We start from the raw sequence: 120,645 nt of genomic DNA, 5'->3' as shown, positions 1-120,645 counted from the left end.
TATATATATATATATATATATATATATATATATATATATATATATATATATATATATATATATATATATATATATATTATACAGCTAGAGATATTATTACAATGATTAAAGAGCATACTAATTTTTTAAAATAGAACATAAACGTGACCATATTATCCTAATACTACATAGCTACATCATTCTCATCCTACTCTGAATCCATTACTACTTCTTCATTTATTCACATTATTAAGGTGACCATTGCAAACAAAAGAACACGTAGACAAAAAAACATACTGAAAAGGGTAAATTAATGTTCAAAAAGAACAATCATACAATAGCCATAGAGATATTAACACATATAAATCATTCATATAAACAATCCTAACACATACAATTATTCATATTAGACTCGACCATTCGGATAAATGTATTGGTATCATATTTTGTCGAGTTATGCACTTGTGGTGGTCTCTACTACTTTGCAAAGTCATTGCAAACGAGTTTCACCCTATCATACACAAGGTTAGTCAGTTATAACATCTTTGGGCAAAATAAAGTCCCAAGACTAAAACCTCCTACTCCTCTCACCACATACCTCACCCTTCTCTACTTGAGATTGAATGGTTATTAAAGTGACATGATAACTCTTAATACGAAATCCCTATATCAATACATACACTATTAAAAATAACCACAAGAAACTTCTTGAAATTTATTCCATAACATTTACACAATGTTATCAATCCATAAAACACCATAATACATCTTAAATTACATAAAAACCATAATAAATATATCTCAAACACGTCATAACATAAGAAAATCACATCATACACATTAGCGCTCAGAGGTGACTCAATGACAAAACTTTTGAGAAAGATTATGCTTAACATCAAACCTTTTTCAAAAAGGTGGCGCTGATGAGTGCATATTTGCCCACATTTTAGATTTAATTTCAAGTTTTTAGTGGAATAATTAGGCTTAAATGGTTGATTTGAATAAAATTGTGACAATTGGATTTATTGGATTTGGTAAGTAAAGAGACTTAAAATGTGATTTTTAGTTGCATAAATTACTTTGCAATCATCCATCACTCCTCTCATTTTATTTTACCTTGTATTCCACTCCATTTATGGAGGGCTAAGCTTCTAGGACTATTCCACAGTAATTTCATTATGGATTATGAGGTTAAGTTGAATTAATGTATTGGTTTCTTTTGATTATTGATTTGAGTTATCCTTTTTCTATATCTTTCACATCACATTAAAAGTAATGATTTTGCATCATAAGGTATTTAAATCTACATGCATATTGATCATATGAGTTCAAGTGTTTCTAGGTTTGATTGAGAATGTACTTTGATTGAATTTAGAAACTTTCATATGATTAAACGTGTTTTTGCTACTAATTGAGAATGTACTTTTATTAGTGGTAAGAATTTCAATTATAATTAATTGATGATTTACTTTGATTAATTAACTTTTAATTCGGTTACGAGATTTAAGAATAGACATGATTAAACGCAATAGGATTTAATTGAAAATGTACTTTGGTTAAATTTATTGTGAATAATCTAGAAATGTCTTGCTTTTGATTCAGAATCTACTTTGATTGATTGTAAGATCGTCCTCAAGTTAATTAAGAATGTACTTTAATTAATTTGAAACCCGAACAATAATTAATTGAACAATAATTTATGGATAACCGATGATGAATCTATCTTGGAAATTTATAAGAATCAACCTATTTCATTATAATTCTTTCTAAGTTTCCTATTTGTTGTTTAATTGAACTCACAACATTATGCAAAAATTAATTTCATTAGCATTGCATAACATTTACTTACCTTTCATAGCCTCCATAAGAGTCAAGTATTGAAAAGCAATTCCGCATTTGTTGGGAAATGACTCGAGGTTACTTTAACCTTATCTAATTTGTTAACTACTAACTTGACAATATTGAAGTTTTCTTGTAAAGTAGTACGAATTTGATAGCTTCAATGACAGCGTATCAAAGCGCACATTAGAGAGTTGTGAGCTTTGGAGTTTAACAGGTACCATTGCTTCTGCTCGTCAATCCACTTGCTTCTTGAGAATGGCTCTCCTTTTTCATCTTCGTGAATGTAGTTGTCGTTCTTCACAGCGTCCCACATGTCAATATGACATGATTCAAAGAATTCAATAATTCTTTGCTTCCAGTAGTCGAACTTTTCAACCTTGAATAAGGGAGGACGGTTGACGATGTATCCTTTGTTTTTAGTTCTTCAGGATCATTTCCTTGAGTCCTGTTAAGAACTAACCCCGCGAGGTTAGCTTTGATACCAATTCACTATAAGGGAGGGTTGAGTAGTGTTAATGAAAAAAATATTTTCGTAACCCTTCTGATATAACATGTTTGTCGAGTTTTGGATTTATCAAATGAATACTTAAATGTTTGACCTTGTAAATGATTCTAAATGATAATTACTTGCCAAAATGTTATAAATGATTTTATGCTTGAGATATTTTTATGTATATTTATGGCGTAATTCTATAGAACTCTTTCGGGGATTTTACGGTGACAGTTTCAATAATGTAATTATTGATGTAGGGATCCAGTGGGAGGTTATTCTGACACTCTAATAACCACTTATACTCAAGTAGAGACGAGTGGATTATGCCGTGAGAGTAGCAAGAGTTCCTAATCTTGAGGTTTGGTGACCTAAGGCATTTAAAGATTAGCCTTGTGATAATAATATAAAACAAATTTCGTAACGGCTCTATAGAGCAGATAAGATCACCATAAGTACACAACCTACTAGGCTCCAATATTAAATACTATATCCAGATGTTGAGTCTAGATGTCTAATATGTTTAGGTGTTGTACTTAGTTGAAATGAAAATGTTATATGATGCTTTGGAAATTCCATGTTTTATCCTTTTGGATATTAGCTTACCCTTGCTTATGTATTTGTTTGTTTGTTTTGTTTCTTCTCTTTTGTAAGGATCACCTCAATGGTGTGAGCTTAGGAGTTTGTCTTTGGCGAGCAAGTGCTGAGAAGAGTGGAGTTGAGGCATAAAGTAGGATGTAGTGTTTTAGTTTCATCTGTTTTTGGAAGACCTATTACACTTTTGGTTCAGTGTAATATGTTATAGTTGTGTAGGATCTAGTATACCTTTTGCTATTTTAAGTTATTTATGGATATTTGTAATAGCAACTTGTGGGTTTTCTTTGAGTTGACTATTTTGTAATATTGAAGATGTGATAAATCTCATGGTAGTTGAATACTATAAAAATAAGGATGTTGCACATAACATATCAATTATATGAATCTAAGAATTTTTAATTTTAATTGAGAATCTACTTTAATTAAAGTTAATTGAATGAGCTTTTGTGAGAATTTATTTTGATTCACAATGAAAACTTAAGAAGAATTGATTAAGAATGTCTTTTATTAATTAACTTTTTACTTGATACAAATAGACATAATTAGACATATTGATATTTAATTTAAAATTCACTATAATTAATCTATAAAGCTTTTTCTTTTTAATTAAGAATGTATATTGATTAACATGCTGTTAAATTAATTGTAAATTTACATTGATTAATTTGAAAATCTAAAACAGTAATTAGTTAAACAATAATTTTAGATAATTAAAAAAAATTATTTTGAAAAATAATCCACATAGTTTTTTATTATTCTTTTATATCTTTTTTATCTTTTTCTTTATTTAAATTTATTAGCTAATTTATTTACTTTTATTAGTATCTTTATTATTTTATTTTACTAAATTTTTTATATAATTCTTACAAAAACTAATTTATTAGAAATGAATTGTATTTATTAATACACAACTCAAAATTAATTTAACCTATATAACTTTTTAACTATTATTAACAATACTGAAATGGTCTTAGTTAAATAGTAATAATTTGATATTATCTAAAAATAGCCTTATCAATCTTATAAGTTTTTTTTTCTATATTTTTTTAATTTCAACCTGTACTTCCAGGTAAAATCTAAAATACACTATTTTAAAAATATAAAATAAAAAGTTTTCTAAATATAAAAGATTATATTCTAAATTATATAATTTAAAATATAAAATAAAAATTACAATTATGTATTTTAAAATATAAAATTTATATTTTAAATTATACAATTTAAAATGCAAAGAAAATACATAAAGAAATTTATGGTAATACAAGAGATTAAAGAACGTGACATAATAGTGATTTTGAACTATACACTCCACCCAGCTATTGATTATTTTGTCGACAATGCTACATTTGAGGGATATGACAAGTGTATTAAAATGAAATCACAAGTGAAATTCCAACATAATCAAAACTATGGAGTTTCTTCCTGAATCATATATATATAAAAAAAAAAAAAATCTTATTTTTGATTTTTCCTAATAATATAATTCAAAAGTCAAAAATCTAATTTTCAGATTGTAGAATCTGAAATTATATAGAACCACTGTTCACCAACACCCGAGTAAAAAACCTCAAGATAATTGGGCTGATAACACTTAAAAGGATGCGGATGCTACTTCCTGTAACCTAACAATTTTCTTTCTCACTCCACCAGGATGAGTATCTTCGAAAAAAATGAGTCTTTCTGGAAGTAAAATCCAGAATGGAGTGCAGGAAGTAACGGCCATAGGATCCTAGTAGAACATCACAAATGAAAAATAAACAAACAGCCACCATTTATTTTGTAAAATTTGTTTAAGATAATTGGAATCGATATTGACAACTCTAAATTTAGCTGATTTTTTTAACTGTCCGCATCCTTGATGTAAGAGGACTTGCTGAAAATGAGATTTTTGCTTTCGCATTTTATATATAAATCAGATAAACAGGAAACAACATAGTTTTGCAATTATAGACAAAAACGTTTCCACCGTTATAAACGCAGTAAGATGAACAAAACATTTATGTTGTGAAGATGAAATTGCCTTTATAATTTTAACCAAAACTATTGTAATAAAGGAATAGCCATACGCAAATACAAGCAGGAAATACTAAAAAGATGGAGCTACAACAATTTATGTTCACATATTCGAAGACCTACCTTCTGTACAACATAACCTACTATACCAAAAGGCGCCATGCTCTACCCTCTATTTTCATTGCAAACATTGCTTAGTTTCGGCTCAAACTGTTCCTCTACTGCCATCACAGCCCAAAACTGAATTCATATTTGCCCCTTCTAGAATCACAATGCTTCCATAAGAAAATATGCTGTCCCACTTATGACATAAATGTTTACGAGAACTTAAATAATTTGGGAACTATTTTCGGATCAAGATTAAGTATACTGTGATCCTCAACTCATTAGGATATGTGCACAACTTTTAATCAATTTCTCCCTCTTCTACATCATGTACAGGATTTGGAACACTTGGTGGCTCACCTTCGTCATCTTCATCGTCAGCTTTGATGTATAATCCTAGTTGTTCCAAGGGATTACTACTCCCAAACTTGAAACTACCTAGACCATCCTGAGAGTGATCAGGACTCGTTTCATCTACAGAACTCGGCAATTGCTCAGCGGGTACAGCTCTAAGCATTTCCAAATCTTCAAGAAGCCGAGAATTCTCATTGATTTCAACAGTCTTTTCCATCTGCGCATATGCCCGTACATGCTCCCATAAAATCAAGACAAAACAAGCAGAAAAGACATGACTTTGGTGAGACTATGCTATTTACCTGGAGCAGTGCTTGTCGAGCAGCTTCTCTCTCAAGCTCCCTTTTTCGTCTGGCTTCTGCAGCAGCTTCTGCTTCTGCTTGCTTTCTAGCATCTTCGGCTGCCTTTGCTTCTGCTTGCAGCCTAGCCTTTTCTGCTCGATAATGAGTTGGATAGAGAGGGTTAGTTATTAAACAGCCAGTTTAGGCACGTAAATCTTGTTATAACACAAGCATGACACCCAAATCACCTTTTCTTTGCTCCATCTCAAGTTTCTCCCTTTCCTGGCGCAATTTCTCAGGGTCTCCCTTTTCACCCTGACCCAATTAAAGCAAATCACATACAAATTCAACAATGATCGAAAGGAAAACTAAGATGCTATGACCTCAACAATGTGATTTATCCTACTTGTGTCAGTGTCTTTTCTCGAGCTTTCAAGATGGTATCAAGAAATCGGTTCTTCATTACAGCAGCTCGGTAAAGTTTATCAGGCGAGACCTGTCTCTCAGTTGGAGCACTGTCCCCTATAACAACGACAAGATTATCAGTGTAACTGTCCTGCATAACAATAAAACAATATCTTCAAAAATCTACTCACACTTACCATCTTGATGGCAATCAGAATCAAAAGAACTTGGCTTAAACTGAGAATTATCCTCAAGCTGATCTAGCCCACTGACAGATTCTGTGTAAGAAGTAAAAGGTCAGAGTCTATATGGACAAAAATTAATCAATAATAATATTAAAGGTAATCTAACACAATTCAAGGAAACCAAGTCCCCGGTCCAAGTCTGACATGTATCAATAGGAAAATAGATGGTTTCAAATCAAATCATTGGTGCATGAAAATAAGACCATAAATCATAACAATTACTATATATGATAAAGTAAGAGGAACATTTTACTCATCAGTACAGTATGTATGACACCGACTACAAAAGTATCCAACTAAGAATATATAGAAAACAATATTGTGGAATAAGCAAACCATACAACACAAGCATGAGACAAACAATGAGATAAGAACCAAGTTCCTCTTCTTCATATTGTGGTTCATGCTATATATCAATATTGCAAAAAATGATAAACACAATTACTCACGATTTCTTTCAAGAGTAGCAGCAGCCGTGGTCTTTTCAGACAACTGAGATTCTGAACCCATATTTTCTGGTGCCTGAAGAACAGCTTAAAATGAATAACTATTCCATGTATAAATAAAAACCATACACAAGATCTTTGCTAACAGTAGCAATAAAACAATAAAAACAGAGATAACTAAATAAAATAAATTCTTTCATTTAATAATCAAACTAGACCTTTGCTGCATTTGCTGGACTTGACTTTTCATCATCACATTCACCGTCAGAAGAACTGTCAGAGTCTGTATCTGCAATGCACGCAGTATATTAACATAAAAAAATTTCAATTAAACATCAAAAGTGAAAATAAGCACATGAGATATCTCCATCAAAAGAAGCATATCCTTGGGTGAGAAGCATATCCTTGTGTAAAACAAAAATTCTCAGCAAATGAGATATCTCCATCAAGAGCAACTTAGTTAACATAGAATATAACAACCTCTCTTCTAAATTTCCATGGTAAGCATTTTATGGGGATGTGATCAGTTAAGAAACTTTGGGGATGAGTAACCTAATTGTTATGTTTGTTTTAAAATATGGGTTAAGACGGTATGAACTCACAAAATTAACTTATAAGATGAAATTTACACTTAACTTCCAAACTAAGTTGGTCCATATTTGTAGGCGATGTGAGATCTTTAACACATTTTCTCATTTCAAGAACTTCATTTTGAGTGTGACTAGATATTTGTAGATCATGGTCCTACAATGGGTGAAACGAGAAACCCAATAAAAATCACTAGAATTAGCTTTGATATCATCTTAAAATATACATTTAGGCCTAAATCAGCACCACAAAACGAGTTTATATGGTATGAACTATCCCCACCCCACTAAGACTTTTTCAGGCTCCATCTCTAGCCAATGTGAAACTTGGATTTTTCCCAATATGCCCCTCATGTCCAACACTATTAGGCTATGTACATATAGATAAGATGGTGGGTGGCCCCCATTAATAGATCTAGGAGACACTCTCATTCGATTTAGGAACGTTATTTCAGACCTAACTCAACTTTAAAAAGAAAAATAAAAGAAAAAATAAAAGAAAAAATAAAAACAGTTTGTAATAGAGTTTTCACCCCAGTTTCATACTATTTAGCTATTTGGCCATGTTCCTGGACAATATGGGATGTCCAACATATTGATTAAATGATTTCTTGGGGATGTGATGTAGTTTCAGTTTTTGACAACAAATCTAGGGACTTTTACGGTGACCCAAGTGTCTATTTCTAATATTATTGAAGGTTTATTTTCTATTGGAACTTGTTTATAAATAAAGAGGTTTGAAAGCCCAAATGGTGATCACCACAGAAGTTTATGATTGTTGTGTAAGTTGTTACCTCCTTCAAGGTTGTGGAAGGCAGACGTGATTTTAAACATGTCTACGCCAAAATATGAAAATGAGTTTATGGACCTTATTGAATCAAAGACTCAGCAGTTCCACGAACCAAAGAGTCAACTCAAGTGATTCTGAGAATAATTGGGTTGTCTCTACAATTAAATGTTTGAATATGGATGTTGGATTATATGATTGCTTATTTTCTTTTATTGTAATGAAGTGTATAGTTCATACTTGATTATATTTTGCAGATACCCTTGTGTTCTACAACTACTGCACAACAGAGAACAAACGCTGTTTCTAAACACCTTTTTTGAAACTTGTTTTATGCCTATTGTTAAGAGTATCGTTTCAGGGAATGGGATGATTTCATTGAGAGAGAAGACTTGAAGACTCGGTATTTACTTGGTTTAATTTTACATTGGTAAGTGTTTCATTTGAATAAATGGTGACTTATGGCTGAATAAGTAACCTTTAATTCGTAATTATGCAAAACCACTAGTAGACGCCCCAATTTTGGGCGTATTGATTTATTTTGTATAGACTCGTTTTACCTTTTAAACGTGAATGAAATATCTATTGAACTTTGGCTTCTTAGTCAAAGGTTTCTTAATCATGGTTATCAAACTCTCGAGTTAACTCGTACGTTTCCAGACATGGTTTCCGAATTAACTCGGAAGTAAACTCGTTTTCTGCATAAACTCGATAGAATCGACTATGAGATCAGTAGGATCGTATAGAATCGCGAGTTTGGAACCATTCTACGAGCTTGAAAGTTATATATTTAATGAAATGTATCAAAATTAATGACAATAATCCAAATACTTATGCTTTACAATATTTATTTTTATGAATATAAGCATAACTTTTATTTATTTAAAGTTATATAACTTTGTAGACTTATTTGAATTAAGATATTATTTATATAATTTTTTTTCATCTTAAGTAAACTCTTGCAAGTTTACTTGACTCTCACGAGTTTCCGAGTCGAGTATACTCGACTCTCACGAGTTTACGTAAACTCTCAAATTTGATAACCTTGTTCACAATCACTTGGAAAAATGCATTATGAGATCTCATAAGAAAATACTGCACAATGGCAAAACTTGGACTTTCAACTTGATATTCTATTTTGAACATACGTGCAACCAATTTACTCGGAGCCCTCAGAACTTTCAAAACATGCACAACCTTTTTGAAAAAGGTACAGTATTTCTTGCAAAAGACATTCAGCAGGTCTATTATTCTGCCCAAAAGCTAGCACATATCAAACAGACAAATCATGATATAATGTCCTTTATTGTTGAAAGTCAATTTCATTTTGAAGAATTGAAGATGTTCTTAGAAGCTGATACACTAGAAGAAATTCAGTTGGACAAGTTATATATTGTCATGACCCTTCCTTAAACTTAAAATATGCTCTCCTTGTTCAACCATGTCCTTATACATGGTTGAAAATGTTCATACCTTATTGTTTGATGTCAATATACTTGCCATCATTGGGGCGATGCTATCCTCACTATTTGCCTTCTTATCAATACTTCTCTTGACAATAAAGTTCCTAGTTCCATTTTATTTCCAAATGGACCCTCTTTCATATTTCTCCACATGCTTTTGATTCTATATGTTTTGTTTATAATATGTCTCTAGGTTTGGATAAGCTCTCAGCCAAAGCCATCAAGTGTCTTCTTGGGATATTCTCCCCATTCAAAAAGGTTATCAATGTTACTCTCCTAAAACCAAGAGATACTTCTATATGTTTTGTCCCAGACTCCTTTCGTCATTCCCATATTGTGTGCTTACCGAATCCAACAGGTCCTACCTAAGGACCTCCTACTCCTGCCCACCTAAATCCCATCCAAAATCCAGCCAAACCATTATCACGACTTCTTAGTACCCACCCATGCAAGTCTAGTGCTCTAAGGTAAGTCCCCTTTCATCAAGTCCTTCTCAACCATCACTCAATACCAAAATCCATAATAATGATGATTCGAGCTGGCTCATTACTATCCAAAAAGGCACTTGTTCTACTTGTAACCTACATCTTATTTAAAAATTTCCCAGCTATCACAGGTTGTGTCCTCCCTATTTTTCTTTTATCTCTCATGTCTTCTATTCAAAAAGTCGTGACTTTTGAAGTACTCTTGAGCATAATAACACATAAGTTAGTTGATCTTCAATTTAGGAAATAGACAATTGGATGTTGATAGGTTTATGCCATTATAATTGGACCCAATAATGAAACAAGTAAATCTTTCTCTAACCCAGATAGTAATAGAAAGCTTGATGGAAATCTTATTTATCTTGCTACTATTTACCTGATCTATCTTGTGCAGTTGGCGTTGTTGTTCAATTCGTGCAAACTCCTTGTATTGATTATCGGAATGTTGTCATTTGTATTCTAAGATACCTAAAAACACTCCTAGAAAAGGTTTGTTATATGAAGATAAAGGAAATATCCAGATCTCTAGGCATTGTGATGTTGATTGGGTAGTATCTCCTATGAACAGATGCTCTACTACATGATATTGTGTTTTTCATTGGAGGAAATATTATTTCCAAGCAAAACAAGAAAAAAAAATGTAGTTGCATGCGAACTACTAAAGTTGAATATAGGGAAATGGTGTCTCTCAATTGCTAACTTGTGATGGTAGAACAATTCCACCAAGAACTAAAATTTTGTGACAGAGAACAAAAGAAAACATATTGTGATAATCAAGAAGCTCTCCACATTACTTCCAATCTTGTGTTCCACAAGAGAACCAAAAACACAGAGAGATTTACCATCATTTTATTCAAGAAAAGTTGTTGTCCTAGAAAATTTGTACTTAGTTATACAAATCAAATTATCAACTTGCAGATGAATTAACAAAATCCTTAAGATGGCTTTAGACTTAATTTATTTGTTCCAAGCTTGGTACTACAATTTGTAAGGGCCAACTTGAAGCAGAGTGTTAGAATAGGTTTAGAATAGGGGCTTAAAATAGGCTTATTAAAAGTTGTTTGAGTTGTACCTACTTGTACCTAGGGTCCAAGAGGTGTCTTTACTTGTTTGCTACTCTTTTCTCTCTTCCCTATTATCTCATATTATTCTACAGTTTCTATATAAATATGAGAACCTAAGAGAGAATGGGAAAAGCTCTCTAAAATATACTTTCTCTATTTATCTCAAGTGGTTTAAAACCCTTACAGGAAATTGAAAGCAAGATTTAGGGTGAAAACTTAATTAAATAATAAAACGGTTCCCATATCATGTACCAGATCTATCTTAATTAACAATATTCACAGAAAAAGGATCGAAGTCACAAATTACTCAAATTATTCAAGATCATCATAGCTAAATTTAGTCTTACTTACCATTGAAGCTGCCTGGGCTTAGGGATTTGTTCATTCGGTAAGTTGTATCCTTCAAAATCTCCACATGAGGATAACTAGACACAGGAGGCTCATTTCCACCAATATCCACTTCTTCATCAGCTGGTTCATTACCTATACAAGTAGAACGAAATTAAGTTTAAATGCAAAAGCAAATACAGCATATGTTCAGACTCTTGTGCACGCAACACAGACTCCACCTTTAAATGGTTGTAGTGAGGAATTGCTTGGTCCAGAATCATTCAGCACCTGCAACAGAAAACAGATGTCCAGAAGTCAAATCAGGTGTAAGACTGGCATCTCATCATGGAAATGTGCATAATTCACACACAACATGATACTAGCTAAAATTTATTAAAGGGTTGGGTAGAAAGCATGTACCTCTATTTCACAAGCTTCAACTTTTGTTTTGTTCTTTTCATTCTCTTGTAAAAAGTCATCCAAAAGCTTCCTTAATGTGAACAGGGTATCATCACTGAGATCATCAATGTCAATCTCAATCTCATCCTCTCCACATTCTCTACCATTTGAACTATGCTCTTTTAAGAAATCAATTATATGCATAGGCATTTCTCCCAGTAGAGACTCCAATTCTCGACCTAGATCATGCTTCTCTTGATCTGACATGACCTTCTTTGCAGGTGGCATTATTTCAGGTTGAGGGGGCAAAGAGGCAATTTTCCTCTTCTTTGAAGGAGGCGCTGGCTTTTTAGTTTTCACACCTTCACTATTGTTTGGCTTTGCAGGTAATGGCAGAGCATCATTTCTTGGCAGTTTCTTCTCAATTGTTTTCCATCTCAACTCAAAAAATTTACTGAGAGTATCAGCCATGAGATGGACATCATTCCCGGGTGGATTGTACGTCATTGCATTTGAAAATGTAAGCCTCACATCATCAGCAAATTCCAGTGGTCCAGCATATGCTCCTGCCCCTATCTTACTTTTTACTGTTCCCAAATCCATTGGACGCTTAATAATACTGTAATAATCCGGAAGATTCAACTTCACAACGTCCACAGGGGTGTTGAAAACCCAACCATACTGGTGAGTCATCAACCTTTTCAACAGCACCTCACAATCTTTCATCAGCATAGCATGTGCAGTGTTTGGTGAAGCAGTTCGCACCGCAGACTCAAACTTCCCAGAAGAACCACGGTTCCATCCACGGGCCTTCTGGTTCTTATTAGCTGACGGTTTCATCTTATTCCCCGGTGCAGAACTAGACATTGATGGCTTTTTATCCCTTTCCACTCCATGCCCATTATTTCCATTACTACAACTAAGAATATCACTGGAGGAGGACATGGCAACACCATTCGCCCTCTGCACTTCGATTTTCTTCTGAAGTATCCGAATCTGCTCAAGCTCAGACCTCAATCTTTGCACTAGATCTTTCCTCTGAGAATGTGACATATTGGACAAGGGAACAATTTGCATGGCGCCACCAAAAGCATCACGGCGACTCGAATTCAAACTAATGCATTTCCTCGCAGGGATACTCGAATTCTCAGAAACTGTAATTTCAGTGTCTATCCGACCAGAACTACCAGACCCCTCAGATTCACCAGCATTATCTAGTCCATTCCCAAAATAACCCCCAGCTAACCTACTCTTCGCCATCATCATGTTCAATTATTCAACTAACCAAAATCCTCAGTTCCTCAACCAAAACTAACAGCCCAGTGCAGTTCACGAATACTGTTGAAAATCACACAGTAGTAATTAACGAAACAAACTAAAATCCAACACGGTAATCTTCACTACTTGAAACCCTAATAGTACAAAAGGATAATGGAACCCAAAACTAACGAAACAAACTCAATCAGTAAGAGAAATCCAAAGCACCTTCTTATTAAGTCTAAGCATTAAAACCATAAAAGCAACAATAGTAACATGTAACAAGAAGGTAGCTACAAAGCTTCCACCACAGAGGCTAATTTCAAATGGGCTCAAACCCCAAATCAAATTACCAGCTACTAACTGAAAGCAGCAGCTTGCTGAATGAAACTCGAAGGAGTTCCTAATATTCAGAAGAACCCTAGCTTCAAAATTGTGGCAATTCAAACTGGAAGAGGCACACTAAACGAGCAAGGGTGAGAGATCGACGTAGGAGTGAACCCTAGCTGAGAAAAACGAGAAAAGTTGTACGCGTTTCACCAGAAGCAATAAGCACGTGGGATGAGCAAAGAAGAAGAGAACGACGTCGTTGCAAGAGGAAGCAAAAAGAGATGATGAGAAAAAGGTTATTGGCTAGGAGGAGACGAGAGTGAGGCGAATAGCAGTTTCTTTATTGTTCAGAGTAAAGCTCTCGTCTCCTTTAAATAGTAAAATAACAATGCCGCCCCTCTCTTTCGTCAATCCCTTGCACTGCAATTTGCATATCTTGATGAAGCATCTTAGCCATAGGATTCAAGTACAGTTGACGGATACGATACGTCCCAGGTTGAGACTTGTGATTGAGATTTGATTTGATACTGTATTTTATAATGATAATGATTAATGCCTACCATTAATAAATAATTTTTTTAGTATACACTATATCTTGTAATTTTGTCTTTTATATTTATATATATACATAAACTTAATTAACTTTCTTTTATTATTTTAGTTTATGAAAATGCGATAAAATTATAAAAATAATAAAATTTATTTATTTTTATAATTATTTTTTAGAACTGCATTTTATAATTTTAATAATAATTTTTATTTTAATATTTTTTATTATAGTAAGAAAAAAAAAAGTATACACTTGGCTGCGTGTATTTTTACTAATTCATTATAATTGTAATAATACATTTTGAGAGTTGTTTGTAAGATTTTGCCTATGTATATGAACTACACAGATTATATATTGATTCAGTGGTCTTGTCAAAACTTCTAGAAGTTAATTAGGTCGTTATTAAAATAGTATTAAAAATGAAATATTTCATTAAATAAAATTTAAAACATCACTAAATACACTTTTTTAGAAGTTTAATTAAAAGTTAAATAACTTAGTTAATTTAATATTTATTTTATAAAAAACCTAACCGTTTCATAAAAGTAAATATTTGTTTACGTATTGATAATCTATATTTATATCTATTTATATATTATTATTATTATTGAGTTCATGCGCATTTGTATTTATTTTTATGATAATAAAAATAATAAAATTATTATTATTATAATTAAAAAATTAAATATAAATAATTTTTATTTGTTTTGTACGTAATTTTTTGATTAAAAATGGTTGAATTTAAAACAAAGGATCAAATTAAAAAATATTAAATTTAAATAAACAATCACTTAAAAATTAATATTGATAAAATATTTATTTTAATTTTCTAAAAATATTTAAAAGATAAAATTAAAAAATAAACTAAACCTAAAATAAGACAAATCTTATATATGTAATACTGAAATTTGTTGGGATGTCACGACTAAAAATTTAAATTTTTAAAATATTTTATCATTATGAAAATCTAAATTCAACAAATCTTTACAATTAACCAAAATTAAACCATAATTCGAGTTGATTACAAAATAAAATTTTCAATAAAATATTTTTATTTAAAATAAACTCATAAATTTTTCAATTCTCTTAATTCGTTCATCGTGACCACATCCAAATTATTTACATGATCATTTGCTCCTATACAATGATCATCGCAAATGGAAATCACAACAACAAATATAGGGGTGAGCTAATTGAGGATCAATCATAGTAAACATAATAATATAATTAACAAATGTTACACCTTCATCGCAATAATAACACATCCACAACAAAACAACAACTTAAATACAGTCATTCATCATCATCACAACTTAATAGTCTATTTCCCCTACACTACCACACCACCTAATCATCATAACCAATTCAGTACGAATCACACGACACCCCCTTCCCGTATCACACAGCCAAAGAGAACCTCTTTCCTGCATCACACGGCCAAAAGAGTCATTGATTAAGGTCGTACCTGAATCAAATTAATATGCAATTTAAATGCAGTATAGACTAGGAGAATGACCCCTAGATCGTCTCTCAAGGACCAAATGTAGGAATAAAGTCGAACATGTGGTAGGGAGGGGTTTCGAAAGTGGTTTTGTGAAATGGAATGAATTGATTAATGTTACCAATAAGGAGTATTGGTAAATCTTGAAGAATTGTTTTGATGATGCTGCAAGAAGTTTTATTTGAAGAAAACATTAGAATTAGTTAAAAGCAACTTTTAGAAATTGAATATAGTAGGAAAATCTTAAATAATTTGTAAACCTTGTATTCTCCACTNGAATAATNGATTATGNACAGGCAATAATCGATTATCANTTGAATTTTCTACTAGAATAATNGATTATGGACAAGCAATAATCGATTATCACAAGTCCTTAAGGAATAATCGATTATCATCTCATATAATCGATTATCACATTTTGAAAAACCTGTAACGGACTTAAATAATCGATTATCACTTACAATAATCGATTATTCGTGGCAGTTGGGACTTGACCTTTGATATTCAGAGCAAATGGCTATATGTAGGGTTTCAAAGAAATTCAAATGCAATGTTCTTGAACTGAAAGCTCAGAAGAATATTGTTTGTCAGAGGAAGTTCTCAGTAGCTTGTTCAAAGTTCCCTTGCTTGGTCTCGTGAATAGGAGACGCTCGCGTATCGTGTGTCGATAGTCGGAGCAGGCTCTCTTCGAGTTAGCAAGGTGCTCTGCCTGGTCTCGTGAATAGGAGAAGTTTGCGAATCGTTGGTCGATTGCCAGAGCGGTTCTCTTCCAGTTGGCTGAGTGTCATTCTTCCGGTTCGTTCGACGAAGGAAGGTTTATCAATTCTTATTCACTTTCTATTGTAATCTGTGAAATATTTTTTAGTGGAACTGTTAATCATTCTTTGCAGTGATTAACGACTGGACGTAGATTCTGTTGAATCGAGCCAGTATAAAAATACTTGTGTGTTTTTCTGTTTCCCTACACTTTTTATTGTTTACGCATATCAACTGTTTGATAAATTTTCTGAAAGAAAATTGATTTTCGAAAAAGGACCAACTTGTTTTAAAAAGGTGACCGAACACGCTTTCCGCTTACTCTAAGTTTAATTCCGCTGCGCTATACTCTTCAAACCATACCTCACTGGTACCAATAATTAACACACAGAATGAACACAGAATTAAAGTCAGATTAAAGACAGGTTGGTGTTAGCTCAATTGCACTTATTTCCAATCACAGATTCATCAATTTTGTACACACACAGTAATCAACTAAGTGAAGATTATTATGCTTGAATTAGACCACTAAGCGAGGACCAACTGCACATAACATATTACATTTATGTAGGGCACTCAAAACAGAATCACAATTATGCTCCAATAATCTCAAGGAAACCTCTGCAACCTAACTAATCACCAACCCACAAAATTAAGCTTCCATAAACATCATGAATTCAATTCAAAACTGGAAAACGAAATGCATAAGCTGGAAAATGAAATGCATAAGCTGGAAAACGAAATGCACAAGTTGGAAAACGAAATTCACAAACTAGAACGAAATCAAACGAAGTAAAACAAAATCAAAACGCAATAAAACGAATGAAAATGAACCCAAACTAAATATGCAATGCGAAAATGACAATGAAATTGAATGAGCAAAATCTACATTGCAAGCATAAGAGAAGATAACATAGTGGAAAATCGAAATTAAATTCTGGAATTGAAAGTGCATGGAAATTTAAATGAAAACTTAAAACCCCAAAATGGGGGAGCTCTCCCTTGTTGTCCAAAGTGAAGAAAAATGTAAAATGAGAGAGTGAGAGGTGTGCTTGGGGTCTGCCCCCCCCCCCCCCCTTTAACACATAACCTTAGGTAAGCCCACTAGTTGTTGTTGTGGTGGTCTATTGAATTGCCCAGCTTGCCCTTGACCCATACTTGGATGAGGTTTCCACGCTTGGTTGTAATTACTTGGGCGACCCTAATTACCCATAAAATTGAATTCTTCTTAGGTATTGGCTAGTATAGCACATTGACAATTAATATGATCTCACCCACATAGCTCACAAAGTTGTTGAACTTGTGAAACATTCTGCAACTCTTTTTGAAATTGAGAGATTTTCTTCATCAAAGTCTCCAGTTGTTGAGTCATAAATTTATTATGATCCAATAGAGCATCTTGAGATTGTAATTGAAGAACTCATTTCTGTTGAAGTTGAGTCCTTTCACTGTGCATCTCATTATCATTTGTAACCATATTTTCAATCAACTCATAGGCTTCCTCTAAAGTCTTGCACTTGATATTACCTATAGTTGAGACATCCAACATCAATTTAATCTACGAGCTTAGTCCTCCAAGGAATAAAATGACTATTGTAGGTTCATCAAATCCATGTGTGGGCATCTTCCGCAATAAACCTTTAAATTTATCCCACGCTTGACCTAACATTTCATCCATCCCTTGTCTAAAAGAAGAATTTTCTTGCTTACCTTTATTTATCTTCGACTGTGGGAAGTATTTATTCAGAAGTTTTGCAACCATAGCTTCCCATTCAATAAAGTTATTCTCTGGAAAAGAGTTCAACCACATCTTAGCATTGCCTCCTAAAGAGAAAGGGAACAGGTTAAGCCTAATAGCTTCATCTGGCACACCATTGATCTACATTGTATTGCATATCTCATTGAACGTTGTCAGATGCTCATATGGATTTTCATGAGATAATCCATTGAATTAGTTGCTCTTCACCAGTTGAATGAGAGCAGGACTCATCTCCATGTTTGCAACATTAATCCTCGGCCTTGCAATATTGTTAAAATGATGAGGGCCAATAATTGTTGCATAATCTACTAGAGTACGTCTACCATTATGCTCTTCAGCCATATCTTCTGCTTCTTGGTCAAATATTTGAGGTGAAGACTGTTGAAGAGTCTTAGGAGAAGGGAAAAGTTCTCTAGACGTCATGTTCCTTCTTTATCTTCTACTTTCTTCTAAACCTGTAAGAAAAGGTTTAGAAAATTTCGTGCTTTTAGTCCAAATTGTACCCTCCATACACTAGAGAACAAAACACTAAAGTACCCAATTAGTCCAAAAACAACAAAAATTAAAAGCAATAAAATAAAGTCTAATCGGTTAAGAATCACACAAAAGTATAGTTTAAACCACGAGTCCCCGATAATGGCACCAAAAAACTTGTTAAGACCTTGACAAGTGTACCAAATCGTATCAAGTAATATAAAATGGTAAGAACAAGTATCGTATCCCAGAAGACTCGTGGCACTAAACAGTCATGTAATACCTTAACTAATTAAGACTTAAGAACAATTTCATTGGTTTAAAATGCAAGTGCAATAAAAGTAAATATGAATGCAAATTCGATCAATTGGGGCAAAACACAAGAGTGAATGAATGATGTTGATAATATGAGATGAATACGTTGTTGGGGTTTAGATTTCACCATCCTTACTTTCATGTATAAAAGAATTCATCTTCTTCATTTAATTGTTAACCTCACTCTATAAATTACTTAGAACCCGATCCCTCGACATAAAAAGCCTATCCTTAATTATTAAACCACAATCTCTTGCATCTCTAATAACTAATTCTGCATTACAAACAAAAGCTTAAGACAACCAAAGTTCCTATCCTCATCCCTGGGAAATATTTCTTTTGGGAGAAATTCTCTAGATCTAGGTTTCTAGGTATTTCCCAATAACAAAGAAGACAAAAAATCATGCTATGAGTGATCAAAACTTAACAAGCATAGAGCAAAGGAGAAAATCCCTAACGATTAATGAAGGAAGCATATAATAATTCAAAACAAATTCAAATACATGAGAATTTAGATGTTACATCTTCCCCAACAACAAATGAGTTTAGTTCTCCATTGTCATGGAGAAACTAGATGTACAATGGAATGAAAGTGATATAGAAACCCTAGAAACTGAAGAGGGATCTCACATCCAATTCTACCTCTTGAGAGTTGAAAAATATGTTTCTACGCTTCTGCCTCTAAAAGATACAAGCCTTAACGTGTACAAGTCCTTAAATATATTAGAAAATAAGGTCCAAGCCTAACACGTTGGCGCTCAACGCCCCTACTTAGGACAAGTAGGCGGTGGTGCGAGAGGAGTGGCGCTCAGGGGCCTAAAAGGGGCAACGAGGCGTCCTACAACACAAGGAGGCTGGCGCTCAGCGCCCTAAGGAGGGCAACCAGGCACCCATGCGAGACACTTGGCGTTGAGGGCCCCAGAAAAGGACAATCAGGCATCCTGTGACCTTTTATAGCCTTCTCTTCTGGTGCTTTCTTTGTCCTTTCTGGGTTCCAACTCCTTGGTACTTTAACTCCTCTTTCAAATCATTCAAATAACCTACAAAATTAAGGGAATTTAATGATAAAATTATCAAGTATAACCTCAACTCTCTTATTCACAAAATTAAACTCAAAACGAGAGATTAAGCAAGTTTCTAAGTCAAAAAGGGTTAATTTAGTATCAAAATTGAATCACAAGTAATGGTGAAATCAACCGTTATCACCTTCCATATGGCATCCCTTCATTGGTCGCCTCCCCCCTTAGTCAAAGTTGGTCAAACATGTCTCCTCTAGTCAAAGTTGGTCAAATAGGGACTTGTGTGCAATTTTTAAGAAATAAAGAAGGTTGAAGTGTAATTAGAGGAAATTTTTGGACTTTTCTGCAATTTAGGAAAATTAAGAAATTTAAGAGATAATTCAGTTGCTATTTTTAAGATAATTGATTTAATCTGAAAATATATCAACATGAAATTTCTTATCAATAGAATACTCAGAGTTCAAGCCCAATCAAGCTTATATAAAAGGACCCAAAGGAGGTAGAAATTTGAACTCATTCATTCATTAAGACCCCTCCACTGGAAGCAATCATCCACCACTCCTCTCACTTTTATTTTACCATGTGTTTCACCCCATTCATGGAGGGCTAAGCTTCTAGGGTTATTCCACTATATCATTATGGATTCTAAGGTTAAGTTGAATTAATGAATTTGTTTCTTTTGATTATTGATTTGAGTTATTCTTCTTCTATGTCTTTCCTCTCTTAATCATACTAAAAGCAATGGTTTTTGCATCATAAGGTGTTTGAACCTACATGCATATTAATCATATGAGTTCAAGAGTTTTTAGGTTTGATTGAGAATTTACTTTGATTGAATTTAGGAACTTTCATATGATTAAATGAGTTTTTGCTACTAATTGAGCATGTACTTTGATTGATTGTAAGAATTTCAACTACAATTAATTAAGAATTTACTTTGGTTATTTAACTTTTAATTTGGTTAGGAGATTCAAGAATAAACATGATTAAACACAATTGGATTTAATTGAGAATGTACTTTGGTTGAATTCATTATGAATAATCTAGAAAGGTATTTGATTGAGAATCTACTTTGGTTGATAGTATGATCGCCCTCAAGTTAATTGAGAATCTACTTTAATTAATTTGAAACTCGAACAATAATCAATTGAACAATGATATGTGGATAACCAATGATGAATCTATCTCGGAAAAGCAATGAAATTAACCTATTTCATTATAATTGTTTCTAAGTTTTCTACTTGTTCTTCACTTAAACTCGAACATTCTTCAAAGATTAATTCCATTAGCATAGTTTCTCACTTTTATTCTTGAGCATTGCATATCATTCATAAGAGTCAAATATTGAAAAGCAATTCCATGTTCGTTGGGAAACGACTCAAGGTTACTTTAACCCTATATACTCTTTTGACTACTAACTTGACAATACTGAAATTGTCTTGTAAAGTAGTATTCATTTAATAGCTTCAACGACAACCTATAACTTCCACACAACCATTCCTTCATACATTCCTATCCAAGCATGCACATAACAAATAGCTTGAAAATCAACTAATTACTAATAATAAGCTAAATTTAAAAATATGTGTTGGATCCAACGCTACTCGTACCGTACTACCTCTGAGAACATGATATAATATTGATTTGAGTGTCAAAGTGTTTTCTACGAGTAACTTTTGTGCCAAAAACTAAAGTGTTTTCTACAAGTAACTTTTGTGTCGAAAATCAAATGGAAGAAGAATTGAATTAAGATAACTCGTCAAAAGAGAAACACATAGGACACAATAAGAGAAAATAAAGTAATGGTCTTGTAGGATTATTTTAATATTGTAAGAATAGAAAAACTAAAAATTTTCTTTATTATGATTACAATTTATTATTTTAATATTGTAAGAATAGAAAAATAAAAATTTTCTTTATTATTATTACAAAAATTGTGTTTATGGTAATTACGAATGTTTCTTTATATGTTAATATTCTACATCTATATAAAATATTTTATAATATTTTTTAGCATCCATAACGAATGGTATGCTAAGTTTAAATTTAGGAAAGGTGTTGTAGCCAATCCTACACGTTCCGTACTAAGTATATGGGCTTCATAGATCTAAAGCAAAATATGACAATATTTGTTGCTGTTTTGGTGGTATTTTGCATGTGTAAATCAACTTTGTAGAAAACCGAATGAGTGAGAGACAAATTTCTTAATAGAAATTATACGTTGATAATTATAAATTTTTTACATTCATTTTATATTATTGTTTTTTATTTTTTTACTTTTTTTAAAACAATAAAAATTTACTATTTTATGATATTTTATTCTTATATTCTTATAGTATGTAACTATGTCATTCATTCCATAATCTTTTAGATTTGTACTATGTACAAAGTAGACAAATTTTACATATGTATTTCCCAAATAGGGCATTGAATTAATTGAAAAGGAAAAGATAAATAATTTGAATAAGAGTGTTGCAACAATGTGAACCTAAAATAGGAAAGAAAGAAAAAAACAAAACAAAAAGAAGAGTAGAAACAAAGCTTTTCACAAAATGCTGCTTTCTTATCACAAACTAAGACAAATGCAATTTCGTTCTCCACATTTCTCCAACGACCTGTTTTGGCTGAGGGTTATCTGGTCCTCTGTCCCTCTGTCCTGATGTGAAGTACAGCCACCCATTCCAAAAACCAGCTAATGTTGTTTTAATTCTGTAAGGAAGCTTTCCAATCACTGACCATGTCTGCAAACAGTATTAAGAAACAATAATGAGTCATGTTACAAAGTGATACTTCATCACTTCAATGAACTCTTTAATCTAGGGGACACATTTTTATTCAATGGTTTCATGAAGTTTATCGTTGCTTCTGAAAATCTTACATTTATTTGATCAGTATTCATAAAATTACAATGACCAATAAGCAATGTGAGAGAGTTGGAGGTATTAATGGATAAAGAGAGATGCACAATCCATTTCTCATGAATAAAAGACTGAAAAGTGTACCATGGTCTTTAAATCAAACCGGAAAACCTCCCCAACCAGCATCATCCTTTTTGTTACTGGGTGCTTTTCTGTGGTACCTCCAGTGATGACAATGGAATTGTTCACAATAACCCATGCACATTCTATGTGTGAATTTGCTTTTGGCATAGCTGGCAAAATTTTCCATTTCATGTCTGCTTCCAGCATGTAAACATCTCCGTAGACCACCTGAAATGTAACAAATTTAAGTCAAACCAGTTCACTTGAAATGATCATATATCCAATAAATGTGGTCCTCTCAGCATACGTATGTGATTGTCAAAAAGACAATTTAAGCATACTGGTAAAGTCTAATTCCTATGTCATTCATCTTCAGAAAAACAACTACGAAATCATACTATTTTCTCTTTAAATCAATATTGATGTTGACAAACAGAGAAAATCATACCTCGACCCTGCGTGAACATTTGAATATGGGTGAACCAGGTTTGGCCATAAAATCGCCCTCTTGTCCACCAATAACAAAAAGTCGATCACCGACTGCAACGCAAGCCCTGCACCAAATAAGTATAGTTTGACAACAATGAATATGACACTATAGAAACACAGTATTCCTACACTCCAAAAGGTTAAGTAAGAACATCATATATAGTTAACTATTGAACAGGTATTGCAGCCCAGTATTAGAATATGAGTTATTTTGTAACCTATGCGGTCCACCGCGTGGAATGGGAACTTCGTCTCGCCATTGTTGTTCCAATGCTTCTCCATCCTTCACAGCCAAACTCCAATGTTCAAGTCCAGGTGTATGGCGATTCTCTTTGCTACCACCCATGACATGGAGTCTTCCTTTCCACAATTGAGTAGCAGGAGCATACCTGGACAGGAAAGTCTCGTGTTAAAATCGTCCATTTCACAATGTTAAATCGCAGTTGCTACCACAACAGCATCATGGCCACAATTGCATTTATCTATAATTTCCAGAATTCAAAAAATAACAAGCAATTCAGAGTTTCAAACAGAAAAATGAGTAGAGGGAGTGCAGTTGATGCATATGTTCCAAGTTGTACCTAGGTTCGGGTAACGGTGGCAAAGGTTTCCATTTCTTTGTGACAGTGTCTAGCGTAAAGGAAGCTGTCGTAGGCCCTCGGCATTGGGTGCCATATTGTCCTGAGACAATGTATATATACCTCCCATCTGTGGCCACACCCAAATGGGAATTAGCCATTTCCTTTGGCATTTTAATCTCATCTACCCACTTGTTGGCGTTGAAATCGAAGACATCAACATGGGAGTGCACCTAAAGAAACAAAAATAACTCACGAAGCTCATTAATAGAAAACTAGTTTATTTGTGAAATGATTAAACAAGAAGAAACACTCACATGGTCAAGATGTTCATATCCTCCAAACACATAAAACATATTATTAATCTGTACAGAGTACCCATCTAGCCGAGGCACCGGAGCCGAAGGCATCTGCTCCCAATGCCATTCGGGAGCAGGCAAGTCTGCAAATGTAGATGAAAGGAATCTATCAGGACCCCTCCTTTTTCCACTCTTCCCAGCTTTTCCCTGCAACGAGAAAAATAACAAAAATAAGAGATGTTGAAAGAAGGTTGACTTGACGAGTGTTGAAAGAAGATTCAACCTTGAGGAGGAAAATAACAAAAATGGAGTGCGTGAATAGAAGAGAATGAAAGAAAGGGTTAGAAAAGGCTCACATGGTCTTTGTCTTTGGTGTGGGGTGTGGCGGTGGAATTGGGGATGAGGAGGATGGGGGCGTTGCTGTCGACCCAGTTGGTGGCGATGGAGAGATAGTTGGAGGAAAGGGAGGCGCGGAAGATGTTGGCGACGAGGGCGAGGGCGAGAAAGGAAGAGAGACAGAAGATGATGATGATTTTGGAGGCGGAGTGGGGGTTTGGGTGGTTGTTGGGGTGGTGGAACCTGGTTGGCGTAGCCATTGTGTGATTTGCGACAGAATCATCAAAACAGAGGCATTTATTTATTTGCGTGTTGGGAGAGACAGAGAAAAGAAAAGAAGAGAAATTTGGATGGCAGAGGAAACAAACAGCGGTTGGTTGGCGCCAATGGTTTTGGCTCTTCGTTTCACTCATTATAAAAAGCAACGTTTATTTTTTGGTTCTCTGTTCACCGCTACACCACCAAAAAACTGTATTTATAAACTAGTTTATCATTCATAATTGTTATTTCTAATTTGACGAGAAAGGAAAAAAAAATATTTATCTCACAAATTTATTTTGTGTTTATTTAACTTTTATTTTATTTTTTCTTTTTTGCTTTAGTTATTCTATGTTATTAATAGAAACATAATATAATTACCTATTCCTCCTTGTCCCTTGATAATAATGGAATTTCCCTTTTAGGGGAGAGACAATTCCCAGAAAATTGAGTTATTTTGTTCCATTTTTTTGAAGGAAAATTGTATATAGCAGTGACCTACATTTTAACCAAATATAAAATTTTTGAGTACATTTATTTCAATTTTGACAGAAAACAAGGTTTACTGGGTACAAAAATTTCTATATTTTTAGTTTCTAATGAAAAGTGGTCATAAAGAAATATTTTGTAATTTGTTATACCCAAATAAAACATTTTATTTAAAACCTGAATTGAAAACGTGGAGATATGAAAATAAAAGAATAAACAGAGAACATATTTGTTGAGTTCGCGAATAACGTCATTGGCACGATAGCGAAGTATTGCGAAAGTCAAAGAAAAAGAAGCCAAATGAAGGTATTCGATGCGGGGATTGTGCATCAACAAATTTTGCACTTTCTACACTCTTTATCCAAATCACCACACTAACATGCTCATTTCAACGCCCCCACGAGCCAACATAATTTGAAATTACACAAGTACATGATAGAAATTTGGAATCAATTAGTTCCTTTGTGATTTGAAAGAATGTAAACACAAAACAAGAGTTGAATCTAATATGTGATTTTGATTTATAAAAAAAATAATTTTATATTATCTTTTATATTTTCAAAATTAAACAATTTTGATTCACTATTAATATTTCTTTTAAGGATAATGATACTTATACAACATTTTTCGACAACATTTGAAAATCATTTACGTGTTATTCTGTGATTGGTCCAAAATTATTTCATAATTAATAATAATAATCACAAACACCATCATGACCAATCACAGAATGACACGTGGATAATGTTCAAATATTATAAAAAAAATTATCTAAATATATTATCCTTCTTTTAATTACAAATAGAAATATTAAAACGATTATCATATCTGACATCTTATTATTCACAAATCTTGTTTTGATCGTAATCATGATCGTAAACAAAATAATATTGTTGGTTATATAATTTTGTAAACAAGGGATATGTTTTATCTACTACATGACATTATTTTTGAATTATGGTATAGGTTATTGTGGTTCCCAATTTGCTTAATATATGACCTTTTATACATTTTTTTTCATGAAATCCCAAAGCTTAGATAACATTAAATATTTATCTATGTCAAGTTTTAGACATCAATATATTTATTGTAGACAGGCTTATAAAGGTAGTGAGTAATCATTTACAACATCTTCAACAACTAGTTCTAATTAATAATAAGATGATCATGTTAAGGTATTCTAAATTCATTATATTTCATTAAGAAAATTATAATTTATTTATCAATTATTACATATTAATACAATTTTGTTTGTAAATTAATCATTACATACAAATATTACTTATAGAACGTAATATGTAAGTAAGTTGAATATTACATACGAATATTTATCTATTGATTTCGATTCGTACAATATTACATACAAATATTTATCTCCTAATCTTAATTTATAGGTAACTTAATCTTACATACATATTTTACTTACGAATCTAATAATGCCTTATTTTCCCGTCCTATCTCTCTTGCATTTTTTCATTTCTTTCATTTTAATAATTATATTTTTCATTCTTAAATATATGCATCACTATAAATTTTGATATATCATTTATGTTGACATCCTAAAGTTTATTTATCATTTTTTATGACATGAAAAAATATTATTAAACATAAGAATAAGATAGAAGAAAACAAAAATTTATGGAAAACTACACCAAACCGATTATAAGAAATTACACTGCACCAAATATAGGCAAATTATATCTATTATAAAAAAAATCTCCTCAAGTAGTCAAATCAAGATAATTCCTAATTGAACCATCAATATTTAGGATAAATATACTTAGACAACATTTTCTTGACAATATTTGAACATCATCATACGTGTCATTGTGTGATTGGTTCATGGTGGTGTCATTGTGTCATTTGGACCAATCACACAGTGACATATATGATGATGTTCAAATATTGTCAAAAAATTGTTGTCTATGTATCATTACCCCAATATTTAAGTATGAATTTCTAATGTTAAATTAATGTGCTCTGAATGAGGAGGACGTGCTAATTCTATGCAGGGTTATTTGTTGATTTGATTTCTGTATGGTTCTTATATGAAATAGATGATTTCAACGAGTATGAGTTATAGAGGTAAGTGAAAGACGGTCTCTGACATATGTAGAAAGGTGTTTATACTTTTGTTGTGTCTATTATATGAGATAAATTTGGGTTTGATAAAACAATTGAGAAACTCATGAGTACTTGAAACTAAAATTTTAATGTAAAAATGGAACAACTAATTATCTTAAAGATTTTCACCTAAATTCAAATGATATGTTAAAATCTACTTCTCAACACTTCCGTATCCTTTATAAATTTTCAAGAAAAAAAAATAGACAGTCGATTTGTATAACAAGTATTATCATATTTTTCTTTTAGTAAAATAAGAAAAAAAATAGTCTTAGTATAAAAAAATTTAATTTCATTAATTTTGTTGAATTTCATTATTACTTTGAGGTAATTAAAGACGTGTTTAGTCTTTAATAATTATCATACGTGTTCATTAAAAGAAAACCCTTGTTAATATGAAATTAACCTTAAATGAAACCCTTTATTCTTCTTTGTAAATGTAATATTCTTAATGATTCCTTCTAAGTTAGTTACATGTTAACGTTACTTTTTTCTTTAATAAACATAATTAACCGTTATTAAAAATCAAACATACGCTCAATTGTGTTAATTATTAATAGAGTTCAAACAAAATTAATAAAATTAAAGTTATATTAATGTTTTAATTTTTTTTGTACTGAAAATGACATGTCAATACTTGTAGGGTGTTGCTCCCTACATCTCCCCAAGTGGGACCTGTACCTCCCCATTAATTTAATTTATTTCAAAAATATTCTACACCTTCCTATTATTTTTTTTATTCCAAAAATACCCTACACCTTCCCACTACCCTTAACAATATTTCTCTTTCTCTCTTTACATATGAAGCATTCAGGTGGTTCATATTTGAATTTGTAACATACTACAAAATATAAAATTAAGAAGAAACTTCAATATTAGTAAATCTATCATTTCCATTTTATAAAATTAAAAGTTATATGCAAATACAAAATAATAAACATAATAATATTAATAGTAAATAATGATATATTATTTTTATTATTATTATATACTAACTTTATAATGACGAAAGAACTAAATAAATTTTAAATCTTTAACAAATAANTTTTTTTTATATTTTAAGTATTTAATAATATTTTTATATTATTTATCTAATAAATTAAATATTTTATTCAAGTNATTTGAGTCAAACATGTCGGTGAGTTAAAACATAATATAATGTTAAAAATATGTNAAAAAAAGATACATGTATATAAACATTTTTCTAGAAATTTAGAACAAAATTTTACCATTTATTAAGTAATTTGAAAAGAAAAAAATATATTCAACAACGAAAATAAGATTGAATCAAACTTATTTAAGAAAATATATACCTAACTTTAAATTTAGGTTTAATCATTTAAAACATCCCTATTTATGTAGGATTTTCTCAAATAGGTCCTCGTATTTTATTTGATCTCAATTAGGTCTCTTTTTTTGTAAAATTGAGTTAATAAGAACCTTGTCGTTAATTGGAGTAGACGGTGTTAAAATTTTTGTGATTTAGCTTGCTGACTGTGCAATTTTTAGTGACGTGGCAGTGCAACTTCATACTCCTCTCGACACACTCAAAACCCTAAAATGTTCAATCCTCATACCTCGCCACCGTCACCGTCACTGTCGGTCATGACTTCGCCGGCAACCCTTCTCAACCATGACATCGCAGAACCACCCTTTTTTTCGCGTTCTCCAAAAGCCTTCGGATTTGGTGTCGCTCGTTTCGTTTTCACCACTCCTATTCGGGTCCAGTTTGATTGATCTGTTTCCATCCACTCTCACACGCCACTTCTTTTTCGATCTTCTGGTTTTGGATGTAGACAACCCCAGATTGTGTGCAGATTTTGCCTTGAAAAAAGTCGCAAACTTTCGCCTTTTGAACCAACATTGAATGTGATCACAAATGCTTGGTTCATCCACACACTGTTTTTCTTACCTGTGAAGCGCAAACCCGGAGCTCCTAATAAAGATATATTATTTCGGCAAAAAAAATTCCCCAACAACCTTTGTTTTCTTGAGATATCTGGGATTCTGCTCCTCAAAGTTGTCATTTTGAAGGTAAGATATGGAGTTAAAAATTACAGAGAGAAAAAAAACATAATTTTTGAATCAGGAAGTGTATATTGCCAGATTCATGTGTTTAAAACGAGACAGTGATGAGATGCTGTATTCACTTATCACTTGAATCAAAAACATTTTATAAACTTTATGTGTTTTTGCTACAGACAGTTTCTGAAAGGAGCTAAATCTCCTTTCAGAAACTTTATGCTGTATTCACGCAAGGAAGCGCATTCATGGCGGCGATAGGTTTGGAAGCGTGAGGAAGATGATTTCCGTTTAGGGTTTGCTGGGGGGCCTGACTTGTTGCCACATAATTTTAATGTCACCAACACGTCATTAAAAATTGCATAGTCAACAAGCCAAATCATAAAATTTTTAACGCCGTCTACTCTAATTAACGGCAAGGTTCTTATTGACTTAATTTTACCAAAACAGGGACCTAATTGAGATCAAATAAAATACGAGGACCTATTTGAGAAAACCTTACAAAAATAGGGATGTTTTAAATGATTAAACCTTAAATTTAAGTCATGTAAATGTTCCATTAATGAGCCATGTAAATGCTCCATTAATGTAGAGAGAGAAAGAGAAAGATGGTTAAGGATAGTGAGGAGGTGTAGGGTATTTTTGGAATAAAAGAAAATAGTGGAGAGATGTAGAATATTTTTGAAATAAATTAAATTAATGGGGAGGTACAAGTCCCACTTGGGGAGGTGTAGGGAGCAACACCCATACTTGTATTGAACCCACTATTTATCCAAGAAAAAAACTCATAGTTAGTGTGTTTACAAAACCTCCATTTTCATTTAATAAAATAAGGGTAAAGTGAACATTTTCTTAAATATATGGGGTGAAGAAAGAACTTCGGATGTGCAGAAAACAATTTCCCTAAAAATAGATGGATGTGGGCCGTAAAATAAAAGCCCAAAATGTAGAGCAACTGTGTTCAGGAGAACGGAACGTGTGGTGGAAACACGATTGTTGCCGCTGCTTCTTGGTTTTTTTGTCAATTTTGTTGTGTTGGCTTCAACTGAATCTGCGGCAGAACAGAACAGAGCACCCTCACCTCACTTACCTTTGACCATTCAACCTTTTCCTTTGCTTCGATTTCGTAAGTCCCGTCTTTTACATTTTCCCGCATCTATTGTTCCAGACTCTTCGATTCCAGGTTTCTTTTTCCTTTTCCGTTTAATCCCTCGCAATTGCGTTTTATCTTATAGGCTTTCCGTCTTATCTTTGTTTGTGAATATGTAAGATAAACCAAGTTTGGAGTGTGTTATTATAAAATTCGATTTAAAGCAAACGATAATTTTTCATTTGGGTTATCAGGAAATTGTGAGAGGCACTTATTGGTGATAACATGATCTTGATTTGGGAAATATGCTGTTTGAATTATATACTAGAGGTTATCCAGTGTTGTGTCATCGATTGGATTATTGTCTGTACTTTAGCTGTGGTGTGTGTAGTTGATGTGCTTGTGGAGCTACATGATTCCCATTGTGTTGCGTGATGGATATTGTTGTTGTATTATCATTATTTTTGTTGTTGATATTGTTCGGATACAGGATTAGTTTTAGATCTATGATTGCTTGCATTCGTAGTGATTATGAAGGTACCATTAAAGTCATGGCTCTTCGGCATTTAACATCTCATCCCATTTTCCTTTGTCAGGGGTTCTCTTTGTTGATATATATTTTATAATGAACATATAGTTGTGATTGAATTTGAATTTTTTTCAGCTACCAATTTACATTTTTTTTAAAGCTTTACACTTTCTTATGAAGTGTTTAAAGCTTTTTGGAATGGTAGGTCATTATATCTTAATCTTGCAAACATTTATAATTATGTTAGCGTTTCCTCTGGTACTGCACATCATTATTCTTCATGATTGTTCTGTTGCATATCAAATTTGGTGAACTCTGTAAACTTCATTTGTATGCTTATTTCTGTAACTTTATGTCCACTACTTAGTTTGATGATGTTACTTATTTATTATCTATTTTCTTATTTTGGGGAATCATAAACAGCGTGACCGAGATGACGGGGGGTGTTTTTCAGCTACTGAGGAGGAAACTCCACCCTCAATTTACTGTAAGCCACTGACCCTCCCATCATGTTGATTGGATGCTAGTGCAATTAATTTTTGGGTCCCTATATATAGTGGGGATCTTTAGAATACAATTAGCACGAGGAAGGGGAGGAGTTGAAATATTTATATGGATTAGTCCATGTGCTAGGTGTTTTCTTTACCTTGTCAAGTATGTCTTTGGATTAGCTTATTTTGAAAAAGTTTCTAGAGAAAGTGACTATTTTTCCCAAACAATCAGTAGCAAAAAAATGCTAGAGGGTTCATTTGTTGGATTTTATGAGTGGTTTTATTTTGCTTTGCATTGAACAAGTTCTGCTGCTATTACTAATAATTGCTGTATACTTACTGCAGAACTCTTCCTTGTTGTCACCCATTATAGCAAAGAAAGATGGTGCTGGCTCTACTGGCAGTAGGTCCTTGAAAGTACTTGCATTAATTGGAGCTGGTGTGTCAGGCTTTTTTAGTTTTTCTACAGTGGCAGTAGCTGATGAAGCTGAGCATGGCCTGGCATGTCCTAGCTATCCATGGCCTCACAAGGGAATTCTTAGTTCATATGACCATGCTTCGTACGTTTGGCTTCAATTTTCCCTATATTTTGTTATCTTTTGTGCAGCAATAATGTTTACCGAAGATACTCAATCTTATCCCTCATGAGTAACATTTAATGATGTTTAATATTTTCCCCTCTCTAACTGATATTTGTATTTCATTTTTATCCAATCCTTAGATCAGCAGTTCATCTGTCTTTTCTCTTGTTATTTCATTTTGTTTGATGTGATATAGCCGGGTTTGAATCTTGTATGTGGCTCTGCTTTTCATTGGTCCTACGTTTTATCTTTATCCCATCCTTATATCAGCAGTTCATCTTTCTTTTCCCTTGCTATTTCATTTCTTTCTTATGTGATATAACATGGTTTGAATCTTGCAATGGGCTCTGCAGTACATTGGTCCTTCATTCATATTCAACATCAATTAAGTCTTTCAATGAACATAAATGATATCACATTCATTCAAATGCCCATGATCTTTGAGGAATATATTACTGTCTGCTATATGATGTGTGTGACCGTCATATTTTTTTGCATTACGTAGTAAGGATCAATGTGATGACACTTGTATATGTGAAGTACCAACATGGTGGTTTGTTCTATTTCTTATACATTGATTTAATTTTGCCAAAGATTTAATTTCCTGATTTAAGTATATTAGTTGTGACAGGGTTCATTCTGGTGTATACATTTTCAGCTGCTGTCACATATCTAACCCAGCTTAAGACTATATTAACATCCATAATTTAATATAGTTAATGGCTTAAATTCTTAATGTTTTCAATTAATTTTACATGGGCAGGATCCGTCGTGGTCATCAAGTTTATACAGAAGTTTGTGCTTCCTGCCATTCTATGTCTTTGATATCATACCGTGATTTGGTTGGTGTTGCTTATACAGAAGAAGAGGTAAAGGCTATGGCAGCTGAGATTGAGGTGGTTGATGGCCCAAATGATGAGGGTGAGATGTTTACTCGCCCTGGTAAACTTAGTGACCGTTTTCCTCAGCCATACGCGAATGAAGCAGCTGCTAGGTTTGCTAATGGAGGAGCTTATCCTCCTGATCTAAGTCTTATTACCAAAGTAATGTTATTTATTTAACAGTAATGCCTTTGGAATTTTCGTATGTAAGTCTACCAGAAATATATATTCTTTTTGATTTTTCAGGCCCGCCACAATGGTCAGAACTATGTTTTTTCCCTTCTAACTGGTTATCGTGACCCTCCAGCTGGTGTCTCGGTAAGTTCTTTTTTCTTAGCTTTCTTAAATGTTCATATTTAGTAAAGTATTTATATACATTTTGCAAGTTGAATGATTGAAATGCTTTGCCCGTAATAGTTAGTTCTGAACCAAAATAAAATGTGTTGCGAATCTGATATAGTGGTTTTGAAACAAATGCATGCTCAACAACTGTCAAATATGTATTCTTTTTCTTTCCCTTTTTTCTTGCACACTAATGAGAACATATTTGTATGAATGGTGTAGTGGCGGGCAGTGAAGAGTTGAAGAGTCTTGGGATCTATCTTAAGATTTATTTTGTGTAGTGTTTCATGGAAAGTTTGTACCACACCATTTGATGTCCCTTACATATCATATATGCCATTTTCAGGTTCAATCCATTGCATAAATGGTAAAGCACAAACAGACACTGCATAAATGGTAAAGCACAAACAGACACGCACAAATATGTACATATGTAAAAATAGAAGTTCTTATAGTAAGAGGAGAGAATGTTATCCTTTAGATTTATGGTAGATTGTCAAAGTTTGGACATAAATGCAAACGACTTGCTCACGCGATGGTGTGGCCACTAAATAAAATATGATTTTTACCATCCAAATAAATCTAACAGTCAAGATGGATTTTCCTCTCCTCACCATAAATACTCCTCTCACTGAGTGTGCTCACGAGACACCATTTGTAACCAATGGTATCAAAAAATGACCACGGCTGTGTCATGGTGGAAAGAAGAATTCTTGTCGCCTGTCCAGCATGGTGGTGGTGACTTGGGTTTAATCTGGAGGCACATCACCACTGGCTTGAGCCGTCGTGTAAATCATTCTGCCCTTGTATTGTTGCAAGGAAGAAGCCTCAGGTCAGTGTGATCCAACCTCAGATCGAACCCTAATCTGTCTTTTTGAGCTGTTTTAGGTCTTATATCCGACCCAAGTTAAGTAGACTTTCTCAAAAAAAAAATGGTTGGGTCAGTCAACTAAGTAGTAGCTAAATAGTCCTCACTTACTTGGTGGATGTCCATTTAAAAATTACCCATTGATTATTTATACGTGGGTACTCACATATTTTTAAATTTTATTCTTTCGGTAAAATTTAAATAAAATTATTTAATAGCTATTCATTTAAATATAAATGAAAATAAAGAGTATAATTAATAAGGATCTTAATAGGATTTAGCTTGAAAAGGTAATGATTATTAAGTTTTGTTTAATTTTTTATGGATGAATAACAAGAATAAGAACCTTGGAAACTTAGCACTAAACACAAATTTAAAGAGGATCCATATAAATGTGACAGTTTGTTTCCAAGAGATGAAAATGATTAAGCAAACAAAACAAGATACAAAAGACACGAAGAATGTCTTATAATTGGCAGGGTTTAGAACATAGGAACAAGAACAATTAGGAAAGACAATAAAAAATGAAAACAAAGAAGCAAAGTTACTTATAAAAGTGGAAGAGCGTCACGAACTATAGCAGCTGCTGTCGGCCACTGGTGTGACCCTGCTTTCGACTTGTTTCACCATTGCCTGTGGCCTATTCTGTTTTCAGCTATATGTTCTGTCGTCATCGCCAATTGCAGTGCCACCCCCTGCCCCATTCTCCTGATGCAGTCCCACCTGACCCAAACTTGCAAGGTCTTCACGTTTTTCATTTTTCTATTTCCTCTTTCCCCTTTTGTTCTTCAGCGCCACCCTCTCTTTTTATTCTTTTTTCCTTCTTTTCTATTTAATACTAATTCTTTATAAGTCTGAAACACCTGAATGTCTACTTTCTAGCACCCCAATCGCAACCAAACTAAGAAATTTAGGACACTTTTATTGTCTTTTGTTATCATTTTAAGTTTTGAACTTGACCTTGGTGGCAATTTGCTTTGATTTTATTATTTAAATTTTTAGACTATTGAATGTACGGTTGTCTTTCATTATTTCTGTATTTTAATTATATTTCTGCATTTTATTTATTTATGTACATGTATATATTGTATTTATTTGTCTGCAGTGTTTCTTCCATAACCTCTTGACTTCCAATTATTTCTGTAATTGATTTTTGAATCCGCAAACTTATTCCATATCCTGTTATGGCTTCCATTTATTTCTGCAGTGGTTTTTTGAATTGTGGATATTTTCCATTATCTAACGCCCATTAAACTGCTCATGGGTCGTACATACATACTCATCTAGTGATGAGCTTTTATATACTTCCTGTAATTTACAATTCTCGTGAAATCAACATTTATAATTTTGTCCCTGTAGTAATGTTCTAATATTGTATTTTTAAATTTTATTCATGGCTATATATAAAATAACAATGTAGATAAGGGAAGGACTTCATTATAATCCTTACTTTCCGGGTGGAGCAATTGCCATGCCTAAAATGCTTAATGACGGTGCTGTGGAATATGAAGATGGTACCCCTGCTACAGAAGCCCAGGTAGCAAATTTGTTTGTGTAGAATGGTCTAATAAATCTTACAAACTGGTTTTGGACATTAGAAAGAAAGAACTCAGCTTTTTCTAATGTTTTGTTGCAGATGGGGAAAGATGTTGTGTCATTCCTAAGTTGGGCTGCCGAACCTGAGATGGAAGAGAGGAAACTGGTTTGTTCCTTCAATATCATGTTTCCACCAGATCAATAGAGACCATAATAACTATATCATATGTTTCTGACTATACTTTTGTATATGCAGATGGGATTTAAATGGATATTTGTACTGTCTCTGGCACTACTTCAGGCTGCCTATTACCGTCGCTTGAGGTGGTCAGTTCTAAAGTCTCGCAAGCTGGTTCTTGATGTTGTCAACTAGCTGCCCCATGTTTGATTTTCTCTTAAGCAAAGTATACTGTTGGCAATAATTTGTCAGACAGATGATTAAGGTTTTTCATCATTTCAAATTCGTTCAGCTAAGTTAATGGTTTAGTGTAACGACAACCGGAAGTGTTGTAATTTTGTTTGAGATAAAAGTGTTCCATGCACGAGATGCGTTTACCTTTTCTCATCCATCTCGGACCCGTGTATTGTTTCATTTACGAGAGATCTTTCTATTTAACTATTGAATTTTATGGAACGAACTTCCCTGACATTGGGATTCATGTCGGTCGTTATTTAAGAACCATGGACGTTGGGATTCATGTTTGATATTCTGTTTGGTGTATGCCAGTGGTGTTTGATTAGTGCTATTTAGTAGCAGTTGCTTAAAATAAGCTTATGTTTCATAGTTGCAAGAGTTAGAAATTCTTTATTCTTAAGAGGGATGGTTGCATCAAGGAAGGTCACTTGTTCATATAATTGTAATATATGACTGTTGATAGGGAAGAGGGTTAATATATCACTCATTGATATTTCTTTTTCGGTATTATGGCTTTTAATATTTAATTTAGTGATTGAAATTTTTGGACTTTTCGTACTTTCATTTAGATTTTATTTTCTCTTTTAAAAAGTATATCTTACATGGTTTTTATTTTTTAAAATAGTGGTACCTTCACAATTATCTTACCTTGATCTAGTTAGCTACCTATTTCTTCCTTCTATCTTGTGTATGTTTAAAAACACGAATTATCGATTTTAAGAAATAGACACTTGTTAAGAGTATAATTTACATACGAAGTTTAATCATAATATAAGTCATAATTAAAAAAATTATTTTAAAAAATAGAATTCAAGTTTAATTCAATCTTATACAATTGATTTGTAAAATATTTTTTTTATTCACCTATAAATTATAATTTAATTTCATGTCTAACTTATGTTTACTCATTTATTACGAATTTAAACTACATAAGCTAATATTTATTTCACATAAAGTCCATTTATATTACTAAGCATATCATTTAATTACTTTATATATATATATATATATATATATATATATATATATATATATATATATAATTAAGTTTCCATTTTAATCCATTATTACCAAACTTTGGTATTGTATTTCAAAATATGAAAATAAGTAGAGTCTATATGACTTTTTGTACCGTATGGACCAGCGGCACATGACAAGTTGCCAGGAACGTTCAATCAACACTGTTGGCTTGTGCGTAACACCCTTATGTAGGAGACATACTAACCTTATCTGTATCATTCCAATCTTATCGGTAGCAAATAAGACGAGCTCGTCCGTCTCATTCAGGACGTCCAACCATGATTCTTGGATCATAGCAAGATTAAGGTAAGACGTGATTAAGATTGTTGGACCAGTATTGGGCCGTGATTAAGATTCTGTTAATCAAACACTGGTTTTTATACTGGTTAGGCCAACAATGTCTACACCTAGTGTCCTTCCAACCCAAGAAGCAAATGCACTATAATGGTTGCGGTTTTTACAACAAGGAATTTATAGAAGCACCATGCAAAAATATAAATCTCCTCTCTAACCCAACACCAAAATATAGCTGCACAACAAAACTAGAATTGCAGCAAGAATCCCCTCTTCTGTAATCTGAACCCACGTCGAACAATCCTCAATGTGTAACCAACACTCTTCATAGGATGCCAAGCCTATCACAGTAGACTTCACAGGTTGCCAAGCCTTCGATCAACACAACAATCTTCACAGTTGTTAAGTCCCTGGCAAGTATACCAGATCGTTATCAAGTAATATAAAATGGGTAAGTCCAAGTATCGTTTCCCAAAGGACTCTTAGGCAAGTATACCATTTTGAAATTCTTTTCAACTCAAAATCTCACACAACACAGGTTCACAAAATCTGTACAAAGATTTTAACATAGTCGAATCCATTATTGGTGTATTTGACTAGACTAGAACTTTGTCACAACAAATATAAGTTCATAAAGCTGCTTGTGATCTTTTACTTCCAGAAATGTGAAATAAAATGTTTTCAATCAATCAGTTCATATTTCACATATACATACAAGCATGTTCGACAAATATATCACACAATCAATCATAGGAACATACATTACCGTGCATCAAAACATGTTCAACAGATATGACAGTTTATTCAGAATACGAACATGTAATGTAGCAACATGTGTACTGTTATTAAACATTGTGTTGTCATCATAAAAAACTAGTTTGATATAGAGTCTGTGTTGTCAACAATCTCAATAGAAGTTTGGTGATGATGTGAGGAAAAGCGATCTCCTTTGAGAAGGAGACGAGGTTCGAGAATGATGAGCGCGAGAAAATATATGTGGCTCGATGGATGAGAGGTAGTGAAGATGTAGTCTCGAGAGCGAGAATCCTCGAGAAGCAAATGTGACTAAAGAGTGGCTCGCGAATGATGCTTTGAGAGAAAGAAGAGGCTTAAAGACTTGGTTGATGACGCGATCTCAAATGAAGATGTGGTGAGGGAGAGCTGACACATGCGCACGAAAGTGGATGTGAATTGATGAGTCAATGTCTTTGGTGGAGGAGAGAAAATGTCATGGAGCATAACGGAGAAAAAGAAAAAAAATGAGGGTGAGGAAGTATGCTTGGAAGGTGGCTAGAGGAGGATTTTTAGGATTCTCTAGTCTTGACTTTCAAGAAGGAATTGGTTTTGGGTTTCAAAAATTCAATTATCATTAATCTCAAAAGTGTAATGATGGAGCTAGGTATTTATAGTAACTCATGCTCCATGCAAGCTAAAATATCATACAAAGAAGAGAAAAAATACAAGTAGAGGACATTGGGAATTGTTTACTAGGTAGTATTATATTATTCACTCTCTCTTGAAAAAGGATTTGTTCTCAAATCTGAAAGTCATCTTTATCATTATAGGGTTGTTCACACTTTTGGGAGCTGGCCATCTGGAAATGACCTTATTCCTTTATTCCTTTAGATCCACATTATTTTTTTTCTAGATCAAATAATAATTTGTAATAAGCATAAAACATATCTCTAATTAGTTTTATTTTTACCAAAAAGAGATATAAAAAGACTTTTGTAGAAGAAGGCTTCCTAATTTTGAAATTCTTATTTTTAGTAGAACTAAAATGCCTTTCTTCATAAAATTTTGTATTTTTCTTTTGAGCTAATTGTAACCATAAAGATAACAATAACTCAAATTGTGAGTTGTCAGTTTTTGAAATTTTTTGCATTAGGAATGAAATGACAATTTTTTCAAAAGAGAAGTTTATATTTAAAAATTCAACTATAAGCATAGAAAAGTTTAAAGATGGAAAACATCCCTTATAATGTATTGGGTCCATGGTCTTTGGAGGGGTACAAATTGTCATCAGTAACATTTTCTCATTTTTTCTCTTTTCTTTTTCTTCCCTTTCTATTCTATATTGCCCTTATCTCTTCTCTTCTTCTTCTCTTCTTTTTCCTCTTTTCTTCTTCTCTTCTCTTTTCTTTTAGTTTTCTCTTCTCTCTTCTTCTTCTCTTTTCTCTTTTTCTTCTCTTCTCTCTTTTTCTTTTCTCTCTTCTTCTTCTCTTCTCTCATTCTCTTCTTTTCTCTCTCGCTCTCTTCTTTTCTCTCTTGATCTCTTCTTTTCTCTCTTGCACTCTTCTTTTAATCTCTCTTTCTCTTCTCTTATTCACGAGTTCCTTAAGTTTGGCTCCAAATTAGATTTCCCATCGAAGGAAACCATAATCATCTAAACTCTTAATGAATGTTTTTACTTCTTGAATGCTATCTCTTATTAGTTCTAGGTTTCTCTTAATTGAAGGAGGCACAAACTTTCTTCTCATGCAAGCTCTTAATTCATACCAATCATTAATGGAGGACTTTCTACTTTTCTTAACATTATATTGCCTTTTGATTCCACTAGTCACTTCAATGTTCTTCTAATGTAAAGATGTATATGGTAAGAACATAAGATTCACTCTCTCTTTTAAATAAAGTATGTATCTTCTCAATTTTCTTTTCCCAAGCTAGGTATGTTAATGCATTAATATCTTTACCGAAGAATGGAAGATATCTCCTAACTTGATTAAACATCTCATCAAAATTATCTATCCTAGATGACCTATAAAATGACATCCTTTGTTTTTAAAAGTTTTCTTTATCTAAAGGGTTATAAGCTTCACACTTAGCCAAATCCCAGGTAAGAGATGCGAGCCAAAGAGGTTGTTTAAGTACCAAGTCTTGCTTTACTAGAAATGTCTTAGGCTACTAATTACTTACCCCTTAAAATAAAATTAACTTTAGAAACAAAGTACACGACTCTCACAAACACAAACAATTTTAAGAAAATAAAAGACTAGGCTCCTAATTTCAGACTTTATTGTGACAAGGCTTAGAGTTTAATCTCTTGTAGCCTACATCACCCTAATCATGTGAAATTAAAAAAAGTGCAATCAATATTAAATCCTAACCCTATGCTGAGGATTGTAGCTTTGGCTAATAACACACACTCACCGTCTAAGCTATATGAGTCTCTAATTAAGCAAGAAAGTTTTCTAAGAGTTGAAAGAGCACCAAGGACTCTTCCAAAATGCTTGGACCTTAATGGCCTTTTACAAAGAAGAATAAAGATAAACACAAGCATATTACTAATCAAAGTGACACAAAACAATTACAAAAGACTTAAAAACGCTACTACCATGGTCTTGTTCAAAATCCTTGGGTAGAATTTCACATGCACTCTTGTTGCTTCTGGGCAGCCTTGGGTCTCCTAGCTCTTGTCCAATCCTACAACACAAATGATCACAGTTTGGATCAGCCTACCTTATCTACATAAATCGCAAGAGGAAGAATACACAACATAAAAGAGTCCCCTTTTTCTCTCAGCTTGGTGCAATTGATGTAGTGAAAAGATCCTATTGGCTCTCAAATGATTTCCCTAAATTGATACTGCACAACTAAATCAAACCATAATCAGTAGGACATCCAACAATACTTTCAATTACAAGTTAAGACAAAACAAAAGTGAGTAAGCTAAGCAAATTCCCTATTTAAATGTTATTTCTAGCTACTGGGTTCTTAGATCGAATCATGATCCTCCCTGCATTTTGCACTACCTTGCATCTTCACTAAACTACTGCTCAAACTAAAGATTCAAACATGTCAGCCTTGTACATAAAAGTTACACCAAAGCTAGCAAAATATACAGTGATATCAATTACAATTTGTGATTAAAAAGAACAACACAAGCATGCTTAGAAATCATCAAACAATATTGCAATATCTAATTTGGCTCATTGTAGTTATCATATCAAACAAGAAATAACTTTTTCATGTAATGATAAACTGAATGCACTTAGCTGGTCAAACAATGATCTACTCTATTCAAAATCACTCAACTAAGCTGATAAGATCAATAAAAAAAAGTGATGTGATGCAATGTAGAACAAATCACCTAAGCTTAATAAACCAAACTAAACATAATTGAAATTTGCACGAGTAGAACCTAGCTGTTTAAGCTCTAAAATAATTTGAGTGAAGCTTCTAGCTTGCACTCCTAAAGTCCATTCTGTTCAATTATATTGCCCAATTTCTAAACTGATGCAGCTGTTTATATTTCACCTTCTAAACAAAACTACATCACAGTAAATTGGATATATTATGATTGGTAATAGAAAGTATGTTATAGTAGATTAGGTATATTATGACAGGTGACATAAATTACGCCATAGTAGGTTGCTCCAATTATGACATATTTTCTTGCTATGTCATAGAAAATGTAGACTTTCTATGACTGTTGCAACTATAACGCCAGAACACGTGTCATAGAAGGTCCGTTTTTTCTGTCATAATATGTCTTTTCTAAACTAGTGGCTCTTTATTCTAAGAGAAAGAACTCTACAAGTTCTCAGATTTCATTGTATTGTATTTATCCTCTCTTTGAGAGTTATCAGAATCTGTAGTTGTAATCGGAACACTGGTTGTGTTTGTATATTTAGAAGTGAATTAAAACACTTGTATTGTTTAACCCAGATGAGTTAAACTTTCTAGATAGTTGTTTAGGGAAACCAAAGTGGTTGATAGTACTTGTATACTAGGAGTAGTTAAACTTGGACTAGTGAGGTTGACTAGGAGAACCAAGAGTGGTTGATAATATTCAGTGTATACCAGGAATGGTTTATACTCATTTGTAATCTTTGAAAAAGATTAGTAGAACCCCTTAAGAGGTCTTAAGGAAGACTGGATGTAGCTTAGATTAAGTGAACTAGTATAAAAATACATGTGTTATTGCTTTCCTAGTTTAAAACGTTTTTCTAATTCGCTTTATTAAAAACGAACACGTGTATCAACTATTACAGATCGTCTAACCCTTACAATAATTATTAAAAGTTGATTTGCGAAAGAATTTAAATCATTATTGAACCCCACTCCCTTCTTTTCTAATGTTTTCCTGCATTTCATATATTCATCCGTATACTTATGTTGTTACATGCATGGAAACCCAACAAAACTATAAAGAAATTTGTTTATAAAATTCAATTACATACAATCTAAATCAACATAACAAACTCTCTAAACATCTAAGTCTTCAATTATGAACAATTATCAACAATATTCAAAGCAATATTCAAAGCGAGATGTTCATATCTTAATAACTTGAATTCATCAAATCTCACACAATAGTAACACCAACACATTATTCACCAAGTTTACTCATTCCCAAAAAAAATTACTTTTTCTTTCATTGTAAAAATAATAAATGTTGTATTTGCAGTGAAATTTTAATTATGTATAACTGTTTCCTGTTTTTTTATAATTATCCAACATTTTTTTGTAATTTTTATTTGACACTTTTGTTTAAAGATATATCCAAATTTCGTTCTCATTATTTGACATTGTATACGACAAAATGTATCTTTTTTAACATTTAAATCTTGATAATATTATATTTTCTCTATATTGATTTTTATTTTTTATAGAAAAATTAGTTCATAAATATCTGAGATGGTACAAAAGACCGAGTACTATGGGCATAAATATAACTACTATCCGACCAAAATGGGATACAATTTTTCACTACAAAAGAACATCAAATTAGCTTTCAAATTCTCTATCAAATTGTGATGTTATTATATTTCACTAAGTTGACCGTAATGCGACACATGTTACTAAATTTGTTTTAAAAAATGTTAAAAAATGTAAGATTGTTTTAAAATATTTAGCTATTGAAAGAGTTTGACATATCCAAATCTAAGATTTTTTTAGAGTTAAATTCACAATTTCTTTCATTTTTTCTATTAAACTCTTCAAACCAATCTTATATTTCTCAAATGTTATTAGGGAAATTGAATCCATAACTTTTCTTACCCTCTCTTCCAACTTTTACCACTAACTCAACTTTATATTTCAAGCCAAATCTAACTTAACACTAAATACTTTTAACTTTTTTAATGTATAAATATTTGTAAATGCTAGCTCAACTTGTACTAATAAAATTCATTAAAAGTAAATACAATTAATGACTATTAACTACAAAAATAACAAATTTGATAATAGTTTTTTTTAATTATAAACAGTTTTAACTACTGATAAATACATTTTTTACAGTTAACAAAATCGTCAGGAAAATATTTAACTTATGCTAATCTTATTTATTTTTAGCAATTATATATGTTGAATTAGTATCGATTGATATTATTATAATTTTATATATCTTATTATTGATTTAAATTAGTATGGCTTAATTTGAAACTAATATAATATATTTTTAATAATTTTTTAATAATTAAATGGACGCTAATTTAGATATTATTAATTTGTGGATTTTGACAATGATTAAACAATATATTATTTTTAATTTAAAAGTCTATATTTAAATATGTAAAAAATGAAATTCACTCACAAACACTCACTCTTATTGTTCATCCAATACAATTGTTTCAATTATTTTATTTGATTGAAAATGAAGACATTTTATAAGAAATTTACTTTTCTAAATTAGCATTGACTAAACCAAAACGAATTAAAATAATATTAAAAATATATTTTATTTAGTTAAATCATATTTTGAAATAAAAAACAATTAACATCAATTTAACTCATGCTAAACAATTCAATAAAAAAAAAAGTCAATTTAAATATTTTTAATGAATTAGCGTAGATTTAGCCTACGTTCTTTAGAGTATGCTATGTGATCAACACTAATAAATTAATGTCTATACTTTTAAAATTTGTTTCACATGAAATATAAATATTACACTATTAGATAATTAGCCTCAATTTCTATTTATCGGTATCAACTTTTATTCAACACTAAATATATTATTTTTCTAGTATTTATAGGTAGAAACAAAGATAACAAAATTTTACTATAGATGATTAGAAGAAAGATTTTAAGGAACAAAGATAACAAAGATAAAATTTTACTCAAGAAACCCCAGTTCGACTAACATTCCTATAGATGATTAGAAGAAAGATTTAATTAAATAAAAAATCAAGAAATCAAGAAATCAATATTTTCTGAGTGTAGTAAAAATCAACATACACCAACAAAATGATTAAGGAAGCAAACAGAAAGTCACAATTTGAAAGCAACCTACTATATATCAAATATCTATGTCGTAAATGAAACTTATATCGTATCTAAGAAGATGCATGTAAATCATGATTCACGAAGGACAGAATAGACAAGTATTATATGTGTAGTCTCACTCACACTGGTGAAGCACTGACGTGATTCAATAGTTATTCTCATAAACCTTCACCTTGTTTTTGCACATGCAAAATAAGCACATTTTATGTGAAATACAAATTCTCACTGTACACACCAAACCTTGTTGATTTGATCCCATGAAGCATATTTTAACAAGTAATTCATCACATAGTACTGTCTATAAAACCTGCAAACAATTATTGCATTAGAAGCCCTGGTATCTTTAAGAAGGACGTTTTCATCTTCTGTAATTGACGATAACCAGTTCAGAAATAAGCCTATTTCATCCAATTAGGCCACTCACAAAAACGTCATGGTCCTTGTAACAATGGCTTTCTTGCTCCCTGACAACTGAGGCTTTTGAAAAACAGAAATAATGGCCCCTTAGCTTTTTGCTGACAGAAGCTCTCTTCCCTGAAATTGTTGATTTATCATTTTGGTGACTTGTGCAAGACGGTCCAGCAACATCATTGTCAAGACAAAAACCCTTTTGCTTATCTATGGATCTAGGGGATGACAATGATGATATAGAAAATGAGCTAGAGCTTGATCTTCTTGAAACCTTCACATGTACCAGTCCTGAAGCAAATCTCTTCTTAGCATTTGGACTTGACTGGTAGCTCCTTACAGATAGGTTCCTTTTGTTGTTCTGAAGTGTTGAATGCCTGAAGAACTTTTGTCTTAGTGGAGTTGGAATTTCATCTGTGGTGTCCCATTTCCTGCATGAGTCCACTGAACCCTCATCCATTGATTTCCTTATCCCCTCATCTTTCTTATCCTTCACCAGTGGCCACTGAAGGACTCGTTTCAACCCGGCAGCCACCGATGGCCTTATGCTTGTTGTTGAAGGTCTGTTCTCTGCTGCTGAGTCATATGCAGTATGGTCTGATGAAGATGAACTCATTCCTACACTTCCCTGATCCGTACTAGCATCTGATGCATTCTCAATTCCTGTGTACAAGAACATTTGAGTGTCAGATATTCTGAAAGATGTTCCTGGACTGCCTCCAATACTATGCATTTTCATGTGTGAAGCTGCGGCTTTTCTTGAATTATAGCTTTGATTGTGGAACGTTCCCCCAGCTGCAACCAACTTCCTGATCAGTATATTTGATGCTGCTGTGTTTGGACTTTGCTTAAGGTAATCAAGTGGGGTCATGCCATTACAATCACTCACATTCACATTCACTGATGGAGCAGTCATCAGGAGCTTAACAAGATCGATGTGGATTTTACCCATTGTGCCAATGTGGAGTGCAGTTCTTCCATCAGTGTTCTTTACATTGATGACTTCCTCTATGTGAAATTTTTTGCAACTTACTAACTGCCTCAAAAGTTCAACCTGTCTGTCCAACCTTCTGAATGAGGTAGACTGAAAACCAGACACAGCTTTATGGAGGAAAGTGTCTCCCCCATTGTTTCTCGTAGAAACCAACGCAGGACATGCGGAAACTAGAGCCTCAACTGCAGCTAATTGGCCCCTGTAAGCAGCCACATTCAAAGCAGAGTTTCCCTGATGGTCTGTGGAGTTTATTATGTCAAAGGATGATGTGAGATACTTAACCACCTGCATAAGTTCCATGAAGAGTTTGATACAATATAAAACCACCACAACAAATGATACGATAAAAATCTAATGATACAATTAAGTGGAGTGGACATTATCTTCCTCCAAGTGCACCTCCAAATGCTAATGGTTTAAATATGATCTTTGTTCTACTTTGACTTAATTCAATAAGTAATCTGAGTATTCTAATAGCATCCACCCAAAGCATCTTACAGTCAATCAACAACCAAAGAAACATCTATACTTTTTTACAGCCAGTCCTCACTTTGAACCCTCATATATTAATTAATCAGGTTATTTTAAACCATGTCTTCATTAAAAATTCAATGAGACATCAATAAAAAAGGGGAAGAAAAGTATTAACAAATGACAAAGTCATTGAAGTGACTACTGACAAATGACACAAATTGCAAAGTCATTGAAGTGACTACTGACAAATGATAGGGAATAAAACAATCACTGAATATGTTAAGGTAAAGTTAAATGTGATAGATTTAATTGGGTTATTTATTTTGTTTAATAGGTTTGTCAGTTTTAGAGTGCAAGGGTCATTAGTTTAATGTTATAGTTATTAGATAATAATATAGAATAAATGGTGGCTTAATGGTAGAGTTTATGGTTTTGTAGGTGAAAAGCCAATATACGAGTCTATAAATTGTAAGTATCTAGTTGACACAAAGTGTGGAAAACACCATAAGCATATTCAGAAATATCTAACTCAGAAATATCTAACTGAGTGCCATTTTCTAGAAATATCTAACTGAGTGCCATTTTCTAATAAATTGGCATCAGAGCGGAGAGAGCTGCTTGGGTGTCCAAGTGAAAGAGAGATGACCAGCTTAGCAAACAGTGTGTTCCTGCCACATTGACAAAGAAAGTCAACTTTGACAATTGGAGTGTTAAGATGAGAGCTCTTCTTGGATCCCAAGACATTTGGGATGTTGTAGTGAATGGCTACTTTGGGATGTTGTAGTGAATGGCTACGAAGAGCTCGCAGAAGATGTAGACTAGACCGTGGCCCAACTTGCCGCATTAAGAAAATCACGGGTAAAGGATCAATCAGCCTTGTACATTCTGTATCGAGCTGTTGATGAGTCTAGCTTTGAGAAGATAGTGAATGCTATGTCTTTAAGAGAAGCTTGGCAGATTCTTGAGAAAGCTTACAGAGGCGATAATCGTGTAAAGCAAGTTAGATTTCAAACTCTCAGAGGCGAAGAGTCTGAGAATGGAGAGTAGAGAACGAGTGGAAGAGTATGTATCTCGAGTGGAGACGGTAGCAAATCAACTCGGAAGAAATGGAGAGGAGTTGTCTATCAGCCATATTGTGGAGAAGATCCTAAGGAATTCGAGAATATTGTGTGTGCAATTGAAGAGTCCAAAGACTCGACCATGTTCTCGATTGAAGAGCTTGTTGGGTCTTTAGAGGCACACAAGCAGTGAAGGAGAACGATCTTTGAGTCACTTGATAAGGTATTTCAAGCAAAACTTAACCTGAAGGGAGGTGCTCGGAACACTCGAGGTCCTGGTGGTCCTAGAGAAAGAGGCCATGGACGAGGAGGTCGTGACCAAAATATGATGGAAGTGATTATGAAGATGACAAGGAGCAAACCGATCAGCAAAACTAGTGTGGTCATGGACAAAGTGGAGACAAGGAGTTAAGTCTGATGTTGATGTTGAATGTTTTAAGTGTGGCAAACATGACTATTAATGTTGTAATTATTAGAATATAAAAATGTTGTAGTTATTAGAATATAATAGAGAATAAATGATGGCTTAATGATAGAGTTTATGACTTTGTAGGTGAAAAGCCAATATATGAGTCTATAAATTGTAAGTGTCTAATCGATAAAAAAGTGTGGAAAATATCATAAGCATGTTCAGAAATATTTAAGTGAGTGTCATTTTCTAACCGTTATATTAGGGACTAAAACAAGGGTTTTATCTATCCTTCCCTGTTTGGCAAACAAAACTATAATGTGATTCTTGAAGTGTCTCTTACTAGTACTACTGAAGAGGCCCATGAGAAGGAAGGTAAAGAAAACAATACACAACAAGTAGCACCATTTTGATGCACAGAAATGGAGCATTATTTAAAAATCTCAACTTTAAAGAGAACAAAATCAGCAAAATCTCACCTCAACCTGCCCTCTGCCTGCAGCAGAATGCAATATAGTAGAGCCCTGAGCATCTCTATAACCCAACACATCAGAGCAATTAGCAAGAAACTCCTCCAAAATATCCACACTACCCCCTCTAGCAGCCGCATGGACAGCCCTATTGCTCATCTCCCACTTGTAAACAGGAGGAATATCCCCAACATGCTCCTCCAAAACCCCACCTTTACCTGTGACAAACCTTGGAGAAACTGCAAAGTCGAAAATCTGCCTAAAAACCTCACAATTCTTGCCCCTGGAAGCAGCATAAAAGATATCAGTGACATTATACTCCCCCTCTCCGAACACCAACAAAGGGTTCCTCTCAAGAAGTTGTTGCACAAAAGTCAAGTCCCCAGCAGATGCAGCGGTGTACATTAACCACCCTCCATACCCAGCACGGATGAGAGAGTTCTTGTTCTTCCCTCTCTTTGACTCACACTCAAGAAGCAACTTATGTGCAACCTGTGAACGGCACTTTGCAACATCACTAAACTGTTCTTCATCGTCCCACACAACTTCAAGGCGGCGAATTCTGCGCAATGAAGTGAGCTTGAAGAGGTGGTTGTTGTCGATTTTAAGCAGCTCACGAACCAAGTCATAATGTCCATTTGCGGCAGCACAATCTATTGGGGATGCATACCACCACTGATCCCCAGTGCTCTCCCACCTCAGTGGGAAATATGTAGTTGCCATTGTGGAAATTTGAAGCACTGCTCACAATTAACAACCTGAAAAAAAAAGAAATCTCTCTATCCACTTAACTCTCTACAATGATACTAATTTACATGAGATTTTCTCAAAAGAAGAAGCTGGATCTGTGGGAGGGTGATGGAGCAACATAATAAAGCTTACAGGGAAATATGATAATCGACAACCAAGTATGGAAGAGTGTGAAAGGGGAGCAAAATATCACACGCCACAAATTTAGAGAATGACTGAAGAAGACCGGAGAATTGACTACTAAAGTAACCACTTAACTTTCTGAATATTCCCTTTAGAACATGGATTAATTAAATATGATGAACATCGTGTTCGTGAGAAACTGTACTTAATCTAAGTTCCACGTCACAAAAATTTCATTTTTATATTTATAATGTTCTGTTTTCGGTAATAACAGTATAATAATAATCATAATCATATTGAGTTATTCAAGCATACAATAATTTTTGTTTCCCCAAACTCTCGGATGAGACGTTAGTGACCTACCCACTTGAACATGACGGGCTGACTCACGTGGGTTCATTCCTACCGCTAATGCATCTGAAAGAAGAAGCTTTGCTTAGTTCATAATCAATGCTTGCTAAGCAAAGGAAAGCAAAGGGTAGAGGGAAAGATTTTGGTGAGGGGTTATATATGGTTAGGTGCTTAGCTTGAAAATGAGCACCAACCAACCAGTGATTGGTCTTGAAAGTTGGAATCACACATGTGAGATGCAGCTTTAACTTTCATAATTTGAAGGTACTGTTGCATTAGAAAAGGTACATGCAGTTGTGTCTGCTTTTAATGACAGTGATGCATCTCATGGATGGATTCCCCTGTTTCCTTTTCTGCCTTTTTCATGGCCAAAAAGGATAATCACCTCCACCATTCTAACCAAATATCTCTCTATCAATCTACCACAAAAACTGTGTATAGGTTTTCTACCAGGATGTAGGTGCGATATAGGTTTTCTAAACAGTTTTTTTTATTAATATTTGGTTAAAACCATTTAAGCGTTCCTATTTTCATAAGGTATTTCCACTTAGGTCCACTTCTTTTAAACTTTTCCAATTGAGTCCTTATAAGTGCTAATTTCAAACAAATTAGTCCATGCCGTTAAAAATCATTAACGGTGTTAATTTTCTGCAGAGATGGAAGGGTGTGTGTCAATTTTTTGCCACGTGGAATCCCTTTCTCCCAAATTAGGGTTCAGATTAGGGACAGGACTTTCCCTGCGTCGCTCCTGAGATCCCTAATTGCGAATAGGGTTTTGCTTCTCCTCCTTCACGCGACTTGTGGACGACATGGAGGCACTGCTGGTAAGTTGCGCTGATGGAGGCACAACAATCACGACGCTGCGACGCTTGTGCGAAGACGATGGTGGAGATGAAGGAAGCAACCAACCACATCAACGGAGCAATTCTCGATTTCAATTTAATAATTTTTGGGTATGAATCATTGCCATATTGATCTCCTTTACATCTATTAACAACTGTTAAAATAGTGAGAATGTCTCTGCAGTTTTGAATTGTTTTGTCTGCTGCATAAAAAAACAATGCTTTACTTTTCCCATTATGAAATTTGTTTGTTCAGGTGCTGAAATACTTACATTTTCTTTTCTTTCTTTTTTTTTTTCTTTTTCTTTTTCAAACGAAGGAGTTAGTGTTTCTTTTAAATTCACTTGTTGATTTTATCCAGCATTACGATTAAGGAATGCTAGATAATCAGACATACTTTATTTGGTCAAAGAATAATATTTCTCTCATTTTCAGATATATTTTGCAGAAAGAACTCTGTAATTGGCATTCTGGAAGATGAACCAACAGAAAAGAAGGAAGTGTAGTTCAAGGAGAGAATGTAGCTGTAATTCCTGATTCTGACAATGTGGTGTCATTAAAGGAACTTTTAATGCTGGATATCTTCTTAATTTCTGAGCGCAAGTTTGAGAATGGAGAATTGCGTTGGGTTTGTGATGCGTGAGGAAGACGGTTCGAAACTTATTTTGGCTTTTGATTTTTTGTTTTGGTCTTTCTGCATTTGGGTTTTGAGGAGATGAATGATGGTGCGTTGGCTTGCTGAGGATGATGGTGCAACGTGGGAGACGACGAACTGGATTTTGGATTGGAGGAGGAGCTCGCGACGACGCTTGTCGCTGACGACGGCTAGGGTTTGGGAGTTTAGGGTTTTTGTGAAGAAGATGACGATGACGTGTCCAAGACGGTGATGTGGCAAAATCTGGTTGGGAAATTTTAACACATCATCCAACCACCTCTGCAGAAAATTAACACCGTTAATGATTTTTAACGGCAGGAGCTAATTTGTTTGAAATTAGCCCTTATAAGGACTCAATTGGGAAAGTTTAAAAGAAGGGGACCCAAGTGGGAATACCTTACGAAAATAGGGACGCCTAAATGGTTTTAACCTTAATATTTTTATTTCAATATATAGTAATATTTTTATTATGTTTAGGTTTTCAAATTGAATGCATACGTTAACTAAGACACTTAAATGCAAAACTGTTACACTAGTCATTAGCACTCAGTTGTGGAAGTAAATCATTATAAGATATGTATATTATTAGAGCCGACAAAAACTCGTTATACAAAGAACGAAATAAGTAGGTTTAATACCTATTTTGTTCCCTCTAAAGAGGGGTTTTGTTCAAAATTGTCCTACCTTTTTTAAAAAGTAATAATTGGTCTCACTTTTTGAAAAAACTGTTCAAGTTAATCCTTTTCGCTAATGGCGTAAAAAATTTAACGTTGTAACTGCTTCTCTGGACTAAACTTGATGAGGTATCAATGTTAAGTGATTACGTGGCAGTTTCGTGGCTGGAGGTTAAAATTGTAACAAAAAAATAGATTAGGTGGCATTTTTTTTACAGAGGTTAAAAAAGAGGGGTTAGGGTTTGTGAGGAAAAATGCAATTTTGAAAGCGAGGGAGACACTCGAAGTTGTGGTGTGGTTTTGGGGACTCTTGGGAGACAAGGGAATTCAAGGATTTTGGAGAGGTTGGAGAAGAAGACGAAGGAGAGAGAATTGGATTACACTGTGGTTTTGATGTTGGAGTTAAGTCCTGGGAGGGTTGCTCTATTTGAAGTTTCTGTCGACGCCTAGGTTCAAATTACGTGAAATCGGTGTTTACTTCTTTTGAAGAAAAGGTTGCTTTGGGAGTGATAGCTCGTGGTGGGAGAAGAATGAGGTTTGTGAAGATGGTCGCGTTTGAGAAGAATGAAAGGCAAGACAAAAACTCCATCGATGGCAGCAGCGCAATGGTAGCAGTGATGTAGCAGGGATGATGACAGAAACTTCAGGCAACCCTATTATTAAAAGAAATGGCTGCACTTCAGGCAACACTACTACTCGTAACACAATTTCCCTTCTTAATATAACAGAGAGGATGAATCGTCAATCTACTACTGGCAAACACATCACATGGCTTTTCCCCTGGATTTAATTTTCCTTTCTTATCAAGGTAAATTTTGCTTAAAAATGTAGGCAAAGCATCATCTTGTACATTGTTGATCCATACAAGTCATTCAAAACATCTAAAGGCTTGGATTTGATTACTAGAATTGTGGATCTTCGGTCAGACACAGTTACGAAGCCAACGAAAGCCATGTGGGCCGCCATGGCAAGTGCTGAAGTTGATGACGATGTTCTAGGAAATGACCCTACTGCTTTTCGCTTAGAAGCAGAGAGGGCAAAGACAATGGGCAAGGAAGCTGCTCTTTTTGTTCCATTCGGCACTATGGGGGGAACCTTATATGTGTAGTTGTCCATTGTGATGTCAGGGGAAGTGAAGTTATTCTTGGAGACAATTGCCATATCTATATTTATGAGAACGGCAACATTGCAACTATTGGAGCGGTGCATCCAAGACAAGTGAAGAATAACAATGATGGAACCATGGACATTGATTTGATTGAGGCTGTTATTAGGGACCCAAGGGGGGAGTTATTGTATCCAATCACCAAGCTTATTTGCTTGGAAAATACTCACGCAAACTCTGGTGGCAAATGCCTCCCAGTTGAATATACAGACAAAATTAGGGAATTAACTAAGAGTTGAAAGAACGATGCTTGAAGCAGAAAATTTAATTCCAAATCGCGATTTTGCTTCTAACCTTAATCCCAATTTTTTTAACCTCTCTCTCTCAGGACAGTACTCGATAATTTCTTTTCTGCCCATTTTAATTTTACACATCAATAAAGCTGAAACTGCCATGCAATCAATTAAAACTGACATGTCATCAAGTTTAGTCCAGAGGAGCCGTTGCAATGTTAAGTCTTTAACGCCATTAGCGAAAATGATTAACTTGGACAATTTTTTCAAAAAATGGGACCAATTGTTACTTTTTAAAAATGGTAGGACGATTTTGAACAAAACCCCTTGTTCGAGGGACCAAAATAGGTATTAAGCCAAATAAGTATTTTGTTAACTATTATGTTAATTTATATGTGAGTGACTTCTTAAAAAAAATACTCTTATTTAAATCAAAAGTATTTTATTGAAAAAATATTTGATTTGAGTAAGTAATAACTGGTTGAAACAAATTTAATTAAATAAAAAATGACTTTTGAACAAAAAAAATACTTAATAGAGTTGGTCAAAAGATTTTTAGAGTTGAATGGTAAGTTTTGTAATAGAGTTTGACAATATAACATTCAGAGTTCTTATAGTCATTATCTATGTTCTTATGTTTTTGTTTTGCCTTCTTTTTATATCTAAGTTTTTCCTTTCTTTTCTTCATCCATATAGAATCATAAATTGTATATTGTTCAAGTGTTATGTGTCTTTTTACTTGTTTGTACTCTCTTTGCTTGTTTCTCTTCTTATATTATTAATGTGTTATGATGATATTAGAACTCTTCTTTTAAAGACCTTTATTATATGATTGTTTTTCTTCTTACATTATTGATGTCTTATGATGGTATCAGAACTCTTCTTTTGAAGACCTTTATTACATGCGTTTTGCTGCCTTTGTATGTTTCGTTCTTTATCACCATAACTACCAAAGCTTATGGTCAACCAGGTGAGGATCTTACTCACAACTATCTTTACTTGCACCTGAATGAAAACCTCATTATTGCTCTCGTCTTTATAGTTTTAGATGCTACCAATTACCATTCTTAGAGTCATTTGATGACTACTACACTTTTAGCCAAGAATAAAGTAGAATTTGTTCTTGGGTTAACACCACAGCCTGCCAAGATTCATTCTTCTTTTTAAGCCTGGTATAAGTGCCATAGTATGGTGGTCTCATGGCTTGTCCACTCAGTCTCTCCTTTCATTCGAGAAAGCATGATTTGGATGGATTAAGCCATTGACATTTAGATGGATTTAAATAATCGTTTTACTCAAGGTGATCTTGCTCATATATCGGACCCACTTATGGAATTTGCTACTCTTTCTCAGGGGACCTTTATGTCACTAACTATTTTACTAAATTATGTGTTATTTGCGATGTTGTAATGCCCCAATTTCTTGAGTGTCTCGGGTTATTCAAAAACCGTAAATTTTAAACTTTCTTATAGCGCGAAAACGTATTTTTCAAAACCATAACATCTAAATTTGCATAATTTATTCGAAATAGATGAGTTCCAAAAGACTTATCCAATTACATTATTCAAATAATGGAAATAACGAATGAATTCAAATAACTCCAACTACATTGTCTTAAATTTATCAAAAATAGCTTTCATTAAAATCCCAAGTTTGTTCCTCGTCATTGCTCGAATCTATCATGTCTTAGCACCATCTACAACATCATATGCTCACGTATAACACATTATACGATCATCGTCAATAATTTCATTCACAGCACACAAACATAAACACGTATGGGGTAAGCTACCAATAAAACAATCATAATAATAATAATAATAAGATATAATACACTCAATATATATCACCCATGAACCACTTCATACCCAATGGTAATAACAATAATATTCTTAATCCTTTAGCATGAAAACTTAATCGCAACGAATTACTCAATTCTCGATCCCCGATCCTTGATTCCTTGACCTTTGATGTCACTACTAACATCTCACACATAGACCCTTAGTCTATCCACTCATTAACACCTACGCTAACTCCTTACTATAACTATTATAGTATAACCACTATCAACATAGCATCACTTGAAGCATCTCTAATACCATGATCATCATCATAGATACATCATCATCATTATGACTATCTTAGTCATGAACAACACCATGAATACCATAATGGAAATAGTCAGTCTCCCTCCTATACCCTACCTCACTTGGTTGTAGTTGCTCCTACAAACCAATCTGTAGCTTCCCCTACAGATATGCTCGAGTAGTCCCACAATCCAACTAAGAAATATTTAATCCTACCATACAAGGACAAGGAAAACACCATCACCCACACACAAGGGAGGTTAACTTGAACAACTCTTCCGATACACACAAGGAAAAAGGAAACACCTATGCGTAGATAGAACCAAGATTTAGTAGGTACAACTATGTTGAGATTGTTGATAAGGGAAGCACTGCTCTGTTTTTGATGATGACAACACATTATTAATAACACATGTATTGTTATGTGTTACATGTTCAATTCTTTATCGTGAGTGATACTTAATGAACATGTTTGTGTTGATTCTCATATATGAATGCATATTCACTGATTTTATACATGATACATCTTTTGTGATTGCATTACATATGTTTAAGAAAAGAAAACCACATGCACTTTGATGAACTTATATTGTGTGACAAAACTGCAAATTTTAAGTCGACTTCATTATGAAGTAAGTCGATTAAAACTCGTGACTTTGCACAGATTTTCAAAAGTAGTATTGTGAGTGATTTTGCATTGAAAAGTATTTCAAACTGAGTTGAAGTGTCTAAGTTGACTACACGCACAGTGAATTCGACTTAGTTAGTTATTTTTTTTGAAATTTTGTTAATGCTTTTGTCTTGTAACGACTATATTTCAACTGTATGCTAAAGCATTAAATTCAACTCAACTGAATTAAATGCAAAATCAATTTGGTTGTTATGACTGCTGCTATTTGACTTAAATGTTATAATTGTCTGATGACAATCGAATACATTAGTAGCAAAGTCGACTACAAGAGCGTGTGATTTATAGAAAACTATAAATAGACTTATTCTATTGATCACAGAGGACTTTGGATATTCTAACATTTTCATTTGATATTTCAGATTGTGATCTCTGTGTAAAGGATCCAAGAACTCATCAAGAAGACGGAGGAGATCTTTCTTGGAAGAGTTTCTTAAGGAGGAAGTGAATTGCGCGTACTATTTGATCCAGATCTGCACAGTTGGTGTTCATCATACTGATCAAGTTTTCTATCAATCTTTGGAAAGATTGTTGGTGTTCATCATACTGATAACGGTCTAAAAACCGTTATTTTTATACTTGAAATTGATATTAAAACACACCCTTTATAACTTAGAATGAGCTTAAAATCATGAAAACACTTAAGTTAGGTTACAAGAGAGTCAAAGGTGGTTTTAGGGATATTATGCTTGGTTTTACATTGTTTTGACAGGATTTAACGAGAATTGAAGGATGGAAAGTGAAGTAGGAAGGAGTTGGACTCAAGAAAGAATGAAGAAAGGTGCAAAAGAAGAATCGCACCCACCGCTCAACGCCAATTTCATCGCTGAGCGCCATCTTCGTGGAAAAAGCCACTGCCAAAAGCTTAAGCGCCAGCACTGAGGGAAAAATGAAGAACTATGCCTACCGTTGAGCGCCAGATCCACCGCCTGGGCGTCAACGCTGAGCGTTCCAGTGGAGTATCGCACTTACCGCTGAGCCGTGGACCCAACGGTGAGCATTGTAATTATTGGGCTGGGCCAAAATTTTGTTATTTTTCTGTGTTATAAATAGACCTAGACGACCCAGTGCATGTATCTTTTGGTAGAAAAAGACGACATAACACTTTCTACACTCCTTGGAGGTGGCTTTTGGATGTAACAGCTCCAATCTACCAAATCTAGGGTTTATCTTTTCATTCTTTCCATTCAACTCATCTAGTTCACCATGACAATGGTGAACTAAACCCTTTGTTGTTGGGGAACGATGTAATCCTTTTGAAACTCTCTTATATTAAAGTTATGATTTTATCCATATACTTTTGTTATCAATAGTTTTGGGTTTTCTTCTCTGAGGTGAGGGCTTGCATTGTTTAACTCATTTAGTGTCATGATCATTGATTTTGTCGATATGGGAACGCACGGAAAAATCTAGAACTGAGAAAAATTCTTTTGATTATGAAATATTACCTAGGAATAGGAATAAGACAGTCAATTGCTTTAAGCTTCTGTCATTAATGTGTTAGTAATTACTAGGGAGACTAGGAATAGTAAACTAGTAATTGGTGATAGGCTCTTTTCGTTGAGGAATCGGGTTTAGAGTAAATTAGAAAGTTGCATGGACATTGATAACAAATAAGAATAGTAGATATAGGAGAGTTGATTAGGATGAAACCGTAAACCCGAACAACACCATTTATTCATATCTTTATTTGCCAATTGATCAAGCTTTGCATTTGCATGTTTATTTTAGTTTTCACATTATAAACCTTAAATTCATTCTTTATTTAAGTCTTATGAAATCAATTCACATGAACGTCTAGGCCTAAGAGTCCCTTGGGAAATGATATCTAGACTTACCGTTTATTTATTACTTGATACGATCTAGTACACTTGCTAGGGTGTTAACAACAGTCGACTACATTAGTAGCAAAGTCGACTACAGGAGGGTCTGGCTTATAGAAAACTATAAATAGACGTGAATCTATTGATCACAATGGACTTTGGATATTCTAACATTTTCATTTGATCTCTGTGTAAAGGCTCCAAGAACTCATCAAGAAGACAGAGGAGATCTTTCTTGGAAGAGTTTCTTAAGGAGGAAGTGAATTGCGCGTACTGTTTGATCAAGATCTGCATAGTTGGTGTTCATCATATTGATCAAGTTTTCTATCAATCTTTGGAAATATTGTTGTTATCCTGTTGGGATTACAGGAGGTGAACTCGTGGAGTTCTGACACTTTGAGGATTGTTCAAAGAAGGTTGAAGGTTGCAGAAGAGGGGATATCTTGCTGCATATCTTTGTGTTGAATGACTATACTTTTAGTTAGAGAGTTAGAGAGATTGTCTATACTTTTGACATGGAGGTCTCTATAGAAATCTTGTTGTAAAAACCTTGACTAATATAGTGCATTGGCTTCCTGGTTGTGGAAGGACACTTGATGTAGGCAATGAGGCCGAACAAATATAAAAACTTTGTGTTTGCTTTCTCTTTCCCTACACTTTTACTATAAGTCGACTTTACGATTTACACAGTCAACTTTATATTTTTGCTGCACTAAAACTCTTATTCCTTGCAATTCAAGAAACTTTGTAAAACTTCATACCTTGCGAAAATGATTTTAAAAAGACTCTGATTTTTAAACCTCACAAATTCACCCCTCCCCCCTCTTGGTGTTGAAACTGAGCCATCCTGTTTCCAACAAACTAGTAGACCTATCCACCACTCTCATGCTCATCAAGCACATACTGAGGTACACCCCAACACTCACTCGTGCTCCAACCTCAACCACAAGTCAACCTGACCCTAAACATAACCACTAATCTCATTCTTTTATTATCATCATGTTCTACAACTCCTCAAGCTTGGTCTACGTCCATTCTTCAACAAAGCATACTTTTCAATTAAAAATACACTTTGGGATAATCGATTACCATAAGTAATAATCGGTTATTCTTGAGAGGTGTTATGAAACAGGTAGGCTTCTTTTTACACCAAGAGGGGAGGTGAATTGATGTTAATTCAAAATTAAAATCTTTTCACAATCTTGGTATGAAAAATTCAAAGCTTTTGATCTTTCCTTGAAATGCAAGTTATTAAAAATGTAATGTAGCGGAAAAACGTAGTTGACTCCTAGCAGATATAGTCGACTGGAAAGTAAAGAGTGTAGGGATCAGAAAATTCAAACACTATGTTTATACTGGTTTGGCCAACAATGCCTACATCTAGTGTCTTTCCAACCCAGGAAGCAAATGCACTATAATGGTTGCAGTTTTTACAACAAGGAATTTATAGAAGCACCACGCAAAAATATAAATCTCATCTAACCCAAAACCAAATATAGTTGCACACACAAAACTAGAATTGCAGCAAGAATCCCCTCTCCTATAATCTGTACCCACGTCGAACGATCCTCAACGTGTCACCAGCACTCTTCAAGAGATGCCAAGCCTATCACAGCAGACTTCACAGGTTGCCAAGCCTTCAGTCAAAAACCTGTAGTCTTTCGCAGGATGCCAAGCCTATCAAGATCAAACCAGAAGCACCTCTCTGTGCGAATATTGATCAAACAGTGAGAATAATGACTTCTCTTTCTGAATTCCTTTCAAGCAAGATCACCACCGTCTTCTTGGAGAATTCTTGGAGCTTCTAACAAATTCAATCTGAAACAGGAAAATGAAAATGTCAGATCACAAATGTCACAGAACAATTCATGTTATGTCTATTTATAGTTTTCTGTTTCATCATATTGATTCATAGTCGAATAGCCTACTAATAGAGTCGACTGTATTAAAACAGTTATAACAGAAAGTCAACATAAAAGCTCCTCAGTCAACAAAATTAAGACTCATTTATTACAGTTGACCAGGTCATACAGTTTTAACTAACTTTTGAAAATATAGCCGTTGGAACTTGTAGGCTTAACAAAATTTCAAACAGAACAGTAACACAATCGAATATGCATATCACAATGTCGACTGACACATGAAAAATCACTTTGAAATTCTTTTCAACTCAAAATCTCACACAGCACATGTTCACAAAATATGTACAAAGATTTTAGCATAGTCGAATCCATTAACAGTGTATTCGATTGGACTAGAACTTTGTCATAACATAAGTTCAAAAGGTGCCTGTGATCTTTTCTTTCAGAAATGTGTAATGATTAAAAACATTTTATCTCACATTTCAATACAAGCATGTTCCACAAATATAACACTCAATCAAGCATAGGAACATACAATGTAATTNAATCAAAACATGTTCANCNGATNTGACNAACNTTACANNATAANAACATGTAATACTGGAACATATGTACTGTTATTAAGCACTGAGTTGTCATCATCAAAAACCAGTTTGATATAGAGTTTGTGTTGTCAACAATCTCAACAAGAGGTTCACATTTACACAAAATACACTGTGGTAATCGATTACCACTTAAGATGATTGATTATCTTAGTGAATCTTCTTTTAAAAATTGGTCAAGTAAGTAGCCTTAGGCATTCTGGCTAGGTAAGACTTCGTACTTAAGAAGCTCTTGGATCACTTCTTTTACTTGGAAATTGTGCTTTGGTGAAATCTTAAACTTTTTCAAATTAGGAATACACTTTTGAAATTAAAAGATGTCTATGGAACTCATTATTTTGAAACAAAATTATAAGGAAATAACTAAACTTAAGGACATGTTTTCCCAATTCATGAAGAATCAAAACAAGGGCAAACAAAAGGGAGAATTCTCACATAGAAGGAAGTATGTAGTGTGTTACCAAGCTAAGAGAGAAATTTCATTCTTTGGTAAAAACATCTATGCTTGTCATACTTAGCTTGGGAGAGGAAAATTGATGAGATACCTCCATTTTTTTTTCTAGAGATAGTGAACCCTATGTCCTTACTATATACATTTCTAGATTTGAAGAACATGTAAGTGAGTGGTGGAACCAACGACAATCTAGTGTCAATAAAGGTAAAAAATCCTCCATTCGTGTTTATAATGAATTAAAATCTTGTAAGAAGAAAGTTTTTACCTCCTTCAATTAAGAGAAACCTAGAGCTAATGAGAGATCTCATTCAAGAGGAAAAGACTTTCATTAAAAGTCTAGATGGTTTTTTCCATAGGGAAACTGAATTTGGAGAAAAGCTCGAAAAACTCTTGGATGAGAAAAGAAATAGAGATATTTGAAGGAGAGAAGAGAAATTAAGGAAAAAGAGAGAGAGCGAGGGAGGGAGGGAGAGAGAGAGAGAAGAAAAAGAGAAAGAGAGAAGAGAATAGAAATAAAGAAAAGAAAAGGAAAAAAAGTGAGAAAGAGAAGAATTTGAAAGGAAAGATAAAGAAAGAACAAAATTTTCTATCAGGCAAGAAAAACAGGAAGTGATGCTGAGGGAAACATCCATTTTTCTTATAGAACCCAAAGCGGAAGGTTTTTCATCCTTTAACTCTTCTCTAAATATCAGTCTTCAAATTTTAACTTCTCTTTTAAACAAATTTTCATACCATTCTTTACTACGATATACTTTTCAAAATATTGCAATTCAAATCTTGAGTTAGAGTTACCCTTATGGATAAAAGTAAGTCAAGACATAAACAAAGTTACTTATGAATTTAGATTTCCAAATTTTCTTAAAATTATAAAACAGTTCAAGAGAAGTCCTTATTCTAAAGTTACTTTCATAAAAAAAAATTCTTTGTTGGATCAATACTAATTAGAAATATGTTTGATGAATTTGATATAGAAGGAATCCATGTGGATCCCAAATAAAATAAAGAAATAAGGCCATTCCCAAGTGGCCAAATCCCAAGGCTTTGAGGAGCTTGTTACATGATAAATCAAGATATCCTCTTAATAAAGGCGATCTACCAGATTTGAGGACAAATCCTTCTTAAGATGGAGGGAAAGATGAATAAGACCAAGCTTTAGTTCTAACTAAAGGAGAATCACTTATCAGAGGTTACAAAATTCATTCACTAGAAGCTTGGAAGACAAAGCCTATCAATTAGGAATCAAAAAGGGACCAAAACAAGTGATTTAGGAGAGACATGGTTGACAAATGACTTGTTTGAGGAAGCCCAATGAGAGGCATGCGGAAAGAGAGTTATTTGCTTTAAGCTTCCAAAGATGGCGCCTAGTGGAAGAGGGCTTGCGCTCAGTGACTGGATGCTGCCAAACTTAGTGCCTAGCAGAAAAGGGCTTGCACCCAATGGCTAGATCTACACCAAACTTCTGGATTGTTACCCACGTGGTTGCTCATGTTTTTCATACTGTGCACAACTGTCACTTGCTCCTTGTATCATGGTTAAACATTAGCCAAGTAGAGGCTTTGACTATAACTTTAGTGTTCTTTAAATAGCTTGGTCCTTTCTTGTAATAGAAACTTTGGGATAAATGAAGTTAAACTTTGTTGAAATTTCCAGAGCTTTCTTCCCTTCTTGAAGGTCACCGCAAAAGCTTTAAAGCTTCCTCTAGCCTCTCTCCCTTCACCATACACACCATAATTTCTCATATGTTCCTCTACCTTCATGTTCCATTTTTTTCCAACCACCGAACACCACTTGAAGTGGTACTTCAATTCGTTTTGCTTCCTTCTGTCTTCATTTTCAAAGTTCTTTTCATTTTGCTGCGTCCAAAGTTCGTTCATCCTTCATTCTAGTTTCGAATCCAAAAGCAAAGGTTGATGATGTTTTGTCCAAAGAAGAAGTTTCGATTGAATGTTTCATCCAGCAGAATCAGCCAGATCATCTTCCATAAAAACATGAGCCAAACCCATGACACAATACCCAAAACTCTGCACATATTCAAACAGAAAAATGGAAATTCTAAGCAGAAAAAATATAATGATTCAAGAAGAAAAAATATTTTGAATCAACATTTAAAGACACATAACACATATTCATGGATCAAACAACATACTAAAGATGGTGGAAAATATGAGACAACATGGAAATGACAAGAACAAAAGTGGGTAAGAAAATGGCTAAGAACTTATAACCTATCTCTTGTAAACTTCTAAGATAATGACTAAAGCTCTATATACCAAATGATGAAGACTATTTTGAAGAGACTCCTTCAATATATGATGTTCTTCCAAATGGGTTGAGGAAGCTTCTTCAAAGAGGTGGACTCCATGAGCAAAGATGAATGAGCGGATGCAATGAGATGAAGAGATGATGATGTCAGTGGCTTACGATTATGGATAAAAGTCCCTCTAGGAGGATAGGTCAACGTTGAAGGAGAAACTATGAAGAACCCTAAGAGAAGAAAATTTCATAAGTGAGAACTCAATAAGAGAACTCTTGCAATTTTGGCAAAATGACTTTAGATTCAATCAAGTTCCAAATAAACATACAAGTGTCATAGTGGTGCAGCGGAATGGTTAATGCTTTCAACAAACCAAGAGGAAGGTGAATTGGTTTCTTATCGCAAATTGTTCTTTTAATAATTTTCTCAAGTAAATATAAATTCCTTAAATCAATTTAAACAAACTTAAAGAGTAAGGAAGAGAGAAAATTGCATAGATGATTTTTATATTGGTTCTGATTACACAAATCCTACATTCAGTTGTTAATCTCAATATGAAGGGGAGCAATAGGAGCATTCTCCGTTAACTACCATCCACATACAATGTAAGGGAGACTCCTTTGATGTTGACATCTTCCAAAGCCTTCCAAAGCCCTCCAAGCTCTTCCAAGACCCACTTTAGGAGAAAATTCTCTAATACATGTCCTATTGGTGCGCTAGTTTACACTAAAGGCTATTAAGCTTCTAAAACAAAAATAAACAAAGTGTCTTGGCCAAATGCAAGGCCTGTCAAAACTATTTTACATATTTAAAAAATATGTTCAAGATAAAAAAAGAAGACTTAAAATGGGATCCCTCACTAGGGTAGAATCCTTGAAGTTCCATCTTCTTCTTCGATCTTTATTGACCATGGTTTCTTGATGAGGAGTCCAATGTCTCTTATGGCTTAAGGAAAACCAAGAATAAGCTTGAAAGTCCTTCTTCTACTTCTAATCTCTTAGCCTTAGCTAAAGTTGATGCTCCTTGGATGGATATCCATTTAGTTCCTTAAATAGGTTTCCAAGTTAGGTTGGTTTATCTTCTTTAAGATGATGGTTTTGATAGAAAGTTGGTATGGGGTCATCCTAGGAAGGTTAGGGTAGGAAGGTTAGAGTTGGATTGTGTGGTCTGGGTGATAAGGTAGTGTTAGGAAAGGGTAGGTAAAAGGCTTAGAGGGATTAGGTCTTTGTTTTTTTAGGCGAATGGACAAAGTGTTTAGGGTTAGTGTTAGAGGAATGGATTTGGTGGTTTCGTGGTGTCTGATTGTGAGAAGAGTGTTTAGTTGAGGTGATTGTCTAGGAGTTTTTATTGGAGGTGTAGAGTGTTTAGAAGTTGAAAGTTGGATGAAGAATTTAAGGGGTTAGTTAGTAGTCCTAGTTTGATCAACTAAGATGAATGGTAGATAGTATGGGTGTTTAACTCCTCATTAGAGTCGTTTGATGAGTACTCAGTAGTGTCTGCCATTAAACAAATGTTGGCTTCCTCTTCAAGCTCTTCTTCCGAGTTTGATGCGTCTAGATCTTCCCATGTGCTCATGAGAACTTTTTTCTTGTCCTCCTTGCTTAAGATTACTTTCTTCTTGGACTTCTCGAGATCTAGACATTCTGACTTGAAATATCACGGTTTCTGGCAGACATTGTAGACTACTGATCTTTCTTTTCTTTTGTTCTTTTGGATTTTCTCGAGATTGATCTGGTACGTCTCCATCTGAAGTAGGTATTTCTCTTCTTTTTCCACATAAAGCAGATTCACCTTGAGATGAACGATAATTCTGTTGGAAAAAGGTTGGCTTCTTTATTTCAACAAGAAGGGGGGTGATTGGTTTTGTTTCAAAAACACTTTCTTTTCGCGATCTTTCAATCAAAGTATAAAGCTTTTTGAAATTTCTTGAATTGCAAGTAATCAGAATATGTATGCAGAGGAAATTATGTAGTTGACTGCGTAAAGAATAAAGTCGACTGGAATGTAAAAGATAAGGGATAGAGAAATGAAAACACAGATTTTTATATTGGTTTCGTCAACAATGCCTACATCCAGTGTCCTTCCAACCCAGGAAGCAAATGCACTATAACGGTTGCAGTTTTTACAACAAGAAATTTAAAGAAGACCTCCACGTCAAAAATATAAATCTCCTCTCTAACCCAAAACCAAAATATAGCTGCAACACACAATTAGACTTGCAGCAAGAATCTCCTCTTCTGCAATCTGCAACACCACTTTGAACAATCCTCAAAGTGAACTATCCCCCTGTATCACAACAGGTCCAATTCCAGCAGTCTTCACAGGATGCCAAGCCTACACGATCAATACCAGAAGCACCTTCTTGTGCAGATGTTGATCAACCACTGTATGCGCAATTGAATCTCCTCTTTGAATTTTTTTCAAGAAAGATCACCACTGTCCTCTTGGAGAATTCTTGGAGTAACGAGAAATATGAAACAGAATTGAAATTGTCAGATCATCAAAAGTCTTGTGAACAAACTAGTGTTCTGTCTATTTATAGATTTCTGTTAGACAGTCAGATTCTCAGTCGAATGTGCTACTAATTTAGTCGACTGTATTATATAGTTATAACAATTTAGTCAACATAGTAGCCTATGGTCATCAATACAGTTGACCAAGTCGTCAATGCTCAACTAACTTTTAAGAATATAGTCGTTAGAGTGCAAGAGCATAACAGAATTCCAAAACAAATAACAGATACAATCGAATATGTAAAATCCAATGTCGATTGTCACAATGTTAAACACTTTGAAATTCTTTTCTTCTAAAAAACGCACGTAGCACTGATTCTCAAAATTTGTACAAAGGTTTTAGCATAGTCGAATCTATTAGTAATGTAGTCGACTTTACTAGAAATTTGTAGCACAAGAATAAGTTCGTAAAAGTGCTTGTGATTTCTTGCTTTAAAATATGTGCAGTAAAACATATGAAATGATGCAAAGCACACAACACATTAAAGCATATACACATGTTCCAGAATTATATTAATCAATCAACACAAGAACATGTAACATAGTACATACACATACACATGTTCAACATATATCACAGTTTAATCAGCAAATGAACATGTAATGCAACAACAACATGTACTAGTTATTAAGCAATGTGTTGTCGTCATAAAAAGCCAGATTGATATAGAAATTGTGTTGTCAACAATCTCAACAATCTCCCCCTTTTTTGATGATGCACAATCATGATTAATAACCAACCATGTTTGCACACTTTATTACAAAACAGAGTAGTAGAAGAAATTAACTCAGTTAAAACAGATATGTACTCTGCAAGTAAAACAATCAATCAGCAAAATATATCACACAGAATGAGAAATAATCAGTAATCTCCCCCTTTCATATTGCATAGTAAGATAAAAAATTTTCTCCCCCTTTGTGCATTAGCAAAAAAGGTTTGCTTATGATACTTTGCTGAAAAAATATCAGAGATACATCAAACAGAATATGCAAGTTTTCAACGTGCAATGATGATCTCCAAATCACATTCAGTCACATGAAAAAATTACTCCCTCTAAAATATAGGCATGTGAAAGAAAATGTGTAAAGAGTGATACTCCCCCTACCATTATGCATAAGTAATCAAATCAAATCAGATGCACAATGCAACATATCTCAGATAAAAACAATCAGTTCAATCACATAATTGTATCATGGATAGTATATCACTCAATTCAGATATGCAATGATACAATTATCAACAATCTCGCAATATTATCTCAGATAAGATGATTAACAGATTATTTATAGCAGAGATAATAACAGATATATCAAAATAAGCAATCACGAAAAGAAAAAACCAAATTCCAGAATTGGAATTGTTAACCCTGTTATTGATTAGTCGATTGTTGTAATTCGTCAGTCGAATATATTGCTTTCCAAAGTTGTTGTGTTCCATTTGATAGTTCCAAAGTAATGTTATTCCTGCAAAAACTTTCAAAGATCCTTTCCAGATCAAACATTTTAGTTATGCAAGAAAAAAATAGTTATCCATAGTAGAAGTCAATGTGTTAAGGTGTATTCAGATAAGCATAATTGACTTCAAACATGATGCAGTCAAATCAATCAAGCAGTGTAAGCTTTATTCAACAAATTTAAAGCAACTGTGTTGATTCAAAAGTACTAATTTCATTTCCTTGAAAAGGATGATTACATTGATAGGACCACACAAGGAAAAACAAAAGAAGATGACATATCTAGTCTAAAAGCTTATTTAGTTCTTCTTTTTCCTCTTTTTATTAACGAAGGTCTTGAGAATCATGTCACATGCATTGTCCTCTGATCTTGTCTCTTCACTATCGTCATTACTTCTTTGAGAGGATTTTTGAGAGGAGCTTGCATCCTCAGAGTTTTCATTCGCTTGACTGTTGTTTTTCTGTTCATCAAGCCTTCTTTTTATTTCAGATAATTCGTACAGAACAATCCTTTCAAATTCATTTCTTCCTTTGTACTGATTTATTTGAGAAGATGATGGAGTGTGGTTTTCCCTGGCAAGTTCATCTTTGTATTTCCAACCATCTGATGTTTTCACCATATGCATTAGGTGAAGAACAATTTCGTCAATGCGACATGTACGCTGATACTGCTCACTTGACTCCCTAATGCACTCCACACCGCAGTAAATCAATACTTTTGAAATAAAAACATAGTAAGGTAATTTTCCAGATTCTGATTTGGTTACCTTCAGCATGTTGCCAGAGATGGCCGCTGACCAATCTACCTGAATATTTTCTTTCAAGGCTTTTAGCAGCATTAAGTCTTTGGTGGTGGCTTGTGCATAGTTTCCTCCTCTAGCCATAAGCATATAGGCAATAACATAGATAGCCCTTCTTTCATCTTTCTTCATACCACCAGTTTTGTAGTTTCAATTATCCCTATAGTCATTTGCATTTCTCAGACATTTTTTATACTCAATGAACTTGTTGAACCCTTCTATTCCTAGATGGCATTTTTCAACACCACTTCTTAATCCTCCAACAGTACTCCAAACATCATTGGTCAGTTTGATGTCTACTCCCTTAACACGAGAACAGAGGACGTCATCTACAATTTTTAGATTACAATAGAAGAACTTTACTAAATTGGGATACCAGGGGCTCGTCATTTCAACAAATTGTTTTAAGCTCTGATGCTTAATCCACCTTTGGAACAGAAACCCTTCGTTTCTGAAAAAATTCAACTTTAGGAATTTGTGCGTTACCAAAGTTCTTCTTTTCCAGCAATCTAGATATTTGGATTGCGCATCATCATCGCTTATCCAACCGTTTAAATCATATACTCTTCTAGTATTTATTGGCGATGGTTTTAATCCTTCTTCTCGGCGTAGAACTTGAAGCTATTGCAATTTGAAGATGAGTGAAGATTCTCTTAGAAGGAATGAGGATAGTGGAGTATCAGGTCAATGAGGATGAATGTAGTGACTTATGATTATTAAGGTTTCAATATGTTTATCCCGGGTAATCAATTTGGAGTGAAAACATTTTAATTGATTTTTGCACCAAAACCAAATTTTAAAATTCAAACACAGTTGACAAACCTATAGTCAGTCGAATGTATTAATTTGGTAGTCGACTAAATCAAGTAAAAAGCAGAGTTCAACACGCATTATTCAATCAATCAGACAACCAATGCAGTTTAAGCAATAATGCAGTAAATTGGTACAAAGTTACCAGTTGTAGATACACAAGATTTTTTATTTAATCCAGATTGATTCATCCTTGAGATCACACTGCATCAGCTTTTTATTTCCTGCAACAACAAATTAAGATTTGGTTCCTGGTACCCATTTAACTTTGGGTCCTTGATTGTCAGTCCTTGTTACCAATTCCTTTGGTTTCCAAACAAATAATTTTTGAGGAACAACAAATTTTCTATAATAACAATTTCTAACAGTATGACCAACACAATTACAAGAGAAACATGCATTTTAGCAGGTTTACTTAAATCAGTAAATCTCTTAGTGTTGGTTCTGCTAGGTTGAGCTTTGTAGCCTATTCCTTGCTTGAAAATAGCTCTGCCAGATGAATTTAGTACAACATTTAAATTGTCTCTTCCTTGAGTAAACATAGCTAGCGTGCTAGTTAAGTAATCTATCTTTTCAACATAAGTAGGACAATTTTCACAAATTTTATCTATTGTAACAATTTCAATCTTGACATTTTTAGAAGATAACAAAGCTTCATTTAACTCTTTTTCTAATATTTCATTATTAGCAACAAGGTTATTAATCCTATATTCAAAATCTCTTCTTTTAGAGTTTAGTCGATTAACCTTGTATTGCAGTCGCATTGCTTCAGCATGCAATTCTCTGAATGCATCTAGCAGTAGATCATATTTGATTTCCACTGGTTCATTTGAGATGTCTGCATCACTGTCATAATTGTCCCAAGCAACTCCAGTCATATAACATAAGTTTGATTCCTCGTCTTGATCAACATCTTCATCACTTGAGCTTTCAGAATCCGTGTTCTCCAAAGCAATTTATGCTCCTTTTCTTTTCTGATTTATGCCTTGAGGGAATCTTTTCTTTCCTTTCTGCTGCGGTTGTAATTCGGGACAGTCAGGCTTTATGTGACCTTTCTGTCCACATTTGTAGCACTGGATAGTGTTCTTGCTGAAGCTATTCTTTTTACCTTGACCTGCATGGTTAGACAATTGACTATCATTTTGAATAAGTCAGCTAAATTTTCTTACCATCAAGGTCATCAATTCTCTTTCGTCTATGTTTGTTTTAGAGTTGTTCTTGCTTATAGCTTTCAGAACAATGGACTTCTTTTCTTCAATCTCTTCTTCATCCTTCAATCTACCGAGTTCCAATTCGTGTTCACGTAGCTTGCCGAACAAGGTAGTCATGTTCATCGTTGTGAGATCTCTGGATTCAGAGATTGTAGTGACTTTTGGTTGCCAATTTCTGTTCAGGCTTTTCAAAATCTTGATATTGATCTCTTCATTATCAAAGACTTTTCCGAGAGCCATTAGATGGTTAACAATGTGAGTGAATCATTTTTGTACATCATAGACGTTTTCACCAGCTTTCATTCTGAAAAATTCATACTCTTGTATCAGTGAATTCTTTCTTGCTCTCTTTACTTCATTCGTGCCTTCATGAGTGACCTCCAAGACATCCCACATTTCCTTTGTAGAATTGCATTGAGATATCCTGAAAAATTCATCAATAGTTAATGCAGAGGCAATAATATTCCTAGCTTTAATATCATATTGAGCTCTTCTATTTTCATCAGCAGTCCACTCAGTAAAAGGTTTCAAAACAATTTTCTCATCAACAGTTTTTGTAGGCACAAAAGGTCCATTTAAAGTAGCATCCAAGATTCCTCTATCTTGCGATTCAAGAAAGATTTTCATTCTAATTTTTCACAATGGATAGTTTTCGCCAGCAAACAGAGGTGGTCTGTTTGTTGAAGCACCTTCACCAAAAGTTTGAAAATAGGAAGCCATCCCCGGGTGTATAGTCGAATCAAGAAAAACAGAGTTGACTAGTTTTTCAAATATCTTATGAAAACCAACTTTGATACCAATTGTTGGAAAACAGGTTGGCTTCTTTATTTCACCAAGAGGGGGGGGGGGTGAATTGGTGTTGTTTCAAAAACACTTTCTTTTTGCAATCTTGCAATCAAAGTATAAAGCTTTTTGAAATTTCTTGAATTGCAAGTAATCCGAATATGTATGTAGCGGAAATTACGTAGTTGAATGCATAAAGAATAAAGTCGACTAGAATGTAAAAGATAAAGGATAGAGAAATGCAAACACATATTTTTATACTGGTTCGACCAACAATGCCTACATCTACTGTTCTTCCAACCTAGGAAGCAAATGCACTATAATGGTTGCAGTTTTTACAATAAGGAATTTATAGAAGACCTCCACGCCAAAAATATAAATCTCTTCTCTAACCCAAAACCAAAATATAGCTTCACAACACAATCAAACTTGCAGCAAGAATCCCCTCTTCTGCAATCTGCAACACCACTTTGAACAATCCTCAAAGTGAACTATCCCCTTGTATCACAACAGGTCCAATTCCAACAGTCTTCACAGGATGTCAAGCCTCTCAGATAAATTCCAACAGTCTTCACAAGATGCCAAGCCTACACGATCAATACTAGAAGCACCTTCTTCTACAGATGTTGATCAATCACTATACACGCAATTGATTCTCCTCTTTGAATTTCTTTCAAGAAAGATCACCACCGTCTTCTTGGAGAATTCTTGGAGTAACGAGAAATCTGAAACAGAAATGAAATTGTCAGATCATCAAAAGTCTTGTGAACAAACTAGTGTTCTGTCTATTTATAGATTTTTGTTAGAGAGTCAGATTCTCAGTCGAATGTGCTACTAATTCAGTCGAATGTATTATAAAGTTATAACAGTTTAGTCAACATAGTAGCCTATGGTCAACAAATAACAGAACTCATTTAATACAATTGACCAAGTCATCAATGCTCAACTAACTTTTAAAAATATAGCTGTTAGAGTGCAAGAGCATAACAAAATTCCAAAACAAACAACAGATACAGTCGAATATGTAAAATCCAATGTCGATTGTCACAATGTTAAACACTTTGAAATTCTTTTCTTCTCAAAAATGCACATAGCACTGATTATCAAAATTTGTACAAGGGTTTTAGCATAGTCGAATCTATTAGTAATGTAGTCGACTTTACTAGAACTTTGTAGCACAAGAATAAGTTCGTAAAAGTGCTTGACATTTCTTGCTTTAAAATATGTGCAATTAAACATATGAAATGATGCAAAGCACACAGCATATTAAAGCATATACACATGTTCCAGAATTATATTAATCAATCAATACAAGAACATGTAACACAATACATACACATACACATGTTCAACATATATCACAGTTTAATCAGCATATGAACATGTAATGCAGCAACAACATGTACTTGTTATTAAGCAATGTGTTGTCATCATGAAAAACTAGATTTATATAGAAATTGTGTTGTCATCATCCTCTTCTTCGTTATTAGAGTCTTCTTCCTTGTTAGACTATTCTATGAGTTCTTCACTCTTGAAAGGTTTTATTGGTGTCCTTCTAGTAGGCTTCTTAGATTTGAGAGCTTTGCTTTTTTCTTTCTTTAGCATACCGTCTTGTTGAAGCTTTAACAAGTTCCTCTAAGCTCATCCCATTAATATTTTTTGAAGTTCTTAGAGTTGTAACTTGTGGTCTCCATTACTTGGGAAGGCTATGAAGAATTTTTTCAGTATTGTCAAAGTTATCATAAATCTTACTTAGCGATCTTAGATCATTTAAGATCATTTGAAATTTACTAAAAATTACTTGTATACTCTCATTGTCTAGCATCGAGAAAAGCCGATAATATCTTTTTAACAGGCTGAGCTTATTTATTTTTACTTCACTCGATCCTTCATAGGTGATGACCAAAGTATCCCACATCTTCTTTGCAGTTTTGAAGGCGTGAACATTTTTGTACTCCTCTTCAGAAAGAGCACACATTAGAGAGTTTCTAACTTTGGAGTTTAGAAGATAGCTTTGTTTTTTTGTCATTAGACCATTTGTTTCTTTCTAGTGGCTCACCCTTCTCGTTTAAAGGCATATAGTTTTCATTTTCCACAACATCCCACAAATCATTGTGGTACAACTCAAAGAAGGCAATCATTCTTTGTTTCCAAAAATTGAACTTTTCTCCCTTAAATAGAGGAAGGCGGTTAACAATGTACCCTTTGTTATTCATCGTGCAAACATGATCTTTTCACTACGATCTGTTAAATACTAACCACTGAGGTTAGCTTTGATACAATTGAAATATAGGAAAACACTAGAAAGAAGGGGTTTGAGTAGTGTTTAGAAAGCTTTTTCGAAAATAGTGATTAAGTTACTTGGAGGTGTCCAGACAGTCTACATAGTAGTGTAACCACTTAGATGATGAGGCCTTTTGAATGGAGTACCTTGTTTGAAGACAAAAGCTATAAATCACACTTTAGTTTTATACTGGTTCACTCAATTTGAGTTATGTCGAGTTCTCCCTTGACAACTTGTTAAGAGGTTCCATTAATCTCTTACAAATTATAATGAGTAAACACCACTCGTGGTATACAAGTATTATGACCCACTTATGGTTTCAACCCTAGTCAAACTAACTAAATTAAGTTTAACCACTATTGGTTTCCATACTAGACAATACAAGTGTTTGAATTCACTTACGAGTATAACACAACAAGTGATTTTAGTTTCTTACAAGACAAAAGACAACTCTCATAAATAGGATATGTGAATAATACAGTGAACTTCTAAAGACTTGTAAAATATCTTTTCATAGATGAGTTACAATGTAATTAGCTTAGAGAAAGATAATGACTGTATAATGATCTTCATATAAAATTTTTCGTTTCTTCACTTCAACATTTCTCTTTATATAGGCATCTTTGAAAAATATTCGTTACTCAAAGCTTTGACTTTCATCTAGGTATGTAACCTTTATGATAGAGTTGGAAGATATGTTGCTTCCTTGCACAACAACTATGTTGTGTATGGATGAGATAGACAAAAGGAATGTATGAAACATTCTTTGAATATCCTTATGTCTCTAAACATTCTTTTGATTCTGAGGAGACTTTTGAATAAAGTTGGTAATTTTCATAGAAAAAAAGAGAACAACATAATAGACAAATAGTACTTGAATGTACATGCACTCAAACTACTAGAGGACTTAGCCATTTGATGCTAGCAAGTTTGAGTAAAGATGTTTAGTTTTAGCACAACTTGTATTCAGATGCTAAGGAAATTAGATGCTCTGTTAGGAACTTTACAACATTTACCGCTTTTTATGTATATATTAGATGCCTTGTGATATCAGACATTCTATATTGTTTAGTCATATTTAAAGATGGTGTCTAATGCATTTAACAGCTATTGCATCACCCCAATTTTGGGATGCCACGATTACGATTGAAAATTTAAATTTTTTAAAATCATAATACCATTCGGAATCCAAAATCAATAACTCTTTAAAATTCAAGAAAAATAAACCAAAATTCCAATTTAATTATAAAACAAAACTCCATATAAAATGGTTTATTCATAAAACCATAAATTCCCCAATTCTCTCAATCCACTCGTCGCACTCTATAGCATCCGCACTAATTGCATAGTCATATGCTCCCCTAAAAATGATCATCATAGGTGGAAACCACAACCACAACATGCAAGGGTGAGCTAATAGAAACAAGTCATATAAACATATATATTAATTATATCAACCATAAACAAACACATAACAAGATACATACCTACTAATTTTTAGTCCCTTAACTATCAAGCAATTTTGGGTTTAGTCTCTGTTTAAAAGTTTTGTTCATTTTAGTGCTCTTAGTTTTGAAACACTTATATTTAGTCCCTAAAATTGGATAGCGTTAAGTTTTCTTTGACGTAGCAAACGACGAGCCCACGTCTGATGTCACCTTCCATGCCACTTGATTGTTTCATTTTTCAAGTTGAACCTTACTTCGTCATCTACGGTGATCCATAAACCTCCCGTCTTTGCTCCCTCACCCTCCACGCCCTCTAGCACCGTGGCTAGGAAGGCGCCAACATCGTCTTCCATGAAAACCTTACCTTGATTTCGCCTCAAACAAAATCATTGCTAACAAGATTAGTCATTGCTTATTCACTCTAAAACACACACTTTTAGACAATGTTATGCAGTTGAGTGAAAATTACCCATATTATATCATAAGTCATACAAACATACATATTAATTATATCAACCATAATCAAACACATAACAAGATACATACCTACAAATTATATTAAGGGTTAAATGTGGTTTTAGTCCCTTAACTATCAAGCGATTTTGGGTTTAGTCCTTGCTTGAAAGTTTTGTTCAGTTTAATGCTCTTAGTTTTGAAACTCTTATATTTAGTCCCTAAAATTGGATGCGTTAAGTTTTCTTTGACGTGGCAATCGGCGAGCCCACGTCTGATGTCACCTTTTGTGCCACATTGATTATTTCATTTTTCAAGTTGAACCTAACTTCGTCATCTACAATGACCCATAAGCCTCCCGTCTCTGCTCCCTTGCCCTCCATACCCTCTAGCACTATGGCCAGGAAGGCGCCGCCGACATCATCATCCATGACAACCTTACCTTGATTTCGCCTCAAACGAAATCATTACTAACAAGATTAGTCATTGCTTATTCATTTTAAAACACACACTTTCAGACAATGTTACGTGGTTGAGTGAAAATTATCTACACTGAATCAAAAGGGAAACCGGTAAAGCCACTGTCATATATTATCTATTTTCTTTTTTAAACAGACTTTCATTATTCAAACTTTCTTTTCTAGGTTTGAAAATCTATGACAGATTCTCAACAATAATGGCAGAAGACTCTTCCCTAAGAAACCTCAATTGCTTCGCAATGAACGCTTCAATGGTGCGTTGGAACTCCTAATTGCTCAGCTTATCCTAGGGGTACTAATTTTTCGATGGATTTTCGAGCCGCTTATTGGTCTTCGAACGACGGAGATTTCCCCTGCAAGGCATTTTTAGGTTGTTTGCTTTCCAGTTCTCTGACTTACTCTGACGGTATAGTCAGGAATAAGGTATTAATATATACCTTTTACATATTACAAATACATTAAACTTTAAAGATTAATATACAAATATAATAAAATTTTGTTGTTTTTGCACCACGAATCCATCACAAATGACACAATGACAATAAAAAAGATATGACAAAAGTGAATAACATATCTTTTAAAACGATGAAATTAAAACCTAAAACCCACAATAACAACAATTATATTATTCTTCAAAAAAAATCATCAGTCTAGTTTTAATACTTTTGATAACTTTAGTTTTACTCTTAGTTTTGATTACTTTATACTTTTAAATTTGAATTAGCAAACATTCAAGTGATAAATGTTTTCTATTTTTTAGGTTTGGAACATTTGTAAAAACAAATAAATTAATTTTTAAAAAATGCTTAACATCAATTAACATTGGTTAATACCACAACTGACGTCAATTGTTTCCCATTTTCAGTATAAAGATAGCACTCAGTGGTGTCCACTTTTGCTCAACGCCAAAGCATAAAGCATTTGCAAAAGTTCATGTTCAATGGTGGAGATCCTATAGCTCAGTATCTTTGAACGTCGGTTTCTTTTCTGTTCACCGTCAATGTACATCGGTTTCACCCAGTGTCGATGTCCTTCAATGTCCACAACTAAGACGTCGGAATTTGGACTGACATCAAAAGTAAAAAATAATAGACATCAAAATTCAATTTTGTAGTGAACGTACCTTACACCATTTGGAGGATCTTAGATTGGGTGATGGATTGGATACCATATACTCACCCTTAATATGGTTCCATAATATTTTTAGAGAGAAAAAAGACATCATAATACACAGAAAAAATGGCACAAGATTGGTCAAGTGCAGTATGTACGAGTCAATACATCTTGGTGGCTCAACTAATCCTACTCAGCCAACTCTATTTTACAAACCAAAAAATAATAAACTGGCCAGGTGAACATGGAACCAATTAGCATCAAATAGCTTATCAAGAATCAAAACCAATCAAATAATATATCTCAGATCCCATGTGGGGTAAATATCTTCCAGCTTAATCATCATCTGAATCCGCTATATCCTACTCAATATGAGAATTCATGACCCCGAAGAGAAATATGTTTCTTCATCCATATGGCTATGTCTTCAGCACAAACCTGGGCCTGAGGGCTTTTGAGAAGGACATCAAGTGTTGCAAATTCATGTACCGCATCCTTATACTCAAGAACAGGTGCATCCACGTTCACCTTTCGGAGCTCCTCTGAGTATGCAATGGCACGATCCCTCATCCAGTCATGTTCGGCCACAACTGTCAATGTCGGAGGCATCAACTTTAAAGGAGGACCCCGACCCGGGACAAGGGGATTAGCAGATGGATGGTCCAAACTAAATTCCCCCTCAGGTAGGAAAAGTTTCCATGCAAGCATACACATGGCCTTGTCATAAAAGTAAGAGTTTGCCAACTTTATTTCAGACCGTGTGGGAACACTTCCTATGAAAAATGGATACATTAGAACCTGTGCTACCACCTTGACAGGGTCCAGAAGTTTGCCTCCTTCCACAGCTTTACGAGCTACATAGTCTGCAATATTGGCACCACAACTTGCTCCAAGAAGAACACATCTGTTTCAACATTAAAAGAAAAATAAAATGTTAAGCCCTAAAGAAGGAAAATACTATGAGGACTATCTGACAGCTAGATCCAAAGGAAGCATATCGGAAAGAAATTAGTGTGACCAACAATACAAAAGAGTATTTAGGAAATTGTTAACTCCCAATGCACACATACAAGTGGTAGAGAAGATTTTTAGTTACTCTCAGAATCACACCATTCCACTCAGAATGTAACAAGTGGTAATGGAACCATATAACCATACAATAAAACTAAAATATTACCAAATTATATATGAATGATTATAAAGCTACCTCTACATAAAGAGAATATTAGAAATCTCCCCTTTTGAAAAGGCAACGTATCCCAGTATGTTCGACATGCTAGAGGAGTTAATAGCTAGAGACTTAGTCAAACAATCATCTTCTCAATTCACCATATCATCATACATAGTCAATGCCTTCCCATTATTAGTGATTTTTATTTGAAAAGAACTATTTTGGAGAAAAAAAATTAAGATATTTAATTATAAATATTGTCAATGATTCTATAACCAAGCTTCATCAATTTAATATTGGGTTTTGTCAAAGGAAGATACATAATCATTTAGTGTAGAAGATATAGTTGAGATGGGGTGGCCAACAACTGAAAGATTAGTTTAGAAGAGTCTCTTAGTGCACGAGTCTTCCATCATTGAAGGAAAACAGAAATTCAATACTGAGAATAACAAACCATCAGACAACAAGAAAGAACAAAAGAAATTTGAGGATAAAGACATCCACAAAAGTGTTGCTTAAGCACTACATGTCTCCCTTTAATTCCTTCAACAGTTATGAAGAATGACTTGTTTCGGTCAACAAGCAATCTCTCCAGAATATGAATACTTGGCATCTCATCATCAGTCATCACTTTATCACCTCTCTTTCAATGTGTTTGTACTTTTCATAGTACTTATTATAAGTGACCTATGGACATATAATGCTAATATAAACATATAAACAATATTAGAGAAATCCATTCCCAGTAGTATGTTTCAGCCAACCAGATCTATATGATTGTAACCAGAATGTGCACCAAAATGTGATTTACGAACAACTAAGGTTAGACATAGACCTCATTTAAGATAGAAATTCGGGAATTATTGAATCAGTCAAAAAAGTTAACAAATATTTGTCCTAAATCTAAAACGTCCATAAAATGTGACCTTGTCAAATATATCAAACATTGTCACAAGAAAGCTCTCATCTTGAGTCCTAGATTTAACCGACCATATACAATTCAAATTCAGATGAATCAAATCCACTGCCTCTGAGTAATTAACATAAACTGTGGTGTTCAGCTTAAACTAGTCCCAACCTACTTTCATTTACAAACTCTCCCTCCCCAATTCAGGAAGGATCCTTGACCTTCATTCTTTGGCTAATCACTATCTCAATATCAAAGAAGCAATGGAAAATGTTTACAGACACACACACTAAACAACAACACAAAAAAATGAAGTTCAATAACAAGTCAAGAAAAACGACCATTAAAGATAAAATTCCAACCTGAATTCATAAATCATTAATCAGATAACCATGAACTCTACATAACAGTAACAAATAAATAAAACACAATTATCATGAAATAGTAACAACCTTGAAGGATCACCATGAGCAGCCAGCCAAGGCTCAACCACAGAAGCCCCAAAGGAACCAACAATATGCTTATGAGCATCCGATTTCTTGAACTCCCCACCACCACTACCACCACCATGCCCACCACTCCTCCCACCACTCATCGACCTGCTACATTCGGCCAAATTTGCCTGCTTCGCCAGCCAATTTAGCACCTTCACGCCGTCCTCAAACGCCGCCGGGTACCGGTTTTCCGGCGCCAGACGGTACCCCACTGCAATCACTATCACATCACATAACTCAGCAATCCGCCGGCAGAAAATATCGTTCGCCACCGAATCGCTACCTCCGCTAACCCACCCCCCTCCGTGGAACTGGAGGACCACAGGTAGCCTCCGCCGCTCCCCCTGCGCCACCGACGGCGGCGAGTAGCCCAGGTACGCTCCTTCCGTCATCAGGTTCAAACACTCGACGCCGGAGCCCCCTCCGAAGCTGTTGCTCCGGCGCTCCTCCAGGAGAGGCGGACCGTAGCTTTTCCTCCGTGTGATTGAATCGAGGTGCGCGGATCGAGGCTGAGGCTCGGGAATGGAGCGAGTCCTAGGTTTGGAACGAGACTCGGGAGCGTTGAGGGCCGATTCGGGGAGAAAGATTCGGATGGAGAGAGAGGCTAAGGGGTCGATGTGGATGTCTTTTGTGGCGACGCCGTCGGCGAAGGAGGGATTAGCGGCGGCTACAACTTCTTCGGGTCGGGTGGTAATACCGAACGAGTCGGAGTGTTGGGAAGAGGTTTGGATCCGGTTCTGCAAACGGTGCTTCAAGAGGAACTTGAAGAACACGCTGTAGAGCTTGACCGCCACACTTGGCATTTCTTTCTCACCACTACTTCCTCCACTGTAACACTCTCTCTTCCTTTCTCAATTTCTTTCTAATTCTTCCAAAACTATTCCTACGTTTTGCTTAACCTTGAAATGCAGAATTTGATCGATATTTTGATGCGTTATGGTTTAAGGGGGAAGAAAATTGACGATTCTGTGACGGTGGTTGAGTTCGATGGCGGGTTGAGAAGAGAGAGAGGGAAGGGTCCCTTCGTGATTGCAAAGGATACATACATACATACATGCAGCTCTACTGCTTCTGTTTTCCGTGACTTTTCTTTCTAGTGTTGGGATTTTTTGGACTTTTTCTCTTTTTACTATTTTTTATTCAACATTACTACTTTGAAGCTTATTCTTTATCATCATCCAACTTTCATTATTATTATGTTTCTAGATTCATCTAACTTTTCAAACCCATCAAATTTATTTCACATACACATTGTAACTTTAAATAATATCATATAACTCAATGTTTAAAAACAAATTCACATAAATTCTAGTAATTATTTAAATAATAATTTCACTATCAAGGACGTTTACAAACATATAAATAACAAATGGATAAGGTTCTGTTATTTTGACACCCAATTTTTAACACACATTTGATACTTTCAGGTGTCAACGTCCAATTGATTAGTTTTTATTGTTTCTTTTTTTTAAATTTTGGTCTGCAAAATGAAAAGGGTTTTAGACAATTTTGGTTCCAATTCTACTCTTGGCCAGTTTTATTAGTTTTATGTGACAGATTTTGTTCTCTCTCACATTTCCTCCTCTCCCTTCGTTCTCTCTCACATTTTGGTTCCAATCTTACCAGTGTTTTCGTGCTCTCCGGTGCCTTCTTATTGCATCTCCCGTTGTCTCAGTTTTGCTGAAATGGGAAGTTCCGGAATGGACCTTCTTTGGACTAAGGTAAATGCCTTCTCCCGTTGTAGGCTTGGGTATTGGGTTTTAGGTTTGGGTATTGGGGTTCTTGTCGTTTCTTCCACACGTTATAGGTTATTGTTATTTGTTTTGGTGTTTTCATTTGAGTTATTTTCTTTGGGTAGTTGACCGTTCGTCATTCATTTTCAACTATGTATGTTTGCACTCTCAACGAACGGTAACAATGCATTTGTTTCACCTGGTGGAATGTCGAACGAGGAAGCGGGTGGAATGTGCAACAATGAAGAAGGTGCAATGTCGCCAAATGCACCAGGTGGAATGTCCAACAGTCAATCATAGTTGAAGACGTATGTAAGGATTGGTTCAAGAAGGCGTTTTAAGAGCCAAGCACTTTTGACACCATACACCGCAAATGTAGTAGTTAGAAAGAAAAATGAGTAATTATTGTATTAGACTTGAGTCTTAGGACAAGAAAAAGATGCTGTAATTAAACCTATTTGGTTCAATATATAGAACATCCATGTTTGGTTCAATACATTTATGTAATTCATTATTGCAAATTTAATGTGTCTTTTATTGAAGTGCTTTATAATTTGATTTCCAAGTGATAATGTTTCTGAAAAAAAAATGAATTAGTGGTTGTGATTTGATGAATATAGTTGAATTGGTGAAGATAATGGTGGTAAATTGTGTAATGTAATCGTTTACAATGGCCCTGTAAACGATTACGCGACTCTTACTGAGGTTATGGACAACCTGTTTAACAGAAGGAGCCTCCTATTCAAAACACAGGGGACAACAGCTTCAGTTCTGGTACCTCTGTTGTGAAATTCTGCTTTGTAATCGATTACAAGCAGCTCGTAATCGTTTACGCGAGTCTGAACACGAATTTGGACATCCTGTTGAACTGAAGGAGCCACCAGTTATAACATGGGGGACCACAGTGTGTTTTTAACCAAATCCAATGGTTTAAATTGTATGTTTTGGTTTTGGAGTGAGGAGAGGCTTGAACCTAATGTTCTGGGTCCCCCATGATGTAGGGGGGAACCACCCATGTTGAGAACCTTGAGTCAAGTGAAGTTGTTCTGTGTATGCGGTGAAATTGTGCTTTGTAATCGATTACAAGCAGCTCGTAATCGTTTACGCGAGTCTGAACACAAATTTGGACATCCTGTTGAACTAAAGGAGCCACCAGTTATAACATGGGGGACCACAGTGTGTTTTTAACCAAATCCAATGGTTTAAATTGTATTTTTTGGTTCTGGAATGAGGAGAGGCTTGAACCTAATGTTCAGGGTCCCCCATGATGTAGGAGGGACCACCCATGTTGAGAACCTTGAGTCAAGTGAAGTTGTTCTGTGTATGTTGTGAAATTGTGCTTTGTAATCGATTACAAGTAGCTCGTAATCGTTTACGCGAGTCTGAACACGAATTTGGACATTCTGTTGAACTGAAGGAGCCACCAGTTATAACATAGGGGACCACAGTGTGTTTTTAACCAAATCCAATGATTTAAATTGTATTTTTTGGTTCTGGAGTGAGGAGAGGCTTGAACCTAATGTTTTTTGTCCCCCATGATGTAGGGGGGACCACCCATGTTGAGAACCTTGAGTCAAGTGAAGTTGTTCTGTGTATGTTGTGAAATTGTGCTCTGTAATCGATTACAAGCAGCTCGTAATCGTTTACGCGAGTCTAAACACGAATTTGGACATCATGTTGAACTGAAGGAGCCACTAGTTATAACATGGGGGACCACAGTGTGTTTTTAACCAAATCCAATGGTTTAAATTGTATTTTTTGGTTCTAGAGTGAGAAGAGGCTTGAACCTAATGTTCTGGGTCCCCCATGATGTAGGGGGGACCACCCATGTTGAGAACCTTGAGTCAAGTGAAGTTGTTCTGTGTATGCTGTGAAATTGTGCTTTGTAATAGATTACAAGCAGCTCGTAATCGTTTACGCGAGTCTGAACAAGAATTTGGACATCCTGTTGAACTGAAGGAGCCACCAGTTATAACATGGGGGACCACAGTGGACCATAGTTCAATATCAATGTTCGTTGACCGTCAATTAGTTCCTTCATTTGTAGTTGGTTATATATATATGTGAAATATAATACGCGAAACATTCAAACAAGATTTATAACGAAACTATGAAATTCCGATACTCAATTGAAGTACTAAAAACAGTACAATATTCCAGTAATGCATACAAGTTCCAAATGAAAGCAAATACATGTAAAGACCAAATTAAAACTATGAAGTGAAATGATAAAATGGGGTGGGAGGTTGCTGCAGTCGATTCTCAAAGTTTCCAACTCGTGCTTCTCGGTTCTCAATGTTACCAAGTCGTGCTTCTAGTACGAACCCTCTACTACAAAAGATAACGAAAAAATTGTTATTACTAACCAAAAAAATGCTACTAAATAAAAGACCAAAACTTTAACTTACCTTTGGGATTCCGAAAGCCATTGCAACTGCACAAAAAATGAAAACACAAAAGAGCCTAAATATCAATGGTTGCTTAGAGTTCACAAAACACAAAATGACTAAATAACGCCCAAGAGAACAATGCGAGAAGGGGATGAAATGATACAGAAAGAGAACCCACACAATGTGAAAAAGGGACGAAATGACGAAACACACACACAATGCCCAAGCCACCCAAATAGGGGATACGCAAAATAGAGCTTACCTTGCGAAAGATAGCTTTTTTTCGGTTCAGATGACACGAACGGTGCAATGGAGAAAGCAAAGGATTGGAGAGATGAAGCTACCGGTGGAAAGAGTGATGGGAGACAAGAAGCTTCATAACCAAAGTGAAAGAGAAGCAAACGAAACCGCCAAATGAAAATTCATATCCTCAGAATTCCTATTCTACCCTTGTCAGTTTTTTAAAAACCCATTTCCATTTAAAAGAAAACAGCCAATAGAAATTTGACACCTGGCCAGTGTCAAATAAGGGTGTTAAAGAAACATTTTCGAAATGGATAATGATATTTTTACTCTCTCTTTTTTTACAATTTTTTAACTTCAATACATGTCAAACTAGGACTGATTGAGTTATAATTTTTAATTAATTTTTGCTGACATGGAATTCAAGATAGCAGTAGATAATAATATGGGAGATTGAAATTTCGTTCTTTCAAAGGTTTTCTCCCAAGGCTTAGTTTCTTCCCCATCGTCGTTACATTTTCTTCCATCATCGTAAGTAGGAGTTGAGCCACTTCCTTTCATAGACGCGACCACCGACGCCATCTGTCACTCGCGAGATCGAGAGTCATTTTTGTTAAACTTTGCTTGGAGTCTTCCTTGCCCAATCAGTTTGTATGTTTTCTTTGAGGACATGAAGCAGACAAAGATCTTCAGTTACTTGAGCATGGTTGTTGTCTCTTGGCAAAAGAATCCAAGTGATTATGAAGGCACATAGACAATCATCCTTTTTCATTCCTTCGATCCTATAGTGAGAATAATCTTTGGGTTCACTTGGATTTTTGAGACAGTCCTAATAAACACGAAATTTGTGAAAACCTTCGATTCCCATGTGACATTTTTCACCACCAAACCGAAACCCACCAATGTTGGTCCATACTTCTTCAGTCAGTTTGATGTCAATACCTTTCACCTTGGAACACAGAGTTCCATCACTTATCTTTAGGTTGGAATAAAACACCCTTACAAACTCAAGGTACTAAGTGTCAGCCATTTCAACAAAGTTCTTCAGTCCTTGCCTTTGCAGCCAATTCTAGAACATAAAACTCTCTTTTCTGAAGAAGTTGAGGTTAGCATACTTGTGAGGAATGATCTTCCTCAATCTCCAATGGTCGATGAAATTAGTTTGAGCATCATCATCACTGATCCATCCATCAAGGTTTGGACCACGATATAAATTCTTTCATCTAATAAACTTAGTTCTTTTCCTCTAGGATGAAGACGATGCCATGGTGCAGAGTGTGTTGGAGAGGAGAGCTTTTAAGAGACTTAGAGAATGGGAGTAAAAGTATTGCAAAGAAAGTATGAAGTACATATTTGCACAGATTAGGGTTCATGGTTCTCAAATTCTGTTTGGAGGGAAGCTCAAACATTCAAATTTTCAAACAAAAACATTTCAATCGATTTCTCTAATTGCACAACCGATTAGTTTTCAATTTTGATACATATGCATTAATTAAAGAAGAATGTTAATCGATTTCATTAAGTATGTAATCGATTAAACTTCAACTAGTCTCAAACTTTTGAAAACAGAGAAATATTGAGAGTAGTTTAATCAATTATATTACTAATATAATCGGTTAAAATTTGTGAAAAATATTTCAACCAATTTTAATGTAGACAAGAACAAATCATTCACATACATTTGTACAAATGTTACAGATAAAGAATCATGCATGTATCGCTAAATTAAACTATGGTTACCACATTTAATACTCAAGAAGTTAATGATTTTTCCTTTCAAATCCTTCCTTGAGTCCTTGTTTACCACCAACTCAATTTATTTTCGTGCAAAATCATCAAATGGTTTGGAAGCAGGTACCCAAATAAATTTGGGGCCTTTTGTGTTAGTTACAATAGTTGTTTCTTTGGGAATCCATTTAAACTTTCCCTTTGGAACACCAATTTTCTTATAATAATAAGATCTAACAGTATGACCAATTGAATTGCAATAGAAACATGTAACATTAGAACATTTACTCAAATCAGTAAATTTCTTTGAGTTATTACTTTTAGCATTGTAGCCTATTCCTTGCTTATTTAATACCCTTCTTTGAGATCTAGAACAGCTTCTAGGTTTGATCTACCAAATGTAAATTTTGTAATGTGCTTGTTAGATACTTAATATTTTCTAGATAAGCAGGGAAATCTTTTTCAACAATTTTATTTTCAAATTTAGCATTCATAGCATATTATAAAGCATCATTAAGATTATTTTCCAATTTGTTGTTATCTTTAACAAGATTATCAATTCTGTATTCATAATCTTTTCTTTCACAATTTAATCGATTAACCTTATATTGAAGCTTCATTGCCTCTGCATGGAGTTCCTGGAATGCATCCAGTAGTTGATAATATTTGTCCTCTATAGGCTCATCACCAAAATTTTACTACTGCTTTCAGAATTGACAAATCCAGCCATGAGACATAGATTTGTCTCCTCCTCCAGACTATGGTTGTCTTCATCATTAGGTGTACCTTTAGAATCACTATTTTCCCATGCAATATAGGCCTTTCTTTGCTTGCTTTTCTTTCTGTCCTAATTGAACCTTTCCTCAGATTTCTACTTCAACTTTATGGTTGGACAGTCAAGCTTGATATGACCTTCCTTTTTACATTCATAACAGGTAGGAGTAGCAGTTTTTTCTTTTCTTTTGCCTCCTCTTAAATTACCTGCAAAATCAGATGCATTGTTTCTAGATTTCATAAACTTAATAAATTTCTTTACCATCATGTTAAGCACTTCCTTTTCTGGTACTTCTGCATCAGAATCAACATCTGAATAATTGTTTCTTAAGGCTTTCTTGCTGGAAGTCTTAAGAGCTATGAAGAGCTTCTGTTCAGTTTCCTCTTCCTCTCTTAATCTTCCAAGCTCCAACTCATGCTCCCTGAGTTTGCCAAACAGTGTATCCATGTTCATGGAAGTCATATCCCTTGATTAAGATATGCCAGTCACCTTAGGTTGTCGGCTTTTATTCAAACTTTTTAGGATCTTGATGTCAATCTCCTCCTTCTCAAATAACTTTCCAAGTGCAATGAGATGATTAACGATGCGTGTGAACCTCTTCTGGACGTCGTAAGTATTCTCTCCAGGCTTCATCTAAAACATCTCATATTCCTGAACGAGAGAATTCTTCCTAGCCCTCTTTACTTCATCGGTTCCTTCATGAGTCACTCCAAGAGCGTACATTTCTTTTGCACTTTTACATCTAGACACCCTGAAAAACTCATCAATAGTAAGTGCAGAGGAAATGATATTTCTAGCCTTAACATCATAATGAGCTCTTTTACTTTCATCTTGGTTTCATTCAGAAAATTTTTTCAAAACAATTTTACCATCAACAATTTTTGTATGCTCAAAAGTCCATTAATAACAACATCCCAAATACCTTTATCAACAAATTATAAGAAAATTCTCATTCTAATTATCCATAAGGGATAATTTTCTCCTACAAGAGGCATTGGTATGTTTAAGATTGCCTATGGAGTGACATACAACATATTTAAATGAACACTTTAGATTATATATTTATATTCATTCAATGATTTTCTATGGCAAATGAATTCATTTTCCTTTCTCAAGTTTTTCAAAATTGAAAGTGGATAATATGAAGCTTAATACAATACTAGAGAAGATAATTGATGATCATGTTAGTAGTTTTCTTTATAATATTTTAATCTAATTTTATTAATAGTGTCACTATTTCATTAAATGGTGACTTTATTTGTGTGTTATTTGTTTCAGGAATTAAGTGATCAAAATGAAGATATAGGAGAAGAAACATATATCTTAAAGTGTTATTTTTAGAAGAATTATTTTTAAATTACTTGTATTTGGATATATGTTTTACTATTAATTTGAATTTATGTTTTATCTTTTATTTACTTATCCATTGAGTTTACTTGGATATATGTTTAAAATATTATTTGTATTTTTTTTGTAATTTAGTTTAGAACTCATTGAAAAACTTATAATATATATTTTTCTAAATACTTGTGGGTTGAAAACATCCAACGAGTACTCTTGGGTTGAAAAAAATTACGGATTTTTTTGTGTGTGGGTATCTAGTAGGTAACGAGTCTAGTTGTGTCATGCGGGTCGGGTTGCGGGTAGACACTATCCATGCTCGACCTAACCTGTTATCATCCCTATTCTTGACTCTTCATGGACCAATATTTCTATGGATTTTGTTTTGGGACTTCTATGGTCCAAACAAGGAAAAAAATTCTATTTTTATTGTGGTAGATAGGTTCTCAAAAATGGCTCCCTTCATTCCCTATCATAAAAGTGATGACGTCAACCATGTGGCCAATTTATTTTTCACGGAAGAGGTGAGACAACATGGTATTCCAAGGAGCATTGTGTCGAATAGAGATGTAAAATTTGTTAGCCATTTTTGGAAGGTATTGTGGGGTAAGTTAGGTACAAAACTTCTCTTCTCTATAATGTGTCACTCTCAAACGAATGGACAAACCGAAGTGGTAAATCAAACTCTTTCTCAACTCCTTAGATGCTTTGTAAATAAAAATTTTAGAACTTGGGAGGAATGGATACCTCATGTGGAATTTGCTTATAATAGTAGTTCATTCTACTACTTGTATGTCTCCATTTGAGGGTAGTCTATGGTTTTAACCCTTTAACTCCCTTAGATTTGTTACATTTGCCTAATATTTATGCTTTGACTAACAAAGATGGTCTTGCAAACTTACATAAGGAAGTGAAGGCATAAATTGAAAAGAAAATGGAGAAACTGGCTTCTAAGGCTAAATAAGGGAGGAATAAGATGAAGTTTGAGCCTAGAGATTAAGTATAGGTACACCTTAAGAAGGATAAGTTTTCTTCCAAAAGGAAATCTAAACTCCTACCTAAAGGAAATGGAACTTTTCAAGTTCTTAAGAAAATTAATAATAATCCTTATATTGTTGATCTACCTAATGATTATGGAGTGAGTTCTAGTTTCAACATTAATGACTTGTCTCCATTTAATGTAGGTATTAATTTAAGGACAAATTCGCTTCAAGAAGGAGGGAATGATAGAGAATTATCTCTTGATCGTATATAGGAAAAACTTGAGGAAGAGTCATTGCAATTCAAAGGACCTATGACAAGGTCGAGGAGCAAACAGTTGAAAGAACAAATCTCTTCAAGACTCATGATGCTCTATGAAGATTGGAATTCATGAGACATGAAGATCTTAAAGCACAATTATACAATAGTTTAGGCAATTAAAAATAATTTGTAATTTTCTTTTAATTGCAAATAATTTGTTTGTTTTTTTTTTAAAAAATTCAAGTTATTTTTGGGCCTAATGTCCTTGTGCCTTCTTTTAGGGTTTCTTAAGTGTCTTAAACATTTGTGCCTATATATAGTGGCACAAAATACATATGTGAACACTTTTGAGTCATATTATATCCATTTGCATTCTTTGAGAGGATTGTCTTGATTCTTGGATTATAACTCTAATTCTTATAAAAAAATTAACATCTTTGTGACGAATCTTTACTTGACTTATCAATCTACAAGATTGTGACATCCTCGTCTCTGTCTTATTTTGTATTTTTCTCTGATTTATTTTTTGCTGTGTCTTTTGAAAATTCAAATTTGAAAATAAAATAATACTCTTTCTTAGATAAGATTGTATTACCATTCTTCATCTCATTCCTCACTTGCTGACTTAATCTTTCCTCCAAAATCAAACAACACACTCAAAGATCTATCAATTATGAAGGATTCACCAAGAACTAGATTACCTAATCGTGCACAGTCTTTGTTTTAGACAAAAAAAGCACCCTTCTTGTAGCCTAGGTTTGTCACCTCCTTTCTTACCTTGCTTTTATAATTGTGCTTTAAGATGGTTTGTACTCTACCGAGAGGAAAATCCTCAGATAAATGCGTCATTTAATGACAAGTACAATACTTATCATTACGAGCCAACTAGAGAGAGTATTTAAAGATAATGTATGCATATCTCAAAATATTTTCAATGCAAAAGTTTTATAAAATATTATCATGAAATCTTATTTTATTTTAATTAGATTATTCTAATAAATTTTGCTTCAACAGTAAAATTTTATAAAAATCACATTTTTATAATTTTTTATTTACGATCTAACTTTTAACAGGTTAAAAAGTTGATTTAATTATGTAATTTATTCTTTTTTTTACTATTAAAACTCAGTTTTATTCAAAACGTAAATGCGAAAATGTTAAACTTTTAATACTTTTCCATTATTAAAAATACGAGGGTTTTATACAAAACCTAAACACCTAAACATCTAATCAAAATGTACATTCAAAAATGTTTTTATAATCTGATGATGTTCATGAGGTGCAACCTTGCTTGCATACAAAGAATACCAAACTTGTGAAACCGTGAAAAAGAAAATAAAGAAGAATTTACTGCCTTTTATTTAAAAAAAAAAATGTGAAACTACTCCATTCCCATATATCTTAAGAAGAAAATAATCAAAGTGATCCAAAGAGATTATTATAAAAAGGTGGGAGAGAGAGAGGAGAGAGGTGAAACGGCTCATAGAAAACACAAAATTTTCACAATATTAAGTGTCTTGGTTTCATATCACTTATAATGGTCGTGGGTTCCTGCACACTAACTTCTAACACGAAGAGAAGGGCCACCTACAAATTTTCCACCGACATGGACACTGAAGCTGCCACCAAGGTTTCTTTCTTCTGCTATTACACTAATTATATTCTTGTTTGAATTCTTTGTTCTGTGCGATTTCTGGGAATTATCTTTTGTCACCATCTCTTTGATAATCTATTCATCTTCTTTTCTGATCTGGGTTGGATTTATTTTTGCCTTTTTGTTGATAATATCAAGAGTTCTTTGGTGGGTTTGTTGCAAGCTTTTTTTTAATTATTGGATCGTCTACTTCCTTGGTAAGCAAAATATTTTTGTTCTCAGCGCTGTCTATATGTTTTCCCAGCGTTTTTGAATTGACATTGATAGGTACTAACAGGATGCCCAATTAAAAAAAAATCAATTTTTAATATTTTCCTTTCTATTGATTATTGAAGTTTTCTTTGGTGGGTCTCGCAAGGTTCTTTTATTGGATTGTTTACATCCTTCGAAAGCAAATAATTTTTATTCTCACCGTTGTCTGTATCTTTTTCAGTGTTTTTGAATTGACAGTGATATTTACTAACAAGGTACCCAATAAAAGAAATAATTTTTAAGGATTAAAAACACAAGAATTAACATTTAATTGTGCAACCTAAAATGGGGCGGAAAGTGTAAAATTTACTCATGTAGTGATCTCCTTCAGTGGTCTGTCTTTCTCATTAATTTGATTATAATCACTTCTTGGAAAAAGTGGTGGAGGTAATTAAGTTTAGAGCTTGCTTGTGGATTAGAGCCAAGATCAACAAAACATCGTCATTTTCCTTTTATGTTTGGCGGGTTAGCCAAAACATCGTCATTTTCCTTTTATGATTGGGGGGTTCATCCTTTGCTTTCTATTAAGATGGCTAGCTCTTAGTTTTCTCCAATTGGCGATAGCAGTAGAATTTTTCATGCTTTGTTTCTCCTGTTTGCTATTGTGTTGTTTGTTTTTCTTTTAAGCGTGTTGATGTTCGGATGGGATGTGTGGTAGTTTTATAAGCTTAATGTTAGGATGGGACTTGCTTTGTGTACTAATGCTAAATGTAGCTGTTCACATCTTGTGAGTAATATCTACCTTTTATTTTTGTTATAATACATTATATGGCCTCTAAAAAAATCACATTTTGCAATTTAATTTTCAGTACAGTAGATTAATCCACAACCTTTTCTAGATTCCCTTACTGTTCACCAGCCTTGACAAGGAAATTTTTACATACAATTGCATGAAAATGTTGTAGTATGCATTCTTTGATTTTATACTAACTACAGCAACTATCTCCCACTTTGGTGGGGTTGGCTAGTGTTTCCTTCTATAACTTTTAGAGAGTGTTCCTTTCATTTGTTCAACTCTTCACAAAGGGTGTTCTTATTCCCCTTTTAATTCTTTGGTCGACATTCTCATCAATCATGCCATCACTTCTGGAATTTGGTTTGCAAGATCCCATCCCCTTTTAAATTCTTCCTAAAATGTAAGAATTTGAGATGTTTGTACTTTCTCATGTTTCACATCTATGTTTCTTCTTTTCTAACTTTCTCTCACTAGCTTGGTCTTGGCCGGGATTTATATGTTTGGCCTTGGTTGGGATGTCGTTAGCCATTGGTTGGGCTACTTTTCTCAGCTTGATTTTTTTATTTTTTTATTTTATTAACGATGTGAGTGTTTTTCTGCCTGATGTATGTCAAGATTATTTAACCGATATATTTGTTGGTTGAAATTGTTGAGATTATTTTTCCATTGATTTAGACTAGAGTCATTTCTTAGTCAACATTAGTCAGAGTTTCCTTAGCCAATGTTAAAGGGACTATTTTTCGGCTGATGTCATCAAGTCTTTTTTCCCTTGCTGTTTATGAGAGTTTTGTCTGGGCTGGCAGTGTTTGTGTTTTGGCTGGCGTTACCATTATCTTGTTTTTTACTTTCTTGATAATTTCTTTTTTTAGTTTCAATTGGGAAAAATTTCATCTAGCCTTGACTAAGATGTTGTAAGAAAATTGGCCAAAGACCCCTTGATATAGTATTAAGAGTGTATGAGAGGAGGAAGAGATATTAATAGGGTGGTTAGGAGGTTAAGGAGTGTGGTTGATTGTTAGCTATTCAGTTAACAAGGGGAACCTTATAAGAAAGTTATGAGCTATTGTAAAGGGTTAGCTTTTGGGATATTCTTTTGTATAGACAGGATACTTGTTCCTATGGAGGGAGAGTGCTCCTTTATGAGTGGAGTCTATACATTGTATTTGAGAATTACAGAAGTAATATACATTCTTGGAAGTGACTCTGGTTTGGGATTTGGGTTAGATAGAATTAGAAAATGGGGATGAGGGGATGGCGCAGCTAACACCCAGCCAAATGGAGAAACTGGAGTAGATCTTGGAAGAGTTGGATGGGATTTTTAGGGAACTCCAGGGGCTTCCTCCTGCCAGACTTCTAGACCACAAAATACCCATCAATGAGGGAACTTATCCGGTTAACGTGTGGCCTTACCGATACCCATATTTGATGAAAACAAAGATAGAGAAGCAGGTAGCAAGGATGTTGGAGATAAGGAGTTAAGGATGGTTGCTAGACCTTATTGGTAGGAATTCTAGGAGGTGCAGAAGGAGGTAGAGGAGGATCGGGTTCTGAAAAAAATCAGTGACGAAGTAAGGGCAGACCCTAATTCTCACCCAGCTTATATCTTGGAGCATGATTGACTCCATTACAAGGGCCACTTAGTGCTCTCAGCCTAGTCAGCCTGGATTCCAAGGTTGTTGGCCAAATTTCACACCACCACCACGGGGGACATTCATGGGTGTACCAGACCTATAGAAGGGTAGCCCAATCACTATACTGGATTGGCATGAAGAAGTCAGTAATTGATTTTGTGGCGGCCTGTTTAGTTTGCCAACAACATAAGTACTTAGTATCATCACCCCAAGGCCTGATTCAACCACTACCTATTCCTTAAGCTATATGGGAGGAAGCCAGTATGGATTTTACTATGAGATTACCTAAATCCCAGGGGTATGATGTAGTGTTAGTAGTGGTGGATAGGTTGAGCAAATATAGGCATTTCATACCCACCAAGCATCCTTACACTGCCAAGTCCATAGCAGAGGTCTTTGTAAGGGTAATAGTTAGGATTCATTGGGTGCTTTTTTCGATTGTGAGTGACCGCGACCCTACCTTCTTGAGTCTATTTTGGAGAATTATTTAGACTACAGGGTACACAGCTCCGCATGAGTATAAGTTGAAAATGAGACTTATTATTATTCTCAATCATAAAAAATACATTCTCAAACCTTCTATTTATAATAATCTAGTTCTCCTAAAAAGGGAAATAGGGAAACTAGGAAACCTAGGAAAGAAATAAAATAAAATAAAATATTATGTATCTATTTCTTCAAATTAGGAAGATTCTAAAGATATTATCTCATATTACAACACTCCCCCTCAAGTTGGTAAATGAATATCAATCATTCCCAACTTGCCTACAAGATCTTGAAATCTACCTGGAGGAAGTCCTTTTGTAAAAATATCTGCTATTTGAAGTTCTGTAGGAACATGAGTTCTAATCACAAAGCCTCTGTCAAGATTATCTTTGATGAAATGTCTGTCAATTTCAATGTGTTTGGTTCTATCATGTTGTACTGGATTATGGGCTATGCTCATAGCAGACTTATTGTCACAGTGTAGTTGCATCGGGTGTTCCACTTTGACTTTAAGATCATCCAAGATGATTTTCATTCAGAGTCCTTCACACATTCCTTGAGCAAGGGCTCGAAATTCAGCTTCTGCACTAGAACGGGATACTCTATGTTGCTTTTTGCTTCTCCATGTTACCAAACTATCTCCAAGAAATACACAATACCCAGAAGTAGATTTTTTGTCAGTAATAGAACCTGCATAGTCAACATCAGTATATATCTTCATATTCAATGTGTCTTCCCTTTTGAATAATAGCCCCTTTCCTGGACTTGACTTCAAGTATTGGAGAATTTTGTCAATTGCTTGCATGTGTCTCTCTTTTGGATCATGCATAAATTGGCTCACTACACTAACTGCATAAGCAATGTCTGGTCTTGTGTGTGATAGATAAATCAATTTTCCCACTAATCTCTGATATTGGGCCTTCTCTACAGGAGTACTTTCTTCACTTCCAATTCTATGATTCTGTTTTATAGGAACAGTTGAGGTTACACATCCCAACTTTCCTGTTTCTTTGAGGAGATCAAGTACATATTTCCTTTCGGAGATGAAAATTCCGTTCTTGGAGTAGGCGACCTCTATTCCAAGAAAATATTTGAGTTTTCCTAGGTTTTTCATTTCAAATTGAGCTGCCAATTTTTTTTTTAATGCCAATTTTTCTGTTTCATTATCTACTGCAATAATCATATCATCCACATAGACAGGCAATAGAGTGAGTTTACCTACAGAAGAGTGCTTTATGAAAAGAGTATGATCTCCTTGGCTTTGTCTGTATCCCAAGGAAACCATTGCTTTTGTAAATCTTCTAAACCATGCTCTAGGGGATTGCTTAAGACCATACAATGCTTTCTTTAGGAAACATACCTTGTTTCTTTCATTTTTCACTTCAAAACCTGGGGGAATCTCCATGTACACTTCCTCATCTACATCTCCATGAAGAAAGGCATTCTTCACATCCAGCTGGTGTAAGTCCCATCCAAAATGGGCAGCCAAAGCGAGAATAACTCGAACTGTATTCATCTTTGCCACTGGGGCAAATGTCTCCTCATAATCAATCCCATATGTTTGGGTATATCCTTTTGCCACCAATTTAGCTTTATATCTTTCTATTGTCCCATCTGTCTTATGTTTCACTGTGAATATCCATCTACACCCTACTACCTTCTTGTCTCTTGGCTTATCAACAATCTCCCAAGTTGAATTTCTTTCTAATGCATTCATCTCTTCTTTCATGGCTTGATTCCAATATTCAAGTTTCATGGCCTCTTGGATCGAGGTAGGAATTTCTGTGGCATCAATGGCAACAATAAAACTTTTGTGCTTATCAAAGAGATTGTTAGTGCAAACATATTGAGAAATAAGATATTTAGCACATGATCTTCTTCCCTTTCTCAATGCAATGGGTAAATCCTCAGTATTACTTACCTCCTTCTCATTGATATCTTCAGGGATTCTCACCTCTGGATTAGACAATTTTTCTTGCTCGAGAGTCGAAGTGGGTTGTTCTCTTCTTTCATATTTTTTGCCAAAAAATCTGTCTTTTTCCTCACTATGGACTATGGTAGCTTCATTGCTCAGGTCTTGGGCATCCTGCAAAGACAAACATGGTAATGACAAGAAGGAGAGTTCATCCACTTCAAGTGCTTTCTCCCCCTGAAGTGGTGGACTGACATAAAAGGATTGTGTTTCATGAAAAGTGACATCCATGGTGATAAAGACGCGACGAATCTAAGGATGATAACATTTGTACCCTTTTTTATTAGAAGGATACCTAATAAAGACACATTTAAGAGCTCTGGGATCTAATTTACCATGGTTAGGATGATGAAAGTGAACAAAAACAACACATTCAAAGACTCAACTAGGTAGACACGTTAGTAGGTGTTGGAAGTCCCACATCGACTAGAGATTAGGCCATTTAAGTGTATATAAGTGGGTGCAAACCTCACGTTACAAGCCGATTTTGTGGGGTTGAGGTGAGGGGGTGTGTTGGAAGTCCCACATCGACTAGAGATGAGGCCATTTAAGTGTATATAAGTGGGTGCAAACCTCACCCTACAAGCCGGTTTTGTGGGGTTGAGTTAGGCTTAAAATCCACTTCTAACAGTAGGGAAGAAGAAGGAACAAAAGACAATAGAGACTCTATAGGACTAATGCCATTTAAGATATGAGTGGGTAACCTGTTGATTAGATATGTGGAAATTAACACAGCTTCTCCTCAGTAATTTTTTGGAACAGACATTTGAGAAAGAAGAGCTCTAGTTACTTCAAGAAGATAACGATTCTTTCTTTCTGCAACCCCATTTTGTTGAGGGGTATTAAACAGGTTAGTTCATGAACAATACCATTATGAGACAAAAAATTGAGAAATTCATGATTCACATATTTAGTACCATTATCAGACCTAATTCTTTTGATATTTTTCCCAAATTGATTTTGGACAAGATGGAAAAAATTAACAAAAATTTGAAAAACTTCAGACTTATTTTTCATAAGGTATGTCCATGTGACATAGGTACAATTGTCAATAAAGGTAACGAATCATCTGGTTCCAGAAATAGAATCTATGGCAAGACCCTAAACATCAGAATGAATTAAATTAAATGGAGAAAAATACTCTTTTTATGACTAATAGGATAAGATGCACGATGGTGTTTTGAAAATTGACAAATATCACAATTAAAAGACTCAACAAATTTTTTGGTAAACAAGTGGGGAAAATAAGTACTTGATAAGACTGAGTTTTTGCACAGAGATATGATTGTTAGCTAATTGTGGAACATGTAAAATATCCTTCAATACAATAGATGAGTCCAAAATTATATTCCCAGAGCCGCGTATAGGTATACCCTGACCATTCGCAACTGTAATAAGTTGTTCTTTATTTCTTTTACCATATAAGTCGAAGGACACACTAAAAGGTGTCATATGATCAGTTGCACCCGAATCAAGGATCCAAATACCTTGAGACACATGATCAACAGTATTGAGGCAAATCTGACCTTTTATGGACAGAGTGCATGATCCAGAGGACTTACTCATTGATTCATCCATTGCTTTCAAAGGTTACTTCAGACACCTGTAGAATGCAACGAGGAGTCTCCAAGACGATGACGGTGTATGGGTCATACCGAGAAAAAAAAAAGAGGCAAAAACTTCAAACTCAGATCTACTCAAATAAAGGGCAAACAGGTCGTCACCAACCCAAGGAACAGAATCCGGAGGTTCCGGCGACTCTTCTGTGGCGGCGATGGCGAGTGGGTTTCACCGAGAAAAAAAGGAGCAAAACGTAAAAGTCAGATCTGCTCAAGTACAGCCCAAATGAGTCGTCACCGACCCTAGGAATGGACTCAGGGGGCTTCGGTGACCCTGTCTGTGGTGGTGGCGACGAGTGGGTCTTGCCAAAGGTGGGCGCGTGGGCTACTCGTGCCGGCGACAGTGGCGGCGCGTGGAGGCTCCGTTCACGGAGCGACTTTCAGCTTTGACCCTATCGACGACCCCAACCGGCGATGACGGTGTTCGGACAGCAGCAGCGCTGCGACTTGTTGCAGTGGAATCTAGCCCCTAAGATCAGGAGCTCTGACACCAAGTTGAAAATGAGACTTATTATTATTCTCAATGATAAAAAATACATTCTCAAACCTTCTATTTGTAATAATCTAGTTCTCCTATAAAGGGAAATAGGGAAACTAGGAAACCTAGGAAAGAAATAAAATAAAATAAAATATTATGTATTTATTTCTTTTAATTAGGAAGATTCTAAAGATATTATCTCATATTAGAACAGTATAGCCTATCATCCAGAAACGGATGGGCAAACTGAGGTACTTAACCCGATATTGAAAACCTATCTACGTTGTTTCAGCTCTGAACAACCCAAGATATGGAGTTTGGTTTTACCTTGGGCAAAGTATTGGTACAACACCAGTTATCAGGGGGCAGCCAAGTGTACCCCCTTTGAGACAGTTTATTGGAGACATCTGCCCACTTTAACAAGGTTTGTGCTAGGGGATATGGTCGTGGAAGCAGTGGTGCAAGAGTTGCAAACAAGGGATGAGGCTTTGAAACAGTTGAGGCACCATTTAGCAAAGGTGCGGGATTAGATGGCTAAGTATGCTAGTAGAAAAAGGAGGGCAACAACTATAAAGGAGGGGGACTAGGTTTATCTAAAGATCAGGCAAGCTTCCATGCCCACTAGGCTACATCCTAAGCTGTCAGCATGTTACTACGGACGTTTCAGGTGATCAAATAGTTTGGACCGGTGGTGTTTAGACTACAACTTCTGGAAACCGCTCGAATATATCCTGTGTTCCATGTCTCTCAATTGAAACTGGCAATTAGAACACAGCAGGTGAAAGGGTACCTGCCAGTAGAGTTACAGGTAGAAGGGCCGGTATGTTGGCCACTCAGGGTGCTACAAAGAAGGACGAAGGAACAACATGAGGATATGGTGCCACAAGTGCTGATTGAGTGGCAGGAAGGAGGGAAAGAGGGAGCAACGTGGGAGGATGAGCTGACCATTAAGGAGCAATTTCTAGAATTTAACCTTGAGGACAAGGTTGATCTTGTGGCGGTGGGTAATGATAGAGTATTAAAAGTGTATGAGAGGAGGAAGAGAAATTAATAGGGTGGCTAGGAGGTTAAGGAATGTGGTCGATTGTTAGCTATTTAGTTAACAGTTAGTCTGGGGAACCTTACAAGAAGGTTATGAGCTATTGTAAAGGGTTAGCTTTTGGGATATTCTATTGTATAGACATGATACTTGTTCCTGTGCAGGGAGAGTGCTCCCTTGTGAGTGGACTCTGTACATTGTATTCGAGAATTACATAAGTAATACCCATTCTTTTTCTTCTGTCAGTGTTAGTTTGTGCTATGGAGTGTGTTAGATAGATTTCTTGACTAAAGAACTCTATCACCCCTTGATTATTGATGTCAAAAAATAACCCTGATATTTTCTCAAAATTAATTATTGGTGATATCTAATGAAAATAATCTCAACCAATGTCCATTGAAAAAAACACCCTTGATGACATTGTCCAACAAATCTTCGAAAACTTTGACCAAAAATAGCCTCAACAAATGTGGATGGAAATATATGACGAAATTTTATTTTTGAATTGTAGAATATTGTTTAATATTAACATAATTTCTTTGTTTCGTGTTAATTGAAACACTGTATATAACAAGAAAATTAAAATCCAGTGAATTTGAATAGTCCTATCCAAACAAAGCATTTGAAAAAGTAATCAGTCCTATTGGCTTACCACCATTTTTCTTATCTTTGTCAAAATCATGACCTAGATTGTAGAGTTGCATAATTTTGTGAGTTTTTTGCCCTCTGTTTTAGATTTGAAGTAATTTGGTATGATGGGAGATAACTGATCTTTCTTATCAGATCATAAAATTTGAGAATTTCTCTGATTCAAGCACGACTGTTTTGGCCCAGGCTTTGGGACTGATTTGGGATTTCAATTGTATATAGGAAAAGATTGAATCTCATGTAACACCATTCAAATTTGACTCTCTTGACTTCTTTTTTTATCTTGTCTGAACTTATTTTTCCTGTCTGTTCTCATTTTGTGGCTGTGTTTTGAAGTTTTTTTCTGGAGTTTCTATGGCTGTTTAGGGTAAAGACAATAAGTGTAAAAAGGCCAAAGTAGAGGCAGGGGTCAATGACCAGCCAGACCTGCCGCATTTATTTCAACCGGTAATAAAATAAAAGGAAACATTGATTATATGAAGTGCATGTAGTTCTATGGGGTGTGTTGAATATAGTAAAAACTATGTATGAGATTAATCTCTCTTGTGTTGAATATACATATAGGGTACTCTATTTATAATAGAAGAGATATGAACTAAGCCCAAAATACAAATAAGGTATAATAGCAAACTAACTAAAGATAAAAGATAAAGATAACATATCTATCTAAGATATCTAATAATATAATACATCTAACTCTCTCTCAAACTGGTGCATTCAAATCATATCTATCAAGCTTCTGCACTCGAATGATACAAAATTGTTAATGATTTACGAAGACGACATAGAAGAAGAAATATCAATCCAAACGACTCCCCCTAGGCAACAAATCTAGGAGGTTGCTTCATATAAATCTCTTTGCTAATTGCCGTTGAGGAATGCATTGTTGAGGTCCAGTGGATAAATAGGCCATTGTTGAAGAGCTATAAATAAACTAACAAAAGCTATCTTTGCCACGGGAGAAAAAACATATATGGATTGGTCAAATGCACCGGTGACAAAAGAAAATGCATTGGTGACTGAAGAAAGGTCAGAAGAGGCAGGAGCAGAAGAAGCCAATGATAAACAGGAGAGAGAAACCCTAAAAATCCAAGATTCTCCGACCAAGGCACTTGAAAGAGGAAAAAGAACAACCTCGACATTTTGAATAGCTACCTGAGGAGACAGGACTCGCTGCCATGCACAGCGAAAAAGGGAGCAAATCAACAACTTAGAAAGGTACTAAGAGCATGTAAGAGCTCCAATGAAGGCGTTGTTGACAACGTAGTGGTTACCTGATCGAGACGATCAAAGTCCTGTGGTCGCCGGTCGAAACTAGAACTTCAGTGACAATGGGTGTAGTGGGAGAGGCACGAAAATTTTTATATAAAAGAACCTAACTCTAATATCATGTTGAATATAGTAACCTGGTTCTAATACGATGTTTTATATAGTAAAACTAGGTAAGAGATTAATCACTCTTGTGTTGAATATACACATAGGGTATTTTATTTATAGTAAAAGAAATATGAACTTAGCGCAAAATACAAATAATGAATAATGATAAACTAACTAAAGATAAAAGGTAAGGATAAGATTTCTCATAACCTCTTTGTGCATGACCAAACTAGTTACATATGTGAACCCAGTCACAAATGAGTTGTGTGATTTGGAATTCAAATGGCGATTTACAGCACTCAAAACCATTCCCCTTCCAATCCAAGATAAAAATACTATTGGTGCTTTGGACTTGTTAAATTGAAATAATAACAAGGATTTCCTTTTCCCTGTCCTCAGAAACTATTATCTTTGATCTTCCATGAGGCATTATGGATATTTCTATCTCATGTATGTCATAACTTATATATTTGTACTTCTACCAAATTTTTTCTGGTTCAGGTTTACTGCTTCTGCAATTCAGTGAACTATTTATTTCGATGATATTTCCTTCACCATTATATTGTATTGAAGCAGATCAAGCTTGATGCATTGAAAGAAAGAGCTGGGCGAGAGATCCGTGTTTTTGAAACATATGTTTCCTCATCATCAAATGCTGCATTATCCAATGGTAATTGCACCCTATCTTATTGACAATCCCAAGGCACTAGAAATGCTTTCCTGGAAATTTTTATTTATTGATATTGGCTTTTTCTCAAATATCCTAATTAAACTTTTGTTTATGGTTTCTAGAAGAGGTGACTGATGACTTCTATGAGTTTACTGCTGAAGATTATCACAGACTTTTGGCAGCTAAAAAGGAAGGTAATGATGGTAATACTAACCATTCCACAAGAAAAGTAAAATTTTATTAACCATTTATTTTAAACTATTTATATGCCCTGTCTACATTGATGTACACTTGATTCATTTACTCTCTGTATGGATCTATTTGGTTAATGACACTGAAAATAAAAAGAGGGGATCAGCTGGGATGGGAAGAATTGGCATTGGACAAAGCTACCATTGTCCTAACCGTACAACATTCCATTATCCTTGTGTTTCCCCTCATTCCACCCCAATTAGTGGGAAGTGATATTTTTATCTTCAAGGGGAAACGACGAAAAATGATTCCCCTTCTGTTCCATTTCCATCCTATCTAATTTATACTCTCAAACAGGGGAACTTTTATCCTCTTCCCGTCATTTCATTTCCATTTTGATCATTACCTGACAAATTTAATGTTTACTTCTAAAAAATTGATAATCTTATGACGTCGAGAAAGCAAAAGTTGAAATATGAGGACAAGCTTTTTGGTTCGATGTCTTTGTGTCTTGTTTATATGTTTTTCTTTCTTTTTAATTTACTTTGACGTGCTGCAAATGATTAGTGGACTTTAAGGTGCCAACTTAATTGGGATTTCGTTGTTCAGTAATAATGCTTAGAATTTTAATCTTTACAGATTAAAATTGATTATCTAGTCAAGGTTAATGGGCCATTTTTTTGCAGTCTTAGGAAGTTAGAATTGCCATATTTTTTTATGCTGTTCAAACCATCGTCTACTAAACTGTTTTATCTTCTACATTTTGGCTTTTTAAATGCAATTGTATGTATTTGATTTTGTGCTGATAGAAAAAATGTATTTGTTTTTGTTTATAATTCATGGGTGATGGTACTTTTTAAAATAGTGATGCTAAACAGTTAAGTTGTTATATATGTCAGGAATTGCTTAGACAAAATAATATTACCTTCATTACATTAAAATTTAAATGTATTCAATTTTCTCAGATAAGTTCTTGAAGACTCGAAAAATCCGAGAAGCAGAAGAGGCAGCACGGAGGTCAGAAATGACCAAGGTGGTTGTTGTTATTATTATTGTTGTTATTGTTGGAGTTGAGACTGAAAATAGTGAACAATGTGTTATGTTTCCATGATAACAGTAAAAAATTTACAAGGATGAGATAATCACTCCGATTAGTTTTAGGGATAAGAAGTTTAGAATTTATCTATTTACGAAAATAATTGGAAACAATCAGAAAACAAATGAACCTAAATATAGATAGTATTTCACTTGTGTACAAGATTTAATCTGTTCCATATGGGGTATATTTTAACTGCTCATAAATGCTTTATGAATTAATCAGATTGGTAAAACATAAATTTATCTTTTAAGTTTGTTTGGGGTTTTTTGCAGGCTATAATTAGAGTTCGATTCCCAGATAATCACACATTGGAGACTACATTCCACCCATCGGAAACAGTCCAGAGTTTAATTGATGTCCTGACTAAAGTTATTGTGCTGCCAGAGGAGCCATTCTATATATGTAGGCATATTAGTATTTATTTGAGATTAAATTTTGAATGATATATGCTTAGAATTTGTACAGACCTTTATGGCATAATTCAAATTCCCTTAACTCTACTATTAGTTTAGTGTAGCTTACGATGAATCATCGCTTGATTATAAATAATTAAACCAGTAAAAAGTTGCCTTGGACATGATTTGAGAAATAAATCATATTAACTTTGAATGATGCAGATACTACTCCACCTAAAAAGATTATGAAAGACATGTCTCAGAATTTTTATGATGCTGGCTTTTGTCCTGGTGCCATTGTCTACTTCTCATACGATGTCCCAAAAGGTAAGTTCATCCTGTCATGAAAATCCTTTTTTCAGTGTTATATTGCTGTAAAGTCCTTTGAGTTCCCTGTTATTCCAAGTAAGTCCTTAAATCCTTGGAATATTAGTGTCAGAAACTTTTGTTTCCAAATGAATTCTTTGAATATGTCAAATGTCTGCCTATATTTCTAATGAAGACTGAATTAGCAACAGAAGAGGAAATGTTTAGCAATTCTTTCATGTTTTTATCTCACTTCACAAAATCTTTGGAGAATTAACTTCGTGACACTAATCTATGAAGGATCAATTTAGGGGTTAAGTATTTTATTACCTGATTATTATATCAGTACTAATCTATGGAGAACCAAATTCTCATGTCATAATACTAAAATGGATAGACTTGGTATCTACATAAATCCCATGGTTTCTCCATATGTGAGATCAATTTTGAAGAAGATATTTTTGGATTATTTGTAGGTTATTCAATGTTCAAATTCTTCAAGTTTGCAGTTGTACTCTTGTGTATTTTATTTTGTTATTGATCTGTTTCAGATTTTATATTTAGTCTCTTTCGGTACTATTTATGCATTTATATTGTTGCCTAAAATGTGAAATGTGCAGCCCACCAAATCTTTCATTACATGTCACTTCATCAAGTACATGCAATCAAGCGACGCATTAAGCAATATAAAATTGATAGTAGCTTAACTTATTTTGTTCACATCATATGCCATTGACGTGTATTTCTAGTTAATTTGAGAAGCACTGAGGAAAAGGCTATGATAAAGTGTTTCTTACTACCTTGTATGGGATTAAATAATTACCAGCTGTTATATTTTTTTTCCTTTCTCATTTGATGGGGATTTTTAGGTAGCACTGGTCCTTATCTTCAAGAAGATATATTGTCTTTGAAGGAACTGCATGCTGCTAATGATCAAGGCCAACAATCTGAGCCTTTAGTACAGTCAGAACCTGAACCTGCTGTGGCAATACAGCCTCCTCCTGTTGAACAACGCAAACCTGCTGAGAAAAAACTTGTTAAACCAAAGTGGTTAAAAATGTGATTTCAATTTCTCTTAGATTCAGTAATCATTGTTCAGAAAAGAACCTTCACTTTTCTTGTGGGTCAACGTTATATCTGAATTCAGCGTATTATGCAAAGTCCACAAGAATACATCATAGTTAACTTCCTTTTCTTCCTTCTGCATTTCGTGAATTTGTATATAGTGTTTGATGCAAGCGTTTCTTAGTGAATGCAAGCGTCTTAGATGTATGTGATGTTTCAAATTTCAACGTTACATTATACTTGTAGAAATTTTCTTTAATCCTGATTTGGAGAATGCAAGCATCTTGAAATGTTGTTTTCTTATTAATATTACTGTATTTTTTATATAGATTATACTTACAAGATATTTACGAGAATGAAGCATTGCCAAAACTAACTTCTATCTTGGGGTCTTGCTTTGCTTACACTGCTATGGCAATTTCTTCCTGCACAACCATAAATTTCTTTCTGCTCTCACATAAATTCTAATGTTTTTAGATTATGCTATCCGGATTTAAATTTTGTATATTTGAATTTACAATTCCAAATATAGAAAACTGTATTTCAGATTTTTACATTTTGGAATACAAAAATTTATGGAAGTGGAAGTTAAAAATATGGAAGTGTAAGAAGAAATGACCTACTGCAAATGGATTTCGTTCTTTTAGTTTGTTGTACTTTTTTGTCACAAAAGTTAAGGGTAAATTGAGGAATTAAGTTTTAGAAGAAAATAATGTAGGTAGAATTTTATTTCAAATAAAATTTTTAATTAGATAGTTTTTCAAAATAGAAATAGCAAAACAATGGATCAGAATTGGTATGTAGCATGTTTTATACTTCGTTATATTTTTTTATTATAAAAGGTGGAATCAAGTCTAGATAATAAAGGTCACGTGCGGGAACTATAATATGGAGAGTTAACATCCCTTTTTCATTGTAGCTCGTTAAATCTTAAACCCAATATTTCCCTCTTGTTGATTTTAATTTGCTACTTGTAACAATTTTATTTCTTTGTTGTACAGGTCTCTTTAAGCTAAGTGTATTGAAAGGATTTTTGGTGTTCTTCATCTTTTAGTATTATACAATTTTTTTTAATATTTTGGTATAATCGTATGTTTTGGAAGCTAAAGCTAACCAGTCTCACCATATGATTCATTTAATTGTTTTACATTTCATATTTAGGTGTAGTTTGGCTAAAAGAACTCATTCTAGTCTTACTACTTAGGAGTATGTTCTTTTTAGTGTTTAGGAATTTTAGAATACTTAAGAGTATGTTCTTTTTAGTGTTTAGGAGTCTTAGAGTGAGTGTTTATTTGTTTGTAAGTCTAATTTTCTAAGTTAAAAGAACATCCTTTTGTGGAAAGTGGTGGAGTATGTAGTGACGTAAATTCTGGTTAGTTAACAAGTCTCGTGATTCACTTTTTTACTTAGGAGTAAATATGTAAATATGGGAAAAAATTTGAAATTAAAAGATGTCTCGGCATTCGTCTCATCATGGAGGGGTGACTGTGAGGATTCTGAAATATAGTAAAACACTAGAAGAAGGGAGGGGGAGGAGGCGAGTTTGAATAATCTTTTAAATTCTTTTCGCGTTTAGTGATTATTGCAAGTGTTATAAACTGCATTAGTTGTTAGATATTTGTGTTTTCAAATAAACGTTTAAGAAAACGTATAATAAGCAAAGCGATTAAAACATGTAATTTTATATTGGTTCGTTCCAATCTAAGCTACGCCCAGTTCTTCCTTAAGAGGATTTTCGGCACTTGTTTCTTTCCTATTGGAGGAGATTTCTTCTTGCTCTCCAAACTAGCCAAAGTGCATCTTTTAGGTTAAAATTTTTGCCTATTTTGAGATACCTTAGCCTATAAATAAAGGTGACCCTCCTTCATGTAATTACCTTTGATTAGAGTAAAGTTATGCTGTCATTTTTGTGCCATATTACTCTTTTAAGGTCACCCTAGGCTAGAGCAATCCAAGTGTCCTCCTCTAGCCACCTTCCTTAAAGAGTTGGTCCAACCTCTCCTAGAGCATCACTAAACACCAGCTCCATCATCCATAAACATCACATGACCAAGATAAGGTTATATCAAATGGCTACACTGAAACCTAAGCTCTAATAGCAAGGTTAAAAGCCATTCACATTCTATTATCATTTGTAGCGTTCAACAAGATAAGGTTATATCAAATGGACGTCCATAGTACATTTCTGAATGGTGATATTAAGGAAGAAGTGTATGTGAAATAACCTAGTGGCTTTGAATGCCCAATCAATCCTACACAAGTCTGCAAACTTAAGAAAGTTCTATATGGATTAAAATAACCCCTTAGAGCTTGGTATTCAAGGTTAAGTCTCTTTCTTATTAAGAATGGTTTCACAAGACTGTCAGAGCGGTGCAACGAAATGCTTAGCGTGAACAATAAACTAAGAGTGAGGGTGAATTGGTTTCTTATCACAAATGTGTGCCTTCAATAATTTTCTCTTTATTTTAATAATAAAGTAAGTCATAATCGATCATGGATAATAAATTATCATGGGCTGGTAATCGATTATTCCAGGGACAAAATGAGTTGTTAGCAACCTTTAAAAATCTCTCCGTGATAATTGATTATCTTAAGTGCTAATCGATTATTGCAGAGTTTTTGTGAATCAAAAACGAATTTTAAAGCATCCAATACATGGAATCAACAACAAATAAATCCCTACACATAACTCTACAATTACAAAAGCTTTAACACATAAAAAAAGTCTTCATGAAGGTCTTCTTGCAAAGTGAGTACTTGAGACTTGATTTGGGCATCATCAAAACTTCTATCTTCATGATTTTGCTAACAAAATCTCCCCCTATTTGATGATGATCAAAACTCTCCTTTGATTTAAAGCTTTTTGTAACCTATAATCATAACTTGTAAGTCATGCATAACTTAAAGAAAGGACATTAATATACAAGAGATAAATATATTAAAGCCTTTAAACATATTTCTTCCTCTTTTTGATCATTATTAAAGAGCTATGTATGATTAAGTTATTTCTCCCCTTCAATATAATACCTCCCCTGAAGATAAGCCATAATAAATAAGGAAAAGAGAATAATAAAGCAAATTTTTATTAAAGAAAACAAACAACACATAGGAAAAGATGCATAATACATAAAAGATGATAATACAAGGAAACCTAGACTCATGACTATCATTATCATATAAAGGGTTAACTAGGTCTTCTATGACTTGAACCCTAAATTCTAGATTCCTAAGGAGGGTACAAACTTCTTCATGCCTAGAGGCCTAAAGAGCAGACATATCAGACAACTGCCTGGAGGTACTTTCTAGGAAATAAGAGGAACCAACAAGAGTAGGAGTAGAAGCATAAGGTCCAGCTCTATCAGGGACATCATCCATTTGTTGGTATTCAGCTTCTCAATTTGGGTTCCCTATATCATCGCGGTGGACATAGGTATTACCTTGTAAGATGGAGCCCAACTAGCGGAGTAAGGAAGCCCCAATCTGACTTCCATTATGAGTACTCTAAGGAAGCCCCCATCTGACTTCCATAGGTATTACCAATTCAGATCAACATACTTTGGATAGATCAACTTCCTCTCCTTACAAAAAGTAGTGAACTCTCTATGCTTGTCCTCATCAGAGATCCAACCCCTCAAGTTGTTACCGCGTACCATGGGTTGAGTAGAAGAAGAAGGACAAGAACTTCTTCTTGCTTGAAGTTTTCTTCAAGAAGAATCAACCATTATAGAAAGTAAGGTCAAGGAAAAGGTAGAAGGGTGGATGGAAAAATGCACAAAAATAAGCAATAATGCACAAAGATGACCTAGAATGCATGCAAAGCACAAAAGATGGTATACTAATCAATTATGGACCCCTATTTATACTAACCAGACCCTAACAACTTCCTAAATGCATAATATAGTTGTTTATGACCATTACAATGACTATACTTTGAGTTCCCAGTGTTTAGAATTCGTGATAATCGATTATTGCTTTAGATAATCGATTATCGTTTCAACACTGAAGCCTGAAACTTATGATAATCAATTATTTCTTCTCTTAATTGATTATTCCAGAACCTATACATTTTCTAAAGTGAAGGATAACCGATTATCAGTAGGGGATAATCGATTATTGAACGAGGATTTTCGAAAAACATAAAAATGCAATAAACAAGACCGGTAATAGATTTCTAAGATCCACAAATCCTTTCTAAGCTCATAAAATCTATCCTTGGGCAATGCTTTGGTGAAAATGTCTGCTAATTGATGCTTGGTATCTACATACTCTATCTCACAATCTCCCTTTTGGACGTGGTCTCTAAGAAAGTAGTGCATAATCTCTATATGTTTGGTTCTAGAATGCATTATGAGATTTCTAGTAAGATTGATGGCCTTGGTATTATCACACTTAAGAGGGATATTGTCAAAGTATATATCAAAATCCTCTAATTGTTTTTTCATCCACAAAATTTGTGTATAACAGTTACCTGCAACAATACACTCAGCCTTAGTGGTGGAAAGGGCTACACATGCTTGTTTCTTAGAATGCCAGGAAACTAAGGAACTACCCAAGAGGTGACATGTACTACTAGTTCTTTTTCTATCTATCTCTAAAATCTACATCGGAAAACCTTACAAGACTACGTTCAGCCCTTGAAGGATACCACAAATCAAAGGACATAGTTTCCTTAAGGTACTTAAGGAAAAGCTTAACTACGGTGAGATGAGATTTCATAGGACTAGCCTGGTACCTAGAACATACACAAACACTTTGCATGATGTCTAACCTACTAGCAGTAAGATATAATAATGGACATGTCATGCTTTTATACGCAATTTGGTTTACGAGCGTACCTGATTCATTCTTGTCAAGATAACATGATGTTACCATAGGAGTTGATGCCTCCTTAGCTTTGTCCATTTCAAACTTCTTCAGGGTTTCTTGATAATATTTAGTTTGGGAAAGAAACTAGCTTCTTTCGTTTACTTAATTTCTAAATCAAGGAAGAATTTCAACTCTCCCATCACTCACATCTTAAGTTCACCCCGCATAGTCTTAGCAAAATCCTCACAAAGAGATTTATTATTTAATCCAAATATAATATCATCAACATATATCTGGGTAAGTAAAATATTTTTTCCTACCCATTTAATAAATAAGGTGGAATCAACTTTACCTCAATTAAATTTATTTTCTAACTTCAAATTGCTAAGTATTTCATACCAAGATCTAGGTTCTTGTTTTAAGCACTAAAGAGCTTTCTTTAATTTAAATATGTGAATTGGATATTTATGATCTTCAAAACCAGGTGGTTGTTCAACAAATACATCTTCTTTTAGAAAACCATTTAGGAAAGCACTTTTAACATCTATTTGATATAGTTCAAATTTCATAATAGATGCACAAGCAAGAAGTAGGCGTATTGGCTTTAACCTGGCAAAATGAGCATATGTTTCATCATAATTAATACCTTCTTCTTTACTATAACTCTGTGCAATAAGCCTAGCTTTGTTCTTGGTTATGTTTCAATCTTTGATTTTGAACACCCATTTTGTTCCTCTCACTTGATGAGTGTCTTTTCTAGGGGCTAATTCTCACACTTGATTCCTTTCAAACTGGTTAAGTTCTTCTTGAATTACTATACACCATTGATCATCTTGAAGAGCTTCTTTCACGTTCTTAGGTTCTAACTATGAAACAAAAGTCGTAGTCAGGCAATAATTTGCTAAGTTTCTTCGACTACTTACCCCTTTTGAGACATCTCCCATAACATTGTCTAATGATAATCCTTAAGGTTGTTGCATTGTCTTTCTTAAATCTCCAAGTAAAGGATTATTTTGCAAGTCTTCTTCTTCACTTGCATCTAAATTTTCTGAGGTTTTTCCTCTAGGTCCATAATTTCATCAATAAGAACATGCATAGATTTTTCAATTTCAAATGTTTTTTTGATTAAAAACTCTATAAGCTTTACTTGTAAGAGAATATCCTAGAAATATAGCTTTATCGAATTTAGAATCAATTTTTCCAAAATTTTGTTTTTCATTATTTAAAACAAAACATTTACATCCAAATATTTTTAAATGAGAAACATTAGAATTTCTTCCTTTAAACAATTCATAAGGAGTACATCTTAAAATAGGTTTAATAAGCATTCTATTTAAAACATAACATGCAGTACTCATAGCATTATCCAAAAAATGTTTTGAAATTATTGATTCACTTAATAAAGTTCTAACAAGTTCTTCAAAAAATTTATTCTTTCTTTATATACATTTTTCTATGGAGTTCTAGGTGCATAAAAAATATGAGAAATTCCATTTTCTTCACAAAAGTTTTCAAAAGAATCATTTTGAAATTCCCCTCCATGATCACTTTGAATAGATTTTATTTTTAACTCTTTCATTTTGAACTTCTTTTGCAAACTTTTTAAATACTTTGAAAGTTTAACTTTTTAGAGTAATAAAGAATGTCCATGTATACCTTGAATAATCATCTACTATAACTAAAGTATAATAATTTCCTACAAAACTTTTTATCCTTGAAGGACCAAATAAATCCATGTGCAAGAGTTCTAACAGTTTTTCGCTAGAAACTATATTTTTCAAATAAAAAGATTATTTAATCTGTTTACCCTTTTGACATGAAGCGCATAATTTGTCCTTTGAAAATTTTAGTTTTGGTTGACCAATTACTAAATCTTTAGATGTAAATTTATTCAATTATTGCATATATGAATATAAGCACCTCTCTTATGCCACAAACATGGATTTTCTTCTTTTACTACTAAACATGAAATATTCTTATTTTATGCATTTTCTAAATCAATTAAATAAATATTAGCATGTCTAATACCTTTCAAAGCAATTTCTCAAGAATTTTTTCATGAATAGTGCAGTAATTTGGTTCAAAGTTTACCTTGAGACCTTTATCACAAAGTTGGCTTATATGGAGTATATTATGCTTCAATCCTTCTACAAACAGTATATCCTTTATCATCAAGGTGTATGCACTTCCAATATCTCCTATTGATACGCTATCGTTGAAGCTATCAAATTAATACTACTTTTCAAGACAACTTCAGTATTGCCAAGTAGTATTTAAGAAAGTAGATAAGGTTAAAATAACCCTAACTCGTCTCCCAATGAATACGGAATTGATTTTTTGAATCTTATGAATGCTATGCAATGCTTTAGAATAAAAGTGAGAAACTATGCTAATGAAGTTAATGTTTGAAGAACAAATAGGAAACTTAGAAACAATTATGATGAAATAGACTAATTCCACTACTTTTTCAAGACAGATTCATCATCGGTTACCCACAGATAATTGTTTAATTGATTATTGTTCAAGTTTCAAATTAATTAAAGTACATTCTTAATTAATTTGAGTGTGATCGTTCAGTTAACCAAAGTAGATTCTCAATCAAATGCAAGACCTTTATAGATTATTCATAATGAATTCAACCAAAGTACATTCTCAATCAAATTCTATTGTGTTTAATCATGTATATTATTAAATCTCCTAACCAAATTAAAAGTTAATTAATCAAAGTAAATTCTCAATTAATTATAGTTGAAATTATTACCACCAATCAAAGTACATCATCAATTGATAGAAAAAACCCATTTAATCATATGAAAGTTCCTAAATTCAACCAAAGTATATTCTCAATCAAACCTAGAAACCCTTGAACTCATATGATTAATATGCATGTAGATTCAAACACCTTATGATGCAAAAATCATTGCTTTTAATATGATTTGGAGACAAAAGACATGAAACAAGAATACCTCAAATCAATAATCAAAAGAAACAAATTCATTAATTCAACTTAACCTCAGAATCCATAACGAAATTACAATGGAATAGTCCTAGAAGCTTAGCCCTCCATGAATGGAGTAGAATACATGGTAAATAAAAGTGAGAGGAGTGGTGGATGAATGAGTTATGATTTCTACTTCCCCTGGGTCTCTTTATATAGGCTTGATTGGGCTTGGACTNTGAATCTTCTGTTGATAAAATCTTTTATCTTATATCTAATATCTTTCAAATATTCAACAAATTTAATCAGTTTTTGAGAATATTTCATAATATCTTTTCTAGATTCAAAAAGATTTGACAAATATTATCTTTTGATATTTATTGATATAGTTAAATAAAGTAATTATTTAACAATATCAAATAAAATATCTTAAGATATACTTTCTCCAAATTATCTTTTAAAATATCTAACAAATTTAAACTTGCCCAAAATTACATTTCAACCCTTTTTATTTTATTCAAAATTGCACAGAAGTCCAAAATTTTCCTTTAATTGCACTTTAGCCATCTCTTTCTTTTCAAACTTGCATAGGAGCCCTGAGTTGACCAGATTGGACCAGCTTTGACCATTCAATTTCATTCTTTAAATGAATAAAATTCTAACTTCAACTACATAAATAAACATTAGAACATCCAAAATTATATAATTTATGCAACTAATAATCACATTTTAATCATCTTTAATTCCCAAACCCAATAAATTCAATCGTTACAAATTCACTTTAAATCAATCATATAAGCACAAGAATCTCATCAAAAATTTGAATTTTAAAACATAAATGTGGACATAAATATGCACCCATGTTAAGTCCCTAGCAAGTGTACCAGATCGTTATCAAGTAATATAAAACGGGTAAGTCCGAGTATCGTTTCCCAAAGGACTCTTAGGCCTTAACTTTCATGTAAACCTATCGCATAAGACTTGAGAAAAGGATTAAATTTAGGTTTTGTATGCAAAGGACGAAAATAAACATGCAAAATGCAGGTAATCAATTGGCTAAAAGAAATTATGGATGAATGGAGTTGTTGGGGTTTACAATTTCATATTATCCACCCTCTTATATCTACTTTTCTTATCTAATTAGCTTATTTATCATATTATCATGCAAACTTTCTTAGTCTACCCTAAACCCAATCTCTTGGCGAAAAGAGCCTATTACTAATTACTGGCTTGCTATCTCTAGCCTCCCCTAGTAACTAATAATGCATGATAAACGAAAGCAAAATACAATTGATCGTCCTACCCCTATCTCTAGGTGGTATTAGCATAATCAAGGAATTCCCCCCAGTTCATGACATAATTGTACGTCTCTGTATCAATAAAGACAAACAACATTTACCGAATGAGTTAAACGATAAAAGCATTAAGCAAAGGTAAGGAACCCAACAATTGATAAAGTAAGTATATTCAAAAGATTACATTGTTCCCCAACAACCTAGGGTTTAGTTCACCATTGACATGGTGAATCTAGACGAAAAATAATGAAAGAATGGAAGAATAAACCCTAAATTTGGTAGATTGGAGCCTAAGTATCCAAGGAACCTCCTCCAAGGTGTGTACAACAGCTCTGGACATCTTTGCCTGCTAAAAGATTACAATTTGAATCGCACTGGGTCTATTTATAGACCAAAAAAGTAACAGAATTTAAGCCCAATAAAAATAGGTAACCGCTCAACACCTAATTAAACCGCTCAGTGGTTTCCCTCTAGCCGCGCCACGGCTCAGCGGTCAATTTTACCGCTAAGCAATTTGCCTCTAATCGCTCTGGCCGCTCAGCGCTGGTTTTGGCCGCTCAGCGGTTCATAGACTCTTCTTTTCTTCCTTTTTCTTCTTCTTTCTTGAGTCTAAGTCCGTCCTAATTCACTTTCATCTTCAATTCTCATCAAAACTCTGCAAAACAACGCAAAAACAAGCATAACATCTCCAAAACCAACTTTTGACTCTCACATGACTCAACTAAGTGTTTTACTTAATTTTAAGCTCATTCTAAGCCACAAAGGGTGTGTTTTGATATCATATTTAAGCATGAAAATAACGGTTTTTAGACCGTTATCAACCCATCACCTACACCAAGGACTTTTCCCTTGTTATTGTCACCATATGTAGCATAGCCTTGTTCCTTCTTCCAGAAGTTTGTAAGTTTCTTTTTATCTCATGTCATGTGTCTTGAACAACCACTATCAAGATACCACATGAACTTCCTGGATTTTGAAATTGTCTGCAAAATAAAGAGAACAAGCTATTTTTAGGTAGCCTACAATTTTGCATGGGACCTTTGGGTTAATTAGAAAGATACTTTGAATTATTTTATAACCCAAGTATATCTTTCGTAAGGAACACCATAATGTTTTGTTTTATATTTATTTGAGGTATGACCCTTTTTTCATGCAATAAAAACAACTGACAACATTTCAGTTGCTATAAATAGTTCCTTGCTCTATCCAAACTCTACGAGTTCTTTTATTTTTATAATTATAATGAGGAACATACTTATTTTTAACAACATTTTCTTTTACAAAGTATTTTTACTACATTCAGCATGGGTTATTTCATCTAGTAGCTTCTTTTTATTTGTGCAAGAAATACATTCTTCATTGCTAGTTCATAATATAAAATTTTATTTTTTAAATTCTTATTTTCTTCAAGAGTATTTTCAAATTTTAAATTTAGTTCCTTAAAATCGTTTTTCAATTTCTTTTGAGAAATATCTAATTTTTCAAATTCAATTAATATTTCTTTGTAAGTATCAAGCAATTCACTATCACTATAATCAGAATCTTCATAATCACTAGAGGAAGTTACTTGGCTTTCAAATATATTGTCATCTACCATTAAACAAATATTAGCTTGCTCATAATAATCACTTGAGCTTCGTGTTGAATCATTATCATCATCCCAAGAAATGTACGCTTTCTTTTTCTTGAAGAATTTCTTTTTATTTCTTTCTTTACCCTTCTTTGGATATGAGCAATCAACTTTCATATGTAATTTCTTTTCGCAATCATAACAACGATAATTTGAGGAGTATTCTTGATTTTCCTTCCTCTCGCTTTTGAATATTCTCTTTCCTTTGGACTTCATGAACTTGCTTAGCCTTTTTATGATGAGACTCATATTTTCTTCATCTTCATCAAAGTCCTCATCTTCTTTAGCATTCTTTCCTTTATCAACCTCAAATTTAAAGGCTAACGACTTTTTCTTGCCTTTTTCTTCATCCTAATTTAATCTTCCGGGATCAAGTTCATGTTCTCTCAACTTACCAAACAATGCCACCATAGATATGGTGTTGAGATTTTGTGACTCACTTATTGCAATCACCTTGGGTTGCCAAGTCTTGTCTAAAGATTTAAGAATTTTGATATTTAACTCATCATTATCGAAACACTTACCTAACCCAATGAGATGATTCACAATATAACTGAAGTGTTTTTTAACTTCAATGATTTTTTCTCCCTGCTTCATGCAGAACATCTCGTATTCTTGGATCAAGTTTTTTCCTCTTGCTCTTCTTACATCATTTGTACCTTCATGAATGATCCTTAACATCTCCCAAATCTCTTGAGCAGTCTTATTGTAACATCCCAAAATATAGTAAAATACTATATAATAGTCATCACATGTGTAATATGATAGATCAGTTATTAACTAGAATATAAAGTGGAACTTACAATTATCCAAAAAAAACTATAAATTTTAAACCTTATATACAGACTTGGTAAACCAAAATTATACACAAAACTAGTCTAAAGCTATCTAAACCGCAACATCTCCTCCATCAAGAGCCTGGTCTACTGAAAGCTCATCTTCCCCTACTCACACCCACCAGATGATCATAGCCAATCAAAGAAAATAACCACATACAAACACAAGCACAAATAGAAGGGTAAGCTAGATAAAAAAAAGATTCATACATTGGTATAATATATAAACACCCAAAATCATACACATATAACGACTATTTCAAGCATCTTAACATGTTATGACTTAGACTTGACTGTCCGGACTTAAAATGATTGTCGAGCTATGGCGGATTGTGCACTTGTAGTGGCCTCTACTGCTTTGCAAAGCCATTACCAATGGGTTTCACCCTACCATACTCACAAGGTTAGTTTGTTCCACGCCTTGGAGCATACTAGAAGCCCCCAAGACTAAGACCTCATGTTACTCTTCACCACATGTGTCAATCCTCTCTACTTGAGAATGAAAGACTATTAGATTTCAGGATAACCCCCAAGACCGAGCTCCCTGCATTCATTCTAAACATACTTGAACCTCACCAAGATATTCCACTTTAAAACTTACTTACATAACTTTGAAACCATACTTTCACTTTGAATCTCAATTCACTAATTTGATACAAATATAACTCATACATAATCATACATCATTCCCAAATTAATCAAAACATCACGTAAATCAATCCAGCACAAGGAAGACAAGTATAGCATAAGACTAGGATTAGTCGCTTAGCGACCACTCTCGTTCGGTGACCACAAAGCTCTCTCGCTCAACGACCTAGTTCGTTGTGTGAATACACAGACAGTGTCGTCAGACCCCAAATCTTTTGCTCAGCGACCCAGCTCGCTGTGGGAATAAAATCACCTTTGTTCCAAACCTCAACCTCTTGCTCAGCGACACAACTTGTTGTGCGAATAAAACTCCCAGTGATCCCAGACTCCAACTGACTCCAACCTCTTACTCAACGACACAACTCATTAGGCAAATGTCTAGATAGTGGTCTAGACCCTCAACTCTCTCCCTAGCAGCCCAACTCGCTAGGCGAATCCCCAAATAGGGCCTAGACCCTCCAAGCACTTGCTCAGCGACTCAAGTGGCTAGACGAAAGTGTGACAAACTTCTCAGCCACTCGTTGAGCGACTCCACTCGCTCAGCGAGTCCGCATAATTCTACAACACCGAACTGCAGAATTATGCAACATGCACCAAAATGATCAATTGGAAATATTTTTCCCAACTTCTACTCCTTCTAGATCGTGTTATACACTTGATTAAGCTTTAACCAAAACCTCTAAACCCTTTTATACTCATTATGAAGTGTTTACTAACCAAATTGAACTTCAAAATCTACCGAACCTCAAACTGTGGACCCCAATTGCATTCTACCACTTTTGGCACATTTTTAAGTGACTTAAGAACTCTAAAAAGTCCCAAATGACTTACCAAGACTATCCCAACTGATCCTTAGAGCACCTAACTCCTAAATCAAAATTTCACCATTTCACTTCCTCTAAACTAGTTCTAAACAAAGACAATTTGTATCCAGTCATAATCAACCAACCTTATCAAAGATTTCTAACATATACATCCAATAATAGATCAAAGCATCCTTCAATACATTTCAAAATCATAGTCCATCATCACACAATCAAATCGCACAATCTATTATTCTATAACTACTCATAGAACAAAATTCTCATACAACTAGTTCAAGATTTCTAAATTTTCAAACATGCACGATAGACATCAAACAAAGAAAGCTCTAGCTTCCCTTACCTCAATGAAATCTACACAACTCTATAAAATCCCGACAGTTTCTTACACCGCAAGAAAATTCTAGAAAAACCTCAAATCATCGATTGTGAGAGGAAACAAACCTTAGAACCTAAATTGAGCTAAGAATAAAGAAAGAGAGGCTCACATCACATGCAAAGAAAGATTCTTTGCATGATCGCCGATTTAGGAAAAAAATCAAGAAAAGGGAACGAAACATACTTGCTCAACTCGACAAATTGATCAGTCAGATAGGTAGCCCTCGACGCAAGTATCGCCTAAACACCTCCTGATCGTCGAACGTATGATTTAGGAGTATGAAATTGAAGAGAGAAGTGAGAGAAAACGAAGAGAAAAGAGTTTAGAGAGATACAAGGTATTTTAGATAATGAGATGAGTTTAGAAATCTATTATATTATACGATTATTTTATAATAAAATACTCGGTCTCATTATTTTAATACACCTATCAACTCTGATACTCTATTTTCTAGGTTCTTACATTCTCCCCAACAACAAAATTTTTTACTTTGAAAATTAGACTTACTAGAGAACAAGTAAGGATACGAATCCCTCATGACTCCCTCTAACTCCCAAGTAGAGTCACCTGTAATACTATCCCAAACAACTCTGACTAGACTGATGGTCTTTCCTCTAAGTTTTTTTGTCTGGCTCTCCACACTCCTGACAGGTTGCACCTCCACAGAAAGATCTTCTCTAACTTGCACATCTTCCACTTCTAGCACGTGAGAGGGATCAGACACATACTTTTTAAGCTATCCTCTTAAGCTTCCTTTTTATTTTCTTCTTGAGATATCTTTTATTTATAGGCTTCATGGATATTTGTCCGTTAGACTGAGCTTGTAGCTTTGATACTCGTGCTTTCTCTTTCTTCTTTGCACAACAGTTGTTGGATAAGCCAACTTGTCAGAGCATGCATGCTTTTTCAATCCTTTCCTTGAAATAGGTTGTACAATCTTTTTAAACTTTGTTTCAAGTGAGGAACATTATGTGAATATCTCCTTTGTCTCTAACGTCCACTTTTTTATATTTGACCTGTAGCACTATGGATGCATGTAGAATAACTTATCCGCAAGATTAGAGTAAATTATGCATGCAATAGATACATTTATTCTTATCATTTTTTTTGTTTTTGAACGTTGAGCCCAAAACCCTACACTACAAAGCCCAAGGCCTAAATGAAAACCTATACCACTTGGTCTATTATACAAGGCTTAAAAGAAAACCTACTTTGTTTATTTTTAGGTGTTTCATCCTGCACCTCCAAGGGTTTCATCCTGCACCTCTAATTTCCACAAATGCCCTCATAATTAATGAGGTTGGTGTGGATTAAACTTTTTTTACAAAATCTGGTTAAGGACTTCACTAAATGAGCGTGGAATATATACTTCCCTCGTCCCTACATCCTCTTTCATTTCTTAAGTATCTACCTCCACCATTTTTAGTGGTCTTTGAGAGAGATTTGAGAGAAGTTGTTCGTTGAGAAGTGTTATTGTTATGTTGATTGTTTCTATTGGAGTTGGGAAAAAGTGTGTTTTTAAGCTTCTTGCGTCAAACAAAAAGGTGTATGAATTTATTACAAAACTCTCCGCTCTTAATCTGATATCAAAATCTGATTGGATATCAAAATCTAATTTACCCTACACCGGATCTCAAAATCTGATATTTTCTTTATCAAATTTTGATATCTAATGAAAAGCGAATATCAACATTCGACAATAAGAAAAAAAAAAAAACAAGTATTATAACCATAGTTTTTGAAATTTTTATTTAATGTTTAATTATGTTATTTGTAAATTTCTATTGAATTATTTTAAAATGTTTAAAGAGATAATTTTTAAATGATTAATTTAATTTTATCAGATTTTTTTTAAATATTTAATTTATTTTATTAGCTTTTTATTATAACTGTTAAATTTATTGTATCAGCTTTTAATAATTTTTGTATAAAATAATATGTATGAATAATTTTAATTTATTACAAAAATTATTTTATTTAAAATTCATATGAAAATTTTATTAAAAATTTAAAATTCATACGAAAAAATGTATCAGATTTCTATATCGGATGGTTTCTGAAGTTTTTTTAAATTTTAATTATTTTATTCAAAAATATTTATTAGATTATTTTAAAATATTTAATTAGATAATTTCTAAATTTTTAGTTTAGTTTTATTAAATTTATTGGATTATTTATAAATAATTAATTTATTGTATTAGTTTTTTTATTGTAATTTAATTATAAATGTTAAATTTAGTCTGCTAGTTTCTGATTTTCTTTAAATTTTTATATAAATAAATTTGTATGAATTTTTTTTAGTTTATTAAAAAAATAAATTTATTTAAAATTCATATAAAAAATTTAAAGTTCATATAAAAAGTATGTATCGATTTCCACATCCGGCACACACATGGTTTTCCAAGTTTCTTTTCTCAATTTTTAATTATATTGTTTATAAATGTTTAGTAGGTTATTTTAAAATATTTAATTAAATAATTTCTAAAGGTTTAATTTATTTTTATTAATTTTCTTAGATTATTTGTAAATATTTAATTTATTGTATTAGTTTTTTATTATAATTTAATTATAAATGTTAAATTTATTGCATTAGTTTTTAATTTTCTTTAAATTGTTGTATACAATAATTTGTATGAAATTTTTTATTTATTAGAAAATTAAATTTATTTAAAATTCATACGAAAAATTTATTAAAAATTTCAAAGTCATATATTCGATATGTTTTCTGAAGTTTTTACTTTTTTAATTTTTAATTATATTATTTATAAATGTTTATTATATTATTTTAAAATATTTAATTAGATAATTTCTAAATGTTTAATTTGTGACATCCCTATTTTATACCATACATGTCTAAAAATCAAGATGTCCACATTGATAATAAAAGAGTAGGAAAGTTAATCAGGTTGTCATTACAGTAGTCCCGAAATCTAGAGGAAATTAAATAAACAAAACACATGGGAAAAATGCTAGAGTTTTTCAAAATAGATACATATGTTCAACTAGAAGGTCAACAAATTATAAATCCCTAAAAAAAACTAAGCTGCGGCATCAGTGTTGTCTTGGTCTTCCAAAACATCCTCCAAAGTGGGCTCATGCTCATCTGCTCACATCCAACAAGGATGATCATCGCAAAAGAGAAACATACAACATACACAAAAACAAGGCAAGGGTGAGCTAATTATATAAATAAACATCATGCAACAGATTAAACATTTGATCATAAGAGAGTGCATGGATA

The 120,645-nt window shown here is 34.0% G+C and overlaps 6 protein-coding genes and 1 pseudogene across 16 annotated transcripts; 3 read left to right on the top strand and 4 right to left on the bottom strand.

The window, feature by feature from the left end:
- Nucleotides 1–4,913: 4,913 nt before the first annotated feature.
- LOC106780280 (transcription factor GTE8) lies at nucleotides 4,914–13,865 on the bottom strand. Its single transcript, XM_014668551.2, has 11 exons — nucleotides 13,483–13,865; nucleotides 11,894–13,210; nucleotides 11,713–11,761; nucleotides 11,495–11,626; nucleotides 6,976–7,046; nucleotides 6,761–6,833; nucleotides 6,264–6,344; nucleotides 6,068–6,183; nucleotides 5,910–5,976; nucleotides 5,683–5,813; nucleotides 4,914–5,597 (listed from the first exon to the last, which is right to left on the bottom strand). The coding sequence occupies exons 2-11, from the start codon at nucleotides 13,136–13,138 to the stop codon at nucleotides 5,328–5,330; spliced, it is 2,235 nt and encodes a 744-aa protein (XP_014524037.1). The 5' UTR covers nucleotides 13,139–13,210; nucleotides 13,483–13,865; the 3' UTR covers nucleotides 4,914–5,327.
- Nucleotides 13,866–22,269: 8,404 nt separating this feature from the next.
- LOC106780277 (kelch repeat-containing protein At3g27220) lies at nucleotides 22,270–24,822 on the bottom strand. The gene is made up of 7 exons (XM_014668548.2): nucleotides 24,537–24,822; nucleotides 24,199–24,387; nucleotides 23,885–24,114; nucleotides 23,522–23,692; nucleotides 23,263–23,368; nucleotides 22,836–23,042; nucleotides 22,270–22,574 (listed from the first exon to the last, which is right to left on the bottom strand). The coding sequence occupies exons 1-7, from the start codon at nucleotides 24,774–24,776 to the stop codon at nucleotides 22,407–22,409; spliced, it is 1,311 nt and encodes a 436-aa protein (XP_014524034.1). The 5' UTR covers nucleotides 24,777–24,822; the 3' UTR covers nucleotides 22,270–22,406.
- Nucleotides 24,823–30,378: 5,556 nt separating this feature from the next.
- LOC106780282 (cytochrome c1-2, heme protein, mitochondrial) lies at nucleotides 30,379–36,437 on the top strand. Of its 2 annotated transcripts, none has more exons than XM_014668553.2 (8): nucleotides 30,379–30,535; nucleotides 31,452–31,515; nucleotides 31,865–32,079; nucleotides 32,864–33,143; nucleotides 33,228–33,299; nucleotides 35,612–35,728; nucleotides 35,828–35,893; nucleotides 35,984–36,437. In XM_014668553.2, exons 2-8 carry the CDS (start codon nucleotides 31,462–31,464, stop codon nucleotides 36,098–36,100), a joined length of 921 nt encoding a protein of 306 aa, XP_014524039.1. In that variant the 5' UTR covers nucleotides 30,379–30,535; nucleotides 31,452–31,461; the 3' UTR covers nucleotides 36,101–36,437. The 2 variants fall into 2 exon arrangements, with proteins under 2 accessions (XP_014524039.1, XP_014524040.1); XM_014668554.2 differs by having other exon boundaries at nucleotides 30,388–30,592.
- Nucleotides 36,438–44,825: 8,388 nt separating this feature from the next.
- On the bottom strand, nucleotides 44,826–50,072 carry LOC106780286. 2 transcript variants are annotated; one of them, XM_014668564.2, is made up of 3 exons: nucleotides 49,734–50,072; nucleotides 48,507–49,255; nucleotides 44,826–46,371 (listed from the first exon to the last, which is right to left on the bottom strand). In XM_014668564.2, the coding sequence occupies exons 2-3, from the start codon at nucleotides 49,218–49,220 to the stop codon at nucleotides 45,088–45,090; spliced, it is 1,998 nt and encodes a 665-aa protein (XP_014524050.1). In that variant the 5' UTR covers nucleotides 49,221–49,255; nucleotides 49,734–50,072; the 3' UTR covers nucleotides 44,826–45,087. The 2 variants fall into 2 exon arrangements, with proteins under 2 accessions (XP_014524050.1, XP_022632656.1); XM_022776935.1 differs by lacking the exon at nucleotides 49,734–50,072 and adding an exon at nucleotides 49,380–49,698.
- A 458-nt stretch (nucleotides 50,073–50,530) lies between these two features.
- Nucleotides 50,531–53,342, top strand: LOC106780249 (annotated as a pseudogene).
- A 22,784-nt stretch (nucleotides 53,343–76,126) lies between these two features.
- LOC106780244 (probable carboxylesterase 11) lies at nucleotides 76,127–80,060 on the bottom strand. 2 transcript variants are annotated; one of them, XM_022776932.1, is made up of 3 exons: nucleotides 78,939–80,060; nucleotides 76,847–77,312; nucleotides 76,127–76,361 (listed from the first exon to the last, which is right to left on the bottom strand). In XM_022776932.1, the coding sequence occupies exons 1-3, from the start codon at nucleotides 79,781–79,783 to the stop codon at nucleotides 76,329–76,331; spliced, it is 1,344 nt and encodes a 447-aa protein (XP_022632653.1). In that variant the 5' UTR covers nucleotides 79,784–80,060; the 3' UTR covers nucleotides 76,127–76,328. The 2 variants fall into 2 exon arrangements, with proteins under 2 accessions (XP_022632653.1, XP_014523994.1); XM_014668508.2 differs by lacking the exon at nucleotides 76,127–76,361 and having other exon boundaries at nucleotides 76,402–77,312; nucleotides 78,939–80,059.
- Nucleotides 80,061–89,858: 9,798 nt separating this feature from the next.
- On the top strand, nucleotides 89,859–104,358 carry LOC106780285 (plant UBX domain-containing protein 1). 8 transcript variants are annotated; one of them, XM_022776917.1, is made up of 8 exons: nucleotides 89,859–90,062; nucleotides 100,724–100,774; nucleotides 100,898–100,994; nucleotides 101,120–101,188; nucleotides 102,152–102,219; nucleotides 102,558–102,687; nucleotides 102,903–103,007; nucleotides 103,856–104,358. In XM_022776917.1, the coding sequence occupies exons 1-8, from the start codon at nucleotides 89,970–89,972 to the stop codon at nucleotides 104,047–104,049; spliced, it is 807 nt and encodes a 268-aa protein (XP_022632638.1). In that variant the 5' UTR covers nucleotides 89,859–89,969; the 3' UTR covers nucleotides 104,050–104,358. The 8 variants fall into 8 exon arrangements, with proteins under 8 accessions (XP_022632638.1, XP_022632636.1, XP_022632635.1 ...); XM_022776915.1 differs by having other exon boundaries at nucleotides 101,120–101,197; XM_022776914.1 differs by having other exon boundaries at nucleotides 101,117–101,197.
- The last annotated feature ends 16,287 nt before the right edge of the window (nucleotides 104,359–120,645 follow it).

This window comes from Vigna radiata, unplaced genomic scaffold, assembly GCF_000741045.1.
Source record: "Vigna radiata var. radiata cultivar VC1973A unplaced genomic scaffold, Vradiata_ver6 scaffold_171, whole genome shotgun sequence".
Taxonomy (NCBI): domain Eukaryota; kingdom Viridiplantae; phylum Streptophyta; class Magnoliopsida; order Fabales; family Fabaceae; genus Vigna; species Vigna radiata.
Note: the sequence above shows the minus strand (reverse complement) of the source record. Positions and strands in the feature narration are given on the sequence as shown.

Excerpts from the sequence above, each read along its gene's own strand:
- LOC106780280 (XM_014668551.2), bottom strand. The coding sequence starts at position 13,138 with ATGATGATGGCGAAGAGTAGGTTAGCTGGGGGTTATTTTGGGAATGGA. Across the intron at positions 11,627-11,712 it reads CTCACTACAACCATTTAAAG|GTAATGAACCAGCTGATGAA; the intron begins GTGGAGTCTGTG and ends CTACTTGTATAG. Across the intron at positions 6,834-6,975 it reads GTCCAGCAAATGCAGCAAAG|GCACCAGAAAATATGGGTTC; the intron begins GTCTAGTTTGAT and ends GCTGTTCTTCAG.
- LOC106780277 (XM_014668548.2), bottom strand. The coding sequence starts at position 24,776 with ATGGCTACGCCAACCAGGTTCCACCACCCCAACAACCACCCAAACCCC. Across the intron at positions 24,388-24,536 it reads ACACCAAAGACAAAGACCAT|GGAAAAGCTGGGAAGAGTGG; the intron begins GTGAGCCTTTTC and ends TTCTCGTTGCAG. Across the intron at positions 24,115-24,198 it reads GATATGAACATCTTGACCAT|GTGCACTCCCATGTTGATGT; the intron begins GTGAGTGTTTCT and ends TTGTTTCTTTAG.
- LOC106780282 (XM_014668553.2), top strand. The coding sequence starts at position 31,462 with ATGACGGGGGGTGTTTTTCAGCTACTGAGGAGGAAACTCCACCCTCAA. Across the intron at positions 33,144-33,227 it reads ATCTAAGTCTTATTACCAAA|GCCCGCCACAATGGTCAGAA; the intron begins GTAATGTTATTT and ends TTGATTTTTCAG. Across the intron at positions 33,300-35,611 it reads ACCCTCCAGCTGGTGTCTCG|ATAAGGGAAGGACTTCATTA; the intron begins GTAAGTTCTTTT and ends ATAACAATGTAG.
- LOC106780286 (XM_014668564.2), bottom strand. The coding sequence starts at position 49,220 with ATGGCAACTACATATTTCCCACTGAGGTGGGAGAGCACTGGGGATCAG. Across the intron at positions 46,372-48,506 it reads CAGGCAGAGGGCAGGTTGAG|GTGGTTAAGTATCTCACATC; the intron begins GTGAGATTTTGC and ends GAACTTATGCAG.
- LOC106780244 (XM_014668508.2), bottom strand. The coding sequence starts at position 79,783 with ATGCCAAGTGTGGCGGTCAAGCTCTACAGCGTGTTCTTCAAGTTCCTC. Across the intron at positions 77,313-78,938 it reads GCTCATGGTGATCCTTCAAG|ATGTGTTCTTCTTGGAGCAA; the intron begins GTTGTTACTATT and ends ATGTTGAAACAG.
- LOC106780285 (XM_022776914.1), top strand. The coding sequence starts at position 89,970 with ATGGTCGTGGGTTCCTGCACACTAACTTCTAACACGAAGAGAAGGGCC. Across the intron at positions 90,063-100,723 it reads ACACTGAAGCTGCCACCAAG|AAACTATTATCTTTGATCTT; the intron begins GTTTCTTTCTTC and ends CCCTGTCCTCAG. Across the intron at positions 101,198-102,151 it reads TAAAAAGGAAGGTAATGATG|ATAAGTTCTTGAAGACTCGA; the intron begins GTAATACTAACC and ends CAATTTTCTCAG.